At 42.4% G+C, this 144,179-nt stretch overlaps 1 protein-coding gene across 1 annotated transcript; it reads right to left on the bottom strand.

The window, feature by feature from the left end:
- Nucleotides 1-55,660: 55,660 nt before the first annotated feature.
- Nucleotides 55,661-119,508, bottom strand: gal3st2 (galactose-3-O-sulfotransferase 2; the record flags this gene model as incomplete). The annotated part of the gene is made up of 6 exons (XM_083913344.1): nt 55,661-56,659; nt 57,780-58,024; nt 102,560-102,671; nt 102,784-102,975; nt 118,562-118,822; nt 118,987-119,508. The coding sequence occupies 6 exons, from the start codon at nt 119,506-119,508 to the stop codon at nt 55,661-55,663; spliced, it is 2,331 nt and encodes a 776-aa protein (XP_083769470.1).
- Nucleotides 119,509-144,179: the final 24,671 nt, after the last annotated feature.

The following is a 144,179-nucleotide window of genomic DNA, read 5'->3' as shown; positions in this document are numbered from 1 at the left end:
TTTACACAACGTCCCAACTTCATTGGAATTGGGGTCGTACAATAAAACACATTTTTAACCAAAACTCTGCAAACATGTATCACTAAGACATGTTCTCTTCCAACAGTAACATTTAGTCAATCATAGCACAATGTCATAACACTTACATCGGCTGGACTTACAAAAACTGCATTATATTATGTGGCAGGTCTGCCCTTATATAGCAGACAGTATACTGTATTGTATTGATCACAGATTGTGTTTTGCATTGCAGTTTCTTTTGAAGCCTATTTACCTTTTTGTTTTTTTGGGTTTAGTAAATTCATGTATTTTGTTTCTTTGGCTGCAGAAATTCAATACAAAAATGAATGACCCATCTCAGAGTAGTTTTATAGAATGTACAGTTCAAAAGTATGAGGATTTTGGAGCTCTTGACATCAGAATCAGACATTCTGTAATAATCCCAGGGGGAAATTATTTTGTCACAAACTCCAGCTATACAAACAAATATTATAAGGACAACATATATTAGAAAACAGAATACCGTAAATACGTAGTGTGATGTGCAGTATATATATATATATATATATATATATATATATATATATATATATATATATATATATGAAATAACAAATTTACAATATTGGATATGTACAAGATCAAAAGTATACTAATGTGCAAAGAAAAGAAAATATTGTCTTGGTTGAGTCCGAATTAGTGGTCATTCAATTATACCATCCATCCCTTGGAGAGTCTGTCACACCCTCTCTTGGGTGACATGGCAGTGTTTGAGTGATGTTTGAGTGACATATTCAAAATATAAATACATACAGGGAAAGAACACGTTGGTTTTGCCGAATTTAAGAGGTTTTGATTCTAAATGTGTGTGGAGTGTAGGATAGCAGTATTTGTATATATTTGTAAAGCGCATAATCGCTCAATGGCTTTTGTTGCCTTAAGATATATATTATATCAAAAACAAATGGAAACATTGGGAACAACTTAGAGAATTCATACAAACATCACATTGCCCACTCACCGTAGTCCCCTGCACCAGCTCTTTACTGTGATGTTTAAGGATTAGTTAGCTGGCACACTTGTTAAAGTCTCTAGGCAGGCTTTCCCATCCTTTGCCATTAAGAAAATATTTCTATGTATGTCTGCTTTGTGAGCAGTTTACACATTAGAATCAAGAGCTGAGTTCAATTGAATTGAATTGAATAGATGTGCTTTGTGTTTAGTGCTAATTAAACATAAAACTAATTAGCATCACCATGTTAGCATTGTCACTTTGAGCATGTTATCATGCTGTCAGCATTTGTCTCATAACACTGCTGTGACCTATTACAAACTCACAGAGCTGTAGACTCTAATGTCCACACTACACAAGTTTAGCCCTAATTTCCCACTTGCCAATGGTGTTGATGCATCTAGAAATCAAGACTCTAAATAGTAAAGACGTGAAATTGTATGCCAACCTCAGAATCATTATTTTCTTTCCTTCTTGGTTTAAATGCTGCAAACAAATAAAGCAACAACATGGAGCGCTTGTCAAAGTCACCCCAAAGCAATTTCAGTCAAAAGCAACTGGACTTGGTTGTTTGTTAACAAAGTCGAAACCTACTTCCCACCAACGACTGTCACTCTAACGACGGTCATTGGCACTTGGAGCACAAAGTGTTTCAGTGACATAATCGGCCTTGTGGGAGGTTAAATACCTGGATCTCCACACCAGATAGTTGGACCAGAGCCAGCCTGGTCAGATGCATAAATGAACTAATGAAGCCTCTTGGATGAGAGGTGAACCGCTTCCTAGACAAATAACCAAATAAGTCAGGTTGCTTTTGACTGAAATTGCTTTGACCTGGACAAATGAGAACATTCACAGGCTTGTCAATGTCACTTCTCTTATATTTTTATGACAACTTAGTTTGGAGACCAGACATGCAGTACACATTAGAGAATCCTTAAGATCTTGTAGTGTGTGACCCCTAGTTGCCAGTCAGTCATGTAGTTGAAAAAGACAACAATAAGTATTGCAGTGTTAACAGTACAGCGATCTGACCACTTTGACAGGCTTGTAGTATGCTGGACAAAGTGACAGAGGAAAACAGGGAGTTATACTGGCTGGGTGATCTAAATATTGATTGGTTATCTGATAGTCCTCTGAAGAATAAGCTTAAATCTATGACAGACACCTGTGGCTTATCTCAATTAATTAATCAACCCACAAGAATTTCAAGTAATAGTTTGGGATCTTTAACCTCAAAATGTATTGATCATATTTACACTAATAATCCTGATCTATGCTCAACACCTGTTTCTGTAATAGTTGGCTTCAGTGACCATAACTGTGTTGCTGTCTCCAGGAGATCAAAGCTACCTAGATCCTGTCCTAAAATCATCATGAAAAGATCATATAGAGCATTTAATGAGGAGAACTTTCTTAAGGATCTGTCTAACATTAATTGGGATTTGGTGTGTGCCATTGATGATGTCGATATATCCCTTAAGCTATTCATGGATCTTTACATGGGAGTTGTCTACAATCAAGCCAAAAGTGCCCCTTGGATCGACACCGAATTAAAGTCTTAGATGGCTCAAAGGGATGAAGCCAAAAAGGTTTTTGTTCTTTCGGGCTCTCTTGAAGACAGAAAATGTTACTGTACTTTAAGGAATCAAGTAACCAAGGTGAACAGAGAGAAAAAGAAACAACATTTTCAAAAGAGGATCTACAATAGTTGTACAGATAGCAAGAGAATGTGGAATGTTCTAAATGAAATCATGGGGAAAAAATCTACCTGTACTTCTTTTGTTGAAGTGAATGGAGTTTATTTAACCAAGCCATCACAGATTGCTAATTATTTCAATGATTACTTTGTCAATAAGGTTACCAAACTCCGAGAGAGCATGGATTGTACAGTTGTATCAAACTCTGATGAGCTGATCAAAAAGTTCATTATGCAGGACAAAGAGTGTACTTTTGAATTCAATCAGGTTGATGTTGTGCAGGTGGAAATGTTGCTGAGATCTTTGACTATGGGTGGGTCTGCTGGTACAGACAATTTAGATAGCAAGCTGTTGAGATTATCCGTGGAACATATTTCTAAACCAATCTGTCACATATTCAACAGATGTCTCACTAGTGGTGTGTGTCCAACAATCTGGAAGGAGGGAAAGATCATTCCTTTACCCAAAGACACAAAATCCACTTTCTGTGGCCCGAATAGTAGGCCTATTAGCATTTTGCCTGTTCTTAGTAAATTGCTGGAAAAGATTGTATTTAAGCAAGTACAACATTACTTTTCTCATAATAATTTAACAACTAAGTTCCAACATGCATATAGGTCTGGTCATTCCCAGCACTGCAATGACCCAAATGTCTGATAGTTGGTTAACATCAATTGATGCCTCAATGCTTGTTGGTACTGTATTACTCGACTTCAGTGCTGCTTTTGATGTGATCGACCATGACATTTTGATTTCCAAACTTGTTAGTTATGGTTTCACTTCTTCTGCTATCAAGTGGTTTGCAAGCTATCTGTCTGATAGGTCTCAAAAAGTTTATTTTAATGGTGCATTATCTTGCAAGAAGTCTCTTGAATGTGGGGTCCCACAAGGAAGCTGCCTCGGACCTCTTTTATTTTCCATTTTTACTAATGATATGCCGTATGTGCTCAAAAAGACAACATTGACCATGTATGCAGATGACTCTACTCTGTATTATGCAGCACGTACATGCTCAGAACTTAATCAGGTTCTGTCTTGTGAGATAACTGAATTATTTAATTGGATTAAAACAAATAGACTTATCCTAAATATATCAAAAACGACGGCAATAATATTTGGTTCAAGAAGTAGATTATCACATAATCCAACAATAAATGTGCAATTGAACGGCCAGAACATTCAGCAAGTAAAAACTGTAAAACTCCTTGGACTCTGGCTTGATTGCACATTATCATGGTCTGATCATATCAACAAAGTTGTGGGCAAGATGGGTAGAGCTGTTGCAATTACACGTAAATGTGCACCATTCATCAATTCGCAGTTGCTAAAAAGTGTTGTTTGTACATTGGTGCTATGCCATTTAGACTATTGTTCTGTTGTATGGGCTGCTGCATCAAACTGTCTGCTAAAACAATTACAAGTGGCTCAAAACAAAGCTGCAAGACTGGTTCTTAGTTGTTCCACAAGAACTAGTGTTACTGTGATGCATGAATGTCTTGGTTGGCTGACTGTCGAGCATAGACTATCTGCAAACATTTTAATATACTATCACAGAATTATTAATACCAAAACTCCTGGATCTTTTTATGATAAAATAACATATTGCTCAGATTCACATTCGCACTACACTAGAGGAGCGGATAGTCGACAAATAGCATTACCACTACCCAAATCAAACTCAATGAAAAGGACTGTATTTTATAGGGCAACTGTTCTTTGGAACAATCTACCTGTTATGATTCGCGATACAAAGGGAAAATTTGCTTTTAAAAAGAGACTAAGAAGGTTTTATTCATTTTAATTGTTTGACTCAGCAAGGATTGTCCTGTTTATTAATGTATGAACGGAATTTTATCCTTCAACTTTTTTATTGTTTTTATTGTTTTTATTTATTTTTATTATTGTTCTTAATTTTAAGCTCTTTATTTATTGTTGTGTTTTTATTTTTTTATTTGTTTCTTATTTTTGGCTAAGGTTGTGACCTTGCCAATTTAAGTGTGTAAAACTGTTTTATGACCTCGGTGGACCCCAGGAAGACTAGCTGTCGTCTAGGCGTCAGCTAATGGGGATCCTTTTCAATAAATTAAAATGAATTCAAAATTGTAGTGTGATCTTACAATTAGTCCTTTTCTTCCGAAAACAGACTCTAATGTGTGCTCAAATTATATTATGCTGTATATTATATTATATTTAATTTAGCTGAAGCTTTTGTCCAAAGCTACTTCCAATAAGTGCATGCAACAATTAGGATCCAAAGCATGTTTCTAAATTTGCGTTTTCTAAAAAAAAATTCTAAATGCAATGTATGCGTTGTGAAATTGGTGAATGTTTTTTGCTTGTGTTTGGTACATTTGTCTTTGTTTTCTTCTCATGCCATGACAGTATGAGGCACATATGTTGTACTGCAGACAGTTCACTATTTAACATCACGAATTACAGCATTTCATTCTCACACAGAATTAACAGCACTGCTAATGAGGTCAGGTCTGTAGCAAGTTGGCTTTAAAAAAAGTCCAAACTCACGTTAGTACTTACCTATGGACCCTCATTGGCATTTTCTCACTGCCTTAGCTTCTAACCCCTAACCCTAAAACCAAGTCTTAACTCTCAAACTGTTCTGCGAAGGTTTGTCCAAGAGTGAGGACCGACCAAAGTGTCCTAATTTTCAGAGTTTGAAACTCACATTGGTCCTCACAAACACAGATATTCAGGAGTGTGTAACCCACCCACACGCACACACACACACACACACACAAAACCTACCAAGCAGTATGGCTGCTGGCTGCGTACAACCACACTACTGCATTTTCCTCACATACTGTATAAATCTTGTGTATGTTTGCCTGCAGCCACTAACTGCTCTATAACATATTGACTATGTCAGGAGCATACAAACACACATTTCGCCTAATAATGAGGTAAGACTGAATTGTCATCCTGAGGTTCTTAAGCCATCTGGGTTTAGGAGGATAGCATGCACCTGCAGGCTACTCCACATTCCCTATATGCACATAAATTTACCACACACACACACACACACACACACACACACACACACACACACACACACACACACACACACACACACACACTCATCCCTCTCTCTGCATTTCATTTTGCCTCTCCTATGCTTGTACTGTTCCTTTGTGTGCTTCTCTTCCTCCCTCTCTCCTCTAGCTTGCAGCAGCATGGTGTGCTGGCTGCATGGAGGTGTGAGCAATACTAATCCTTCACCTCCCATCTCCCTTCCATTTTTTTTTGAGATCATTATAACAATTTTGTCGATATAAACAGAAAAATCTTCCTGAACTCTGACTGCAACTGTAACATTGGAATGCAGAGCAGTTAATGTATTGTTGCCTTGGTTAAGGAAGACGCTTTTCTAATGTTCGTTTGTTAAGATGTTTGTGCTGTCATTAAAGTAAATATTAACGGACCAAGCTGACCCTTGATCCTTTTACATGGTATCAGAAGTAGTTCAATGAACACCCAAGAGATAAATTAAGAAGACAGAAAAGAAATGGTTAAGTTTAACCCGCCGCAAAACTTTATGTTTGACAAGCCAACGGAGTGAATGACAAGTACAAGTGAGCTGCCTGATTTACGCCATGGGTAACGAGGCACAAAACATTTTCCAGTCATTCACGTTTGCTCAAGAGGAGGACAGCAATGACTTTGTCATAGTTATGGGGAAGTTTAACGAGTAATTTTTTCCGAGGAGGAATATTATTCACAAATGGGCCTTTTGCCAATGGGTCCAACTGCCAGGTGAGAAGGCAGAATGTTTCATCTGAGCCCTGTATGATCTCTCAGAGTACTGAGTTTGGAGCAACTCGAGAGGAAAATATCTGCGACCGCATCGTCATTGGGATAATGGATAAAGAGCTCTCCTGAAGGCTCCAGCTGATGGTGGATCTGATGCTGACGCACACAATACAGACCGTCAGACAGGAGGTTGTGGCAAAAGTGAGTCTACAAGGAGACACTGTGGGATCAGTACAGGAGGTGCTGTTTAAACGTAAAAGTACAAACAGGAAACCACAACAAGGCAAGTCAAAGGACAGAAAATTGCTGGGAAATGAGAAGAAATGTGGCAAATGTGGAAAAACACAGCATAACAGAGATGAAAACTGTCACAGAATGGGACACTGGGCCAGAGTATGTCTCAGCAGGTCAGTGAATGAGGTCACTACTCATTTCCTGGGTTCAGTGTGTTATACTAATGAGAAAAGTAAACAGTGGACTAGGCAATTACAAGTTGATACCTCTCCAGTAGAATTAAAGATTGACACGGGAGCTGATGTCACTGTCGTAAGTGAGGACACGTTTTACACACTCACCCCTGAGAAAACACTGGACCCACTTAACATTCCTCTGGACAGCCCTGGGGGTGAGCTGCTGTGTCTGTCTTTAATGGCAACTGGCAACAGCCAGTCACAAAGGAAAAGATTATCCATTCACAGCTGACTTAGTACGTAGATGTAGATCCACCAATCTCCTCAGACAAGGCCCAGATGAACCTGGTGGGGCGAGTAGATGAGCTAAAATGCATCACCAGTCATCTAACCCACAGTGAGCATGGTGCTCTAAAAACTGAACCAGTCAAAAATCCAGTTAAGAGATCATGCTGTAGCATATACTGTGCACACTGCACACCGTGTCCTTTCCCATGTTACAGAAGTGGAAATACAGAGGATGGAGAAGGATGGTGTCATTGAGCGGGTGACACAATCTTCTGAACGGTACGCTCCCATGGTACCAGTCTTGAAGAAGAACACATGCACAGCCCGAATCTGTGTTGCCCTGACAAAACTAAATAAGTCAGTCAAAAGAGAACACGACATCCTCCCCACCTCAGACGAGATAACAGCCAGGCTGAGTGGAGCAAGTGTGTTTTCTTCCCTTGAGGCTGCCAGTGGATTCTGGCGGATCCCTCTGCATCCAGACAACAATCATAACACCATTTGACAAACAGTAAAGCAGTAAAGGAGGCAGAGGCACACTGGAGGCACCAGGAAATCGTTGGGATGGTCTGTCAAGGACGACTGGGACTCGGTCACTACGACTACAGGATTTGGAGCAAGACCAAGGCCGGAGAGGACTAGTGGTGCAGCGGGTCCGTGAGGTAGCAGAAGAAGACCTGCGTGTAAAAGCAACAGGGCTTGCAGCTCAAGGACAATGGATGCAGTGGGACAAGGCACTGGATCGCCCGCTGTCCTAGAAGGAACTCTGGGGTACCGACCAGGGCAAGCTGGTTGCTGACCTCTTACCAACCCCAAACAATCTGAAAATCTGGGGGAAAGAAGAGGATCCATCCTGTAAGCAGTGTCGAAATACCCTGTTCTCCCTGAACCACATCTTAACGGAATGTCCTAAAGCACTGGGAGAAGGCCGCTAAAGTTGGAGACACGATAAGGTTCTTACAGAAGTCGCCAAATGGACAGAACAGCTGAGGGCAATGGCCAACAAACACCAGGCACCACCACCCAAAGTCACCCAGTTCCAAAGGCAAGGCAAGAAGACCCCCAAGGCAAGAAGAGCTCCCAAGAACCCACCTTCCATTCTACACAGAGCTTCAGACTGGGAGATGCAAGTGGACCTAAAAAGGAAACTCGTCTTTCCAGAGGAGGTGGCTGTAACTTCTCTCAGACCAGACATGGTCATACTATCCAGGAGCACAAAAACCATCGTGCTAGTGGAACTAACCGTGGCCTGGGAAGACAGGCTAGCCATCTCTCACCAACTGAGGAAAGCCAAGTACCAGGACTTGGTTGATGAGGCTCTTGCCAAAGGATGGTATGCAGCCTTATTTCCCATCAAAGTCGGCTGCCGCGGTTTCCCAGCAACATCAGTGCGCTTCTTCTTTCAGAAGATTGGTTTGGAACCCAAACTACTCAAGAAAGCCACGGGGGAGATAGCAATGGCGGCCGAGACGACATCAAGATGGATATGGCTGACAAGAGCCCGCTGTTGGAGCCCTGGCGCAGGTGAATCTTGACTCCACTGGTGGCTCCCAGACAAGTTTCAGAGGGTATGCGGCCAGGTCCAGAGAAGGAGTGTCTGGCTGGCGTGTTGGCATGTGAAATGTTTGATAAGTATCTGTGTGGCCTAGATGAATTCAGGCTTGAGACTGATCATAAGCCATTGGTGCCGCTCCACAATACCCAGAGCCTCAATATTGTTACCTTGTGATGTCAGCGTCTCCTAATGGCGCTTATGAGGTACAAACTAGTTGCTGTATATGTGCCAGGAAAAACTCTCCTCGTCGCTGATGCCTTGTCCAGAATCCCGCAAACACAAAAGAAGAGTCACACAAAGAGGTGGAATGTTATGTAGCTTCAGTGGTACAAGGCATTTCAGCAACTCCAAGCAGGATGCAAGGCCTCAAAATGGCCACTGCAGCTGACAGCAAGCTGCAGTCTGTCATCAAATTCATAAGAAGTGGATGGCCAGAATACAGTTGAATTGTACCACCAAATGTCAGAGCATACACGAAGGTGAAAAATTAGCTATCGGAGGCTAACACACACACACACCATCAGCTATTAAATTCAATTTAAAAAAAATAAAGTTATGTTGAGTATGTAAACTCATTACATTCATGTGTTGTATTCATTGTTGTAAACTTGTGTAAATAGTTTGTTTGCTGTCGTGATCTGAAGCTCAATGCTGATGCTGTCCTTTAAGTAGTTTTCTAATCAGCAATAAATATAACTAGTTCTGATCAACCATATCAATCGCATGCTTAAAATAACGCCCTGGCTATTTCAAGACAACTTGAAACCCACTTCCAGGTTAAATCCCACCCACTTCCTGGTAAGGCTTCACCCACTCCAAGTACGTATACGGATAATTCATATGGTAAACGGATACAGATACAGATAATGCTGTACTCGCTCATTCCTAATTTACAATTTATTTTGATGCTGCTGTCTGAACGTTACAGCCACAGTCCAGCTGTAGGCTACAAATAAATTGCATTCTACTCTGCTTAAGAAATAAGAAAGTCACTGAAAGTGTATATAACCCTGACATGTCTGTGTTAGTTTGCCAACCATGCTGCAGCAGAATTAAACCCTTCGAACCATTAATTTTGCAGATGTTTGTGTTTTAATTTTGATAATGAATTGTCACGGTTATTGAAATGAAGTAATCTTAGACTTAGACTTAGACTTAAGACTTAGACAAACTTTATTGTCATTCACACACATTTTCATGTATACAAACGAAATTCCGTTGCAAGGCTCCAGAAACCACCAAAAAATATACAATATAAAAGGTAAATATAAAATATAAAAGGAGGCAAGATATATACATATCTACAACAAATAAAATATAAAATAAAATAAAATATAACATCTAAGTTGACAGCTGTTTGAGTGAGTATTAGCAGCAGAATATTAAGTATAAATAATAAATAAACAGTGAACGGTGAATATAAACAGAGAGTAACAGAATGGAATGAGGTAGTGCATAGTGTCCAGTAAAGTGACGCAGTGTCCAGTAAAGTGACAAGTGAGTGTGTGTGTGGGGGGGGGGGGGGGGGGGGGGGGGGTGTTTATTTGGAGTTTAAAAGCCTTATTGCGTGGGGGATGAAGCTGTTGTGGAGTCTGGATGTTCTGCTCTTGAAGCTGCTGAACCTCTTACCAGAGGGCAGCAGGGAGAACAGAACATGATGGGGGTGAGAGGGGTCCTCGATGATGGACTCTGCCCTGGTCAGGCAGCGTCTGCGTGCAGTCTCCTGGATGGCAGGAAGAGCTGTACAGATGATACCCTCCGCTGTTCTCACCACTCTATCTACACGTTTCCAGTCTGAGGCGTTGCAGGCCCCAGACCAGAGAGAGATGCAGCTGGTTAAAATGCTCTCTATTGTCCCTTTGTAGAAGGTGGTGAGAATGGGAGGGGGAAGGAATGCTCTTCTCATCCGACGCAGAAAGTGCAGACGCTGCTGTGCTCTCTTCACGAGAGCAGAGGTGTGAAGGGACCAGGTCAAAGTGTCGGTAATCTGCACCCCCAGGAATCTGGTGCTACTGACCCGCTCCACTGCGGCGTTATTGATGAGGAGGGGGGTGTGACTGGGCTGTTTTTTCCTGAAGTCAACGACGATCTCTTTTGTTTTGTTGACATTCAGGATCAAATTGTTCATGTCACACCAGTCCACCAGATGTTTCACCTCCTCTCTGTAGGCCAGTTCGTCGTTGTCCCTGATGAGGCCCACCACTGTCGTGTCGTCCGCATACTTAATGATGTGGTTCGTGCTGAACCTGGCACGGCAGTCATGGGTCATCAGGGTGAAGAGCAGTGGGCTCAGGACACAGCCCTGGGGGGAGCCTGTGCTGAGGGAGATGATGCTGGAGGTGTTTCTGCCGACCCGCACAGACTGGGGCCTGTCTGTGAGGAAATCTAGCAGCCAGTTGCAATCATTATATTAAAGGCCAAACCAGTTATTTAATGTTACATGTGTTTATTATTGTGATGTACTAATATACTGTACAAAACACTAGTTCTGGTGGTGCACAGATGGACTGGTGTGTGACAACCTCAGCTGTCTACTGAATAGGTTTAACACCCCGCCCATTGGCAGCACCTAAGGTCATTGGAATGCATTGCTCCTGGGTTGTGACCCAGGTCTTATCTAATTTGTCACAGAGTTTGGAATTTACAAAAGAAGGTTTGAACAAGGGTTAGATGTCCTGAGTCTAACCCTTGTCCTTGGCATGAAAGAGGTATCATGTCTTTAAGCAACGGTGTCTGACGCTCCCATCAACCTGGATGGGCTGTTCTGGCCCTTTTTCTGCGAAATAGTGCAGGGCATGAAACCGGCATCTGAGGAAGCAGTGGACATCAGACATCAAGTGGCCTGTGCCCAGCCTGCCAAGCACCCTCAACGCTCTGACTGTCACCTGCAGGACCACAGAGAGATAATTGGCAAAAATAGAGATGCCTCTCGGCTGCTGCTGCATCTCACCCTTCTGCTCTCCCACTCCAGCCTGCTTATCCAGTGTCACAGCCGGCGCTACAGAAAGGCTTCAAGGATAGCCAAATGGCCTGTTACTGTCAAAATTGCTTTGGAGCCACCAAGAAAGCCGAGCAGGAAGCAATGACAGGAGTGCAAAAGATACACTTGTGTCCTCAAATTCTGTCAAAAGCAGGTGCATTTGTCAGCTGGAGTCCTTAGAATTGTACAATTGTTCAAACATTACAGCTTACTCACCTTCCTATTCAGTCTAGCAGTGTACCACTATTTTGACCTAAATGTACAGAGAGAGAAATACCAACTGTGCACACTCCTTTTTCATGTATCCCTGTAGTGCTTTTGATATATGTTTTGACACTTAAGTGGATAGATGGCATTCATTTCTGTAGTAGAATATTTGATGTAGGGTGGCACAGTGGTGTAGTGGTTAGCGCTGTCACAGGGTTCCTGGTTCAAATCCTTCTGTGTGGAGTTTGCATGTTCTCCCCATGTCTGCGTGTGTTCTCTGGCTTCTTAATTGAAGACTCTGAATTGCCCTTAGGTTTTAATGGACCTGACAGACAAACAAAAGAGAAAAAGTAGCTGAATGGGGAATATAAAAACCGAGCAATATAGAAACCTTAAAGCCACTGGAAACCCAGCTATAAAAAGTAAAAACGTAAATATGATATCAAAGTTGGGTGTCTCATTAAGCATCTACAAACATCTGAGTGAAAATAAATGTTCATCAACTATTAGAAAACATCTTTTGAAAAAAGCTTATTTTGCTGTTTAGACCAGTCTTAGGGCTGTGTTGGCATGGCCGATCGAAGTTTAATTGACAGTTCCCCTCTTGTTTTGATTGACATCTCCCATGACAACCAGCACACAACATGGCGGAGCCTCGGAGCTAACGTTAGTAAACAGCAGCAGTCCAGCCCTGACTACCATGTTTGAGCAATCTGATTCAGAATCAGAGGACGAAGCAGAAGCCCTGCTGGATGAAAATCATTCATCTCAGCCACTCACTGAACGGTAAGTTACTAAATGTTTTGCTTCCATATTTCTCCTGAGTAACATTAAAATAGTTAGCATAGGCAACATTAGCTTCACGTCAGATGTCCCTATTTGCTCTCAGAGCTATGAATGCAATGACAACTCAATGGCTGTATAGCGTTAGTTGGTATCATATTAATATTTTATGATAACTTTAATCGTTCTTGAGTTTCCTGCGCGTCCTGGTAAAGTAACATTACCATAGTGGCGAAGCAGTGGCGGTGCATATTGTGAAGTCAGCAACACGTTTAACCATATATTATACTTGCAGGCAGAGGCGGATTAATGCACAGGCTTGCCTAGGCTGCAGCCTAGGAGCCCCACGTGTGCAGGGGCCCTGGATTGGTCAGAATGTATTTCATTTTTTGTAATTTGTACTTTTTTTATTTACTACACTGGGGGAAAAACATGCCTCCTATTGGGGCCCTTAGAAAAATTAAACAAAATTAAGTCACTGATTGGATAGATATGGGACACATTTACCCAATCATATATTCTATATTATTTATATATATTTACTATTTGTTTCATACCATACCATACTATACCATACCATACATTATACACTTTAGACTTATATTATTAAATGTCAAATGATACTATATTGTATACATACTATACTGTACCATACCATATAAAATGTAATATTATATGCTGCTGCTGCTGTACTATATTTTTACTTTTAGCAGTATTATATTAATACTATTAAAATGCATCTTATACTTCATACTATGCTATATTGTTAAACTGTCTTACCACATCATATACAGTCATGTATTTTGCTATATTAATATTGACAAAACTAAGTATCATTACTCAATCACAGTATAGTCTACATTATGCTGGTGTACACTGTTTACATACAGTATTTACTAGACTTGCTTCTATTAATCACACTGTGTCAGTTAACCTAGTAACCACGTCTTGGATTAATTACACATCTATTCATCCAGACTTATTTGTGTCTTTGTGCTGCCGCAAAACTTGAATTTCCCCTCTGAGGATCAACAAAGGCTTTTCTTTTTACAAATACTTTTATCTCACTCAAATATTTAAGAGGACCTATTATGCTTTCTGTCTTTTCTGATTTATAAACGTTTTCATAATGTGGTATAATTATGTTAAAAGACACAAAAGTATCAATTAATGAAGTACTTGACATGAGCCCTGTCGACCGTCTGACTCATCTGTGCTCAGCTCTGAACACTAGGATTTGGTTGCTCTTCAAATTTCGTGAATTCATCTACGTAGATGATGCCGGACTTCCCTACATGGTCATGCTACACACTAAGGTCCGTCAGTGCCTTCACCTGTGCTCTGCAGTTGGCCACAGGCAATCGGCTCTTTTCACTTCAGTTAGGACTTCGGTAGAAATGTCTCCAAGAAAGTGTTTGTTTGGGTGTGAGGAGAGCTAGTTTTCTTTAGCTTTCCTTAAGACTCGAGCACCAGGTAAAAGTGGGTAGAGATGCTGATTCCCAGCCAACAAGGGGATCCTAATATGTGTGTTTGTTTATGACACTTCACACCTGAGTGTTTCGCCAACCTGGGCCAATACAAGGTTGGATAAGCGTCTAAACTGGTGCTAACAGACAGCTCTGTACCTACAATCCTCGGCCGTGTTGAAGATTCAGAAGCTCAAATCCATCATATTATCAGTTTCCAACCTGTGTCAGTATTCGGATTAAAGTGTCTGTGTTTTTTTCTTTTTATTTAATTGTGCTGTGACCTATATCTCTAACGTTAAACCAACTGGTTTAACAGCAGCAGCTGTGTTCAGCCTCTGTCATCAGATTCATCACACATTTACAAATTTCTTACCAGCGATTTTCAGGTCGCATCTCATATGTAGCGGTCAGTTTGTATAAATGCAAACTAGGCCTTCATTAGGCTACTCCTACCTTTTTGAAAAAAATAATTTCAGAAAATTAAATGCTTGAAAGATGGATTCGATGTCAAAAGCAAAACACGTTTCTCGAACATTGCTCTAACGTTATACCCCGAGATAGACCTACTGGAGTTCACACAGAAATCACTGCCAGTCACCTATTAATAAACTACGTCAGCATCCAGGTTACATTTTGTATTTAGAAATACCTTTTATAGCCTATTGGGGTCAGAGTTGGTCCCTCTGTGTTTTACTATTCAATACACACAAAATCGTCGTGCCCTGTTAAAAAGTATTTCTTTGTTAAAGGTGTATGGTCGTAGGAAGCTGTAATATAATGGTACATGTCGTAGTTTAGGGAAACCACTTCATAGCCTAAATACGTTCGATTATTTTCTCAGATGAGATCAACGTAACCAGTTGTTTTAGATCACTCCAATACAAACTGTTCCCTGGTTGCTAATAACGTTACGTGAGTAGGAGTGATTTTTATGTGAATTCAAGTAGCTCACAGTGTAGCCTAGAGCATCGCCATAAGAAGTGTGTGTGCTTTTCTCCGGTGAGATTGAATCCAGCTGAAGGCGATTATTATATTTTCTAAAATTATGTACGGAAACCAGTACGGGTATAAAACTGTGATTATGCACGCCACATAACGATATAGGCGTATATTCATTTATCTATCGTGCTAACTGTGACATTGACATAAAACAGACGTGCATATTGCAGTGATATATGTGATGCAGTGATGAATTTCATTTTTAGCCGTGTCTTTTCCACAAATAAGATAAAAAAAGTATTGTTGTTATTGTTGTCTCAATATGTGACATAAGTTATTTTCCTTTCTAAAGTAGAAGAACAAACATATGCGATTACATTACAGTATCATTATTTGCTAAATAAGTTATTTCTTATTTTCTTTGTTTCTTTATAATCAGAATCACAAGCAACTGTATCATGCCAGAATGTTGGCACAGAACCTATCCTGCAACACACAGAGCTTGAATTCTCTTCCCCACACCAGTAAAGGGGAATCTTCACTGGGAGTCGGACCAGCTTTGAGACATCGCCTTGAATTGGAAGAAGACACTGTTGTTTCACAGCTGCACGACTGAACATTTGAACCCGTTGACTCTTTTACAGAGCCATCTGAAATGAGGTAAGATGCACTTATGGCTTACCATTTTCAACATTAGGTCTTGCTATGCAAATAAGTATTTTAGGAATTTCTATATATTTGTGGTTTCCTGATAGTGGAATGGAGTCAACCACAGACTACAATGACACAAAGTGCATTGTGTTTGAGAACTGTCTGAACAAACTATTTCAAAGCTGTCCGGTGTGCAAGCAGGGCTGTGTGGTGCAGCGACGGAGACTGGGGACATTCTTTACTCCTTTTACTCAGCTTTGTCCTGAGTGCCAGTACACCAGAAAATGGCAGAGCCAGCCATTGAGGGGAAACACCCCTGTGGGGAACCTTCAAATGTCTGTAGCTGTTTATTCCACTGGTGGATCCTTCATTCAAGTGGAGAAGGTATTGGAGAGACTGTAACATGTAAAAACAAGCATTGAGTCTGTTTCATATGAAAATATCTCAATTGTTTATTTCCTATGTTTTACAGAGATTCAAAGCCATGAAAATCCAGGTGCTTAAATATGACACCTTCAGGAGGCATACGAGGAATCTTCTTGAACCTGCAATAAATCACAAATGGAAAAAGGATCAACTGACTCTGTTTCAGCATTTGAAACAGAACGGCAACATTGCAGTTGGTGGAGATATGAGGGCAGACTCACCAGGTGAGATGTCAGAATGGAATGACTTGATTCACTTTTTATCATTTTAATTGATAGTAATATAAAAATGGAACTAATGTTTTTGTTTGAGGAGTTATTTATGTATGTATTTATGTATCATTTTCTCATTCATTGAAGGGCACTTCGCAAAATTATGCAGCTACCCCCTAATGCACTATGATAGCAACAAAAGAGTTGACATACAGCTTCTACCGGTAACCTTTCATTCACATGAACTAAAAGCCAACAAGAACTGTGTGCATTTAAGTATTTGTAATGTAATCAATGGCATAAATGTTTTGTATCAAAAGAGCATTGAGGTCGGTGGCAGTGCATATATGGAGAAAGAGGGACTGAAAAGAAGCCTCGATCTTCTAGAAGAAAATCAAGTACATTGTGAGTGACTGCCACACCCAGGTGCAGAAATTTCTGAGGGAGCCCGCTATTATTACCCAATATTATGATGTTTGGCACCTTGAGAAAGGTAATTACTAGAAACCTTTTTAGAATAATTCAACATGGTAAATTAATTAGCAGGGGACCATATGATTTAATACATTGTATATTTTTTTCTTGTCAGCCTTGTCCAAAAAGTTGCAGGTATTTTCAAGAAACAAGGAATGTACAGTGTCACAGAGATAGCTGCCTGCAATTAAGAACCACATTTCCTGGACAGCCATGACTTCAAAAAGCTGCAAAATGGATGTTGATCATAAACCTCATGCAAGATGTACAGACACACAAGAAGATCCACTCTACCCCAAGTGCCTTCATGCATCATGCTGACAAAATCTCCAAATATGTGTTTCCAGCCTTGTATGTATAAAGTATTTTTGATCTAATAAGGCAAGGCAAGGCAACTTTATTTGTACAGCACTTTTCATACACAAGGCAGACTCAAAGTGCTTCACAGCACAACATGTCATGAATTAAAATGCATAATAGAAAGACAAAGAGAATAAAAACATAGATAATAATAAAAACAGTGCGGATGTTAAAAGTGCAGAGATTTAGCAGAAAGCTAAGGTGAACATAAAAGTTTTCAGCCTAGTTTTAAAAGTGGTCAGAGTGGGTGAAAGTCTTACATCTTCAGGAAGTTTATTCCAGCTGTTTGTTGCATAATGACTGAAAGATGCTTTCCCTTGATTTGAGTTTACTCTGCGAACCACTAACAGATTGGCCTCAGAGGATCTTAGTGATCTAGAAGGCTTATGCAGTGGGAGCATATCAGTGATATACTTCGGCCCTAGACCATGTAGTGATTTATATGTGAGCAGGAGGATTTTGAAATCGATTCTCTGACGTACAGGAAGCCAGTGTAATGATTTAAGAATTGGTGTAATGTGCTCACATTTTTTGGTCTTTGTTAGAACTCTAGCAGCATAGTTCTGAACAAGCTGTAGCTGCCTGACAGTTTTTTTGGGAAGACCTGCAAGGAGACCATTACAGTAGTCTAGCCTAGTGGTAATAAAGGCATGGACAAGCTTTTCTAAGTCTTGAGCTGACATGAGCCCTCTAAGTCTTGTTACATTTTTAATGTGATAATAGGCAGATTTTCTTACTGATTTGATTTGACTGTGGAAATGTAAATCAGAATCCATAATAACCCAAAGATTTCTGGCTTTATTTGAGGTTTTCAGGGACAGTGATTGAAGGTGTTGGATGACTTTAAACCTTTCCTTCTTAGCACCAAAAAAATTATCTCAGTTTTATCCTCATTTAGTTGAAGGAAATTTTGGCACATCCAGTGTTTGACTTGCTCAATGCACTGCCACAAAAGATCTATGGGGCGATAGTCATTTGGTGATAGCGCTACATAGATACATAGTGTCATCGGCATAGCAATGGTGGTCAATGTTATTATTTTTGCATGATTTCTCCTAGTGGGAGCATATAGATGTTAAATAAAGTCAGCCCCTAGATTGAACCTTGGGGGACTCCACACGTTACGTTGGTTTGTTCTGATACAAAGTCGCCAATAGAAACAAAATAGTTCCTATCTTGTAGATATGACTTGAACCAGTTTAAAACTGTGCCTGAGAGCCCCACCCAGTTTTCTAACCTGTCCAAAAGTATTGAGTGGTCGACAGACTCTGGCAAAACTTCAGTATTAACTCTATTGGACCTCAGTGCTGCATTTGACACTGTGTTAAGACGGATGTCATTTATAACTTTAATAAGGGCCGTCTCGGTGCTATGAAAAGGTCGAAATCCTGACTGGAGGTTGTTGTGGCAGCCAGTAGAAGCCAAGAAGTGATTAAGTTGTTGGAGTACAACTTTCTCAATTATTTTACTTATGAATGGTAGATTTGAAATTGGTCTGTAGTTGTTGATAATAGAGGCATCTAGGCTCGCTTTTTTAGAAGAGGTTTAATGACTGCAGTTTTGAAGGTCTTTGGGAAATTGCCCGATTGAATAGAGTTATTAACTATTTGCAATAGGTCTGTTGATAGGCAGTCAAAAACATTCTTAAAGAAGTTGGTAGGTAAAGCATCAAAACAGCAGGTGGTTGGCTTTAGATCTGTCACTGTTTCCACTAGAGTTTTAGAGTCTATGGCATTAAAGCTTGCCATCATTGCTGTGTTATTTTGGCCTAAACGGGGTGGTGATCCAACTTTTTTGTTTGAGATTTTGATGGCACGTCTGATGCCTTCAATTTTATCAGTATAAAAGAATGCAAACTCATTGCATTTCTGTGTGGAATGGAGTTCGGCTAGTATTTGTGTTGTGGGGTTGGTCAGTCTGTCGACAGTTGCAAATAGGGTTTTGGCCTTATTAGTGTTGCTGTTTATGATATTGCAGAAGAATGCTTCTCTAGCACTTTTTAAGACTAAATTGTAGGCCTGGAGCCTCTCTTTATAGGTGTCATGTGTAATAACTGCTTTTTCAAAACCTGATAATAAAAATACTGATAATTTGCAATAACTACATAAATAAATGTTACAGAACAATTGAAATGAGTATTTCAACCAATTTCATTTCATCTTTCTCACATTCCAGGTACAATACCCATGTATAAAGTTGAAAAAATACTTGTGAACAAAAGAGCTCTGAGATATGTGGACGAACTCAATGAAGATCATCAGACATCTTCACTCAAGTCCTTTCAAAGTGTCATCCTACACCCGAAGAATGTGGTTTTCCCTTCATTGGAATGCTGTGAAGGTAACAACTTGTTTTACTTATTGCATTATTATATTTTATTGTATCTGTTAACTATGAGGCTTAGGGTCACCGCAATATATATATTTTTTAGATCTGTGTATTCACATGCAGCATACTGACATGTGAATACATGCAACACTGCAGTCAGAGCAGTGAGCTCTGACTGCAGTGTTGCATGTCACAGATCAAAATACCCAATTTAACCACAGGGTGGGACTGTAAACAAACATGAGCTGCAGTGTTAACAGATTGTTATTCATTAAATTACAGTAATAATTTATTTAAATGGGTCACCTTCAGTCTACTGCGTGCACATGTGTAACCTCTTGCCAGGGCACCTGAGATCAAATTCATCAATGACAATGCAAGATGAGAACGCTAAATATTGCGAGGGCATGCAAAAGTATTACGAGGAAATTCAATAAAAACATTATTTCCAGGACCCTAGTGGAGCTCTGTAGATTTATACCACTACTACCCAGTGGCGGACTAAGCAATTTGGGGGCCTAAGGCGAACATAGCCAGGGGCCCTCTTCATCAGTTCTTTTAGCATTTAATTTAATGGCATGAAAACAAGTTAAGTTAAATAACACTGAACATGTGTCATCAAGATGTATTTGAAATTTAAGTCAAGTACGAAATCACGGATAATCTTCAACATATTCTGTCAAATGTGCAAATTAAATCAAGCTGCCTGTAAAAACACAAATAATACAACAGCCAAATAATACCTACAAATAAATAAATAAATAATGAAAAATAAATAAACCAAACGTCTTTTTGAAATTAAGGAGTGGGTCTATTCCTAGCATGAAGTCATTTTAGGAAAAGTCAGTAACTTAAAATGTAGGGGTTGTTTTTGAACATAATCATGAGATGAATTTGAAAAGGCCAGGGAGTAATGACCCTTTCTTGTTACAGGGCTCTTAAGTTTGGAAGACAGGCAAGAGTGACATTGGAGGGTGCATGTATATCAGGGGCGGAGTGGCCATCGGGACAACCGGGAGATTTCCCGGTCGGCCGTTGGCCAATTAGCTCACATGAACCAGGCGGCAGATCGCCCTGCGCAGCCGTGTGATGTTCATGACCAGCCCAAACTCTTAAAACTCTTCAGAAACAAGCACGTTCCTGTGAAAATCTCAGAAATCTCTACAAACCGTAGATACAGATAGTCCAACCACTATATACTGTATAACACTTGCTGTGTATCTACATCTCACTCGTGGTTGCTACAGTGTCACTCTCATTAATCTAGCCTACTGATTTTTGTTTAGCCTCCTATCTTGATCTAATTTTTTTTATTCAGATGTTACATTTTTTTGTTCATAAATTAATGTAGAATGGTCGGAGCGAAGCCTCATGGGAAATGGGAACTGCGTATTGCTCCAATGACTGGAGCTGGCTCAGCGTTTATCCAATGAACGAATGGGGATGAATGAGCGTTTGATTTGCTCAGTTACACCTGATGGAGGGCAAGAAGAGAAAGGAGAAATGAGGGGCTGAAAAGGCCAGAATGAAGAAGAAGCAGATGCTGGAGGAGAGTGCATCAAAATGGTCAAAAATCACGGATTTATTCCGAAACAACCAGGCGTCAACTAGTGATGCAGGTGAGTTGACAGGAAAACGGTTAGCTCAAGCTTTGACATTGTTGAGAATTAGCAAAACCTTTGAGCAGAGTTCTTCATAGTTGTTCCTCAGTTGGGCGGTGTCGTCATACCACGGTCTGCACCGCAAGTTTTACACACACACACACACAAACACACACACACACACACACACACACACACACACACACACACACACACACACACACACAGAGAGAGAGAGACACCCCCCTGTCCTGGTGGAAGGGATGGGTTGGGCCCGTTGTGGGCCGGTGGAGTCAGAATTGTCCCGGTCGATTTTTGTGTCCCACTCCACCCCTGATGTATATGCTACTGCAGCATATAATAAATTGTAATTCAGCGTGAGAAATTGAATGTGTGGCGGGAGTGCGTGAACAAAGACCGAAAAGAGTGACACACTAAATGTGTCACACTTGAGAGCCATGGTGTTAACTGAACTATATTGGCAGCTAATTACTTTGACATAATATATTGACATTTATATATAACAGTATTGTAGCGTCCCTCAATGATCAGGCGGCGAGACTTGATCCAGTTTGTTGCACTTTATTTTCTAACTGAACACGGCTACTGTGGGCTGCAGCCAACAAAGAACAACCTTCTAACCTCTAACTCTCGTTTTTACTCATCTTTTTTTTAACTACAGGCTTCCAGCCTCTCTAACAAAACAACATGTCACTTCACTGACCTGTGGGACATCTCAGTGATTCATTTCAGTCTGTCCGGATGTAGAACAACTTTTCTCCCTCTTGGTGGCAGCTGGACCCTGTACACGACTTCACCCAGTCTCTCCAGGACCCTGCAAGGTCCCACCCATACACTGTCCAGCTTTGGGCACCAGCCTTTTTTTTTCTGTGGAATGTAAACTCAGACCAACTCCCCAGCTTTGAAATGACGACCTCCGGTGTGTACGTCATGGTTTTGCTTCTGTCTTGCCCCAGCGCTCCGCAGATGGTTCCTGGCAAAGTCGTTGCTGACTCCAAGCAGTCCTGGAGCTTCCTGGCATAGTCGGGGCCTGGCGGAACACCTGGGTCATCGGGAGGCCTGCCCACCATCATCTCGCCCGGAGTCCTGATCTCCCTACCTAGCATGAGAAGAGCAGGGGAGCAAGAGGTAGAGACCTGCACAGCAGACCAGCACGCCATTAGCACAAGAGGCACATGGCTGTCCCAGTCTCGTTGATGTTTAGCTGTCACTATGGCCAACTGTTGTGCCAGTGTACGGTTAAATCTCTCGACCAGACCATCACTCTGAGGGTGGAGGGGTGTGGTGCAGGTCTCCCGGAGCCCAGCTTTTCGCACATGACAGCAAACACACGGGACTCAAAGTTCCTGCCCTGGTCAGTGTGAATGACCTGGGCACCCCAAGTCTGCTGAACATTCCTTCTACCAGCGCATCCACTACCGTCACTGCCTCTTGATCTGGCAAACAGTACGCCTCATCCCAGCCATTTAGTGAAGTAGTCCATGGCAGTGAGGATGTAGCAGTTACCTCTCTCAGTACGGGGGAACGGCCCGAGAACATCAATGCCCACTCTCGCCATAGGACACCCCGTTTGGAACTGTTGGAGTTGGGCATGAGACCTTTCTGTAGGGCATTTACGCGCTGTGCAGCTGTCACAACGGTGGCAGTAGTCTTCCACGTCCCGCTTGTGCTGGCCCCATTAAAATCTCAGATGGAGCCACCGAAGTGTCTTTCCGACCCCAAAGGGGCCAGACCCAGGGGCCCGGGGTACTGCCTGGAGCACCCTCTCTCGCAGGCTCCTTGGCACCACCACCTGCCACCGTGTCTCCCCCACAGCTGGTTCCTTCCAGCCCCTCTCTAACACCCCTTCACACAGACGCAGGGTGTCGAACATGGACCAGAGTCCTTTTGTAGCTCGAGAGCACATGCTGACCTCGTCCCATGTGGGTCGGCGCTGCGATGCCACCCATGTTAGCACTGGCCTGGTTATCGTCCTCCCCCCTGCTTGTGTCCCCACTCCGCCACCCCCACAGCTGTTAGGCCTTGGCCCACCGCCAGCCCCTCTGGCCGCCCCACTGCACATTTCACCTCTGTTTGCAGCTGCTTGCCCTCCACTCCTCTGACAGAGTGAAACAGTCTTTGAACTCCAAAAGGAGCTGCCACAACAGGCCCTGCTCGCTGATATTCAGTCCATCACAGTTTTTCAGCCAGACCTCCTTCACAGCCAGGACTCTCTCTCCCCCGCTAGGCAATGTAGTGTCCATGGGGTGTGGATTAGCAGCTGGTGAAGGTGGGGCAGATAGCGTGTCGGTGGGGGTGCAGTAGGCATATGCAGAAACCAGCCGTAGGGTGTTGGGGGAGTGGTGCACGTTTTCTGTTGGGGAAGGGCAGCAGTCAGCCATGTCGGTTGTTGTCTCGGCCGCTAGCACAGCTATGGTGTGGGCAGCGGTACAGCCAGGCTTGAGTGGATGTCTAGCCAACTGGATGACGTGTCCATCTAGAAAAGTGAGCGTTCCTCTCCTGATGTCAATGACACAGCCCAATGTCCCAAGAACATCCAGCCCCAGTATGCAGTCCTCCAGGTCCGCGACCCCCACCGTGCAGTGTATAGTCTGTTTTCCCAACCCCAGAGTCACTAGTGCCTCTCCGACCATGGGGGCCTGTTCTCCGGTGACTGTCTGCAACTTCACTATGGTGGGGGTAACTGTTATTCCGTTCCTCACCACATCTGGTTACACTAGGGTTGCTGAGGAGCCTGTATCCACCAGTGCAGAGCAGCATATCCCTCCAACAGTCACTGGGGCGTACCAGCAGTCTCCTACCCAGGTTCGGCCCAGCATTACACTTTGCTCCAGATTGCCATCCACATCATCTGCCGGCCGCAACGCCCCCACCAGGTCATGCTGCACCGTATCCCCACTTGTGCAGGGACGGGACATTGTCCTGGGGATCCGCCCTGTCGCAACTAAGCGGACCCCTCCCTGTTTCCCTGCTTTTTAGAGACCTGAGGGCACTGCCAGACCAGGTGGCCAGGCTGGCCGCACCCCCAACAAACCAAAGTAAGTGACCTGGGGTGCTCCTCTTCATGCAGCGTGGCAGCCCGCACCAGCTACGTTAGTTCTTCTACCAAGACAGGCCTTGCTGCGTCCAACTCTGCCTCCCTCAAAGCCCTCACCTTAGGCGAACTGTCCATTGTGGCTCCCAGGGGTCCAGCACACAGCATATCCTTCTCTGAAGCCAGCTCCAAAGCCTCCAAGAGCGACTTGGGGTGGGCCAGCAGCGTCTGGAAACGGTCGGTAGGCAACAGCGCCATGAGGAAGTGGTCTCGGGCTAATTCGCTCTGGATGGCAGGGGGCATATGTGCGTAGGTAAGATCCCTCAGCACCTGCCCAGGTCGTCGCTGTCAACTGCACAGCTCAGAGCGGAGCAGGCTAGCTGCTGAGCATTGTCCAAACCTCCTCTTTAAAGCTCCCACCAACGCATCATAGTCACTCCTATCATCAGGGCTTAGCAGCAGCAAGCTCGAAAGAGCATCTCCAGCAAGGCACATTGCTATTTGGAGGGCTTTAACTTCCATTGACCTTTTGCCTGCCCCAGCCAACAACTCAAACTGAGCGTGAAACGCCTCCCAGTCGGTCTTGCCAACAAACCTGGGAGTCTTTATTGAGGGCGGCCCGACAGCTGTGACTTCAGCCACTGCCACCCGTTCCACGTCGGAGTGGGCGAAGCGTCCAAAACCCGCATCAGAAGCCATTCTCAGAGTCATGTCTCTCACCCGCTCTCTGTGCTCCGCTGCGCTCTGAGCCCCGGCAGAGCTGTCATAATCCTGGACTGTAAAGTATGGGGGTGGATATTTTTTTCTATATATCTTTCTGTGTGTATCTGAATCACGTATTATTTTTTTGGTAAACACACGTACAGCTATATGTGTGTTACTTTATTGTGCGTTGAGGACTTTTTTTTGCTTAGCACTCGGCAAAGCGTTTTCTATTTTATTTTTTTTATATAAGAAATCTGTTGGGCAACGAAGCTCATTTCTATTTTTGTTGTAAGTTATAAAGAAGGATAAGGGATGGGAGTTTATAAGTTTAACTTCTTCTCACTCCTTTTCGAATATTTTATTTCATGATGAATGTGATTACTGTTGTAGATATGTATGTGCATTTATGTGTATGACACATATGTGTGTATTAATTTTTTTGGAGAAATATTCGAAATAAATGCAACAAACAAACAAACAAACAAACAGACATCAGCTCCTTCCTCCCGCTTGATCTTCGAGTAACTCCCCTGCCGCATCTCCTCCGTGGAGTGGTCACAGTAGTGAGCCCCTCAATGATCAGGCGGTGAGACTTTATCCAGTTTGTTGCGCATTATTTTCTAACTGAACACGACTACTGTGGGCCACAGCCGACGCCAACAAGAACAACCTTCTAAAACCAGGACAGTAAAAAAAACCTTAAATGACAATATTTTGAATTTGGATTTAAACTAATTGTTACATGTATGTACATACACCATATACCAAAATTACATATTTAGAAGGATATTGTGGATTTGGGTTTTCAGGGCCTTTAAAAAGTACTTAATCAGTCAATCAAAAAATGAAGCCAAACTCAGCTCATGAATAAATCACTTGATGCTGGTAATGTGTCAATTGGCCCAGATGCTCCCTTTCTGTGTTTTCACTTGCGTGGGAGAATTGACAGCTCTGTATGTCATGCTTTTCAACCAAGACAGGCTCTTAGCTGCGCAAAATTATATAAGATAATGCCATTTCATAGTCATGCTCGAATGATATTTCACACGCAAAATAGTGAAGAGAAGGCAAAGGAGTGTGGGAGGATGAGATGAAACCCTTTTGGTTTTTCGTCTGGGTTCTTCCTTCTGACGTTTGAGGCTATTTTTGCCTGGGGACATGTTAAGCTTTGGACCTCTCAGCTCCAGTTACACTGAGGTCTTCAAAGGAGAGGGAAGATGAAGGCAAAGAGACAGAAGGAGGGAGGGCAAAGGAACACAACACAGGAAAGAAAAAGACCAAGAAAATAGCTTACAAGAAAATGTAGAGAGAAAACTGTAGATGGAAGTGGGAGGCAAATGTGTTCATGCCAGTTCTGTGATTATGCTCAATCCACATTCCTGTAATTCTCAGTCATCAGCCATTGCATTCTAATTGGTAATTAGGAGACAGCATTAGTGTGGTGATCGTGCCAGGAAGTGATCATCAAAATAGACTGTAAAACACAGACCCTCACAGCCCGAATCCATCCAGATTAGCATCTAGTGCCTTCGATAGTAGGCAAATAGAGGTCAAGCAGCTGCAAACAGAGGTCATGGTGCAAGTGCGGCTATTTAATTAGCACAACAGAGCTAACGTTAACACGGTGTGTCAAGCCATCTGTTTGTACAGTTAATCGAAGAGCAAACCAACTTGTCACTTATGGAAACGCCACCACACGAATGACCACAGTCCAGGTCGAGATGACGGAGTTAGCATGCTAATCCTGACAACTAGCCTCTGAGGAGAAGTGAGGGCCAGAGGCTAGCTGTCACTCAAAAGGCCACGTCCCTAATTATTCATACATTTTAATGTCCAATAACATAAAAACTAGCTTAGTCCAAAATAATTTAACCCATTCAGTGTTGTCATGGAGATATGACCTAAACATACAGAATAGGTTTAATAATGCTGTGAAAACAGATTATTTAACATAGCGGTCAATGAGAAACTGCTCTATTGTTCAAACTACTCCTATTGGACGCACTTCCGTATTGGATCAACCAGGAAGTCGCTGTGGTGGGGGCTTGATTTTGACCCAATCTCACATCGCTATTCAGCTGCGGAGAGCTGGACTGGGACAAACAATCGGCCATCACATTTTGGACCCAGACCGACACACCACAGTGGATCTGACATAACTAGTACAACATCATCGCAGTACCTTAAGGATGGTTGTACTATTTCCCCAAACTACCACAAATCAGAGTAGTAAGTGCTGTGTAAAGGTAGCAACTCACCAAATCAAAATGCCACAATTAAACTCCACACAAATGTAAAGATCTCCTCAAACAAGGAAACATTTAAAGAGTGAGGGGAGCCATAGAGAAAGGTAAGAATGATGCGTCATGTATTGTATACAGTCATGGCGTGACGATATCACCCGCCCCGACCGCCAAATGCGGGTGAATTTAAGCCATGGCAAGTAACACAGTTGCTCCTACTAACCACTTTTGCTGGTCAAATTTAATTGTATTATTATCAAAGGACATCTGAAACAATAAATTATTGGCAAAGTGATACTACGACACTACAACGCCCATGAGCACTTGCGCTTGAGCACTCGTGAAGGTCGACACTACCGTGTTGGATGGACAACAAAAACAGTTGAGTTGAGAAACACAGCTACAACTAGAGAAGTGAACCCAGACGTGCGTAGCAACTACCAGTATGTGGCGGCACATACAGGGTGTAACAAAACTTGGAGACTACACAAAAAAGAAAGCCAGATGAAGAAACTGAAAAAGAAGACGGGAAGAAAAGAAAAGTCTTCAACGAGACGTGGAAGGCAGGCAGACAGTGGCTAGCGTATGATGCTGTTAGGAAAACAAAGTACTGAGTAGATACGGCAGAAAAAAGTGAAGGGGTTTCATTTGTGATTGGTAATACAAACTTCAAACTGTAACAGAACACAAAGTTTCAGTATCTCATATGGAGTGAAAAGGTCAGGAATGCTATAGGACGGTTTGGCCTTGAAGTCCCTGGTGCTGATGAAAAGGGCCGAGCTCAAGAATATGGGGGTGCTGTTTTGGAACGTACACATGCTCGAAAAGAAAGGTTGACCCTTCACAGGCTTTGTGTGGATGTGTGAGTAAGTATTGTGCTTGTTAATTAAATAAAGTTTGCGTTAAAGCTACGTGAATTTGATCATAATAACGTTAGTCAATTTTTGTTACCTTCTCCAGGGTGGATGACAAAAATGGCATGTGGAACTTAAATAGAGCCAAAGAGTTTGTATCATATATGCTGAGTTTAATCCAGCCACAAATTGTGGCAGGTCAGAAGGCTGTGCTCTCAAAGGCAATCTTTTATGGAAAAATGTCATGATCATCTAATGTTTTGAGATGCACCTGAACGTGACTGCTGCTTAGACATACTGTATGTAATTATTAAGGCTGTCACTCGATTAAAATATTTAAATGTTCTATGTTTTATGAATTGTATGTATTTGTATGTACCTCAATACCATTCCATAACAGACTGATGGATACTTCCAATGACCAGAAATTCTCGAGAAACATTTAGTCGACTGTAGATCTAGTCAACTAAAATCAGCTAATATTTGGTCTACAGACTAAAGACTAAAAGATTTCAATTCCATTCAATTCAATTTTATTTAAAGTGCCAAATCATAACAAAAGTTAACTCAGGACACTTTACAGAGTAGGTATAGACCACACTCTATGATTTATTTATGATTTACATAGACCCAACAATTCCTCGGTAGAGCACGGTGACAACGAAAATCTTCCCTATAACAGGCAGGAACGTCGGACAGACCCAGCTCTATGGAGGACGGCCATCTGTCTTGACCAGTTGGAGAGGAAGAAAAAAAGAGAAAAGATGGACAGATCAACACAGAGAGAGAGAGAGAGAGAGAGAGAGAGAGAGAGAGAGAGACAAAGACAGACACAAAGACAGACAGACAGACAGACAGAGACTTCTAGAGATGCAAGCAACCACAAAGTAACAGTGACTATAGTGATAGCTAAAGCAATGTGAATGACTTACAAGTTATGGAAGTTAATACAGCAGAACAGCAAGAAACAGGCACAGCTAGAATGACAGAACATGGCAATGATAATAATTATGGTGGCAAACATGGAGTTGAATTAGTAACATGCATTGATGAGACATGAATGATACGGACGGACAGGATAAAAGCTCAGAGTATCAGCAACAGGATTATCCCGCGGCAGACGAGGCCTATAACATCATCATTAAGCAGAACAAAATCAGCTTAAAAATAACAACATAGCTAAGCCCTAGCTGTAAGTTTTATTAAAGAGGGAAATTTTAAGTTAACTCTTTGTCAAGAGTTGGTTCTGTCAGTACTCTCCTCTCTCCCTTTTGTGTGAGTTTTTCTCCCTCTGTCTGTTTTATCCTGCATGTGTCTCCCCCTTGTGTTTTGTCGTCCAGGTCCGGTAGGCGTGTTCCCCCCAGCTGCAGCCTGTTACGCTGATTAACTGAAGGAGTATATAAACCCAGAGCTGACAGGCATGCAGCGCCGGACCGTTGTTATCCTTCCCCTGGTAAACTCTTCGTCGGATTGGCTCCCGTTACTCGTTCATTGGTTTTGCGCTTCTCATTGTTTGTTCTATTAATCGTTGTTCTCTTTGTTTTCGCCATAGTGCCCTGCATTCCTGTTTCCTCGTCCTATTCCCTGATCGTCCGTCGTTTCCCCGTTCCTGTTTTCCTTCGACCGTCTAGTCCTAGTATTTCTGTTACTCTGTAGTTGTTTCACGTTTGGTTTGTCATTTATATTAAACGTTTTATTTGTACTTTTACCCTGTGTCCGTGTCTGCATTTGGGCCCAGTCTCCCAGTGTTATTTCCCCGCACCGTTCATGACACTCTTCAACATGGGGACAGTGTCCGCCTCCCGGATAAGACTTGGGAGTCGGTTCCATAGGAGAGGAGCTTGGTAGCTTAAGGCTCTGCCTCCCATTCTACTTTTGGAGACTCTAGGAACGACGAGTAGCCCTGCATTCTCAGAGCGCAGTGATCTAATCGGGTAATACGGTACTATGAGCTCTTTAAGATACGACGGAGCCTGACCACTAAGAGCTTTGTAGGTAAGGAGGAGGATTTTAAATTCTATTCTAGATTTTACAGGTAGCCAGTGCAAAGAGGCTAATACAGGAGGCATACTGTATGTTCTCTTCAATTTGTTTTAGTGAGTACACGAGCTGCTGCATTTTGGACCAACTTAACAGACTTATTGGAGCAGCCTGATAATAATGAGTTGCAATAGTCCAGCCTAGAAGTAACAAATGCATGGACTAGTTTTTCAGAATCTTTCTGAGACACAATGTTCCTGATTTCCGGAATATAACGCAGGTGAAAATATGCATTCCTTGTCATTAATTTAATGTGAGAATCTAAGGACATATCCTGATCAAAAATAACACCCAGTTTCCTTACTGTGGTGCTGGAGGACAGTAGCAGGATAGTGTTGAATGCAGCACTAAAATCTAGTAAAACAAGTACAGAAGAAAGTCCTTTGTCTGAAGCTATTAGAAGGTCATTAGTAATTTTCACCAGTGCTGTCTCAGTGCTATGATTCGCTCTAAATCCTGACTGGAAATCCTCAAATATCCCATTATTATGTAAAAAGTCACAGCTGATTGGCGACTCATTTCTCGAGGATCTTAGAGAGAAAAGGAAGGTTAGACATAGGTCTATAGTTGGCTAGTACCTCAGGATCAAGACTGGGCTTTTTAAGAAGAGGTTTAATTACAGCTATTTTAAAAGACTGTGGTACGTAACCTGCTGATAAAGACATGTTAATCATATCTGATACATTTCTGTATAGCTCCTCTTCTGTTCATTTTTTATTTAATTAATTTAGATGATCGTGGGGCACACAGCGTTTGTATAGGATACTGAGCTGGAAAGTGCTCCACAGGGAGGTGAGAGGTGTATTAAACTGTGACTCTGCATCCTGATCCCAACACTGGGTTGTTGTCAGGAGGTGGTGGTGATGCAGGACCAGACAGTCAGGTCAATGTTAACAGATAAAAGTCTTGACCCCTCCTGGTTAGGATGTAGGCCGTCATGTTTAAAAAGCCTGGGTCTGTTTAAAAAAGCCGACGTCACCAAAACTCGGCGGGGGAAGCGGGCCGGAAATAATCAGTCGCTTCCCCGTGTCTAGCAGGCGGTCCACCGTGGACCTGAAGTCCTGCTTGAAGACCTCGGACTGGCGGTTCTTTAAATCGTTGGTACCGGCCTGCAGGACCAGCATGGAGGCCGAGTTGTGCTGTGAACACAGCTGGAGGGCGGAGGACTCAACCTCCTTGAGGTGGCAGAAGGTCTGGCCACCGCATACCCTCACGTGCCTGACCAGGGTTCACTTGGCTTGAGCGGAGTTTTATTTTATTTTTAGTGCCAAATCATAACAAAAGTTATCTCAGGACACTTTACAAACTAGGTATAGACCACACTCTATGACTTAAAGTTGAGCTCACCAGAACCGGAGCCAGCGCTCTGTCCTCCCTGATGGAGCACTTCCACTCCACGGGCCGAGGCAACCTCAGGCCCGATGGTTAAAAGCTTCTGTCCATGGTTTGAAGAAATAAATACAATAAAAGCTGGGCACGAGTGATTCCAAATATAGAAACGATAAACTATGTTAAAAAAAATATTAATCCGGAGCCGAAGTGGCGGGAAATCTAGCTAAATCTAGCGACGATACACATGCATATGCGTAGATGACGTAGACAGTACAATACAATACAATACAGTGCAATACAATACAATACAATGCAATACAGAGCATACAGCACTTCAGTTGTTTTCCATGACTAAAATATGACTAAAACTAAATGGTGTGTAATTTAAAAGACTAAAACTTAGAATTTGCTGTCAAAATTAACACTGATTGATTGACAGCCAAGACCCGGGGGTCGGGGGCTGGGGGGACCTCTTCGGGCCAGGCCAGGCTCACAACCGATCATGATGAGTAATGGGCCGATCTACCTGTTTTTCTCTTTTACTATCAGTCACACAAAATTAAAAAGTAGAATTCAAATTTATTAGGATTGATTGATGGTTCGGCCCAAAGGCCTGCCTGCCGACTGGGCATTTGCCCAGTAGGCCAGATAGCCAGTTCAGCCATGGTGCATGCTTTAAATACTTACAGAGCACCACCTGTGGAATAATATACAGTGAAAACACAGTTGTTTTTGAAAATGACTTAAGAGTAAGTGCACACACACACACACACACACACACACACACACACACACACACACACACACACACACACACACACACACACACACACACACACACACACACACACACACACACACACACACACACACACACACACACACGCACACACACGCACACACACACACCCCTTTAAGAACTTCTTAATGTCAGCGGTCCGTGGTGCTAAGTTACATTGCATACTGTTTACAAGCTGTGTAGTATTCTAATAAATACATACACCAACTAAACCTTATACTAATATCATAAATATTTGTTTGTTTGCATATTTGTTTTTAAGGTCAACATCTTCAGTAGGAGCCAAAGAGCTTGGGGCTTGGTACATTATTGGGTTTTTTATATAGGAAAAAGCTCAACAAAAAACGAAAGAAAATAAAAAAGTAGTGTCTACATTAGAAATAGATGATTCAGACTTATAGTCTGCTTTGATGTTTGGGCTGCAGTTAAAAAAAATTTCTCTCTTCTAATGATAGATTATTTCTATTCTTTTCTCTTTGCTCTCAATCTTCTCTCCATGAGGCACAGCTCAAGCCATGTTCCCTTGGGACATTTCTCATTCCTGTTTCTTATTCATTCAATCTTCTTGCATTATCATTTTCTATATCTCGAACATTAGCCTCCTGACTATAGGGAACAGGCAACCCCTCACTCTGGATGATCGTAGTCTGAGTCATAGAGTAATAATAATCAATCACTGAGCATGCTGCCACAATGTGCTCTGGTCCTGAATCCAGATAAGACACACATAGAGTACGTTGCAATCCTTTTGCTTTTCTGCAAGACTGCCAGTTAATTTAATGGCTTTTCCTCACTGGCGTTTTACTGCTTAATTTTTGAGAATTTTCAGAAGTTTCTGATTTCTAGATATATTTATGGAACTGAATGTAGATCGATTCAATGCATTCAAACACAACACACTCTTTTCTCCAAAGGCAACGGCTGATGCAGCCATGTATAATGGTAATCATTATCCACTGTGATATACTGCAGTCCAGGCTGTAATCATCATTGCAACAGACTCCAAGCTAGGTGGAAAAAGGACATGCTGTTATCTCAAGAGTGTTGATAGCACCACAGTTTAGTAATGGTCAGAGATCAGTTTAGTAATGGTCAGAGATCATCCAATCCCATTACCAGAGGATGACAGCTTCCATCCCCATCATAAACATCATTTATCAACACTTCAAACACTTCCAGTGTGCTGAACCCGAGCATCAATTCAACATGCCTTATCGTGCAACATGCATCTTCTCAGTGGACTTTTTTGTTTTCCATGCAAGCCGGAACACACATACAATAGCTAGGCCAATGCTTTTAGGAAAACAAAATCACATTTATTTTGATACATGTTTGGTTACATGTTTATTTGATCTTGAAGTGATTAGAGCCATGACAGGAAGTTGGCCATCTTCATGTTTGAGGACTTTAGAATGCACAAACCTTTGGATCCACGTTCATCAAAGAAATGTTTTTTGTAGAATGACATTGCTGTGGCGAGGTGGGAAATTTGCATGTTTTGCCATGACACAGTAAGCTGTTGTATCTTTAATGTGTATTGTCCAATCTGTAGAGTCCAGACCTTAAGACATTTACATGCCCAAATTTAGTCGGAGTTATGGGCCCACCTACTGACCTACAGGAAGTCAGACTCAAACATCATCATCATTATATACAACTTACATGGTATAGCATATACATTATAAACAGCAACGTGATGTATAACTAGTGTGTTCTCTAGCACCACATCGTGGACATAGAAAGCAGTAGAAAATTTGCAATAAGTAATTTCCAGCGACACACACTCTACAAAGGACATAACTCCTGCCTGACAGTGGCAGAGATGCACAGTCTCATCAGCTGGCATCACATCAGTGCCCCAAACATGCGGCAAGGTGTGAGAGCCAGTTCATTGCTGCTTTCAGATTTAATTCTTATTTGTTTCACTACAAAGTAATGTATATGGATCCTATGATCAGTTGATTTGTGTTATAATTAATAAATAAAGGGCACTATTTGGGCGTGAAAACGCATGCTGCGTGTGAATGTGCACGAGCGGGGGACACAGACTTTTGTTGTGTTTCTGCACATATGACACCGTGCATGCATAGGGTCCCCATTTTATGATGTAGTATTGATGTCCGGTGCATATGACATCAGGTATGCGTGGTATAGCGGGCAACGGTTTTTGTGACGTAGTTTGATATTGTAGTATACAGTGCCTATAGAAAGTCTCTTTTTGAAATAGTCACTTTGCTTGTTTTACAGCCTGAAATGATAGTACATGAAAAAAATTTGAAAAAGATTGTAGTTTGAAAAAGAAAAGTGTTGGTACGGGAAATTACTTTTTCAAGTTGTCTAATAATCAGAGAAACTACTTCAAATTAACCCACCACTTCCGTTTTGACTACAGTGTACCAAGTCTTTTCTCTATAAAATTTAAATTGTTTGGATTATGAAAATTCTTTTGATAACTTTTGATCGTAGGGTTATAAAGATTATGTGTGAAAAATGTTGTGCTGATGAGACTCTTGGCCTAGGACGAGTTTGCAAAAGTAGGTTTTTCAATATTTTTTGCACGGTTTGTGTATTTTTCAATTTTGTGTAACAGCGCCAACTAATGTTTGATTGACCTCAAATTACAGTCTGAGAGTTTCCATGGAAAACTATCAGTCCAAGTTTGATGTTATTCAGACAAATTATTGCAAAGATATACTATACTATAGTATTATGCTCTGATGACATCCCTGTGGAGGTTGGGGGCATTGAACGGGAGTAAGCAATGTTCAAAGCTTCCATTGCGGAAGTTGCAGCGGTGAGCTGTGGCCTCAAGGTCTTTGAACACTGTGTGGACACCGGTGGTCAGGGAAGCTGTTCGAAGATGAAGAAGTTGAAGAAGGAGGCCTTCCAGGATATGTTATCCCAGAAGACTCCGGAAGCAGTTGCAAGGTACCGTCGGACCAGAAGGGCTGCAGCTTCTGCTGTGTCAGAGCCAAAGCAGCGGGTGTGGGAGAAGTTCGGAGCAGTCATGGAGAAGGACTTTCGGGCAGCACCAAGGTGCTTCTGGAAAACCATTGGACACCTCAGGAAGGGGAAACGAGGAACCGCCCAAGCTGTTAACAGTAAGGACGGGACGCTGGTGACCTCAGCTGATGAGGTAATCGGGCGGTGGAAGGAGCACTTTGAGGAACTCCTTAATCCGACTAACACGCCCTCTTTTGTAGAGGCCGATGGGGAATCTATGTCAATATCTCTGGCGGAAGTCACTGAGGTAGTCAAACAACTCCACAGTGGCAAAGCCCCAGGGATTGATGAGATTCGTCCTGAAATGCTGAAAGCTTTGAGTTGGGAGAGGCTGTCTTGGTTGACATGCTTTTCAACATTGCGTGGAAGTTTAGGGCAGTGCCAAGGGAATGGCAGACCGGGGTGGTGGTTACCCTATTTAAAAGGGGGACCAGAGGGTGTGTGCCAATTACAGGGGTATCACACTACTCAGCCTCCCTGGTAAAGTCTACTCCAAGGTGCTGGAAAGGAGGTTTTGTCCTATAGTTGAACCTCAGATTGAAGAGGAACAATGCAGATTCCGTCTTGGACGTGGAACAACGGACCAGCTCTTCACTCTCGCAAGGATCCTAGAGGGGGCCTGGGAGTATGCCCATCCAGTCTACATGTGTTTTGTGGATCTGGAGAAGGCATATGACCAGGTCCCCTGGGAGATACTGTGGGAGGTGCTGCGGTAGCATGGGGTGAGGGGGTCACTTCTGTGGGCCATCCAAACTCTGTACACCCAGGTGTTTCCGGTTCCTTGGCAGTAAGTTGTATTCGTTCCCGGTGGGAGTTGGCCTCCACCAGGGGTGCGCTTTGTCACCAATCCTGTTTCATTGACAAGATATCGTGGTGTAGTCATGGTGGGGAAGGGTTGCAGTTCGGTGGGCTGAAGATCTCGTCTCTGCTTTTTGCAGATGATGTGGTCCTGATGGCATCATCGGCCAGTGACCTTTAGCACTCACTGGATCGATTCGCGGCTGAGTATGAAACGGCTGGGATGAGGATCAGCACCTCTAAATCTGAGGCCATGGCTCTCAGCAGGAAACCGGTGGATTTCTTACTGCAGGTAGGGTATGAGTCCTTACCCCAAGTGAAGGAGTTCAAGTAGTAGTTCAAGTTGTTTACGAGTGAGAGGACGATGGAGCGTGAGTTTGGCCGGAGAATTGGAGCAGCGGGGGCGGTGTTGCAGTCGCTCTACCGCACCGTTGTGACAAAAAAGAGGTGAGCCGGGAGGCAAAGCTCTTGATCTCTTGAGGAGCCAGTTGAGGTGGTTCGGGCATCTAGTAAGGATGCTCCCTTGGCGCCTCCCTAGGGAGGTGTTCCAGGCATATCCAGCTGGGAGGAGGCCTTGGGGAAGACCCAGGACTAGGTGGAGAGATATCTCCACACTGGCCTGGGAGCGCCTCGGGATCCCCCAGTTGGAGCTGGTTAATGTGGCCTGGGAAAGGGAAGTTTGGGGTCCCCTGCTAGAACTGCTGGCCCGCGACCTGGCCTGGGATAAATGGATGCAAAAATACTAGACAGAAATGTGGTGCTGTCTAAATCCCAAGATTCAGCGCCTTTCAGAGAACATGTAGATGTAAGAAATCAGTCATCAAATCAAAAAGCCCTTTCCTTGATTATAGCGCCACCTTGTGGTGGACATGTGTCACTTTTGGTGTGTTCTGTGGCACCAGTCTATACCTCCCCTGAATGTTTTGTTTCCATAACTTGTACAATTAATGCTCCAGTATGAGTGATATTTAAAACAGCGCCACCTCCTGGATGATTGATGATTGATATTTTTGTCAAAGCCTAAATTCTAAATGTCTTCTTAATTCGACTGATACAGTAATTGCTAAGATGTTATGAGCCTGTGAATATTCTCATTTGTTCAGGTCATCATTATCCCCAAAGAAATGTCAGTCAAAAGCAACTAAAGTTGTTTTTTTGTCTAGGAAGATGTTTCACTTCTGATCCAAGAGGCTTCATCAGTTCATGTACACATCTGACCAGGGACTGGTCCAACTATCTGGTGTGGAAATCCAGGTAATTTTCAACAACAGTCACTGCAACAACGGTTGTTGGCACTTGGAGCACAAAGGGTTCCAGTGACATCATCGGCCTTGTGTATGGTTTAATTGAACCTTTTGGGCTGATCTTCAAGAGCTAAGTTTGGCAGAAACCAAACACAATGCACCATCCCTACAGTGAAGCATGGTGGTGGCAGCATTATGATGTGGGCTTGTTTCTCTTCAGCAGGGACTGTGCAGTTGGTCAGGATTGAAGGGAAAATGGATGCTGCCAAGTCCACCCAAATTCTTGAGGAAAACCTGCAGCGTTTTGTTAGACACTTGAAAATGGGCAGGTGGTTCACCTTCCAGCATGACAATGACCCAAAACACACCGCCATTAAAACAACACAGTGTCTAAAGGACAGGAAGGTGAATGTTCTAGAGCGGCCTAGTCAGAGCCCTGACCTGAATCCTACAGAACATCTATGGATGGAATTGAAGAGTGCAGTCTATCACCGCTCACCACAGAATTTGACTGAACTCAAACAGTTCTGCAGGAAGAATGGGAAAATATTTCCAATCTAGGTGCACAAAGTTGCTCCAACCCTGCTATTCCAGTTGTGTAAATCAGGCTGGAAAAATATATTTTTAATGTATTCTCATTCCAGGCCGTAAAACAAAAAAAGTGACTATTTCAAAAGGGTATCATAACTTTCTATAGGCACTGTATGTTTTTATAAGGGGATGTGTCTTGACATGTCCTCAATTTGGATTTTCCTGATATCATATGTTGATCCCAAATAATGTGAAGGATTTTTTTTTTTAAATAAAAAAGGCTTGTGCCTGGATGAAAAGAGGTGCATTTAAAAATAAAAGTGTTTCTGTTAATCTATGGCTTCATGCAAAAAAGGAGTGGTTGTGTTGTCTGTTGTAGAATTTAAAACAGTGTAAATCTAAGCTGGAGAAAAGGGAGTCTTTTATTTATGTGTTTTTGTTGAATGCAAATGGTATTTTTTTCCCTCTTAATTCCCATAATAGAGTACTAGCATGCATTTCCCTTGTAAATAAGCTTAATTACTATAATATACTGTATAATATATAATTATTTCTCTGATTTTCTTCTATTCTGCCATCCCGCTTGAATCTCTACTAAGGATATGGAGAATACAGGGAATTATAGAGCTGTCTTGATTGCGAAACGCTGAATAAACCTTGTTTGTGGTCGTTATTGTTATTGTTATTGTGGACTACAATGAACATTTTGGGAAGAGAAAGTGTAGAGGGCTGTGTACATGTGTGTTGACTAAAAATGTGTGCCCCATGCCAAAAAAAAATAAGTAACTAAAACCAATATCTGACAGCAGCTTGGAGGAATGACTTCATTGTCCTCTGTTATTTAATAAGGCCATATCAGGTAATATGATATGTTGGCTATTATAGCTGTTACATGACATAACATATTACTTTCAAATGGCTGCAAATTTCTATAACAGCCTCTCATTTGTCATTGATGAAGGTGACTGTAAAGCCTACACACACACACATACAAACACACACACAGACACAGAGAGAGAGAGAGAGAGAGAGAGAGAGAGAGAGAGAGAGAGAGAGAGAGAGAGAGAGAGAGAGAGAGAGAGAGAGAGAGAGAGAGAGAGAGAGAGAGAGAGACAGAGAGAGACAGAGAGAGAGAGAGAGAGAGAGAGAGAGAGATTTTTGATTTTTAAAAATCTACTTTATTTGGCATTCATTTTTTAACTGTAAACAATGTACAAGTTAAAAAATTAAAATGCAACCTTGATAAATAAATAAATAAATAAATAAAACATTTAAATGAGGAAATCTGCAAACAATAGTTCTCCAGCTGTGACTGAACACAACACATTTTGGAAACACCATATATCTTTAAAAGAGTCTAGGTCCCCTGCGGTTTTATAAAAACTAAAATCCACCAGCAATCTGGCCTTAATCATGTTCACACACACAGGGACCGACTCCACCTGCAGGTTTTCCTCCACCATTCTCTTCCTGGTCACATACACTGCCATCTTAGCCTGCCCTAAAACAAAGTTTAAAAGCTGGCTCTTGTGTTTTTGCTGGCGAGTGTATTTAAAACCACAAATAAAAACCTGCTTACTAAAACTCTCTTTAAAACTGGTAAAAACAACTTGTAAAAACAGAAACAGCGCTGACAGACGGTGACACTCATAAAAACAGTGGAAAATTGTCTCTCTTAAGCCACAGAACGGGCATTTGTCCTCCACAGCATCATTTATCATGGACACAAAGGCATTTACCGCTATGATGCCGTGGAGCAGCCTCCACTGTAAGTCTCCATGTTTTTTGCACAGTGGAGGCTTATAGAGAGACCTCCACTGAGGCCTGGATCCCAGGTCCAGCTCTAAAAAAGTCCTCCAAGGAGTGTCTGTTCGTCCATCCAGTTTATTCCTGTTAAGTGTCTTCACCAATAGTTTATAAAGAGTTTTTCCCGGTGCTCCCTCCAGGGAAACCGGGTGTGCTGCCTGCAACAGAGGCCCAGAGCAGTCTTTTAAGTCCAAAGCCAGAAAGGTGGCAGGAAAAGGGTCCTCCATGCTGGGGGGGGGGGATCTGTGTGTGATATTTTTTAAAAGCAGGGTGTCTTGACTGGTCAGTTTGTTTCTCCAGTGGTCAAGAACTTTTTGTATTACCCTGGTGGATCTCAGGCCCAGCTTAACAGCCAGCCCAGTAGGGTCCTCCAGCTGGGGCCCAGCTAGCTCCACCACCTGACCCAACGTGGAGACGCCTGCAGTCTGCAGCAGCCTGGTCAGGGAGGGTCCTGCCCAGCTTGGGTGGTCCAGCACCGCCCCATACAGGACGGGCTCCTGCAGTAGCCAATAAAGGGAGTCCCCCTGCTGCTGCCTCTCTTTTTTAAGCAGGTTCCAAACACTAAAAACACTTTTATAAAAACCAGGAAGAGATGGTGAAAGGACCTTTCCATCATTCATTAAAAACAAATTAAAATCAAGACCCAGGCTGTTAAAATGTCTCAGGATGCACCGGGATAAAGGTCTCCACAGAGTATCCTCTGGCCCAGTCAGTAACCTTTGTATAAACTGTAGTCTGAAGGCAGCGCCTCTGCTGGCCAGATGGACCAGGCCCTGGCCACCCTCCTCTTTTGGAAGGAAGAGGACACTCTGTGGGACCCAGTGCATCCTGTCCCAAAAGAAATCAACTAAAACCCGTTGTACCTCTGCCAGGAGAGAAACTGGGGGATCGACACAGGACAGCCGGTGCCACAGGGCAGACGAGACCAGGTTGTTCAGGATCAGGGTGCGACCTCTGTATGACATTTTTGGTAAAAGCCATTTCCACTTGTTGAGGCGCCCCTTCACCTTCATGACAACGTTCTCCCAGTTTTTCTTTTTATGGGTCTCGTCTCCCAGAAAGACCCCAAGATACTTGAGTCCTCCTCTTTTCCAGTGTAGGCCCCCGGGCAGCCTGAGCCGACCCCCCAGCTCCTCCCCAACCATCAGAGCCTCGCTCTTCCCCCAGTTCACCTTTGCAGAAGAAATAAAACCAAAATCATTCACAGTATCAGTTAAAACATCAATGTCTCTTTGTGTATTGACCAACACGATAAGGTCATCAGCATAAACAGACAGTTTAAAAGACACATCACACTGGGGGAAACACACACCGTTTAAATTATTCCTAAGTTTATGGAGCAGAGGCTCGATGGCCAGAGAGTACAACATCCCAGAGAGAGAGCAGCCCTGCCTCACCCCTCTCTGGACGCCAAACGGAGCACTCAACCCGCCATTTATCTTCAGGACACTCGCAATGTCATTATAGAGAACCCGGATCATGGCTATAAAGCCTTGGTTGAACCCAAAAGCAGCCAGAGTCTGCCATAAATACTGGTGTTCAACCCGGTCAAAAGCCTTTTCCTGGTCTATGGAAATAAGACCAGTTTCTACAGCCAATGAACTGGAGAGGTCCAAAACATCCCGAATTAAAGTGACATTATCACTTATGAGCCTGCTTGGCACACAGTAAGTCTGGTCAGGGTGGATGACGGACGCCATCACCTCCCTCAGTCTCAGGGCCAGAGCTTTGGACAGGATTTTATAATCCGTGCACAGCAGCGAGACCGGCCTCCAGTTTTTCAGGTCCTGTAGGTCTCCCTTCTTCGGCAGTAGGGTGATGACGGCCCTCCTGCAGCTCAGAGGGAGTCTTCCAGTCAGGAGACTTTTGTTTATAACCTCCAGCAGGTCCTGTCCTATAATGGACCAAAAAGACTTATAAAAGTCAACAGGAAGGCCGTCCATCCCCGGAGCTCTGCCATTTTGTAAGCTGGTCAGCGCAGTGAGGAGCTCCTGCAGAGTCATCTCTGCTGCCAGCTGGGAGTTTGTGTCAGCACTGACCTGAGGGAGACCACTGAGGAAGCTGGTGTGCACATCTGGATTATTTGTCCACTCACTCTTAAAGAGGTCTCTGTAGAAACCGGCAGCAAACTTCCTGATCTCAGAAGAGTCTGAGACTTCAGAGCTGCCACCCGTGCGTAAAGAGTGAATGGTCTTCCTTTGTCCGTTTTTTTGCTCCAGCCCAAAGAAAAACTGGGAGGGCGCGTCCATCTGTGAGATGTTCATGAAGCGAGACCTGACCAGAGCTCCCTGTGCTGAGACACCCAGCAGGTTGGCTATGGCCGATTTTTTTAACTTGAGGGAGTCTAAATGCCCTCGATCTCCTGTAGAAGCTGCTAAAGACTGCAGTTCTCCGACCTGTCTCTCTAGATCCTTCATTGACCGGGTTAAATCTCTCGTGACATTGCGAGTGAACTGCTGGCAAAGTTGTTTGATTTGGGTTTTCCCAAAGTCCCACCACTGTTGTATGTTAGCGAAGGCAGGCCTGCTCTCTCTGTGGGAAAACCAGAACAACTTAAAAGCAGTTCTAAAAGCCTGGTCTTTTAAAAGGTTCGTGTTAAAATGCCAATAGGCGCTCTTTAAACGAACATTTTTAATAAAAACAGAGCAGGAGACAAGACAGTGATCAGTAAAACCCACAGGCTGAATAAAACACCTTTTAAAAATATTAAAATGGTGTTTAAAACAATAGAGGCGGTCCAGTCTGGCCAGAGATAAAAGGTTTCCCCTTGTGTGACTCCAGGTATACTGTCTGTGATTACTGTTAAAAACCCTCCACAGGTCAGACAGCTCGTGCTCTTCTATCAGCTGTCTGAACCTGTGGGATGAAGCAGGGTGTGGTTCCGGATGATTCCTGTCTAAGGTTGGATTAACCGTACAATTAAAATCCCCCCCTAAAAACATAAAATCATCACTACCACCAGCTCTAACAGTATCGCTTAAAATGTTTAAAAATGCCACCCTATCCACCCCACTGGTGGGCGCGTAGACATTTAAAAACACAAGCTTCACACTATCAAACACAGCAGTGACCTTTAATAAAACACCTGGGATGATTTCCTCAGTCACACACGAAACAGGTAAAAAACTTCTGGCAAATAAAATCCCCACCCCTCCACTAAGACTGGACTTATGACTTAAAATCACCTCCCCATTAAAAGCCATCCTCCAGTCACTCTCGTTATCTGCTGTGCTGTGGGTTTCCTGTACAAGCATCACATCAATTCTCCTCATCTCCATCAGTTTAAAAAGAGCAGCTCTTTTAAAATCAGCCCTGGCTCCGTTCAGGTTTAAAATGCTGATGTTAAAATCACACATTGGTGGAGAAAAGTTTAAAAAGAACAAAACTGTGATAAAAAACGTCAAGTAAAAGCACCTATGTTTAAAAATCATCTTCATCATCAATGATTTTTGCTTTCACTCTGACTAATAATTTTCTTAAACGATAGATTTCCTTGTCTGTGAGCACTTCTTCCGACTTTCCAGACTTCCTGGTGAGAGGCCGAGCTGACTGAATGAACAGTCTCAGGTCGTCGAAGTGATCCTCCACTGCAGGAAGTCTGGTACCTTTTGTAATCTCTAAAAACTTTTTTATATTGTCAGGAGTGTACAGGTGAGTGTGCTCCTCCTCCTGAGTGAGGCAGAAGTCACTCTCTGCCTCTGCTGCAGCCTTCACCTCCTTCCCCACTCTCCTGTTCTTTGATGCAGAGGCTACACACTCAAGACTTTTTCTTTTTTGTGAGATTTTAAAAATCTCCTCATCAGACATTTCCTCATCATTAAATTCCATTATTGTTGTTTCATTATCACTGTTTTCAATACAACTATCAGTTTGTTTGTTTTCTTCACTTGTTATTTGTTTTTCACTTTCGGACTTTTCATTTGAAGCAAGATCAGCGCTCATGGAGTCCACCTCGACCCCCGAAGGCTCAGCAGCCTCCGCGGGCGTCGGGGCAGCCTCCGCTACCGCCGCGGGCAGCGGAGCGCCCCCCGGCTCCCTGGTAGCCACCGCGGCCGGCGCCGCCGTCTCAGACGGCGGAGCACTCGGCGCGGCAGCCCCGGGTGCCGGCCGGCGCTCCGCTCCCGCAGCGGCAGCCGCAGGCCGCCGCCCCGCCCCTCCAGCCGGGCAAGAGCGGACTAAATGCCCCTCCGCTCCGCAACCAAAACATTTCATGGTCTCCGACGAAGCGAAGACCATGTAGTTAAAACCCTCCACTTTAAAAGAAAAGCTCAGGTTGAGATCACTTGTCGTGTCTTTGAGGATCATGTACACCTGTCTCCGGTGACACACGACATGCTTCAGCTGCGGTGACTTGCAGCCCAAAGACACCATTTTTATCGGGGAGACGAGCTGGCCATAGCGAGACAACTCTTTAGCCAGCACTTCATTCTTAATGAACGGCGGAGCATTGGAGATTGTTATCTTCGTGGACGGACTAACGAGGGGGAGAACGGGAGTGAAGGTGTCGTGTAACACTACACCGTTCTCCACCACTTCGCTAACCTTAGCGGTGCTATCCAGGAAGATAACAATGGCTCCGTTCATGCGGGAGGCAGACTTAATACTACTATATCCCACCACTTCTCCCACTGCAAGCCCAGCTTCCTCCACAGAACATTGCACAGCCGGGATGAGTTTGACGGCATGACGACGGGTCAGCCGTTCAAACTCCGAGGCAGCCGTAGCTACCACCGGCATTATATTAAACAAAAATACACCACCACCAAACCACCAAACACCACAAAAAACACCTCTAACTAAAGACAAACTGTGAACACATAAACACACCAAACAAAAAGAAGGAATAAAGTTAGAAAAACTCACTCACACCACTGAAAAAGTTCAGCACGCACCACGCTCTCAGCACTCACCACGCTCCCAGCACTCCGTCCTCCATTCACACAGAGAGAGAGAGAGAGAGAGAGAGAGAGAGAGAGGGACAGAGAGATTAAATAAGCTTCCCCCAGTAACACAGGCTGCATGGATGCATCTGTTGTAGCACAAGATAAATAGCATGGAAAGTGGTGTGTGTGTGTGTGTGTGTGTGTGTGTGTGTGTGTGTGTGTGTGTGTGTGTATGTGTGTGTGTGTGTGTGTGTCTGTGTGTGTGTGTGTGTGTGTCTGTGTGTGTGTGTGTGTGTGTGTGTGTGTGTGTGTGTGTGTGTGTGTGTGTGTCTGTGTGCTGAGGGTGGAGGGTAGACAAATAATGTAATAAAACCGATCTAACAATAAAGTGAAATGTGGTTGGTCAATTTATTTTAGATGTCTAGGTTACATAGTATATGGAGGATTGTCCTCCCTAGGAAAAAAACGTAATCAATCCTTTGATTAAATGTCTAAACATTATTTAGTGGTTGTGTGAATTATTTCCCTCGGCAGAAGTACTGTGACATTATAGGAACAGACTGCTGTTCGTTTCCCATTTTCTCCAGATGGTCAACAATGGTTCTTTTAACCCTGACCACACTCATATAAGTTTGTACCTTTCTGGAACAGTCTGACAAGCATGTCCATCTCACTGCAGGGAGTGGCCATGTGTGTAGAAGTGTTAAAGTAGAAAAGTGTGTGTGCAGTCCAGACATTTGGATTCAGTCACTAACATTTTCAGGGTGTGCCACATCCCGCACAGGCTGGAGTAGGTTTCAGCCAATTTGAATGTGTGTATACTGTATATGATGGATGACTGGATGTATAGAAAATCTGCTGGATCTATCACAAATTGGCAAATTAATTTATCAAGCATATCTGTAGTTATTTTGGGCACTCAGTGAGCTGTCCTCTTGCACCACCCTCAGGTCACAGTATGAATAGCTAAAAACAAAATAGGGTTGCAGAGGGCTCCCTCACGCGGCAAGATGCTGCTTTGGCCAGTCACACAGCACAGCAGCTGAATTCTCATGATATCACATATAACACTGAATTTCATCTTGTCAGGCTTCAAGTTATGTGGTTATTGCAGCAATGTAGATGCTACAATACCATCCAATTTATCACAACTGCAGAGTATTTCTTCATCAGTGTCATGATAATTACTAAAAAATTGTAATTAGTTACATTTACAAGTTACCTCATTAACAAAAGTAACATGCGCCCGGTTGTTCAGTGGTTAGAGCAGGAGCCCCATATACAGAGGCTTAAAGTCCTTGGCGCACCAGGGTTGACTCTGACCTGCGGCCCTTTGCTGCATGTCATCCCCCCCCCTGTCTCTCTCTCTCTCTCCCTCCCATTTATTCTCAACCTCCAGCAGGCATGAAAGTCAGATTTTTTGTTTTTGCTTTTTAAAGTAACTACATGACTTTTATGATTACTGCCACCAAAATGTAATGAGTTACTGTGATAAGTAACTTTTGAATTATTTTTTAAATGTCCACGTTGAATTGCTAACTCTGGTAACATGCACACAGCTGTCATTTTCGTGTTGTTGTTGGGATCATTAGGCTTATATTGATACTACTACTCTCAACTACTCCCGATACTCCTTATCTTTTATGTTCTTCATCCATACTCTTATCGGTTCTTTATCATAACTGAAATATTGAATATATTATTTTAGAAAAATTATACATTAACAGGATTAGAATGTACTTAACCTAAATATAACTCAATGTTGTTTTCAGCGAGCCAAAGGTTAAGTTTACAAGATGAAAGGGAAATAAATCTAAAATTTATTTCAAATAAATGATATTCCTGACATCAAAATCAAGTTTTGAAGGAATGAAGAACTCAGTTTCAGTCCTCCCTAGTAAAGAAGTAAATCAGGTAGGCTACTATCACTCCAAGGTGCGATGACATTGGCCTAATTGACCTGCATATTCATTTTCCATACATACTTAAACCATATGATGAATGTCAGGGTCAATCAATCTGATAATTGTACACTCAGTGTTTTTTTGACTGACAGGGAACAGGCTCTTGAACCGGTGCCGTTCAGAATTCTTTGAACCTTGGTGCTACCTAGCGAACAAGCCCGCATTCCCATCAGTTTTGGGGGCAACACTGTAATCAAGGATGGGGGCGTGTTCACTGCTCAACGGCAATCAATGTATTGTGCGCAGTGAGCCTGATGTGTGTTACTGGGGTGCATAAATGACCTGAATGTGCCATAAAGTGGGGTGCTCCTTATTATTTAGTTCCACTTTGAAAGTTCTTAGTTCTTCTTAGCAGTTTCTCATTGACCCCCATGTTAAACAAGCCATTTTTCACAGCATACTTAAACCCATTTAAGGCCTGGTACAAAAAAAACATTTTTTAGGTGTTATCTCCATGACAACACTGAGGGGCTAGCTGTCGGATGTTAGCATGCTGACAAAGAAATCTTGACCTGGACTGCGGTCATTCGTGTGAAGGTGTTACTATAAGTGACAAGATGGTTTGCACTTCGATCAACTGTACCAACAGATGGTTTAGGAACACACTTGATTTGCAGTACAGCCCACTATCTATGACACATACACTAGATGCTAATCTGGAGCAGGGGGAGGATTCGGGCTGTGAGGGTCGGTGTTTTACAGTCTATGGGCATGGTACTGTATTGAATATCAGTTTAAATCATAGATCATAAATGCTGACTTCACTCGAGTCGCACAGCTAGTGTAATCTCCGCTCGATACACGGAGTGCTGTGTCAGTCTCTTCCCTCTAAAAAATCCCGTTCCCGTTACAAAATTAAAAAAATTACTCTCGGTCACAGAAAATAATCTTAACACTGACTGTTTATCTAGTAGCGTGTTCTGTTAGCCTAGCTCCCGGGCGGTAGAGCTAATGTCGCTAATTCTGTAAATGTCGGCCGTCTCTTCCTCCCCCCAACATCACAAAGGAAGTGGAAGTGGAAGAGGTGTCAGAGTCCAACGAGATGGCAACTCCCAGAGGCGAATATGATTGGATCAAGGTGAGAAAACGGACCCCAACGGGGATGCTATGTCCATTTTTTATACAGTCTATGGTGCAGACGGAAAACTTTTTCTCTATTTCAACCTTGACAAAAGTAGCGTGGATAGCGTCACTTCTGCGTTTTACCTTTCAAAATAAAAGCTCTAGACACACACTACGTAGTTAACTGTTTACCAGAGGGAACTTAAATTTATTGAAAGCATTCCATTAAGATGAAACTCAATAATATACAGTATATTACAGTTCATTGTTAGCTGTACCTGGTCAGAAATCACAGGAAATCACTTTTATTTTGTCTTCTGGCCGGAGTCTCCGGAGCTAACCATCACTTCACTCAGCTGCAGAATCAACACACGGGACTCCTCCACGGGTCTTTATTTGTTTCAAACTGAAAACTGTAGCTGCTGTACATTCACCAGATATCTTCACACATAGCTAAACTTTATAACTCCTCTGCTCTGATTGCTCTCTCTCATAAACTGAGAACACATCTCCTTTCACATGTTTATGTCATTTATTGGTCAGGCCCCCGGAGAAGAAGGCTGCATTGCTCTATCTTTGGATTGGCACACCCGCTGAAGTTGAACCGGTTCCGACTGAAAAAAAAAAGACTTAAAAAAAGGTTCCAGTTCGGCACAAACTTTCCAGGAACTGTACCCAGTTATGATGGAAATGCTCCAGCCAGTTCCAACCTTTGTGTGTAAACCGGAAGGGAGCCCGTTCCCTTTCAGTCAAAAAAAGGCCATTAGATGGACCCACAATGTGCTCGAACACAGAAGAGTATCCTCACCATATTTGCCTTAACCTCTGTAGCTGCTCTCTGCCTGAGCTCACCAAGACCTTGTCCTCCCTGTCCATTGCAGCATTTTGTTTTGTGCCTCATTTTACCCCTAGAGTTTAAGTAAACTATCTGGCAGTGCTCAACAAAGACACAGCAGTAAAACTGTAGAGAAAGTGCATGTGGAAATATGATTGTTGAAAGTCTTCCTCGCTCTACCCTGATTGAGAATTTGCCTGTATTTGTAAGAGACTGATGTTTTTATCTGGTCCTGTTTCAACTGTGTGGCTGTGACCAATTCGCGAATGTAGCCTACCCGGATGTATCCTGATCCGCGACCCGGACTCGTCAAACAGCTAGAACTAGGGGGATCGCTTCTTTTTTCACATCCAGTGGATTGTTATTGTTCACGGTGATGCCGTTTGGGTTACGTAATGCCCCTGCCGCCTTTCAGCGTCTGATGAATTGGGCGGTGGCAGGTCTTGTGGCCTGTGCTGTGTATTTGGACGATGTTGGGATACATAGTGACACGTGGGAAGACATTTTTCCGCGTATCAGGGCTCTATTTGATGGTTTGATTTTTGCTTCTCCTTTGGCTTCTTTTAATTTGGGTACATCTCAATCCAAAGGTTACATTTCTTACATTACTTTTGTTTGGTTTGATGCACCTTACAACATTTATTTGTCATGAACGGTGCGGGGAAATATCACGAAGAGACTGGACCCAAATGCAGACAAGGACACGGGCTAAAAGTACAAACAAATATTTAATATAAACAACAAAACGGGAATAACTACAGGGGAAACAAGGACACTGAAGACGAGACGGTCGATGGAAACAGGAATGAGGAAACGACCAATGGTCAGGGAAACAGGCACGCGGGAAAATACGGAGGGAAACAAAGAAACAATTAACAAAAACAATTGAAACGGAGCGAAAATGCAGGAACGAACGCGATATGGGCGCCAACCGATGATGAGTTACCAAGTAAATGAGATCAACGGTCCGGCGCTGCATGCATGTGACCTCCGGCTTCATATACCCCTGGAGGTGATCAGCGTAACAAGTTGCAGCTGAGGTGGAACCACACCTTCCTGTTCCTGGAACAAACCAACACACAGGGAGACACATGCAGGGAAAAACAGACAGAGGGAGACAAACTCACACAAAAGGGAGAGAGGAGGGACTGACATAACTGAATCTTCACATTTATTATTTAATTTTTATTTATTGCGTACTGACTCTTGAATTCCATTAAGACCCTCTGGGAACAAGATTTGGGCAAGATTTTATCAGAGGATGTGTAGGCGGAGATTTTAAAACATGGATCCTCTATTTGTGACAGGCATGGTTTAATTCAATGTAAGATGATTCATTGTGCCTATTACACATAGGCTAAGATTTATGATTCTGTGTCCCCCACCTGTTACAGGTACCACCAGACCCCAGCCGACCTTATTTATATTTTTTGGCTTTGCTTAGCGTTCGTTACCATAGGGTAGAGATTTTTAATACCTTATCTCAAATCACTGAGGAAACATAGTTCCCTACCCACTTAGTGTTTTAATTGGTGTCTCTCCCTCCCCTTCTCAATCTTCCTCTATGAAAGACATTCTGGCCTCTACTACTGTTATGACGCTGAATAAGACAACTTTGTGTGTACTTAACTTTACTTTATTTCAAAGTACCAAACGGCGTGGCCGCCATAAGGTAGTTGCAAGTCACAGCCATGTTCTTTTTCTACGCTGGAATACCTTGCCTTCTTCTCGTGTTTGCCCAAGTTACTACAACTCCTGTATTCATACTACCACCTAGTGTTCAGGTTGAAACATTGATAAACATCACATATCCCCCTTAATAAGCAAACTTGTACAGTGTATTTCAACCATTCAAATAAAGACCATTTTCTTACTGTTTCCTTTATATTAATACAGTATGTGGTTAGAATTAACCAACATAAAATTACCTTTATTTTGTTTTTCAGAAACCCGATTAACTTTCACCATAGTGACTTCTCAGTAGTTATTTATGCAAAAATGAACACTGTTTTAAGGAATTCAACTCCTGCAAAATAAAAATAATCCTTGATTTGTACTCATTCAGAACAGAATACCCTAAAGATTTTAACTTCTTCTGCATTCTTTTTCATTATTTAACAACAAAGTCTTTAGTCCACTCACTCACCCATGTGGTGTGTGTTGCACGGGTTTTGGTACAGCCAGTATGACCTGTGTAGGTTCAAAGTCAAGATGTAACAGTCCATTGTCACTCTCCTTCCTCTGTAGAGAGGCAGGTGCTGGCTTAGATGCATCCCAGCACCGTCCATCTGACAGTAGGCAGGTGTACTGTCCTCTTTTTTTTCCATCATTTTGAGTGGTCTGGAAAACGTGCACTGTGCCCCTTAGGGAGAATACCCACATGCAAAGGATACAGCGGTGGCACCCCGTTTCTGATCAGTGTATGCTTTACTTTTTTTCTGTTTTTCTCCTTCCCTGATTGCAACTTGTTGTGATGACAGTGGTACAGTGGAAGTGGATGTCCAGCCACGTGAAGTTTAGTGAGCATAGGTCGACCATGCAACAGTTGGTGAGAGCTGAGTCGTAGAGTGAGGTGTTGCATGATACAGGGCTCTCAAGTGACTGTCTGACCAAAATGCTGACAGTCACGCATTCGGTATTTTATCACGCACTCCGACCACACATTGTATTTCTCACGCAGATAAACATTTTGAAACGTAATCGTAACTTTATTCACACAAATAGACTTACAACAGTGATAACTGTTACATCTTCAAACAATATAACAATAGTAACAATAACAATATCGCTCGAGGTAGTGCATATATCATAAATAAAACAAAACATTGAAGTACATAAATCATTACAGCTCAAATTCATTACAAATGGCTTTGGTTTTCACAGCTTTACAGTTGGTGTCCAGGTAGGTGTTAAAGTAAGAAATGAAATCAATTAAATTAGGTTTCTGGTTTGCAAATTTAGTGGTATGCATATAGAATGTACCCAATAATAAGAAAAGATTAAAAACATACAACTTTTTGATAGGAAATATATTTTGAAAAATACCCCCTAAAAAAATAAAATCAATTTTGAGTTTGAGTTTTATTCCTTACTTTCTGTTTAAAAAGAGGAAAATTTAGGATAAACATTTAATTTAGGATAAACATTTTAACATACCCCCCACGCAGTCACCTTCTTGTGAGAGTTTGTGTCGAAGTTTCAAGAACTACTGTAGTTTTGGTGTCAAGTTCTTTGTTGACTTGGGCCATCTGGAACTGAGCATTTCACGCAGTTTAGTCTGCACCGGACAGGAAGTGCATGCAGCTTTAAACTCAGTTTCAGTAACAGCTGTGAGTGCGGACGTTAGTGTTACTTCTGTGTCATCTTCCAATCGCAGGTTCTGAGTATGGTAGAGGGAGTCAAGATAAACAATCAGCAGTTTGATTGGATTCTTAAAACAAAGCACAGCTCCCTAGACTTCCTTAATGAGAGATACAGGTTTTCATCAGAGTGTATTCACTATTTGATCGTCTTTGTTGGACCTTATGTTGGTGTAACCTGGACGTGTGTCCCTCTCTCTTATAAAAGAGATCTATACTGCTGATCCTCAGTATAACATTTACCATATCTGGATCTAGGCTTGTATCAAAGACCTGGGACTATTCAGTTCAGGATTATCACAGGTTTACACAGATCCACACTCACTGATCTACTAGGTTTAGGAAGGAGTTTGGCAGTAGAAGGCTCTATGAGAGATTAAATAAGACCTCCAACCCACACAACACAACACACGGGACCACAGGTTTAATTTCAATTCAATTAAATTTTATTTATAGTGCCAAATCATAACAAAAGTTATCTCAGGACACTTTACAGAGTAGGTATAGACCACACTCTATGACTTATTTAAGATTAACACAGACCCAACAATTCCCCCGTAGAGTACGGTGGCAACGAAAACCTTCCCTATAACAGGCAGGAACGTCGGACAGACCCAGGCAGGAACGTCGGACAGTCCTCTATGGAGGACGGCCATCTGTCTTGACCGGGTGGGGAGGAAGAAAAAGGAGAGAGAAAGATAGAAAGACAAAGACAGACAAGAGACAGAGAGACAGACACACTTCCAGAGATGCAAGCAACCAAAGAGTAACAGTAACTATAATAATATCTATAGTAATGTGAATATGACTCATATGTTATGGCAGTTAATACAGCAGAATAGTAGAAACAAGCACATCTAAAATGATTATAATTAGGCAAACATGATCAATGATGAGTAGCGGCAATAGCAGCTATGGTACAGCGAGACCACTGATGGTGTTTTTATGGCTACAGATTTTATAATTTACAAGACTAGTGACAGTATATATAACTAATAGTTATAGAAGTAGCAGGACCACGGCAGCAGGCACCATCACGATCAGCAGAGACCTGCAAGACGACAAAACACAAACAACTCCAGGGAAGAAGTTGAATTAGTTACATGCATTGATGAGAAATGAATGACACAGACAGAGAGGAGAGAAGGTCAGAGTATTAGGAAAATTATTATCCCCCGGCAGACTAGGCCTATAGCAGCATCATTAAGCAGAACAAAATCATTTTAAAAATAACAACATAGCTGATGGCTCGTAAGCCCTAGCCCTAGGACAGAACCCTGTTGGACTCCGTGACTGACTTTAGTGTGCATGGAGGATTTGCCGTTAACATGTACAAACTGAGAGTTATCTGATAAACAAGACTTAAACCAGCTCAGTGCGGTTCTTTTAATGCCAATTAGATGCTCCAGAGAGAAAAGGAAGGTTAGATATAGGTCTATAGTTGGCTAGTACCTCAGGATCAAGACTGGGCTTTTTAAGAAGAGGTTTAATTTCAGCTATTTTAAAAGACTGTGGTACATAACCTGCTGATAAAGACATGTTAATCATATCTAATTCAGGAGTGCTAACTAAAGGTAACACTTCTTTAAGTAACCTAGTTGGAATAGAGTCTAGGAGACAAGGCCAAGGCTTTGATGCGTAAATAGTAGAGGTTAATTTGTTAAGGTCAACTGTAGAAAAGCAGTCCAAGAACATATCAGGTCGTACAGTTGTTTTTAAGGTTCCTGGATTTGAAGAAAAATTGGAGCCAAGCAAATTGATTTTGTCTCAAATTGTTATAATTTTGTCATTAAAGAAGGTCACAGTGCAGGAATCTGGAATATTAGGATAAGGCATACAATTAAATGCAGATGGAATCGATTCCTTAAGTTACAGCACTATCAGATAAACATCTAGTGTAGAAACTTTAGCCTAGAGGTGAGTAGTCCTGTAATAGGAATAGGAATTTGGCCAACAGTCACCCAGGGCCCCGGCTGCTCAGGGATGCCGAGGGAGGGCTAGCAGAAGCTAAGGCTACACTATGTTACTCCACACTGGATAACGTTTTAGGTGGCCTGCTAACTACCATGACATACGATTGAGCTTCCATGGTGCGGAGCCGTGTCTCTAACTCACTGAGCCTCGCCTCCAAGTAGCAGGGTTAACTTATTGGTTATATTGCTTGTTTATGTCACAGTTTTGGGTGTAATGGAGTTATGATGGGACACTCAAACCTTTAACTCAACATGACCAATCAGCATATCTTGGAGACAGGTTTATTAAAGAGTTTATTTGCATAGAAGATTATGGAAATTATGATGATACTGCTGACGGAAATGTAAACTAATTAACCAATAATGTATTGTAACCAATGAATAGACCATGATATTTAGAGATGAAACCTACAGAACATGGATATAATTGTACTTGTGCTTTGTGAAATAGGCTACATAACTTGAAATGTGGGTTTTGGACTGCCACTATCGATCACTTGTACAAAAGGCAGGTACTGATACTCTACATTCAACCCACAACAACTCAAATCCTTTTGTATCATTATTATTATTCCGGAAAATATTCAGCATAGCGATTAAAAAAGGAAAAAAAAACTTTTACAGTCATCAAGGTCATCATGAATCACTTGATGTCCTTTCTTGAACCTCATTCATTGATTCATTACTTAATCAAAGTGAAGAACAAAAATGAAATGCAGTTATTATCTGGTATTCTAAGAATGACAACACTATAACAACACCACTGATAATCGAAAGGAAGATTGTTCCCCTGCAATGGGATTCTATTGTAGATTTATTCTCACCATCAAAAGCCTGAATTCACAGAAAGATAGATGCAGATGACGTGAAAAATAATTATTCTAACAGATCACATATTCACTTTCAATCAGAGTTTCATGAGAAGATAATGCTGGGCAGTAAACTGTTTTATCAGGTACTTACTTCGTCACCTTGGCGGAAAACGTGTTGTCGAATACAAAGCCATCAACTACTGTGGAACAGTAAAACCAAAGGGTCAGACAGCATGAAGAGGACAGAAAAGCCAGCGGTGAGGCAAGACTGACATCCCAACATTATACCAACAACTATTTAATTGAGTTTTGTTTTAGCAAAATACTGAGTGAATTTGAGTTCCCTCTGGTTAAAAGTTACGCAGTGTATTCTATATCTAGGGCTAGAAGTGGATCTGATATGTGCTGCCTTTGTCAAGGTTTAAAGGAGTAATAAACATTGCTGTCTATACAGTCTATGGTTGGGACTACAGAGCATTCCATGTTGTATTATTAGACTCGCATTATGGTCTGGCAATGACAATTGCAGATTCTGTTGATGACAATTCTATGTTGACAATTGTGTTGACATTTCTATGATGATTTAAGCCCTGGATGCAACAATGGTGGTCTTGAAAAATATATAGCGGAGATAGTAGCAGGTGCCTGACGTTCAGCATGTGAGAAACACACCAGGCTTTATCCCAGCACTGTACATATGGTTAACCAGACTATTGCCATCACAGTGCGTTTGACAGCTGTGGTACCATTGTGCCTGTAGAGACACCAAAACATATGATCACTTTAATTGTTAATTAGTGGCCTTTAGGGCAGCTGGAAGGTATTCTATTCTCTCATTTTGGACGGAGCCAGTTCAGCTGTTTTACTCTGCTTCTAGCCTTTATGCTTGCTAGCTACATGCTGCTGGCTCAGAGCTTAACAGTTTTATAACAATTGGAAGAAGTTTTCAATAGACTGCAATAGTTAAACAGACTATTGACTACAATGATGCTTTGCTGCCAGCAGTAAACCACCATCACTATTGTTCCCTAGTGTAAGTTTAACCACACCTTAACCATGGAGGTGGTATATCAGAATTATTATTATAATGGACAATGCCATGGCAGTGTAATTGTAGAAAGTTAGTATTAGACAGAGCAGCTGTCATACCCTGCAGTATGACATAAAACATTGTCCCATGACTATCCCATCACAGTTACCAATCATGTCTTACTTTTTTTGTTGTTAACTTCTGTTTGTGTTAACAGGGCACTTGTGGAGGTCTTTAGGTTCTTAAGATTTGAGAATTTGCGTCTTATGATCTGTCTGTGGTAAGCTTCCCTGGCCCAGGCCATTCCCATCATACCAGCTCCATCTGAGCGTTGACGCTGTGGAGCAACCATCCTAGTTTCATGTCTATGCTTAGTAGCAAGCTCTGGGAACTGCTGGCTGTATAGACGGTCTGTGTACTGCAGTTCTGGAGTTATAAGCCTTTGACATTTTATTTTGGTTTCTCTATCTATGTTTGGGTTTAGATTATAGCCCTGAATCACAGCTGCTCCATACTGGAACGGCTTCAGCCCGGTATCTTTTATCTGGGATGGGTCGACTGCCCCACCATCTTTCAGGCAGCTGTTTGCTAGCTTGGCCTGTAGCTCTCTCAGCTGAGATACTTCCTTCTTCATCTGCTCTTTCCCAACAAGACTATCTACTTTGTGCCAGAATGTGGTGTTAAAGTGTAGGTAGATCCTCCAGTCTAAAGCATTCCACCTCTTGATTTTTTCTGCAGTGTTTGGTAAAAGTGAGTGACGAGTTCGTTCACTGCGACTGTTGAGCTTAAAGGAAACCACATCTTCAAGGGACCAGCAGAGGGCATGTTTAAGCAAGATCATGGACTCATCAAAGTATTCAGAAATAAGAATAAGATGGAAGTCCTGTTCAATGGCTGCAATAGCCATGCTGGCTCTCTCCTCCAGGTCTACAGCACCAGCAGCAATGTTGTTGTCAAAGCCAAAGTCAAAAGCCAGGATGTTGTGAGCGTAGTGATTGTTTGTCACTGATGAGTTGTAGTTTTTCAAGCTGGTGTCTAGGAAATTGTCCAGGCTGTGAGTCTTGTGGAAAGCTGGTATGCTCTTGTAGTAGATAAAAATTGACTCCATCATGGCCACAGGATGTCTCAAGATGGAAAAGTAGAGGGTATCGTCAGGCATTACTTTTGCCACCTGAGACATAACATAGAAACAATTTTATTTTCAGATGGCATGTTGAAAAAAAAAAAAAAAGTTCCACTACACACACACATATATATATATATATATATATATATATATATATATATATATATATATATACTAGATAAAATTAAATCTACTGGTAAATTTCCTAAAAAAACTAAAGGTCTAAATATCCATCGTGTTCTCTGACATAAAGACCCATTTGGACAACTAAGTGGTTCTCATAGCGTTTGTACAGCCATCATTTTTAAGTTGTAATGATACCATGTATGTGAGGAACATATCATATTTGTCAAACATATAGTACACCCAGCCCCTATAAGCAACCCGCATACACAGGCCCACATGAAGGTTTATGGACTTGACTGAGATTTCCTTAATGGGGTCCAAATTACATTCCAACACTTACCTAATAGTCATACACTTAGATATGTTGCACGACTATCTGTAATCTGACTAAGTTAATATGTACAGTATTGGCCCAAATGTAAGAGAGGGTTTTTTTTTCCTGGAAATAGATCCGAAAACGTGGGGTCGTCTTATATTCGGGTACTTGTTTACAGTGCAAACTAACGTTAGCTTACATCGACAGCTAGCTTACAGTGACAAGGGCCTGAAGGGAAGACACAGTAATCATCTTCAAATAGTGGCTCAATAATTGTCCAAGTTAGCCAACAATTGAGGAGGAGTCATGACGCCAAAAATCTCACCATGGTGCTTAAATTGGCCCCTTCCAGGAGATTGACATGTCTGAGTACGTCAACGAAAAGAGGAATGAGTGAATGCCAATTACGAGAGCCGTTATTCAGCTGGATGTGATGTGACTGTTGCTGTTAGCAATGGACAGCTAACACTGGTCACTGGCAGAGAGCTGCCCAGCTGTTCACTTCTCAAACAACTCCTCAATTTCTGGCAGTTATCAGAGATTTATCAGTTATGTCTCTTATCCCTGTCTTGTGGACACCTTTCAGGATCATACTTAGAAGGCTGTAGTTTGTGATATGCCTATGAATAATCATTTTCAACCTCTAAAGTTTCAAAATACATACAGTACAGAACAGGCATGGCAACAGCTACACAACTTAAATCATTTTCTGATGATGCTTACCTCAGCTTTTCTAAACCTCATGTGGTTGCACATGATGTGGAACTCCTTTACACTTCGGCTGCTGACACCTTCTACAAAATGTGAAGTAAAGAAGAATGGGTAAAACAACTGGCTGTGTTTGTTCAGAGGGAGGGCAAAGGTCAAGTTCCTGCTTTCACCATAGCGATACAGGATGTTTAAGATGGTGCTGCTTGCTGTTTTGTGTGTCTTGAGGAAAACAATGTGAGACTTCGGGTGGCAGATTGCTTTAGTATGGACACTGTTGTTGTGAGCCTTTAAAAATCTTGATGGAGTGGGAATGTCTGCAGTTAAACTAGTATTGTGGTCGGCCAAAGAACCTGGCAGTCCAAGGTTTGTTCCATGTTTTGGTAGAAGCAGCTTCCCAGGTGAAACTTTTCTTGCCTTCATCTGAGAGCCTGCAGAAAAGTTATCCACATTTCTTGACGGAATATAATCTGATTGCTTTTGATATCCCTCATTCTGATGATGAAGAGCTGCAGTTCTGTCCGTCTGTAGTGTCCTCACGTCTGTCTTTACTGCAGGTGAAGTCTCAGAATGAAGGCCTTCCCAGACATTTTGCTCAGTAGGAAACAGAAGCTGTTTGTTGACAGTAAATCTCAGATGTGGGAGTCCTGTCAGGTTGTCATTCCTGGAAGAAGTCATGAAAATATATTACAACTTAATTATTTTAGGTTCACATATACACATTACACCAGCAAATCAACACAGAAAACCTAGGGTCCTGACTAGGGTAGAAGGATTCCCTGTGATTATAAGTTTATAACTTGTCCTAAATACATAATTTCAAAGATTCTTCATAAAATAATGTGATTTAATAGGGGAGTCGCCAACAAAGATGTAGTGCTGTAAAAATCGGAGGAGATCGATTGACATACAGACGGAGCACATCACTGAGAGTTTAACAGAGTGTCCTGAGATAACTTTTGTTATATAAATAAAATTTAATTGAATTGAATCACTTAGTTAGCTTGCTTGCTTTTCAATTCAAATCAATTTTATTTATAGTGCCAATGCATAACAAAAGTTATCTCAGGACACTTTAGGTAAAGACCACACTTTATGACTTATTTATAGTTTACATAGACCTAACAAGCAACAAGTCTCAATATCTATAATAATAATACTATAATAATAATATTATTATAATACTAATAATACTACTACTACAACTCTGCCAGAAAAGGGGATTATTAAAGCACATCCTCAGCTGCTGCTCAAAGGCCTTGGGAGATGGCCGTTATCGTTGGTGCCATGACCAGGTTTTGAAGGCAGTAGCCGACACCATCTGCACTGGCATTACCATCTGCAAGCAGCATCACCCAACCAAGTCTGCGATTGCCTTTGTCCGAGCAAGCGAGAAGCCTCAGCCCCCTAGAAAGACCCAAGGGGGCCTGCTCGTAACAGCAAGAGACTGGCACCTCCTGGTTGACCTAAGGAGACAATTGAGATTCCCGGACACCATTGTAGTAAAATCACTCCGACCGGACATGGTCTTGATGTCCACGGCAAGGAAGCAAGTGGTGTTTCTGGAAATAACTGTCCCCTGGGAAGATCGAATGGAGGAAGCACAGGAAAGTACGCTGAGCTGGTAGCTGAGTGTCGGAGGAACGGGTGGAAGACCCACTGTGAGCCTTTTGAAGTGGGCTGCAGGGGCTTCTCAGGCAAGTCTCTACACCAGGTCCTAGGACTCTTGGGGATTTGCGGACTGCACAGGCAAAGAGCCATCAATAACATCTTACAAGCTGCTGAGAGGGCTTCACGGGGGCTCTGGTTAAGGAGGGGGGGTACGTGACATAGTGCACTACCTGGATACAAGTCAGGGCCTGATCACCTCGCCTGGGTGAGGGTGTCTGATGTAAGACCCGAAACACCCTATGACCCCAGGAGCATCACTGACGATGTGTCCAGGTTGCACCACAAGGTGTATTCAAGTACTTACTACTACTACTACTACTACTAATAATAATAATAATAATAATAATAATAATAATAATAATAATAATAATAATAATAACATCTATAAACAATATTAATCTAGCAATCCTGTGCACACAGTGGCAACAAAAACCTTCCCTTTAACAGGCAGGAATGACGAACAGACCCAGCTCTATGGAGGATGGACATCTGTCTGCACCGGTTCGGGGATGAGAGAGAGTTCTGTGGTTGTAAATAGATTTGTCAACCCTAATTCCCCTTTCTAGCAATCCACAGACAGAAGGGAAAAAACAGGGGAGTGAAGACAGTCAGAGAGCTGTCAAAGACTAACACACTAACTTACAGTACATATCCAAACTGTACAGGCTTACATAATATACTGTATGTAGTGAAGAATTTGGAGGAATTTAATTAAAGGTATTAAGTGTATTTTTGGGTGAAAGTGGATGCTTCACACACCCTCAGATCTCTTTAGGGACGGTTCATATTCAAATCAGGGGCATTTCAGCAAAGGGAGACCTGCCTTATACCAGGTATTCAACTGTAATGGAAAGGCCACTGATTTAAGAATTATAAATGAATGTATGTATTCTAAATGAACGTAGAATTGTATGCACCATTTTAAAAAAAACTTTTTTAGGAGATTCAAAGTCATGATGTGGGAAAATAAATGAAAGTCAAGAGATTAACCCGGTGCGCCACCATCCACGAACCTGTCACCCTGGTGTAGTAAAACATATCTCATAGAGTATCTCACGTAAAAACCAGATCATCTTGTGATCAGTCTATGTAGCCTTTGTTAATAGCATTAAGGCTTTAGCCTATTGAAAGGTGAATATATGAGAACTCTATAGTATAGATAGATATATATCAAATCTACATTTGTTACACATTGTTACATTATTGTAGATGCTCGTTCATAGAAAACATACACTATCAGAGCAGACTGCTCTGTATTTGCGCTGGCGCTGTGTAAAGCGGCAGCCAGCAACAGTTGCTCTCTCTCCTTTCCGCACTTTTTAGCTATTTTATCTTATTTTACTGTCTTTTTATTAGTGCTTGTTCCTGTAAGTCGTCGTGCTAACCTTAGCCAACTATGTTCGTTAACTTACTTACATGTTTTTTGTCCGTTTGTCTCATTCTTGGGACTATTTTTGCCGACCGCGTCTCCGTCTGGACGCAACAATGCGGTGGCTCCATTGTTTACACCCGTGAACAGCTGTTATCGCTAGAACCAACGGCGCTAATGCGGGAGAGGCCTGAAATCCCCACAGAACTGAGGAGAAAGTACAGGGGATGTAAGGCTGGACGTAAACACCGGGAGAAGAATAGGAGATACAAACCATCTCTCCCTTCCATCACCATGGGGAACGTGAGGTCGCTGGCTAATAAGATGGACGAGCTGGCGGGCCTGGTGAAGACTCAGTGGATGTATCGTGTGAGCAGTGTGCTGTGTTTCACGGAGATGTGGCTCCACGAGGACATCCCAGAATCTAAAGGAACTGTGGACGGCTGTCAGACTGTTCGGGCGGTCAGGAGTCTCCGTGAGAGTGGCAAGAGGAAAGGTGGGGGACTTGCTATTCTTATTAACAACAAGTGGTGTCACCCTGGACACGTTACTGTAAAGGAGCGTGTGTGCAACCAGGACATTGAGCTGCTTGCCGTGAGTCTGCGGCCATATTAGTTGCTGAGGGAGTTTTCACACGTGATCGTCCTGGTTGTTTACATTCTGCCGACTGCAAACACGGCGCGCGCGAGTGACGGCATCCACACCGTCGTCGCAGGCCTTCAGACACGGCACCCAGACGCATTCATTGCAATATCTGGGGACTTCAACCACATCACTCTGGCTGCAACACTGCCCACTTTCAAGCAGTTTGTGGACTGTCCCACCAGGGAAAACAAGACACTGGACCTGCTGTATGCTAATGTAAAGGAGGCTTACAGCTCCACTGCCCTTCCTCCTCTTGGAAGATCAGACCACAACCTCATCCACCTGCAGCCCCTGTATAAGCCCCAAGTCCAGCGGCTTCCTGTGATCACCAGGACTGTGAGGAGATGGTCACAGGAGACTGATGAAGCTTTACAGGGCTGCTTTGAACTTACAGACTGGGATTTGCTCTGTAATTCACATGGAGAGGACCTTGATGATCTCACGGACTGCATAACAGGATACATCAATTTCTGTGTGGACAGCGTTGTTCCTACAGTGACTGTACGCTGTTTCCCAAATAACAAGCCGTGGGTCACCAGAGACATCAACGTCCTGCTGAATGAAGAGGGCCTTCAGAGAAGGGGACAGAGAGCAGATGAGGCAGGTCCAGAGGGAGCTGAAGGAGAGGATCCAAAAGGGCAAAGATACCTACAGGAGGAAGCTGGAGCACAAACTCCAGCAGAACAATTTAAAGGACGTGTGGAGCGGCATGAGGAGCATCACTGGCTACAAACCATCTGGTAGCCAGACGGTAGGAGGTGGTACTGAATGTGCCAATGAGCTGAATCTGTACTTCAACAGATTTGATGAAAGGGCTCTGGACCCCCCCCCCCCCCCCCCCCCCGTGGCTCCTCCACAACCATCCACCTCCAAACCTCCAGCCCTGCTGACACCCCCCCCTCCCCCTAAATTCCTTCCTGAGTTTGCCCTACCTGTCCCCCCGCCATCACCTCTCTCTGCCCCCAGCAACACACACAGCAGACAGACCTTCACTGCAGAGCAGGTGAGGAAGGAGTTGTGCAGACTCTGCCCAGGCAAGGCAGCAGGTCCCGACAGTGTCAGCCCGAGGGTCCTCAAAGCATGTGCGATCCAGCTGTGTGGAGTCCTGCAGTACATCTACAACCTCAGCCTGAGTCTTGAGAAGGTCCCTGTGCTGTGGAAGACATCCTGCCTGGTACCAGTACCAAAGAAGGTGCGTCCCAGCACCTCCGAAGACTACAGACCGGTGGCGCTGACGTCGCACCTGATGAAGTCCCTGGAGAGGCTGGTCCTTTTACTTCTTCGGCCCCTCGTCAGTTCATCACTGGACCTTCTACAGTTTTCCTACCAGCCAAGACTAGGTGTGGAGGACGCTATCATCTTCCTGCTCAACTGTGCCTGCGCTCACCTGGACAGACCGGGAACCACGGTGAGAATCTTGTTCATGGACTTCTCCAGTGCGTTCAATACCATCCGGCCTGCTCTGCTGGGACGTAAGCTGACGGCGATGCAGGTGGACCCTCCCCTGGTTTCCTGGATTACGGATTACATGGCGGGTCGACCACAGTATGTCAGACTGCAGGACGGAGTGTCTGACACTGTGGTCAGCAGCACTGGGGCTCCACAGGGAACTGTTCTTTCCCCCTTTCTGTTCACCCTGTACACCTCAGACTTTCAGCTCCTCTCTAAGTCCTGCCACCCGCAGAAGTTTGCTGATGATTCTGCAATTGTTGGCTCTGTCAGTGAGGGAAAGGAGGAGGAATTCAGGGGTGTTGTGGACTCCTTCGTCAACTGGTGTGCAGCTAATCACCTGGTTCTAAACGCCACCAAGACTAAGGAGCTAGTGGTGGATTTCCGCAGGAGTAAATCTTCCCCCACACCCATCTCCATCAACGGCGTGACTGTGGATGTTGTCCAGGATTACAAATACCTTGGAGTATACCTGGACAAAAAACTGGACTGGTCCAAGAACACTGAGGCTGTTTACAAGAAGGGCCAGAGTCGTCTCTATTTCCTGAGGAGGCTCCGGTCATTCAATGTATGTAACACCATGCTGAGGATGTTCTATCTTCTTTGCTGTTGTGTAGTGGGGCAGCAGACTGAGTAGTGGGGCAGCAGACTGAGGGCAGCAGACGCCAAGAGGATCGGTAAGATCATCAGGAAGGCTGGCTCCGTCCTGGGGGTCAAACTGGACTCTTTGGTGGCGGTGTCTGAGAGGCGGATGCTGTCTAAACTGCACAGCATCCTGGACAACAACTCTCACCCTCTCCACCATCGGCTGACTTCCAGCAGAAGCACCTTCAGCCACAGACTCATTCTCCCCCGGTGTAATACTGAACGCCGGAGGAAGTCTTTTCTTCCGGCGGCCATCAAACTTTATAATTCATCTCCCCCTGGTCAGGTAAGAAACAGTGGAGACACTGTATCCTGAAAAATGTCACTTTGTCACTTTATATCATCACTGCACCACTTTATTCAGTTGTACTGTCACTTACTTCAGTAAGAAATGCTGCTACACTTTACACTGTCCCTTTATATCACCACTACATCACTTTATTTTGTGGTACTGTAACTTACTGCTGCTACACTTTACACTGTCACTTTATACCACCACTACTTCACTTTATTTTGTGGTACTGTAACTGTCTGCTGCTACACTGACTGTGCTTTAGGACATGCTGCTACATTTCACTGTGGTTTACTGTAACTTACTGTAACTTACTTCAGTATGAAATGCTGCCACACTCCACTGTGCCATACTGTCACTTAGTTCTGTAGGAAATGCTGCTACATTTTTAACACTTATAACTTATCGCTCCTTCTCACTTATCTAGTTTGTACTTATTTCATTTCAATCTGCTGCTAAACTGCACAGTGCGTATTGTTGTATATTGTATATACCTACGCTTAACCACAATGTCTGTTGCACTCTGTCACACTTAGATAATTGCTTGATTTATTTTACGTTAGCTTTATTTTGATTTGATTTATGTTTTTATGCTTATTGTTACTCTGACCCTTTCCCACCTTTGTATTGAAACTGTTGCACAATAATTTCCCTCGGGATAAATAAAGCTTCTTGAATCTTGAATCTTGAGGGAGCATGTGTTGCCTCCTGGAAGATTAAATCTGCCTTTTATCCCTGTGTTTTTAATTTGAGGTTATCATACACTGATTGTGATGCTGTCTAGGAAAAATGTAAATATTTTGGCCTGTCCTGAATAAAATGAACTAGACTGTGTCACGTCCCTGTGTTCTTGACTGGATTACAAACAGTTGAATTTCCTGTCTGAAAAACGTGTTTACTATAGCACAGCTGATGGAATCAACAAACTTTAGGCTACAATTACCACATAAACTAACATTTGCTTCACTGACTTGTAGCTCTGCAATTAGGTTTTGAATCAAAAGGTTAATGGCCGCTTTGTGTTAGAAAACAGTAGGCCTAAGTCTAGTGCACAAACAGCCAGTCTGGTCACACGATGATCTAGCGCAGTGTTTTTCAATCACTGTGCCGCGGCACACTAGTGTGCCGTGAGAGATCGTCAGGTGTGCCGTGGGAAATTATCCAATTTCACCTAATTGGTCTAAAAAAAATTTTTGAAAACAAATTAATTATTATCTGCAAATAATATACCATTGTCGAGTGTCCGTGCTGCAGTAGTGACTGAGAGCGTAATCATGTAAAACTCTTCCATAACACTAGATGGCAGCAGGTAGCGAATTGCATTGTACGTTGAGACAAGAGAATTAGTGAGGCATGAAAGTGACAGCTGGCGGTAAAAGCATTGTGGGTAAGCGATACTACGGTGACAGTGATGGAGAAGTTTTTGAAGAGGAAAAATGCCAATTCCGAACTGGGCCCTGGACAAAATTCGGACCCAGAAGAAGGCCCTAGTATGAGTGGAGGAAAGAAAGCAAAGACGGTGAGCTTGAGGCAATACAGCGAGAGTTATGTTTCATTTGGATTTACTTCCACCGGGGATGCAACGACACCGATCCGAGAAGCTATCCAACAGTGCTATGGTACCAAGCAAGCTTAAACGCCATCTCCAAACGAAACACCCGTCGCTTCAAAACAAGAATAAGGAGTATTTTGTTCGCCTGCGTGAACACACGGAGAAACAGGCAACATTTATGAGAAAAACCACAAAGGTAAATGAGAGAGCCCTTAAAGCTAGCTACCACGTAGCTGAACTTGTAGCTAAATCCAAACGGTCCCACACTGTGGCAGAGACATTAATATTACCCGCCTGCAAAGCCATTGTAAATGAGATGCTTGGACCTGAAGCGGTTAAAGAAGTAGCCAAAGTCCCTCTCTCAGATAACACAATTGCTAGACGTCTTGATGACATGTCTGCCGACATCGAAAGTGTGGTTTTGGAAAAGATTCGTATCAGTGAGAAATTTGCGCTGCAACTTGACGAGTCCACGGATATTAGTGGACATGCTCAACTCTTGGCCAATGTGCGTTTTGTGGATGGAGACGTAATCAGAGAAAACTTTCTGTTTTGCAAGGCTTTGCCAGAAAGAACAACGGGAGAGGAAATTTTTCGGGTCACATCAGAGTATCTCGAAAAAGGAGGACTTAAGTGGGAAAACTGCACGGGTGTCTGCACTGACGGAGCCGCAGCCATGGTCGGGCGCACCAAAGGCTTCGTTAGCAGAGTGAAGGAAACAAACCCAGATGTGATAGTTACGCACTGTTTCTTACACCGTGAGGCCCTCGTTGCCAAGACTTTACCAGCAGAACTAGCCCCTGTGTTGGATGATGTTGTGGGCATTGTAAACTTTGTAAAGACACGACCTGTGAAAAGCCGCATATTTGCGTCTTTGTGTGAGGAAATGAGAGCGGAGCATAAAGCCTTGTTGTTTCACACGGAGGTCCGATGGTTGTCGCGTGGCAAGGTGCTGGCCCGTGTGTATGAGCTGCTGGAGGAACTCAAGGTGTTTCTGACAAATGAGGGGTCCGATTACGCAAAACTGCTTGCAAGTGATGAGTGGTGTGCAAGGCTGGCATATCTGGCGGATATTTTTCATCATCTGAATGAACTGAACACACGAATGCAAGGCCGGAATGAAAACCTGCTCACAAGTACGGATAAAATAAAATCCGTTCAAAGGTGCACCTCTGGCAACAACATGTGGAAAGTGGCAACCTTGAAATGTTTCCACTCACCAAGAAATGGCAAGATGTTCACACTGCTGCACTGTGTGAGATCATTAGTAAACATCTGAAAACTCTCAAGGAGAAGATGTCATTTTATTTCTCTTCAGCCTACACTGATAGCCTTGACTGGGTTAGGGAGCCATACAGCTCAGCAGTTTTTGGAAAGGACATGACTTTGCAGGAGCAGGAGGAACTAACTGAACTGAGACAAAATCGTGGTCTGAAGCTAAGCTTTGCTGATCTACCTTTGGACAGTTTTTGGTTGACTGCTGCCAAGGAGTTCCCCATTCTGGCAAACAAAGCTATTGTGACATTGGTCCCATTTTCCACGACATATCTGTGTGAGGTGAGCTTCTCAAGCCTGACTGCCATAAAAACTAAAAACAGAGAGCGACTGAGAGCTGTTGAGGAAGAGCTTCGTGTGTGTCTTTCTTCAATTTCCTGCCAGGATATCAGCTCTTTGTTCATCCAAACAGGCACAGGTTTCACACTGAGTGAGTAAAATACACTGAGATTGACATTTTGTACATGTAACTCTTCATATTTCTCAGTGTAAATATTATTGCTTCTGTCATAATAAGCACTATATTTCTGTATTCCTGGTAATTTATGATTTTGGACAGAATAAGAGTTTGCAAAACACTTTGACGTTTTCTACTACCTTTAAGACCACATTGTTGTTTCATTTGTTATGTTCAAGCTGTATTTTTAAAGTGGACATGTTAAGTGCACTTTTTATTTGAAAGAAGAAATATAAATGATGATAAAGTCCTTTATTCTTTGTGTTTATTTGATTCCTATTCAAGACACTTTGATGAGAATGACTATATTGTTAATATAGGCTACAGAGTATCATTTTTTAACATGTTTGGCTGGTGGTGTGCCTCGTGATTTTTTCAATGAAAAAAATGTACCTTGGCTCAAAAAAGGTTGAAAAACACTGATCTAGCGACCCTCGTGTTTTTAAGAGATATACTCTATGAGATATGTTTTACTACACAAAGAAGACAGGGACGTGGATGAAGGCACACCGGGCTAATCTCTTGATTTTCATTTATTATCCCACAACGGCATGACCTCAAATTTCTTAAATATATATTTTTTTCATTTTTAAAGTGGTGCATAAAATTCTATGTGACACGTATTTACTCAAAAAGGTTAACAGATTTATTTAGGAAAGTTAGCTACAGATAGATATTATCATGGGTTATTTATGGATTTTCAGGAAGAGCAACTCGCTCTCTTCCTGTGTACCGTAACAACATGCAATGTACAGAACGTGAGACATTTCCTCAAACAAAAACAAAAAATAAAACTATAAAGACACATCAGGTAGGTAACGTTATGTTTAACATTGTCATGAAAAACCCCTGAACCCCTGTCTTAAAAGGACTTGGCCGCAGTGTATTTGTGGGTGTTTAGGTTATCAGGGTTTACTCAGTTCCGCCTGCTATGCTGAAATGTAAGGCACCCACTTTATGCCCTCGGAGTTTAATAAAATACACACTAATTTTGAGACCTGTGTGATCCTTGACTCACACACACACTAGGGCAGAAGCACAGGCCTTTTGGTTTATATTTTGTTGGAAAATGCTAATCTTGATCATCCATGTTTTCTTTTGCTTATTGTAAAATAAATACTGCAATGCTGATGGACAATCTCGGCCTTTTTCCGTTCGAACATTATAAGATTTATTTTCAAAATTAGGCCCTATGTATTAAGGGTAGGGTTAGGGAAAGCCTTCCCAATCCATCACACTTTGTGATAAATCTCAAATGTGGGAACATAGGACTGTGGGAACATAAGGCTGTGGGAACATAGGGCTGTGGGAACATAATGATATGGGAACACAGGGCTGTGGGAACATAATGCTATGGGAACATAGGGCTGTGGGAACATAATGATATGGGAACATAGGGCTTTAGTAACATAGGTAGGGACCCGTCAGTTGATGTCTGTGTGCTGTAAAACTAAATATTTGGGACACACCATTACAGATAAAATGTCTAAAGACGATGACATGTAGAGAGACAGAAAGCGTATGCTATATGCTCAAGCTAACATGTTGGCTAGGACATTTTCTCAGATGGCGTTAAGGTGACCCTTTTTAGAGCTCACTGTACTCCTCTTTGTACGGCCCCCTTATGGGTCAAGTTTTTAGTTTTGTAATGTGGGAGTCAACACTCCATGCACTGTTGAGAAATCTGATGTACAAATATATCTGTAGACTGAATGATTCTCATAATTCTATTATTATAATTATAATAGAATTATGAGAATCATTCAGTCTACAGATATATTTGTACATGTCAAATCCTCGTCTAAGTACTGTACGATACCAGTCACCAGTCATTGTGGAAACAATTCCTTTTTTTATTTGTATTTTGTTTGTCTTTTAAATGGACTGATAAAATAAATTCAAGTATTATAAATGAATGCAGATTTTATAATTCAGAGCGAATTTGGCAAGTCTTCTGAGGAAATACAGAAATGTATATAGAAATTTAAAGATAAATCAATATACCGCAATATACTACCGTTACGGTCCATGCTTTAAATGATACCATGATATAAATGTTAGACCATACCATACAGCCCTACATGACATCATATTTTAATTTTATCATTGTATTATAATTTCAGTCAGCCAACATGTGAATGTGCGATGTATATTAGTAATGTTTGGTGTCAAGGCTATTATCTCGTCACTCCCCACAAGGAAACATGGCGTGCAGCAGGAGGGACATAACTAAATTCTCCCCTTAGGGAAGGAAGACTCAGAGCCTACAGGTGGAGACAGGGTGGAGGTAGGACGGGGCAGCAGCAGACTTTACCTGGCCTGGCGAACAACAAAGGTCTGAATGGCAATATAGACCACGAGCAGGATTAGTAGTATCCACAGAGAGTGACGCCTGCTGCACAGCCCTCTCCTCATACACCTGCAGGAAACAAACACACACACACACACACAAACACACACATACAGTATATACACACACACACACATCAAATCAGCTTTATTTATATAGCACCTTTTCATACACCCAAAGTGCTTTACATTAAAATAAAGTAAAACAAACCCTATGACATCCCAACTCCTTCAGTCATGTATCACACACACACACACACACACACACACACACACACACACACACACACACACACACACACACACACACACACACACACACACACACACACACACACACAAGCACCATAAAATTAAGTATGGCTGTATGGCTGAGCACTGATGGACCGAGTGAGGAAACACCATCCTAAGGGGGCCATCCCCACCGAGCCCATCCAAGCCCACGACTACAGGGGACGCTGCCCCAGAGACGACCCCGACCCAGACAGATAGGGACATGCAAGACAGAACTCTCGGAGTGGAGGGCCCCCATGAGGAGAAAAATGGAGCTGGAAACTAAGAGACAATAAATAAAAAAGGTACTAAAAGAAATGAAAAACCTCCACAAACAACATAAATTAATGTTAATATAAATAACTGAGAGCAAAACAAAAATAAATGAGTAAATGAATAATAAAACCTTTAAGAGAAAATCAAAAGACAAGGAAAAATGACAGGACAGGATAAAAGAGTAATACTAAAAGAGTCAAAGAGGACTCAGGTCAACAGACTCAGTGTTCCTGAGGCCCTCCGGCACTGGCCATTTCATTGTTTCAATATTCTTAGCTTCAACAAACTGCTTAACCGGTTTTGCAGTGTGACAGGGGGCATTGTCTTGAATGAAAACTGCAGCTGATTGGGGGACAACTGCAGTGGTATAAGGCATTTTAGAATGTTTGTAAACAACAACAAGCGTCAAGATACTTCCTGGTGGCAGAACGCGAGCAGCTTCCACTGACCACAAACGATCCAGCCGGTTACTGTAAACACAGTTACATAGTTTAAAATAAAAATGTTTAGGGTTGAGCCGCCTGATAAACAGCAAAAGGTGCAGGGTTTTATAGATTTCCTTCAGAAAATACTAAATTTATTCAGTAAAAGTGAGTGGACGTGGTCAAAAGTACGAGTGCTACAGAGAAGACTGTAAGACTGCCTGGAGGAGAAGGAGCCTCTTCTAACGGGGCAGACTGGGAACGAACCTCCATCATCGTGTCTGTGGAGACATTTTCTCACAGAGAAAAGATCTGTGTCACCAGACGGACAGTTTTTGGCTAAATTCTATTAAACTTTCTGTTAAACCTACAAATATAAATGATGGTGTAATGTTTAGAGTTAATTTATTTGTGTTAAACTAAAGTCTAACTTCTTATCATTGTAACCAAATTTCGTTTTAACTGCCTAATTTATCTTCGTGTTAACCAGAGTGGTCAAAAGGACGATAACGCCAATCTGATCTCCTGGTCGTAAACACTGAGAGCTGCTGATCGTCCACATTAACATCAATTCTGTCAAAACATCCAGGACCAAACTTCAGTCCTTCACAATAAAATTACATGCTTTAACAGCTCCAAAATATACCATATTTTATTGCTCTCATTAAAGTCACTTTTGTTTACTAAATTAACATGTAGATGGCCATGTACAAATATGAAATATACCTTGTAGATTCTTAGAAGTGTATAAACTAATTCTACTTCTACTTCTGTGCCATTTACTGTTTTCTCTGTCAGAGGGGTTTGTTTAGTAGTGGTGCCATCAGAGAACGCTTCGCCTTTTGTCACCCAGAAGAACATATTATCATTGTTGTGACGTCATGGTGAATTGTCATATAGAGAATGAGCAGACATGTGATCTGAGCCTGTTCGCCATGTTGGAATCCCACGCTACTGGTTGCCAGGGCAACACTGCTCCAGAGAGTGCTACAGTACGGAGTTTGATTCACAACTTGAAGCACATAGAGATGGAATCATACGAATCACTGTGTTTAAACTGATATATGACGAGACAATTGTAAAGAGATGGAGAAGAATAAGGCAAAAGAAAAAGGGTTCTTATAAGGACAAACTTACAACAAGCACCGAGCAGAGATATTTAGAATAAGGCAAAGGAAAAGGGTCCTTACAGGGACAAACTTACAACCAGGGCTGAGCAGAGATATTTAGAACAAGGCAAAGGAAAAGGGTCATTACAGGGAGGAACTTACAACCAGAGCTGAGCAGAGATATTTAGAATAAGGCAAAGGAAAAGGGTCCTTACAGAGACAAACTTACAGCCAGGGCTGAGCAGAGATATTTAGAAAAAGGCAAAGGAAAAGGGTCATTACAGGGAGGAACTTACAACCAGAGCTGAGCAGAGATATTTAGAATAGGGCAAAGGAAAAGGGTCCTTACAGAGACAAACTTACAACCAGGGCTGAGCAGAGATATTAAGCAAAGCTGGCAGATAGACGGCATTGACCCATACGAGCTAGCTGACAAGTTTTTGATTTGATTTTAGCCCAGTGGGTGTTTGTTGTGGACTTTGAAGTGGAAAAATCAGTTCTGGTTAGGCTATGGCCATGAACATTGTTAGCAGGGATGAAAGTAGGTTTTATTTGTTGCAGGTACTATCATATTGACCAACAGTGTGCATAGCGTACGCACACCAAGAAATACTGAATTATTTATCATAGTCTACTCATCAAGCATTCACTGGGAATTCTATCACTCTAGTACTTTATATTACACTACTAGTGTTAAAGTCTCAGGCTTTGCGGCAAACGTCTGTCTGCTAAAACACTTTGATTACCAGCTGCCCACACTGCACAGGGTTAGAAATAAACTATATTGAATTTCTACAAAATTGATGTGCTTGTCCTTTATATACGTTTTGGAGCCATCTGGTGGGTTAAATGCGCAACCGTATGTAGAAGAAGAACTACTTTATTTATACCGCACGGGGAAATTGAATTCTTTCACTCTTATTATTATACATGTTGCACACACAAGGCCCGAAATACACACATGCACAACCAGGACCTATACATGCAATTAAGGAGAGATGTTAGAGTGAGGGGGCTGCCAGTGACCAGCGCCCAGAGCAGTTGGGGGTTCGGTGCCTTGCTCAACAGCAACTCGGCAGTGTCCAGGAGATGAACTGGCACCTCTCCAGCCACCAGTCCACGCTCCATACATGATCCACACAGGGACTTGAACCAGCGACCCTACGGTTCCCAGCCAAGTCACCTATGGACTGAGCTACTGCCGCCCCAGTGTCCCTTCTCTGATACCGTAGCCTACGTGACTCAGCAAAGAAATAAACTTCTAAGCTGGAGGTGGGTTTATCAGAGCAATGTTGAAATGACTACTTTTTGTTTGTGTTTGTTTTACAATGATTTTTAAGATGGTCAGTAATGTCTATTTTGACTGTGAACCATACAAGCATGTATTCTGAAGGTTACAGATGTTTCCATGCAGAAATGTTGATTTTATTCATGTTTTGTGTTGAGCTAATGATAACTAGCTAGCCACGTAGCTAACTCGCTAGCTGGCTTCCGTTCTGCCGTAATTCTTAAATCTATTATTTTATTTAATCATTCTGCTCTCTGATACACAGATCAGAATGCATGCAGTTGGCTAGCTAACATCTCTGATGACAGCATTGTGTGTTGCTGCTTTTTATAGGTGGGCTTTATTAATTATGTGTCTTACATATTTTATGTTACCTTTAATGGACTAATAGGATTTAATTCTCGTTTGTAGTCCTGTGGGGGACTTACATGCTTTTCTGATCACTGTTAGTGAATGAATGCATTAAATGCTGGTTTTGACATTTTTATGTAAATGTAAAAGAAAAATAGCGCTTGGTAAGTCTTGCTCATATATATATATATATATATATATACATATATATATATATATATAAAGGACAGAGTATAAATTGGCCTGTTATGTGGATGATATTTTAGTTTTTTGGGTCAGCTAACATACTGTAGGGCCTTGACTCACATTCAGATTATGAGATTAATCAACTAATTATCAACTAATATTAGCTATCATCTAATATTAGCTATTAGCCATCAAATATAATAATACAAATGACTAGTTAAATCAGTTTTCCTCATGCGCACTAAGTGATGACTAATATAAAGTGTCATTAAATATAATAAACTATTAATTAAGGGTTAAACACCAATTCATGTAATAGTTTGCTCAGTTGAAGGATTTTTAAAGTTCTTTTCTTAGAAGAGGCTGGCTCATCATTGTGTAATATTAAATAAACAGACATATTGTAAACACAAACTTTTATTAACAAATTAATAAATGCATCAAACAAATAAACTAACTAAAGCTAAAAACAAGTTTGTGTATGTGAGTATGTGTGTGTTAGAGAGGGGCAAAAAATATACGCTCTAGGCTTGTGTGCCAGTATATGCTACTCCTATTACTCCTGTACCACTAAAGATGAAAACAATAATCGAGCAGCAGAAAAAAAGACTGGAGTTAGCAAGAAACTTGTGAGGGACTGGTGAAAAGCCAAGGATACTCTAACTGCAGTGAAGAAAACAAAAAAAGCTAATAGCGGGCTAAAAGTAAGATGGCCACAGTTCAGGAACAAGTTCACAAATATACCCCGGAGCGACACATAGTCCGGAACATATGGTACAAACAAAAACTAGTGTATTTACATGTGTACCTGGTTTGTGTGTTTGTTATAACGGATACTACTAGTTCATATGACAACACTTAACCAGGTTAGCGATACAGATGTATTGAATGACATTCATTTTATTTGCTATTTCATGGTTTATTTGGAACATAGTTATATACAGCATTCGTGTTATCAGTATTTACACGGCACCTTCATCACTGTATCATATCGTCAAAATCATCATTGACCCTCAGCTCAGAGTCAGACCTGCATGTCGTTCTGTTCAACTCTGCTCTCAGCTTCTTAGCAGCTGTGACAGCTCACATCACAGATTTCATAGTGTAAGAACGACTGATCACTGCCAAATGTGGGCTTCCTGGTGTAAAAATAACTTACCGCTGTGCTATATATTGAGTGAACACAGTATGAGATTGTATCAAACTGAAACATGTAGAGCACAGCTACTCAGAGATTTCTCACATCCATCTTTTCCCTTTACACTTCAGTGTATTAAAGAAAGCACTTGTTACACAAGTGAAGATAATCCAAACTTTCTTAACAATTTATTCAACATATCAAATACATACTTTCAATGGCATGAATAAACTTCATACCAACATTATAATAGCCTACAAATGAACAGGCCTAAAATAGAATAAAACAGGCTTTTTTAACTTTGAAAATGTGTCCTTGTGACGTCAATCAGGCCTTTGAGCTCACCTTTTATTTGCTTTGGCTGATATTATACATAGCATACTTACATCTGGGCACTGCACACTAAAACAACAGGAGTTAAAAGCATCACTTCACTTGCCAAAGCAAGGCATTAGCTGAACAGCCACAGTATATTGACTACTGTTATCTATCCCCAGTGTTGTCTACTTTGAAATGCTGCCATTAGGAATGTGTCTATAACATTTATTTTAGTCCAGTTGTGATGATCTCAGCTGGGATCATTCAGTCTTGTAGGGATGATATCATTAGGATTTTATACTACTGCTCTACAAACACTCCTTGTCAGTGCGGTTCTTTGTTGCTTCTTTTCCATTACTAAATAGAGGAGATTTTATAAAAGAATGAGTTAAGAAAATGATAAGCAGCAATAATGAAGTTTACAACAGCAAAGGCACTTTATAAACTCAATATCTCAGTGGAAACCTATCTAAAATACAATAAAATAAATCATATTCCTGACATCAAAGCACAGACTGCATTCTGCTGCTGCTGTCAATCAGGTCGATCCACATCACCATCATTGACGTGAATATTAATAAGTCATGTGCAGAAACAGCTGGGAGACGCTTTGTTTACAAGAATTTGTGACATTTTAAGATATATTGGCTTTTTACCCACAAAGGTTTTATTGCAGTTACAGTAGCAGACGAGTTCAGTCTAGACAGGTGAGCTGTGGACACTGACTGAACCATCACCCCCTCTGTTACACCTGATGGGTGGCTGATATAATAATGAAGTATCAAGCTATTTAGTGAATTTGTTTAAAAAATGATGTGTTCCAGTAGCTTCTAGTTAGACTCCTGCCAAAAGTTATTGACTCCCGTTCCTACTGGTTGAGAGGGGAAACGTCAGCTCGGCCTTAAGTTGCATAAATATCGGTGCCTATAGTTCTGTATTGATCATTCGTGTTTATTCTAATTTCAGCTAAACAACGTTTTTTGATATCTTGTTTAGTTTTAGTTAACTGTAATAACCTTGCTAGGTAACAATACATTACACAGACATACCTTTATTTTGAAGGACACCATTTGACTTCTGCTTTTTGTTTCATGCGAGAAAGAAAAATGAACTGGCTGAATGAACTCTGACTTATTCATTCTTCAATTCAAAAACCAAAAACATGAAAGGAATTGCCAAAAACCAAAAAGGGAGCGTATGTGTTTGGTTTTTGGTTGTTAATTCTGACACAAAAAAACGTTTCTTTCTGTTTTTGGTTTTGTAACAAATAACGTTTTTGGTTGTTTTTTTTTCATTTCTGAATTATGGATGAATTAGGGCTTATCCAATGATAGCCAGACTGACATCAACCAATCACATTGTTTCTTGACTTCTGAGGATTATAAGAAAACAGCACGGACGTCTGGTACTAGACTTCATACATCCATGGCTCAGATGGAAAACACTTCCTTTCAACCTTGACAGAGGCAGCAAAGATAGCTCCACTTCTTCTGTTCTTACCTTTCACAATAAAAGCTCTAGACTCACACTACGTAGTTAACTGTTTACCAGAGGGAACTTAAATTTACTCAGAGCGTTTCACTTAAAGGAAACTTAATTAAATATCTTACAGTAGCTCAGTTTTAGGTTTTCCTGCTTCAGCTTCCTGACTGTGTTCAGAAATCACAGAAAGAGACGCTTTTATTTTGTCTCCTGGTCAGTGTCTCTGGTGCTACCCTCCATCACTGCATTCAGCAGCAGAAACAAGATATAGGACTCATCCGGTGGTCTTTATTTGTTCTCAGACTGAAACTCTGCTGTACATTCAATTGATTTCTTCACACAACTCTTGATACACTTGATCTCTCCCCTGCTCTGAACACTTCTCCTTTCACTCTCTCCTCTTTCTTCAGGAGCAAGCTAGATTGAAGTTGGGTAGATTTAACAAAACTTCAAAAGAACATTCACATTTAAAGCTATGGTCTACGATTTGGAATATAGGTAATTATTATTAACATTGTTTATAAGGTGATTATGGTCCTATAGTCCAATCTACATAATATGAAAAGCAAAAAGAACCAAAAAAATCCATTCAGTCTATCAGCCTTAGGCCTGCAGAGAAATTAACCAAAGATAGCCAACCGGTCCGAAAGGCTCCCTTTGGCTCCTACCCTCCATCCAATCTTCTCCTCTTACCTCGTCTGCCCTGCTCTTCGTCATCCCACTCCCCATCCCTCTCGGTAAACTGTGAGCGGCTAGTGATTAGCTTAGCAGCTCAGCTATCAGAGCTGCTGTTACCATGGAGAAGGAAAAGACTGATACCAGCAAGCAACCTCTGCTCGCCCCAATGGTGAAGATTGGAAGAAAACGGAAGTTGACCAAGGAAAAGGCAGAAATGTGACCTCCATAGGAACCAAAGACGAGTCAACATCAGGGATTCCTCTGAGCGGTGGAGAAGGCTACGCCAGGATCTGGGACTGAAAAGGGCTTTTTTTTTTTTAAATCTGTCTCAGAGGCTCAATAGTTTTCAGAATGTGGACCAGAGCTTTAATGGTGTTATTTTCTATAACTATCCATCGGAAACTAATAATAGCCTAGCCTAAGTGTGACTTAATTAATTATATTAAATAATAAAACAGTGTCTTCTTGATAGGCCCTTAGTTCCCTCCAATGAAGGCTTTCTGTTATAAACTTGTAGTGTTCAAACCAAAGCTGAGATAACCCCAAACGTTGCAGCTCTAATAACCGACCAAATGTCATTATCTTTTCTGAATATGTCCAAGCATGAGCTATAATTGTAATTGTAACACATCATTTACAAAAGAGCATTTGTTAAAGGGATATTTTGGGTATTCTGAAGTGGGGTTGTATTACATAGTTATTGATGGAAAAAAGTCAACATGTTATTATTAGTTATATGTGAGAACTTTGGCTGTATTAATTTTTTTGTGTTTCACTGTGAGAACAGGGACCTGATCTCACAGGTCTGTGTTGTGGAGTAGGCAGGAGGGTCGGCAATTGCTATGGGAAAAGCCGTGCAACAAGCTTGCAACAAGCTGCAAAAAACAATACTTGTTAAATGAACAAACCTGTTAACCAGAGGTTTACACTCAATTATTGGACTAAAGGACAAGTTTGAGGCTCTTTTACTTTTACTTGAGTATTTTATTTACATGCTACTTCATACTTCTGCTCCACTACAAATCAGAGGAAATATTCTACTTTTTACTCCACTACATTTATCTGGTTACTCGTTACTTTACCAGGCTGACAAGCACATGAAACATTAGTTTATTCATCAAAAACTGGACTGACACAAATGAACGTAACATAAATGCAGAGTAGCATGATTTTTCTGAAAATGCCTTCTCAACTTATCCTCTTTACACTCAGATATGGCTGCAGGGTAAACTCAGGCTTCAGTGGAATTTTTGAGGGATTATAAAATATATAGTCTATTATACTGTATGAGTGTTTTATAGAATGCGAAACAACCTGTTTTTGGCTAATTCACACAAAATAGATATATTTGCATTCGAGCAGCTCTCTCTCTCTCTCTCTCTCTCTCCCACTCCACTACAGCCTGCGTGTGTGCACACAGTTTCACTCTAACTTCTGGTTGGTGCTGAAATCTGAGCTAGGGATGTCACGATGAATCTTGAGACAGTTAAAATCTATTAAAATGTGCAATGATTAAAATTGGTTCATATGAAAAATGAATCAGACCTACTTTTGACTTTGTTTGTTGACGTTCCAAGTCCATCCTGTCTCATTACACAGCATTGCAAAGGTGGCGGCGAGTGCAGCAGGGCGCACTGGTCTGTTTTATCGGAGGTTCTAACTCAGTTTTTGTCTTTTGGAAGGGAAAGAAGTTGTGTATCTTCATCCACTGCTTTCCTGTTCTACGGGCTGTTAGTGACACAGGCGTGCAGCGGAATAAGTTATTACGTAGCTCATTTCAGGAATGCCTCGGTACACCACAGAGGCTAGTATGGGTGTTTAGGTGAAGAGAGACGGCGGATGAAACTCCTGACGCTGGTTTGTTTCTGTAAACAGCCCCTCTGCTAACAGAATGGTATTCATCATGTGTACAGAGAGTATGAATAACCTGAGTTCACTGTGCTCATGTAGACACCATATCCTAAATATGATCATAACTTATAAACTGGATATTCATGTCCATGTAAACACACTTGTGTGAATGTGCAGAGATCTCAGCTTCTGAACATACAGATATGCTGATATTCCTTAAAAACATGTTAATTCCTAACTACTGTAGGAACACAGGCAAAGCCTAAGTTTCTTTGATTTTTAATCCAATTATTTTAAGAAAATATAAGAGTATAAGAGTATATATTTTTTGTAGATTTGATCACAAATTCGTGTTTCTGGTCCAGCTGCAGTATCGTCATCGTTTTTGTCAGGCACCTGGCCAGGTTAAAGATTGTCCAAACAAAGGTATTTCTGCATATCAAAAGGACTAGGAATCTCTTATCTGTCCTGCATAAATATAGACAGGTAAAATAGAGACCTTAATCACATAAATGTCAGCCCGATCATGCTATAAACTGCAAACGTGATTGTGATTATTCAGTTACAAGAAACATTGAAGTTTAAAAAAGACATATCTTTGCTATACCCACAGACACATAGTTATGTATGTTTGCATATTATTATCGATATTAAAGCAGTAAACGTAAAACTTGGGTATATAGGTTTAAGAGGCGCAACGGTGGACTAAATCATTTTTTGGCACATGTGGGCTGAAGCTAACATTCAGCTAGAGTCTGAGTTAGAATTCTGAGCCCCTCAGAACAAGACCAGGTGCCTGACAAAAAGAGGCCTGTCCACCATACTACAGCAGGACCAAGCGCTACAAAAAAATATGAATTACACTGTAAGGCTAAATTTGTTGATGACTGAAACCTGGAACTTCCATGGGTGCAGCATAAAGCAGAAGATGGTGTTTTCCTGTGCAAAGTTTGCAGTACATGTTTTCTGTGGTCAGGATGAGACTGGTATGGAGTGTTTGCACAAAGGAGACATTGCTTGCTAAAGGTATCATTAAATTATAGTCATTATTGTTTAACAGGCTTTTGTTTTTATTCGTGCAAGTGAACGACATTCAGGCAAGTAGAATATGACCTGTACTTGCCTGATCCTCAAAGCAATTTCAGTCAAAAACAACTGGACTGGTTGTTTGTCTAGGAAGACTTTTCACCTCTCATTGTGAGAAATAACCAAAGATGACCTACCTTATTCATCTATGATTGTAAATCCTTGATTAGCATAACAGTCAAGCTGAGAATGACTGCTGGGGGGATTGTGGATAGGAGTCACATGGGGATTGCAAATGGTGACAAAAGGGGGGTCGTAAATACTGATAACTTCCACAGGGGCCATAAACATGGGGTAGTGTGTTTTTGTTAATTCTAATGTCATTGTGTTTGTAAGAGGCTTTGATCTGACTTGTATATCTGCTGAAGAAATTTGGGGATAGGGAGAGATGATAGAGACCCGGCTGTTGGTCTGATCTCTCCTGTCTGCAGCAGTATTTAGTAAAGATATGATTTGAGAAACACTGAGGACTCCAGAGAATTTCTTTCACATCATCCAAGAGGCTTCATCAGTTCATGTACGCATCTGACCAGGCTGGGACTGGTCCAACTAACTGGTGTGGAGATCCAGGTATTTAACCTCTCACAAGGCCGATGATGTCACTGACACCCTTTGTGCTCCAAGTGCCCACGCCCGTCGTTAGAGTGACAGTCGTTGGTGGGCAGTTGGTTTCGACTTCGTTAGTGCTCTATTGAGTCTGAACGACAGTCGTTGGGGTCACCCGGGCCATGTGTGAACAGTTGTCCTTTGAGGTTAGATTGTTGAATCTCCTGGGAAGGGATGAAAGGGCGGCATTGTAAATTGGAGATAAGTGGTGTCTCAGACCCCCTCCTCTGTTTAGCGATGGTTTCTCCACTTTTACATAGATGGCTTCTTTTACTCCTCTTTCAAACCATCTGTCCTCTCTGTCCAAGATTTGGACATTGCTGTCATCAAAGGAGTGGGCTTTCTCCTTGAGGTGTAAGTGGACAGCCGAGTCCAGGCCTGAGGAGTTAGCTCTCCTGTGTTGGGCCATGCGTTTATGCAGTGGTTGTTTTGTTTCTCCAATGTAAAGATCTTTGCATTCCTCGTTGCATTGGACAGCATAAACCAGGTTGCTTTTGTGGTGGTGTGGTGTTCTGTCCTTCGGATGTACTAGTCTCTGTCTGAGTGTGTTACCGGGTTTGAAATACACAGGGATGCAGTGTTTGTTGAAAATCCTCCTGAGTTTCTCTGATACCCCAGCCACATATGGGATGACTATGTTGTTTCTCCTGTTATCTTTTTCTTTCTCAACCACTTTGGTTTTCTTTCTGGAGGCAGCTGCTGTTTTAACAAAGGTCCAGCTGGGGTAGCCACAAGTTGTGAGGGCGCCTCTCAGGTGCTTGCGTTCTTCCCCTTGAGCTTGTGAGCTAGTAGGTACGTTATCAGCTCTATGCTGCAGTGTTCTGATAACGCCAAGCTTGTGTTCCAAAGGGTGGTGAGAGTCAAAAAGTAGATATTGATCCGTGTGAGTGGGTTTTCTGTATACCTATATGTGGAGGCTCCTGTCATTCTCCATATGGACGTCACAGTCCAAGAAGGGCAAGCTGTTGTCCTTAACTTCCTCTCTGGTGAACTTGATGTTTCTGTCCACTGAGTTGATATGTTCAGTAAAAGTTTGCACCTCTTTGGATTTGATCTTAACCCATGTGTCGTCCACATATCTGAACCAATGGCTTGGGGTTACTCCTTTAAAGGAGTTCAAAGCCTTGCCCTCTACCTCCTCCATGTACAGATTTGCCACAATAGGGGATACTGGTGAACCCATGGCACAGCCGTGTTTCTGTCTGTAAAAAATGCCATTAAACTGGAAATATGTGGTATTCAGGCACAAATCCAGAAGTTGGCAAATGTGGTCTGGTTTGAGATTTGTTCGGTTTTGTAAGGAAATGTCCTGTGTGAGCCGCTCTCTTACCGTGGCCAAGACCTCCATGGTTGGAATACAGGTGAACAAGGAAGTCACATCGTAGGACACCATGGTTTCATCTGGATCCATTTTTAGGTCTCGGACTTTGTTCACAAAGTCCATGGAGTTTTGGATGTGGCGTGGGCAGTTTCCCTGCAGTGGTGCCAGAATATTGGCAACATGCTTGGCAATGTTATAAGTGACCGAGTTTATGCTGCTGACAATGGGCCTGAGCGAATGGCCCGGGTGACCCCAACGACTGTCGTTCAGACTCAATAGAGCACTAACGAAGTCGAAACCAACTGCCCATCAACGACTGTCACTCTAACGACGGGCGTGGGCACTTGGAGCACAAAGGGTGTCAGTGACATCATCGGCCTTGTGAGAGGTTAAATACCTGGATCTCCACACCAGTTAGTTGGACCAGTCCCAGCCTGGTCAGATGCGTACATGAACTGATGAAGCCTCTTGGATGAGAGGTGAAACGTCTTCCTAGACAAACAACCAGTCCAGTTGCTTTTGACTGAAATTGCTTTTGACCTGGACGAATGAGAACATTCACAGGCGTACTTGCCTGATGTGTCAACCCCTGCCATTGGCTTTGTCATGTTCTGTTGGTTTGATGTTTTAGCACAGCCAGAGCTTTCTATAAACAGAGTTCAGCAGCCAACCACGGCTCCAACCACAGCTCCAGATGGAAAACACTGTCTGTGCCTCTCAGCTCCAAGACGTAAATCTTTAAAAATGGCTCACAAATATATAATTGCATTTTAAAGAGACTCAGTAATCCTGTAAAACAGCTGGTCACTGTAGTTTTTAACAAATGTTACCAAAGCTGGAGGGTAAGGGTAAGTTTGTTTGTTGGAGACAAAGAGTCAAAATAAACTATGTACAGGTATGTGTTCATGATAATGACATATCTCCCAGTGCAACAGTGTGGCTCATTGATGATTAATAGAGTTTAGACAACAATGGAGCAGAGGAATAAAGGCTTACAGTCCTCCAAATGGCATGTTTAACTGCATTATTGGCGAAATGTCATGGACACCACTCCAGACTGGATTCTACACTCTGAAGCTGCTGTTGACGGACAGGCAAAATGACTAAACAGATCTATATTTAGGCTGTTGTTCCTCACAGAGTAATTTCCTTAAGGGACTATAATGGTTGTTTGAGTTGAATTATTTGGTTTTGAATTGGGCTACCTTAGTAAACTGTGTTTGCTCTGTAATCTAAACCAGCTCTTTTCTGTAGACTATGGAAAAGAAAGTGGCGTGAGTTAAAGAGTGACTATCCAAAGAGAACTGAATTTTGTTGGATTGTTTTGAACCACGTCCTGCTTTGTTTGATTTTTTTCCTGGCAATCTATCCTCAGATTTAAAACTGAAACCCAATTCTCTGTGATGTTTTATTAAGGGTTTTCAGAGGCTCTATGTGACGGTATTGCATATTTGTGTCGGTGACTGTGTGACATAATGACTCCTTTGTTGGGTTACTGGCTGGAGGCCATTAGCATAATTAGTTATAAATATTGATTTCTTCCATTACAAAAGTTGAGTATGTGTTTTAGAGTTTGAGCTTCATGTTTTAGATGGCTAAGTTAAAGCACAGTGCATCCGTACAAATGTATTATTAACAGTTCAACAGAACTGTTGTGTCAAGAGGGTTGGGCTCACAGTTGTTTCAAAAGATGGCAAAAACCTGTATTCTCTACCACAACAATGGGCTGGTTATCCAAAGTAATTAATTCAATAACTGTCTGTCTCTTAAATTCTTTTTGGCCTTGTCACTAGGGCTGGGTATCATTAAGATTTAAATGATTCGTTAAGATTTTAACGATAATACTTATACCGATACTGCTTATTAATCCAGTACTTTAACAGTACTAGTTATCAGTTCTTTTTTTGAGAGATCTGAGTTATCTACTTTATTTTGTTGTATCGTATGATGTACTAAACAAACTGTACTCAACATTTTTGAAAGCCAAATCAGCAGCACAGTTTTGAAGAAATAACAGTACGTCTTAAATCAAATTGATTTTTTAAAACTTATATTACTCCCATGATTTTATAATTTCAACTCTGTGTGGGCTCTGGCTAGCTGATAATACCACTAGCATTACTGAACATACCCGAGGTGGATGGGGATTAAGGAGAGGTGCGAGCTGGCCTGTCAAAAATGGTGCATTTATCCGTATGAATATGATACACTTTTACATCTTTGGAGAGGTTGCTTGTGTCCCTTTACATGTTGTTGCACTTATTGCAGCAGCATTACTATTTGCGTCAAATTTGGTAAAATAAAGCCACTCTTTGGACCGCTTGCTTCTTCTTCTGATTTCACACACGTTCTGTGCAATATTTTTTTAGCACTGACTCCAGTCTGCAGTGTAGTTCATACAACTAAAGAGATGTAGATCAGCATGCCATGATCCACGATAGGCTTACTTTCTCTTTCTAAATACTTCCTTGCTCTCAATACTTTGTGGATCAATAATAATAACAATTCTGTACAATAATGAATAAAGATATTTATGCATTTTGTTCAGTACTATATTACTTGAAAGATGATGGAAAGTTACTTTTAAACTCCACTAACACAGAATTTGAAGTGTTACACAAACTATGATATTTTTATACTTAACTTACTTACAGTGCTATGTGCGAAACAAGTTAACATACAGCATAGCTCAGATCGGAGCTGTAGTTGATTCGTCTGCACAGCTGGATTTTTGTTTAAATGGAGATTTGCCTGGCCGTGGTCCTTCAGGTTGAACGGTTGCATTGAGCATTGAGCTTGGGAATTCAGTGTGTCAACAGCCTCTTCTTTTCTTTTGTTGTTAGATGATTTTTTCATTTATTTCAAACAACAAATTTTACTGAATACAAAAAAACAGTGTGGGATTATTTTTTGCAAAACCCCATTCAAACTGTCCGTCCAAAGTTATAAGAGAGAATAAGTAAATACAATACTTTATAAATTCAATATGGTCAGTAACATACAGAGTGGCTTTTATAACCATTGTAAGTTTGCACATGCACAGTACAGAGTACACGCAAAGTCCCTGGTTCATTTGCCTTATCTAAAGCATATTAAATCTGTAAGGTGATTTTCATACTGTATGGCATGAACTGACACAAAAGTTATTAATTTAACTATGGTTCTATGAATCCTGGATGACTGCCAGAGGCCAGAGATCTGTTGTCCTCGGATGGCCCCCGGCTTAGGTATAAGTTCTGGTGTCATTCACAAGATCATTTCTTACAGAATCTTCTCGCAGCTTACGAGATTCCGAGTGACCTGGAACTCATCCAGAATTCACAGAATCGTAGATACATTCGTAACTTTCGTTCTGTTTCATCCCTACTGATCATCAGAGGCACTACTTAACACTGGATGACTCCAGTCCATGACTGGTCCTACCTCATGAAGAGGAGGCAGAGGAACCCAGTTAAAGAACCATCCCCAATGGATGGGGAATGACAACATTTACTCTGTAGTCTCTGCTTGGCAACACTATGAGCCTGTGGCATACAGTATATACATCAAATAAGCCATCAAGATCCATCTAGTATGTTGCGGCTGATGAGGGATGGGGAATCATCCAGAGCAGTCACAAAGTGTGTTGCAGTATTCAATGATTCCAGGCCATGGCGAAAATTGTCCCTCTGTTGGCAGCATAAGCATTCTTCTTGGGTGCCAATGGGCTCACAGTACCCACAGGCACACCAAAAAATGCCCACACACCGAGGTCGATGCTATGTCTGATGCTACCTCTACCTGTAGCCCCTTCAACACACGCCCCACCCCTCGTGTGACATTTCAGTGCTGCGGGAAATTCGCTCTGGGACTTTTCCAAACCTATTACATCTATTATTAACTTATATTTCACCAAACTGCCACAAACCACAAAGTTTACGTGTTTTGCTGGAATAAATCATCACTGGACTCCTTCCTTTTGGATTGACTTTGATAATTGACTCGAATGGACTTTACTATGAGAGGAGCTGGTACTGGGGCCAGTTGTTAAGTCTTTAAAACACTCTTTTGATAAACTCAGGGTTCGCTAACTAAGTTGTTGGTGCTTTGTTTATGTGTAGGGACTCTTTTCATGCTACTGCAGAGGTTTGGTGTTATTATGAGCAGTATTAGTGGTTAAAAAAGACGTTTTAATGCCTTCACTGTACTGCCCGAGCTAATCACTGTTGGCCTCGTCCGGCTGTTAGCGACTGTAAGCGACACTCCGGGATACCTTGTTAATAGTCTATACATGAAAAAACTGTCTTAATGGCTTATTTGATGTATAAGTGTCAAAAAAGACCATGGGACGATTTTACGCCGGAATTACACTTTAAGCCTGTATTCTAGCGAGGGGCTGGCAGGAGGCGACACGTGTGGTTGCAGAAAGTAACTTCTGGTTGTATGCAAGTCAACGGTACTTCTAACTTGAACTGTCATTAGAATAAGCTGGTTGCGAGGTTTTTATTGTCTCTAGCATTTGTTTAACGCATTTCACATGCGGTGGTAATTTTTTGCACTCCAGCTAATTAGTCAAATAGATGATGAAGCAGGGGATCCATTGGGGCGTGGCTTACCTTGTGATCGACAGGTCTCAAAGACAGAGAGCTGTCAATGGAACCTACAGTAGCCGTGGAAAAATACAGTCATGATGTTGTTTTTTGGCTTGTAGTTCGTTTTCAGGTTCAAGTTTAATCGGTTGTTCTTTAAGACCAAGCAGTCGGCCGTTCAGCTTATGCGGTAAGTAACGTCAGATATTATTTTAAGCCCTGTCTCTTGCTAACCAAACTTAGCATGTGTTGGATTATATAAGATAATATTCCTTTCTGTTTAAAGATACTATTGCTTAAATGTGCTCACAAAAGAGTTGATAGGCGACCAAAGACAGCCAGATTCAAACATCATTCCCAATCCCTGAAAGAATGTAAAGGATGAAAAGCATGCTTTGACATTTTTGTATTTTTTACGAAGGGCATGGAAAAGTTCAAGGTGCATCATGAGATCAGAAAGCTGCGTGTATAACAATTGTGAATGGAAGCAGTATTTGAAAAGAACAAATCGGGATACATACTATGGTGGCGGCCTTGAGCAAGATTTGCTTGGGGCAGCACAAAAGGACTATGGTTTCAACCGCAGAGGAATGTGCACGGACACAGTGGCTTCTACCTAGCATGTGTGTGTGAAGATAACAGCCCATCTGAGGTGAAGATGGGAGTTACAAAAAGGACGAGGACGGGGGTGAGATAGGTAGACACACAAAGTCCAGAGGGAGAGGCTGCATGTGGTCTTTATTGGATGTCTGCGGTCAGGGAAAGATAGAAAAATACTTTCTGTGATCACAGATCTATGTATGCGTTATCCTTGGCTAATTAAATGATTGACTCATTGATTTCACTCGTGTTGCAAGTTCCTTCAACGTAAAGTTCCAACATAAACAAATACATCAATCAGAGAGAAAATTCACATATAGTCTGAAGGTGATCATCAACACATGTCAGCTAATATCACAGTTTACATGAATTATGGATGCATGCTGTTCACCAAGCCAGGGCTAATGTTACCTGATACTAGGTCTGTAGGCCTATGTAGCTTCATCATTTACGTGCTAATACCATCGTATCGTTAGTAAACCCTAGGTAATAATATAATAATATCAAATTATATAATACCATTATTGTTCCATTATTCAGTGTTTCCCCTACCATTATATAAGGGGTCAAGTTATTTTAATAACTTTATTTTATATGTAGCGCCTGTTATGAATTCTTCACGTTCAGAGACTTTTACTTTGAAACTGTTTGTGTTAGGTGAAGCACTCTGCTAGCCATGAGAACAGTAAACTAGCTGTAAAAACAGTATATACTGGGACCATTCCTTATATAGTGATTATCAAGTTAGTTTTTGAGCGTGAAAGCTAATCGTTCACAATAATTCAGGTCTGGCGTTTATATGAAACATTCATGGAAGTAAGATGTAATTGGATTTAGGGCCGCATCTATTGAATCTTTTTGAAATTGAGTATTCTACTGATTATTCCATCGATTAATAAAGTAATTGAATCAAAACATTTTATAATTCTGCTTAAAATCATTATAATTCTGCGTAAAATTTATTATAATTTGCATTATTTTGCAAAAAAAATTATTACGTGGGGGGTAGGCCTATTTGGTGTGCTAACCTAATGGGCGTGTGTGTGTGTTTGTTTATTTGTGTTTGAGTGTGCACGTGTGCGTGAGGGGGGAGAGAGTGAGAGACAAGATGTGTTTGTGTTTAAGGCAATACACTTGCAATTTACCATGAATAATTTTACTATTTAAACAACTCAAAGTAGTGCATACAATTCTACATGTCACACGTGTTTACTCAAACAGGTTTAAAGACAAATAGATTTATTTAGAAAATGGATTAGAGAAAGATATTATCAGGAAGAGCGACTCCCTCTCTTCCTGTTTACCGTAACAACAAGCAACTTACAAAACGGCACTAACACTTTTACTCAAACAAAACTATAAAGACTGATCAGGGAGTTGACGTTATGTTTAACATTGTCATGAAAAACAGAGGCATTCAAAGGACAGCTACGCATTCTCACAGGGTCACTCGTTAAACCTAAACAGCGAAAATGTGAAATGATCCCAAACTGTGGACATTCTTTGCCTTTTCCAATTTGTTTGTTCACTCTCCGCCATCGTGCCAAATTAAATTTGGATGTAGGAGGCAGAGTTTTTGCCATGATGATTGTTTTAGCCCTAATATATTTAATTAGAAATATAAATAACCAAAATCCCACCCTGTGTCTGTAAATATTCCATTGTAATTGCAGGGTCTTGTGGTCAATGTGATATCAGAACAAGCATTTCTGTTCATGATATTTCAAATGCTACTGCTAGGGCGAGTAACCTGCAACTCTGACTCATGAGGTCACAAAGATCCCAGCTCCTATGGTATCATTTAGCCGTAGCTAATGCTACCACAGTAAGTTAACTCTGCATTCTCATTCTAACCTGCATAGATCAAAAAGGAACTGATCTTTTGGATAACACCGGAACTTATACCTGAGCCGAGGTCAACCAAGATCACATGTGACTTTGTTGATATACTCAACCTGCGTGACAGAAGATATCCAGTGTTAAGCCCTGCCTCTGGCGGTCAGTAAGGATGAAATAGAACCACTAGCTGCCTGCGGGCTGAAGAGAAACACTATATTTTAAAACTAGACAGTAGAAATGTAAAGTGAGACCCGATTGTGACAATCTGTTGTAAAGGTAGGACAGAGTGCTTGCACACATCAGGACTTAATGAGGGTGTGTGTGTGTGTGTGTGTGGGGGGGGGGGGGGGTAGGTTTCCCCAGGCTACAGCAACATCTGGAGCCTGCTCCCACCAGGCCTCCCCTTTTTGGCCCTCACAAACACACATGAACTTTTAACCTTTGTGTGTAAGTTAAGAGGTAGCTTCAGGTAGAAGACCCTGTTTTTTTGAAAAATTCCAGGCATCTCTGCCTGCAGCTCGCTGGAGCTCAAACACCAGGCTGTTGATATGAAAGCTGGGGAGAATGTGAAAGCAGCAAAGTCAACCGGATTTGAAGTTGGCTACTCCAGGCCAAACCATGCCACACTGATTGCGTTTCCATTAACAATTTTAGCACACCAAACCGCGCCCTAGCTGGACCTTCTCCAGAGTAGGGCCAAAGTTTGCTGGATGTGGCATTGACGTCTTGTCAACTCCTGACAAACCGTTACAACCCCCCTTCTCCCCCTTAAAGACGCTGTGTTGCAAAAGTAAATGTATGTTCAGTTCAGTTTAAGTTCTCTGCCCGAGCCTGAGAGCAAACTACATCCGGGTCGGGCCCACATTTCCCACCACTATCCTCGGGCCGGGCTTTTAATCCTGCACGTTAATCTTTTTTAGTAGCCTACTTATAATTGGGTGGGAAGAAAGCTATATGATAATCAGAATTGTTATATATAGCCTATCATAGAAAAGTAATTCACAAATGTGTACAAGTTACAATGTTATAAGGCACATCACTGTTGTGCGCACTCTGCACACAGCACACAGCACACAACGTGTCTCCCCCACTGAATACGCATACCTTCGGGACGGCTTTGCTATGTGTGCACTGTGCAGCTTTAAAGTGCAAAATGGAGCTGGAAGAGGTAAGGACAAAAATACTGTTTTATTTTTGTCCTTACCTCATTCAGCAATGAACATTCAGCAAGTTTGGACTTTAGCACAGTTTACCTCACACTCAAGTCAGTGCAGGACACCTAGCCAGAAGTACTAGAGAAGCTGGAGACCTGCGGTGAGCTTGAGCGCATTGAAAAAATTGCACCTGACATACTGAGCTTTCTGGTCACTTTTTTGGAGCCATGCCAAAAGAGAGCTGGAAGGTGACAAATAGGCCACCATAAACCTGGTGTGCATCTGGCATGAGCCACTGAAGAGACACTGCCAGCCCTCTCCCACCAACTCTCTGCAGCAATCCTTGAAGTTAAAAATGTCAGTTATATCACTCATTAAAAACATGTCAAGTTTAAATTGGGCTCGGGCTCATAATTACAGTTAATGGGTTGAGTCGGGCTCGGACAGAAAGTGCACAGGCTCTAGGGTCGGGCTGGATTTTTTGGGCCCAATCTAATCTCTTTATCAAATAGAGGAATATCGCAATATTTTAGAAACCTTCCAAAATTTCATAAAACATGTTTTCAGGGGATCTCCTTTATTATTAAGGGGAGCTGAGCTCCCCAGGCACCCCCTGATTAATTAAATCAAAGTTAAAAGCAAAGGAGCCATACAGGAAAACCTGATAAAAAAAAAAAAAAACAATTCTGCAATAGTGCAACAGAACTTGAAAATATATGGACTTTTAAACATCAGATCTCTGTCGTCTAAAGCTGTATTAGTAAATTATCTGATATCAGATAACCATATTGATTTACTAAATCTGTAACTTTTCTGTCTGACGGTACACAGAATTAAGTCGCTGATCAACTCAGAATATAACATCTGCATGATCTTTTTTAAGCTTTAAAACACTTTGACTGTGCAGGAAGCACAATTGTGGAATAACAAATGTTTTATTTTGTCTTTTCTTTTTCTTTCTTTTCCCAATTAATACTGTAGGTCCGTGATTAGGGCTGAAACAATTAAACTTAACTTGAGTTACTCGTTAACAAAAGATCCTCGAGGCAAAATCTCTGCCTAGATGATTCGTTTAATTCCTACCTCGCACGTTATTTGGCCTGTTCAGCACACAGACCTTTTTTTGCGGATGCACACCACTACATCCGGAAAAGGCAGAGAATACGTTCCGGATCATTTCACACTTAAAAAGAAGCCAAAAAGGTGCAATGTGTCCACTGCAAACTAGAACTGTTATACCACAACAGCAGAACATGATTCAGGGTCTGAGCCGAAAGCTGCCTGTAATTAATGCGCTGCTGTTCTGTTGCCGTAGTTACGGAGAAACAGGAAGCAAATGGGTAACGTTAGCTGTCCTTGTGAATGCCTCTGTATTTAGTTTTTCATGACAATTTAAACATAACGTCACCTCCCTGGTCAGTCTTTATAGTTTTGTTTGAGTAAATGTGAAGAGAGGGAGTCGCTCTTTCTGATAATATCTTTCTCTAATCCATTTTCTAAATAAATCTATTTGTCTTTTATCCTGTTTGAGTAAACACGCGTCAGGTATAATTTTATGCACTACTTTGAATTGTTTTTAGAGTTAAATTATTCATGGTAAATTGCGAGAGAATAGCCTTCACTCCTTCAACACACACATCTCGTGTCTCTCTTTCTCTCTCTCTCTCTCTCCCCCTCAGGCACACATCATAGAGACAGAGGAGACGCACGAAAAAGCCTCAAGAAGCCATATCCTAAACCTATCAGGAAGTCGGCCATTTTACGTTGAATATGCAAATTTAGTCCATATTTGGCCTTTTGATGGTGCTGTACTTGTACTTAAAATTGGCCTGTACAACCTCAAGACCTATGTGATCCAAGTTACCTCATCTTATAACCTAATTTTGCAGTGTGTGGCCAAGGCAGGGCAGCGAATATTGGCGTTTTTCCATGAAACAGGAAGTAATAACTTCAGCATACATTGCTCAATCTGCTCCAAACGTCTGATGGTTAATGAGAGTCCGGCCCTGAACAGATCCAAATCTCAATATTCACTCATAGTCAGAGCGCCCCCTATTGGCTACAGGAACTATGTTGCTTTTTTATTGTGTCATACTTTAACAAACTCCTCCAAGAGATTCAATCCCAGTGGCTTCAAAATCTGTCTGTTCCATCTAAAGACGTTAGTGATCAAAGTTACCTCATATTGTTTTGTTTTTCTCGAGAGTGTGGCTGTGGCGTGGCTGTTATCATTGGTGTCTCATCAGAACACATAAAGTAGCTATAATTTGAGCTATAGTTGCCCCAAATATCTCATGCATGACAAAATCCCCGCCCTGAACAAACCTATGGCAACATTGACTCACACTGGCCCTCATTTATCAATCTTGCGTGAAAACGGGCGCAGATCTGAGCCAGAATTGGTCCTACGACAGGACACACGTGTGATTTATGAAACATTCGTATCTGACCAATCTCAGCGTACGAATGAGCGGCCCTTGATAAATGCGGCGGCTGAATTCAATCGTCATTAACATGTTACGCCCTTAAATATTCCTAGTTCCTGGTTCCTGTTTGACCACTGAGGTCAAACATGTAGAGAAGATCGGCATCCTGACATCCGAGATGGAGCAAAATAAAGATGTGCTTTTTGGCAGTCTTAAGAGTGGAATAAAACGCTGTATGGAAAAGAATAACGGAGGCAGTCAACCCGAAGCAGCACTCTACTGTGACCCGTGTGCGTACTGTTATACCTGCGCTCCTGCTCTGTAGCAGGGTTTGCCCGCGGGGTTATTAGGTATTCCGATAGAGGATAACCTTTGTCACCATCTGATACCTTGTTTGATTTAATGCAATTTATCGAGGGTAGCCACTTACCGAGGAGATGACTTTGGCTCTGCAGTGCGCATTCCTGCAGCCGCACGCCAACACATTAACTAATTCATTCATTCATTCATCTTCAACTGCTTGTCCCTGTCAGGGTTGCGGGGGGCTGGAGCCGAGCTGTTTTGAAATATTAATATGTGATTGCTTATGCTTAATGACAGCTGAGGTTTGTTAATGATTTTCAGCCAGATTTTGCTGTGCTGCACCGCAAATGCACTGGCTCAAATTTGCGTACACGTTCTCAGACCTGACGTGAGATTTGATCGTAGCAGTGGCGAATATTGGCGTCACGTTATAAAACAGTAAGTTGCTGTAACTTGAGAATACATTTTCCACAAATTTCTGATGGTTGATAAGAGTACGGCCCTGAATAGAGCCCCATCTCAATATTCACTCATAGTTAGAGTGCCCCCTATTGGCAACAGGAAATATGTGGGTTTTTGATGGTTTCATACTTTAACGAACTCCTCCTAGAGATTGAATCTCATCGCCTTCAAAAACCGGCCTGTACCTTAGTGATCAAAGTTAGCTCATATCATTTCGCTTTTCTGGAGCATCTGGCCTTGGCCTGGCAGCAAATATTGGCGTCATGTTATGAAACAGGAAGTTGCTGTAACCTTAGCATACATTGACAAATCTTTACAAGATTTCTGAGTAATGACAAGACCCCCAGCCTGAACACACCAACCTATAAATATTTAGTCATAGCCACAGCTCCACCTGTTGGCAACAGGAAGTCAGCCAAATATGACAAACTATATCCGAGTCACATCAAATTCTCAATGTGTGTTCTTCGTTTGATGTATAGCGAGGCAAAGCAACTTTGATAGGCGATCTCTAGCGCCACACAGTGGACGCAGGAAGCTGGGCAGGTTATGAAACAGGAAGTTGCTGTAACTTTAGCATATATTGTCAAATCTTTACCAGATTTCTGAGGAATAACAAGACCCCCAGCCTGAACACACCAACATCTCAATGTTACCTCGACAGCAGCAGCTCCACCTGTTGGCAACAGGAAGTCAGCCTAATATGACGAATTTTGTCCGATTCACATCAAATTTTCAGTGTGTGTTCTTCGTTTGATGAATAGTAAGGCAAAGCAACTTTAATAGGCGCTCTCTAGCTACACACAGTGGATGTAGTAAGTGGGGCAAAAGTTTCGATAGAATTCCTGCAGACCCACGCCCTTCGTTCCATGTTAGTCGAGACATGCAACTGCATCGAACAATTTCCCCGACATGCACCATATGCGTGGGCCTGTTCATCGCTGCTTGCAGCTTTAATTGTTCTTATCCATGTTTGTATTAAAGTGTTAATAATCGAATAAAAATAAATCATTTCAGGAAATCCTTCACAGCATTCCTACATGTAACAATCTGAGGAATTAGTCCCAGAGCAGACATCCGGTGCTACAGTAACTGACGGTGATCCAGTGGTTAAAACAGGCATCCCTGTACAGAGGCTACAACTCCTCTCCTCAGCAGCACAGGTTTGATTCTGACCTGTGGCTCTGTGCTGCCTCTTGTTCTCCCTCCACTTGAAATGTCCAACTGTGAAGTCGGAAGTTCCAGGTTCAACTAAAACGCAGCATAAGCCACAAGTGTCATGAAGCCATGCTGCTGTATGTTAAACACTGATTCACTAAAGAGGGAAGCTTGATGATTTTCAATAGTATACTTTAGTCAGTGGTCGAGAGGCTTGTTCTGGTTGTCGGCTCCATTCACCTGCAGTGACACACACCCTGTAACACTAGTGCTAACTACTGTAGCTCAGTTAGCAAAGTGCAACTGAACGATGTATTTCCAGTGGTCAAATATTCCAATGAAGTGTGATGAAGTGAAAACACAGTGTGGGGGTCAAAGTCCTAAGACTTTAACACAGACAACACCCAAAAACAAATCATGGCTATTTTAATATCCACATTGCCATGGACACATCTATCCTGATTGACAGGTGGTCATGCAGCCCCACCCTAAAGCATCCACTGCTTAATGGTCTATTTGACTCTAAATGGGATCATAATTTACTAAGTGAACAGCATTCTGTATTGAAGAAGACCTGAAGACTTATCCAGGATCGGGTCGCAGGGGCAGCAGCTCTAGCAGGGTACCCCAAACTTCCCTTTTCTGGGCCACATTAACCAGCTCCAACTGGGGGATCCCGAGGCGTTCCCAGGCCAATGTGGAGATATAATCTCTCCACCTGACCTGGGTCTTCCCCGAGGCCTCCTCCCAGCTGGACATGCCTGGAACACCTCCCTAGGAAGGCGCCCAGGGGGCATCCTTACTAGATGCCCAAATCACCTTACCTGGCTACTTTCAACGCAAAGGAGCGGTGGCTTTACTCCGAGTTCCTCACGGATAGCTGAACTTCTCACCCTTTCTCTAAGGGAGACTCCAGCCACCCTCCTGAGAAAATCCATTTTGGCCGCTTGGAGATTGAGACCATGAACTGTATGAATGGAGGTTTACAGTACACACTAATAACACAATGTCCACTATGAAATTAGGAGAATAAAATACGGAGATGTGTGAACCACATCATACAGTTAAACAGTCAGCTTTACCCCTGACTGCCTCGTGCAACTCTGGTGGTGAAAAAAGTTCACAAAATAAACACTCGCTTGACTTCACGTTACATCCAGGGGATATTTACGTTTTCTCTCTCTATCCTGCAGCACTCTGAACTCTTTGAACAAGTCCGTATGTCTGTCAGCTCAATGTTTCTCCAAGTTGGTCGTTGATGGTTTGTGGTGTCCGTGGGCTTGCCCTTACTGTCAGCAACGTAGGCAAAATACTTCCATATACTTCAACAAGCTGAGGACGGTCGGCAGGAACACTCAAGCCACTTTCACCCGTGTCTGTCTCGCTCTGTGAGTGACATGTCACTTTGAAACCAGGCCCACTCTGTCGGCAGTGATGAAGCAGAAAGAAGCTGCACACAGTACTGATACTAATAAAACCTAAAATAGTGTTGTTTCTAACAGCTGTTTACCATGGTACTTTTCTAGTATCGGTATACCGCGCAACACTAATTGTGATGAAATCATATATCAAGCAACCCTGATACACAATTATGTCATCAAAATAGATAATATTAAGCAGATACTGACTAAAGATTTTCAGAAAATCTGATGTGAAATATTTTGAGTTTATATTTTGCACTGAAAATCTTAACAAAATGATAAAATACTCACAAGAACATTACCAGAGAAAATGCTATATTGTGATATTGTTATTGAGATAGTCTAACAGCTGATGAGCTATTTCAGTCTGGTAGAATGGCGGGCAGAAAAGCCAAACAATCGACACTGCCATCCCTGGTGCCACGCCATCAGTGTGGATAAAAAACCTAAACTGACACAACAGTACTGATGTACACATATAGGTAAAAAAATGTTATTTATTTTTAGGTCAGTCTAGGTGAGAAAATGACATTCCCTTTTACTTAAGGAAAGACATCAGTGAACAGTCCAGTCCAGAGTGTCGCATTGGCAGCAAGTGTTAGATAACATGAAGGAGACCTGAAATGTCTGCTCTGCCTTTGACATGTTGTGAAACAAACTTTTTGGGTTGAGCCTGGAGCCCTGTCTGACCTTGGACTGGACTCAAGGTAACAACACAACCTGGAATACTGTTACACTTTAGTCAGCAGACTGTAATATGATGCTGATAAGCTAACATTTTAACACTGGCTGGAACCTGATACGGATACGGATATCAGCATCGAGCTGAGTGACGTTTCCCAGCAGACGCTGATATGACCTTTGGATTTGGGTGCTGTTCACATGACAGTTTGTTGTTCCTTTAGAAGAAATGTTTTTAATTTTAAATATTTAAAAATTATTGTCTGGGAAACACACTTTTTCAAACAAGACAGTCCAAATTTGGTGACACACTGTAGCTCAGTGTGGGATGGGATAGCTTTACAGGTGCACAAATCTTGAACCAATCCAAAAGCCTAGCCCAGAAAGAGCAGCAGGCGATGTCATTTCTCCTTCATTTTTCAGTTCATACTCTCCATCTGCCTTTAACACAGACTAATCTTTGTGCTACCATCATTTCAAACATCTTGGACATATGTTACGGTCACATTACTGATGCATTCAGTGCCCGAAGTACAAACAGGAAATGAAACGTCATAAGCCACACTGCTACTGCGCCCCACAGTGTCAGGGGATGCCATCAGTCAACTCCTCTAACTTTATGGATTACATCAACTTTTGCATACAGAGCACAATTCCAGTCAAGACAAAAGGGGTGGGCAAAAAAATCAATTCATTTAAAAAAAACTTCTTATCTTCGTTCTTTTCACTTTCATTGAGTTTTTAGCATATCACAACTGCACACAGTCAGACCAATTTACAAATGTTGTTATTTAGTAAAGAAACAAAATACATACATATGTGGAAAAAGGGCTATAAACTATCTCTTTGGCTCACCTCCCAAGGGGACTGGTAGATGAAACAATCTAACGGGCAAGTACATATTTTTTCCCGGACAAATAATAAATTGCCTCTTTTTCAAAGAATTTCCCCTCGGGGATGAATATATATATAATATATATATGAAAGTATAATTGATTGATTGATTGATTGATTGATTTTTGTTGCATACATATAGCACTACATGCTTAGAAAAGAGGTCAAAGTATTATTTTTAAATAGATATATTTATTTATACATTTTGATATTATTAATTGGATTTCAAAACATTGCAAATTCAAAACTTTGCAAAACTTTGTCAAAGTGTTAAAGGAAACACTCATCAATGACTCATCAGACCTACAGATGGGGCCGATCCGATCCAGTCTGCATCTCTAATCAAAACTCATCATCACTGTCTTCAGCAGACACCCTCTTTGCACCACCATCCATACAGTCAGGCTGCCTGCCTCTAACTTAGCTCTCGTGCCACAGCATTCACAGCCTTCACTTACACTAAAAATATTATATTATATTTAAATTTACAAAGCAAAATAAAAATATATTACTTTTGTACAGTTTTCTCTTTGAGATTCTGCTACAAGCCCACGTTTATAATTTTATTAATGTTAATAGCACTTTTATTTCTGTCCAACTTCCTATAATATTGAAGACACGGAGAAACTGAAAACTTAGAAATACTAAGACATTTTTATATTTTTGTCTAACTCGAACTCGATAGCACTTTTACTTTTCACTGAGAAAGTGAGTAATACTGGCACTTGATGTCAGTGAGAATTGAGATATATTTAAAAATTGTGCAAGTAAAGCATGAATAAATTACGTTTAGTCATAGATTTGCCTGAGTGTGTATACATTATTGCAATCAGTTGATACCTTTTTCAAAAAATAAAGTATAATCTAATGTTTTCATGCCATAATAATAATCGACGACTGGAGTAGATGCTGAAGAATGTACTAATTCAAAAATACTTTTTGGATCATTATGAACCGAAAATCCATTTTGAATCGAGAGTCGATTCTGAATTGAATCGTGACCCGAAGAATTGGAATTGAATCATAAGACACCCAAACCCCCCCTGAACTAAGTTCACAGTTCCAAATATGAACTAGTTCATAGTTCTTTTTTTTTTTTACAATATGTTGCTGCTATTATTTTTTAAATCATTACCACAGTCTATATAGAACCACAGACAGCCATTATTTTATTAGTTTTAACAATAAAGCTATGCGCCACATTTCATCTTCATATCCGATTTTGAATCCTTATCCAACCAGGGTTTACATTAGAACTGAGGGGACATCATTTCTACATTGTTGCTTTAACACATTGCTGTTGTCCATTCAGTCCACACACGAACAGCTGCAGCTTTCACACCTACAGTATATTCTCAAAACCAGGAGGAAAAAAATAATTTTCTATTTCAGTCCATACTAAAAAGGAATACTGGAATCCATGAATAGTAAAACCAGGAACCAGGCTGAGGTAGGAAATTAAGGTTGAACTTGAAATTAAGATAATGAAAGCTGAGCTTTACTCAAAGGCTGCAGGTCTCCGTCAGTAAACGCATTTAACCGAGCTGTCACTGCTGTCGCTGTTGTCGTCGCTGCTGTTGTCGCTGCTGTCGCTTCCATGCTGTTTTTTGTTTTAATGACGTATGCGGCGGTGCAACACAGCTTGGGTGTTTTCTTTCGCTACATATTAAGGCCTGTTTACGGTGTATTTTAGCCTGGGTTTTTGCCTGGATGGCTCAATAGAAATCTGATGCCCTATTGAACAAAGTTAAACTGAGAGAGTGTGCTGTTCACAGACACCAGAATGAACGCGTTCAATGAACGCTTGCAGGCACAATACTGCTCATAACTAACACTGGAGCACTACAGGATTGTGTGTTGAGCCCATTCTTTTATACCCTTTACACCAGTGACAGCATCACTCCATCTCCAATCACTACCTTCCACTACCACCTACCATCCTCGCCCACATAAAACAGTTGCACACTTCATCCAGTGGTGTGAGTACAAGCATGTCAACCATAATTATCATCCTATTACTGTCACTAATCAATCAATAATTAAAATATCTTGGAGTAACACTAGGCACCAGACTCAGCTTTGACCAGCACACAAATCAATCAGCCATATGCAAACTCAAAATCTTCTATCGCCTCCATCTCCTCCTGCTGGGACTAAAACGCACGCAAAAGTGCCCTCATGGGGACAGAAATACATGCTAAAGTGCCCTCATGGGGACCAAAACGCGCACTAAAGTGCCCTCATGGCAGCAAAAACACGTGCAAAAGTGCCCTCATGGGGACAGAAACACATGCTAAAGTGCACTCATGGGGGCCAAAAGATGTGCCAAAGTGCACTCATGGGGGCCAAAACGTGTGCTAAAGTGCCCTTGTGGCAGCCAAAACGTGTGCTAAAGTGTCCTCTAGGAGCCAAAACGTGCTGAAGAACCCTCCTGGGAGCCAAAATATGTGCTAAAGTGCCCTCTTGCTAGCCAAAATGCAGGTTAAAGTGTCCTCTAGGAGCCAAAATATGTGCTAAAGTGCCCTCCTGGAAGCCAAAATGTGTGCTGAAGTGCCCTCTTGCTAGCCAAAATGCAGGTTAAAGTGCCCTCTAGGAGCCAAAACGTGTGCTTAAGTGCACTCTAGGAAGCCAAAATGTGTGCTTTTAAAAGTGCCCTCTTCAGTGGCGAGGATGCGCTAAATGTGCCCTTTTTTTTCCTTTTCGCCCCTGCCCTTCAAAAAGTCTGTGCACGCCACTGTTTGGAGTAACTTACACACAGACAATGAGCCTGCGTATTTGTACCAAAAATGATAGAAATCACTCGTTTTTTATTTGGATTGGATATTTTATACAATTGAAAACAATGGTCCTTATTTAACACAGAATGTATCCTGATAGGGAACATTCACTTTTTACTCATGTACTCATTTAAACCTGGTTGTAGAACATCCCACTATAAGTCGTCTTTGAATGACATTTAAATTCAGTTCAACTCCTCCTTCAGTGTTTCATCAAAAAAAGAACATAGCCTACGTCAAGTTATTTGAAGTGTTGCATTCATACAGAGAGCAGTAGCCGTCTTACATTCTTACAGCGCAGAGCGGGTCATTTCATTAGGCTGTCTGTCACACCGTTCAGGGTGCTAGGACAGGATCACTTGAGTTATTCTGGACGTCTGTCCTACGGTTAACCGAGACTGGAATGGAAGTTAGAGAACAGCAGAACACAAGTGGACTTACGAGGTTACAGAGCTGGGAGACTGGTCTCTGATCCATCTCCTCGGTGGGGACAACATCTCCCGACCCCCCAATAAACTCCCGCTCCGACTGTCTCCACGATCCATTTATGTCTGCGCTCTCTCTCTCTCTCTCTCTCTCTCTCTCTCTCTCTCTCTCTCTCTCTCTCTCTCTCTCTCTCTCTCTCTCTCTCTCTCCTGACTCCTCCTGCTGAACAGTCACCACTCTAAAGAGCCTCTAGCTCTCAACCACTGAGCTCAGTGTTGCAAAAGGAAGTTGAAAAATGATTATAATGGGAGTATAATACCTAAATTAATTTAATTTAATTTTAATTAATTTTGAACATCAGTATGTAATATCAACACAACATTACATAGAAGGGCGAAGTCCCTCCCCTTCTGGTGGGCTCCATGCTAAAAAGTAGGTCTGAAGTTGGCAGTGACGGCGGGCACATAGAGGGCGCTAGGGCGCCGCCCCTCCTGCTCTGCGTCGAATTTTTTTTTAATGATTTAAGACCCGGATAAGCACTTGAAGATGAGATGAGATGAGATTATTCATATGTTCACTTCAGCTCCAATGTGTCAATCATTATCAACTATATGGGAGGTTATTGAGATAGAGACGATGGGCCTCAGAACATAAAAGAATCGTGTGTGTACCCCTGGTCACCTTGCCGCCACGTTTAAAAGCGACAGCTTGGCATCACAAATCACCTTTACACTTATCGCGATTGATGAATGCGTAATCATTCATGGCTGGTGCCTTCAGACGCACATGAGTACAATCAATCGCTCCAACCACAATTTTTATTTTTTTTATTAGTTTTAAGAATCCGTTTTGATCTGTTCTTAATATGTGACTGCTTATGCTGTGCTGCACCGCAAATACACAGGCTCAAATTAGCGTACACTATCTCAGACTAGACGTGAGATTTGATCGTAGCTCCCGCTCACGTCCAAATTGATAAATGCCGACGTTTGCCAGGAAATGTTCGTACGCACGTTTTTCTGCCGTACGTTCGTTTGATAAATGAGGGCCAATATGAAGTGTGTCTGTGTACATGATACTGACACACATCTTCTCACTGTTTCTTGCCAGGACAGGTTATATTTTTCGCGGTGAAAGTCTTCTTTATTTATGACAAAGCCCCCCCTGAAATAAATTCCAGCAGCCGCCACTGCATATTGAATGACGAATTAGAGGGGAGAAACAAATGATTAAAAAAAAATCCTGTTTGAATTGGAGAGGGGGCTGCTGGCGCCACTGAGGCAGTTCCGGTTGCGGCCGGAACTCTAAAGCTGGGTTCAGACCAGACGTGATTTCTGCGTTCTCAGGGGAGCTCAACCAACCCCGACTTCCCCAAGATAAGTCCGAAAACAATGCAACGCCCGTGGAGACACAGTTAGTGAGAGATAAAACTGTAAACGTTACTACCACACGTGTAGTGTTGTTTTAGATACTGCAATTTTAACACAACTTGTTTTGAATAGTCCGTGTGAAAATATCCTATAATGTCTTTAATTCTATTATATATAATATATATGGTGAAATTGTATATATATATATATATATATATATATGTTATAATGTCTTAGCATGAATATCATTTATATATATATATATATATTTAATTCTACTATATATAATATATATGGTGAAATTGTATATATATATATATATATATATACATATATATATATATATATAATTATTATAATATAGGCTACATTAGTTTGCAGACTTTTCTAATTTACTATTACAGTATATTTTTCTATACACATTAATGTTACCTTTTGATGGAATAAAAATCTAAATCTCAAGTGTCACAGCAGTGCTGTGCTGCAGAATTGAAAGCCCTTTGTAATATTGTACCCATTTCATATCCATATGCAGAGCTTTTACATATACGGCTCCAGATGTTATCCACTGCTGTACAATATGTTAATTAACATATTTAATGGCGGTCGTCCATGTTTTCTGTTTACGTTCGACTTCAATTGTCTGGAACGCTTTGAAGTCTGAGCTTGTAAACTCCAGGTAGGAGAAGTCCCAGTGCTGAGGAATGCAGCATTGTGCTAACCAGGGATCTGAACGCTTCTGAAAGAGCAGAAATAAGCCCAGGGGAGAAGTGAGATCAGGCCATCAGTGATTTACCTCTGAAGCCGTCCTGCTTCTTCAGAGACTACACCACAATTATGGCAGCAACTACCTTCCTCTTCACATGCTTGTTGTAAGTGATGAAATCAAGGATCAGATTCTCCAGGAACACCTTCGACACACCCCGGGTCTCCTCGTTGATCAGTCTGGAGATATGCTTCACTGTAACACAACGGAAATGGTGTTTCCTCAGTGTTGCGGCTGCAACTGGAACTGCCTGAGAGTGGCAGGCGGTCGTGCTGAACTGTGCAAAAAAAAGGCAAGTAAAGGAAGTCACACTTCGTCGCAGGTGTCGTACCTCTGAACTGTGTGTGAAGCCACTCATTGAACTACTGTACCTCTTGTCTCGCACAATGTATGTCACCTTGCTTGCTCCACTTGGTCGCTAGCTAGTTAGCCAACCTAGTAGTGTTCCACAGCACATGTAAAATGATCTTACCTGATGTGTTTTATCCAGCAGCTGTTTTTATCAACCAGGAAGTGAACAACCCGTTAGATGTATGAGTAATGTAACATCCTGGAATGAAAGACACAAAAAGGCATCGGTGTTTCAGTGAGATGTCATTTAGGGTGAGTGGTCCTTATATTATGTACTTTCACAGCCTTATCACCCTAATCCCTTACCTTTTCCGCCTTCACACCTAAAGACAAGTGCACAGCTATATAAATATACACAGTTCCCTGGATACGCATTGCTAAGCCTCTGTCCTCAATGGTACTGTAGAAACTTGTCAATCAAAAGGTAGCCACGCCCTCAAATTGTGGTACTCAAAGGAATCTCCAAAATAAAAAGAGAAACATTGATTACTAAATTAATTTAACACTAAGAAAATACTTAAACTTTTATGATCCATGAAATCAGGGGTGCATATCCAATATCAGAATTTTGGGGGGGACACAAACGTGATTTTTTATTTATTTTATTGCCCTTATGATGAGCCTCTACGATGTTATGATTTATGGCGGCATGGTATGAGCTGCATATCATTTACTACAGAATCTTATGATGAGCCTCTACGATGTTATGATTTATGGCGGCATGGTATGAGCTGCATATCATTTACTACAGAATAATTTACTGTTCTTACCTTTTTTGTTTATTTGTCCTAAACCGCCAACAGTTTATCACTGCTACTTAACAGTTAAATTAGTCAATCATCATTTCAAGGGTCTCAGGTATATAAGGTCTACTTAGCCCCAGTTCTTCCTTTTCTCCCATTGTATGGTCGGACTTTATGCATGATTCATTGATATTGAGGAATATGAAAATATGAAGCCGTTTTTCTAAAGCCTGCTGATCATCAGCGTCTGCGTAAGAAACAGACGATCATTTGTGTTGTAGTGGAACAGAGCAGAGATGGATGTGGAGTCAGAAATATATTTGTCAAACATTATTTGTTCCATCATTTCAATCATTTTTGCTTGGATGGGAATCTAACATGTGAAGAACGCGAAGTCTCAAAATACCACTTTTGAATAATCAAGGGTATTCTCATGGGGGGGGGGGGGGGGGGTTCATGTTTTCAACAAAATTGGGGGTCCCCCCTGAGATCTGCACCCATGCATGAAATGTCATTAAGATTTGTGTAGCATTCCCTGTAATATTGTTGTTTCAGTTAGCCTGCTACATAGTCACGTTCATGAGTTATGAGTTAAACTGTGATGCTAAGATAGTATGCGGAGGTAAAAAGATTTGTTTGAAAACACTGACATGTCACTTCTGATGCTACCCTTTCATACAGCGTGGCTGTGGCTGAAGACAGTCAACAATAAATAATCTTCTGATTAGGAATAAACCTTCCTCTCCGTAGCTGAACATTGGTCTTAGTGGTGGGACTGGAGAGAGCCTGATATTTTCTGAGGTGGTATGTCATGTACAAAGTTTGAGAACCACTGATCTATTTTACTTAAAACTAGTGATTGTGACCATAATTATTAGGAAAATGTTTACTGTTTACTTTGTTCTAATGCTTGCTATAAAAGCTGTCAACAGCGATGTCTCACTGTCACAAAATAAATGACTAATTTTATCGGAACAGCAGCTTTCTCTTTATTTTATTGGTTCATAACTTCCTACCTGAAAATAATTGAGCCCTGATTGATACTGCAGTGTTGCAGCCGTGCTTAATTAAGTGGATTTTTATTCTAGGTTGACATACTGTAAGTATATATTATATATTTTACAATGAATGTTCAAAGCTTTATAAATCCGACATTAAAACCAACTTGATTATTCTCTTGTACAATAACTAAAGACCTAAACAATTCAGCAGTGGAGTCGCAGGCCAGTGCTCAAATGGCATTTGAGTCCTAGTCATAGAAAGTACCCCTGTCTGTTCAGAGCAGTAGCTATTTTTTGTATAAGATGTTTTTCTTGGTTCCAAGCCCACCCATATAATCTGCTGTCTGTGCTGCTGTGAGGGGGGTGGGGGGCTCAGAGATTTGAGGGGGGGGGGGGGGGGGGGGGCTGGCCCACAAAAGACTCCTTTGTCCTTGTGAACAGAGGTAAAATGAGCCTGCACCAGTCACCCTCACAGGGGTGAACATGGCATTGTGTAAGTCCTGCAACCCATACACACACACACACACACACCCTTTTGATTACTCCTTCTTTGCCCAGAGAGGATGGCATTGTGTACAACCACAGGGCAGTGAACGTAGTGTGTGTGTGTGTGTGTGTGTGTGTGTGTGTGTGTGTGTGTGTGTGTGTGTGTGTGTGTGTGTGTGTGTGTGTGTGTGTGTGTGTGTGTGTGTGTGTGTGTGTGTGTGTGTGTGTGTGTGTCTGTGTCTGTGTCTGTGTCTGTGTGTGTGTGTGTGTGTGTGGGTGTGGGTGTGGGTGTGGGTGCATGCGTGCTTGCTTGCTTGCATGTGTGTGTGGAGGCAGAGGTACACGGCGTGGCTGGTGATTATTAGGCTAAGCAGAGATGAAACAGGATTTACTGTTTAGGATTAAACACAATACCTCCTCACTTCTCATTTATCATTCAAAATTCAACTGAAATTAGCTTCAATATGTAGCCTAAAAGATGTACTTAAAGCTTAAGTCAGTAACCTTCTGTAAAAAACAGACATATTTGCTGAAACTGTCACTATATCCAGATAGCACAATGAGACAGACAATCTGGGAAAAAGTCATGTAGCTTTTCCTTTCTCTGTCTGCTCCTAATGTCATCTGCTAGATCAACTTCACCTGACCGACAACCAATCAGATCCAAGGAGTCTCTGACCAGTGTCAATAACTGCTCATGAACTCAGATAAAACTGTGAAACTAGGCAGCGCTGATCAAGTTTGGATTAAGAGTCTGTAACTGTATTGCATATTTGAAAACACTATATGCAGGAAATACGCAATTCAGCAACATTCATCATTCATTTATATTTGATCAGTGCTGTCTAGTTCAGAGCAGTTATTGACATTGCAAAATATGGAAAAAGTATACTATTTAATTAATTAAGTATATTTTCTAAAATCACATGTGTTAAAGTTAAACTTAGATTAATTTATACATTACTTTCAATACAAAGCAAAGAATGTCGTGACTGAGGTGGAACAAGATAACTATTAAATGTGGCATTCTGCAAAAAACAAAACAAAACAATAGCATCGGCAGGTAAAATGCATAACAATGATGTGATATGTGAATTCATTTTCCTAATTAAAATAGAAGATCATTCCTGTTTGCTCACTGGTCTGCTCAGCTCAGATGCTGTGATTCCTTCACTCTTAATTACGTGAATTCATGATGCATTTTTGTCTTGAGGCAACAAATATGTGATCACAAATATAGACAACTTCTCTTTTAAAATACCTATAAATTCGAGATCATAATTAGAGAACAAAGTATTTATACCTGATTTATTCTGAAATACTGTTTTTATTGTTCATAATTTGATAGAATATCAGCTGTCTATACCACTGCTGTACTAGTATGTTTTTTTAAATAAACCAAAGCACAAAAACCTGTATTTTGTGAAAAAAAAAACAGTGATCAAAATTAGAGAACACTTTCAGATTCCTCCCAGTTATTGGTGTTAATCTGCACCTGGTGACAATTGACTTCATTGTTGGACACACCCTATTTATCTGCACCTCTCCTGGTTACTTTGTAAGATGGCAGCTGCTCTAAGGAGACTGAACTCTGAGACAGCAGGTTATCCAGATGAAGGCCAAAGGGATGACCCTCTCAGCCATCAGAGAGAGGTTGGGCATTCACAGTCTGTGATTTCAAGAATATTTAAACTTTGAAGGACACAGATTAATTTAAGTCCCTCAAAAAGGCCGGTCGTCCACGTAAAACAAATGCACGAGATTCCCCATTAAGACTCTCACTTAATGGGGAATAAGTTCAACACTGCAGCTGTAGTTGGTCTCCAGTTCGGTGCTGAACAGGACAAGGATCTGAGACAGCAAGAAGAATGGACCAAGATCAAACCAGAGCAGTGTGAAAAACTAGTGATGTCCTGTGGGCGCAGATGTGCTGAAGTCACTCAAAGCTGTGGCCTCTTCACTTCCTGTTCATTTTTGAATCCTAGAGAAGTAAACATTGTTAAAATCTTCTCTTCTGACACAATAGTTACTGTTTTCTAATTTTGAACTCCAGTGCAGTTTAAACATATACAGGCTAAAGTTCATTCATCTTAATCAGTATTTGGTAAAGTCTCAATAAAAAATAAATATATAATTTCACTCTTTTTACACTTGCATTTGATTATTGTTTTTTCAATCCATTTCTCGCATATCACCTACTTTTATAACCTGACTTGTCAGATGTGTGTAACAAACCATCTGATAAGCCATCATTGGAAATCAATTGGGGGGGGGGGACTCAAAACATATTTTCCATTGAGAAAAGTCCTCAGTACTGTTCTCTTCTTTCAGTGATGGAAAACGCAACAGTTCTGATAAAACTGATGCTATTGCAGCATTTAAGCTAACTTCTTTAGGAGCCACCATTGTCCTTTTGAAAGAGAGGTCAGCTCTCGTGTCCTCGTCACCAGCCCGCTCCCTCATTCCCCCTCAACTGCCAATAGCCCCTCACAGGACGCTGATTGGCCAGTTCACTTTTGCTCTGAATGCAAACACATTACTTGGAGCCTGAAAAGATGGATTTTCATGTGACATGTGAACCTATGATTCTCGCGTGATTTTGTGTTATCTCGAGAAATTCTGCTGCTGTGCAAGGTAACTGATTTTATGGAACTACAATAATTCTTCCTATTCATGAACAATATGGAAATGAAGTGAAATCAGTGGCTGTCTTGGAAAGTGGGAAACGACTTCCAACTTTAACTCTCTTTGGAAAATTGTGATGAAAAGTCCACGGTTTGTAATATTTGAGCTATAAAACACAGGTTTGGCCAAAAGGGAGCTGGCAGGGATAGAGTGGTACACACGAGGAACAGCCATGACAACAATTTAAGAGGAAAATTTGAAAAAAAGTTAAGATTTTTTAACCTTGTTGTCACACATCTGGAACTCAAGTCTGGAGTTCCAAAACTGTCGGCAAACTCTGTTGGAGGGATACATGAATGCCTTCGCCCAGTCTCTGGCCATTTAAACTCTAACCTGCCAGACAAACGTACACACTGAGAGGTGGCTTAAGTCAAAACAAAGAATCTCTGTTCCCTGCTACATGCGTGTTGCCTTTCTTTCCTCCTATTCCCATTCTCTCCACTCTGAGAAAGAACTTCTTTCCCTCTCTTCTTCTCACAAGAGTGATTTTCCACTTTCCTGCATTTTCCTCCCCCTCACCACATACTCTTTTACCACACACAGATGCAAACTGGCCAGACTTCACCAGGGAGGATACATTAGCAGAAGAAAGATGCCCTCCCTACACACACACACACACACGCAGACACACACACACACACACACACACACACACACACACACACACACACACACACACACACACACACACACATAGTCTCTTCACATATCAATCTGCGAACTGCAGTCATCAGTAGAAAGGTCAGGCCTTCAGTGTGTCAGCAGAGACTGACTGACCTAATTTAATTCCCCCTTAACGTCTCTTGGGGATACATATTCATTAGGAACTCCTCTTGTCCTCAGAGCCAGTGAAAGTTTCTCTCTCTAAGTCTCTTAGAGTTGCTGAAAAACTGGAGCTGCTCTCAATGACCAGAATAGCTTCATCAACTCAGAAGTGAATCATTCATGTCAAGGACTAATGGACAGAGGGAACAAGTTTGAAATGGAGACACTTTCTAGTTTTATATTTAGATGTAACTGACTGAAGATGTTTGCTCTCCTCGTGGCATTGTCTGGGGATGGGGGTATCAGTTAGTCGGCCAGTCACTTCGTCTGGTCCAACATTTTGGTCCACTAAAAGAAGTATATATCTTCTGTAGGACAAAACAAAGAGCATAAATACAGATGTTTCTCAGTATATTTGACTGCCCCTCTGTCACTCCATGGCAGTGCATCACGGCTGTAAATGGGTGGATTAAGTGTTGGCTGCACTTGATAACTGTAGACGCTAGGGGGCAGCAGTATGCTTGAAATCTGTTGACAGTATTTAAGGAAAATACACCCAAAGTGTGTAGCAATGGCAGAGTGGTGCTGTACGTATTTCTTGTAATGACAGCTACAATAAGCTGAAAACCACAATCAAAACATGATATAATCGTGTCTTGCCATGTTTCTGGTGACTCAAATTCACAGGACTTGATGTTGACTGGTGGACCTATATTCCTGGCGACGTGAAGCCAAAGAACCGGAAGAACTCAGCCTTTGATTTTGTCTTTTCTTCAGTTCTGGTGAACTGTTACAGTGATACTGTAGGCATGTTAGTGAAGCTAATGATGGGTTGTTGATACAAACGTCATGATGGTGAATGACCCATCAGTCTGGACAAAAGGATTAAGAAACTCAGGGGAGCAGTTTCAGGCAAGTTACTTGTTATAAGCAAGTCTATTTTTCTACATTAAATGGAGTTCTCATGTATAACATAGCTTAAAACTGTTATTTTTATTCTTCTCTTGTAAAGCTCATTGTTGCTTTGAAAATAGCAGCATGAATAAAGACTTTTGTTCTTGTCCTTGTTCATATTGTTTTTACTACCAAATGTATTTGTGAGAGTGAGATATGCAGTTATATGAGCACAGCTGGAGCCTACATTTATTATTGAAGCAATAAAGGTAAAGTCAAGAAGGTGCTTCACAGACAAAGTCTTTATTCTCAAATAGGGTAGAGGAATATGGCAAGATAATCATATCAAGATTTTTTCACAGGTTTTGACATCAATTTCTAATAATTACAGAACAGTGCAACCAAAGTTGCTTCTGCTGGCTGCGGTGTGGCTGGACTCCTCGCCGTTTCACTCTCAGCATACTTCAATTTTATTCCTGTCAAATACATTGAAAGCTGATCAGGAAGTAGACATGATGAATTATTGAAACAAGACCTCCTCATTTAATTATAAAACCTAAATAAATGTGTTGTTGAAGCTAAACAGGCCAGATAAGGTCCATTCAGAAGAAGCTCGGAGGAAATTATTCTCACTGCAGTGTGTGTAACTGTTTTTTATGTGCATATTTTACAACTTGTTCCACAAATTCTATGAATAAGTGTGGACAGAGCATTGATGCGTCGCGATAGTCTGCCGCTCGCGTGCTGTTAGGACACAGTAGTTTAATTTACATTTTAAGCCACGACTTCCTGCTACTCTCTGAATCAAACAGGATAGAATGAGACTTCCTCGTCACTGCCTGTAGTTCACTATGCTTGGTTGATCAGGGGCTTTAGGGCGGTGCATGAGGCAGACTAGCCAATATTGTGATTTGGCTGAGGAAAAAAATAACCTGAGCTATATGTGCAGAGCATAGAACAGCAGTGGATAGAATGTTCCCTATAGACGATACTGTCTGCTTTGGCAGATCGTCAACATGTTTCTAATCATTCGCAGTCTAATATCGTCATATCGCCAACCCCTATTGTCAAACAAAAAAATAAAGCATTTCATGAAAACATTTCCACCGTTCCGAGGTGTAATAATCTGTAGGATTAGTCCCAGAGCAAATGATCGGTGCAATACTGACGGTGGCTCAGTGGTTAAAAAAAGATGTCATGTGTACAGAGGCTAAAAGTCCTCACTGCAGCACCCTGGGTTAGATTTTGACCTGCGGCTCTATGCTGCATCTTGTTCTCTCTCCACTTGAAATGTCCAATTGTGGAGTTGGAATTACCGAGTTCCAGGTTCAACTGAAACACAGCATAAGCGAGCCACCTGGTGTGCACTGCAGCTACTGCAGCCAGTGAAACTAACACAGGAATAAGTCTGACCCCCCTTATTGATGCTACGACATTCATGCAGTGATCAGGTCAAATTAATTGAGAAACGTCTGTAAGACATAAGAGATACTATATTGTTATTCATATGTATACATTGTCGTACAGTGCATAGTTAAAAAAAATTGTGTTTCTCCTGCTCCCTGGTGCAAAACAAAAAAGAATGAATAATGCAACATTCAGTGGGAGAAAAAAACTAAACAGGTTAAACAGTTCCTTGAAGCTAAGAATATCGAAACAATGAAATGACCAGCCCAGAGTCCAGATCTAAACCCCATAGAGAATCTCTGGAAAATCCTTGGCACGAAGTAATGTCTAAGAAACCCACTGCAGTTAGTGAACTGTGGAAGAGAGTGAGTCAGAATGGACCAAGATCAAACCAGAGCAGTAAGAGAAACTAGTGATGTCCTGTGGGCGCAGATGCTTGCTCTAACTTGTACAATACGTTCCTGCCACAGAGGTGGACTTCTGCCACTCTTCAAGATCTACTCATGTTTGAGACAGATCATCCAGACTGGACATAGTTCATATTTCGGATTCAGCTGTGTTCCTACTGACAGCCTGTTCTGCATTTAAAGGTAAGATTTGTCATTAACTCACTCACACTTGCGAACGCACGCACACACACGCACACACACACACACACACACACACACACACACACACACAAACAAACTCACACCTGTCTGGAGTCTGAATCATTACTAATAAATCAAATAAGCCCTGTCCATTGTGTGTGTGGGCCCACTGTGAGTGTGTTTGTGCTTGTGGAGAGCATAGATGTGAATTGATTGTGCTTTTGCCTGCCGCAGCCAGCTAGGTCCTCTTCAACAGTTCTCTGGCTGAACACTGTCCTCTCAGTCTTCCATCATATGCCCTGTGCCTAAAAAGAGCCACCCCACCTGTGACAATGACCACTGACCTGTGGCTTCAGCATCTTTGGTCATGAAAGGCTTTGAGAGGCTTATTCTCACACAACTACAGTAAGCAGGCCGATCCGCTTTAGTTTGCGTATGTAGCTGGGTCAATGTTTACTTTGTCCTATTCATCTAATCATTATTGAAATTATTTATTCACCTAATTAATTGGTAAATGGACTTGTACTTATATAGCACCTTTCTAGTCTTCTGACTACTCAAGCCGCTTTCACAGTGTTTGTCACATTCACCCATTCACACAAACATTCACACTGATGGTAGTGGAAATCTTCATACCCTCTAATCTAATCATTCACACCACATTCACTTTGACATGTGCACCGGGGATCGAACCACCAATCTCTCAAATGGAGAACAACCCACTCTTCCGCTAAGTCACAGTCGCCCACATTATGGTGAACATTCTCAAAACCTAGTCAATGCTAATATTATCTAAAAGAAATTTGTCCTGCATTGTTTTATATCAGTTCTAGTTCGATTCTATTTGTTTCGGGTTCACCTGTAGCAAGGGGGAGCTTTACTGTGGTAACACACAAAGGGGTACGTGGGTGCTGTCGGACCAAACTCCCGGCAAAACTATGGCTGCTCTTGTTGTGGAAAGATGTGTCGTGATGCTCTCACGTATAATGCGGTTGAAACTGCGCTAAAGAAACGACCAGCGTTGTGTCTGAACGCATTCACTGAACGATAGTTCATGAACTCATTCATATTTTGGGCGAACTTGAACTGAATGTATGGAATGTCTGCCTGATGAACGTTACTATGAACGTGTTCATTCTGGTGTCTGGGTACGGCATGCTCTCTCAGTTTAACTTCATTCAATACGGTGGCAGTTTTCTACAGAGCCTTCCAGGCAAAACCCAGGCTAAAACACACCGTAAACAGGCCTAAATATTTAGCAGAAAAAACACCCAATCTTGCAACACCACCTGCCTGTATTGCACCGCTGCATATGTCGTCAAAACAAAAAACAGCATGGAGGCAACAGCAGAATGGAGGCGACAAAGCAGCATGGAGGCGTAAAAGCAGCCAGGAGGCCTTATATGATCATTTAAACAAGTTTTATGACAAGTTCGGTGAGGATAGGAAAAATTGTACACTTCTATGCAAACTTTACCTGCTGAATTTTAAAAAGAAAATCTGAACTTCAACCTGAACTTCGATTGTCATCTCCCAGCCACAGCTGGATGACCTGGTGGTGCAGTTTACTGATGGAGACCTGCAGCCTTTGAGTAAAGTGGAAAGCCCAGCTTTCATAAACTTAATGAAGGGGTTGCATTCATCCAAAAAGGTACCATCTGTTAAAATTTAAAACTGTTCAGAATAATTGCTGTCTGTGGCTGTATATAGACTGTGGCAATAATTAAAAAAAATAATAGCTTGCTGCAACATATTGAAAAAAATAACTATGAACTAGTTCATTTTTGGAACTGTGAACTGAACTTTGAACTAGTTCATGTAGACACGTAGACAAGACTGGTGACAACAACATCCTTTTATTAATGTGTTTCCGTGTTTTATCATGAAAAATGGCTGTAGTTTCGGTTTAACGTGATGTCTCTCCGTGTGTCTATTTTGTTGCCCGTCAAAGGGGGCGGACTGTTCCTACTCCAACTGTGTGTTTCCTGACTCTGCCCTGTGCTGCCTTTGCTGAATAAATGAACAAACTCAGTTCCAGGGTGTTGTCATCCTTCAGCCTATAAGCAACCATTTCAAAACTGCTACACATACAACCATCACAGAGGGGTGGATGGCGCCACACTAACCCTGCTGCCCACACCCACCTTGAGAAGCCCAAGTCATTCTTACAACTAGTGTTTGTGGACTTCTCAGGTACTTTTAATACTGTGCAACCCCATCTGAAGGGACAACAACTTATCGAGATGGATGTTAATCCCCCCACCTTGCCCTCTGCGTGCTCTCAATCCTGACGGATAGAGACCAGAGAGTGAGAGTCAAGGGCCACCTTAGCTAATTCAAAAGGATTTCAACCGGTTCTCCACGGGGCTCTGTCATCTCACCAGTTCTCTCCACACTCACACACACCCTGAAACAAAATTGAGTATACCTGTGATTTCCAATTAGCCTAATTGCATGAACATCGTTTTACAAATGACCTATGGACACCAGAACCTTCTCAGTTTTTGACCTATAGGCTGTGTCCATCTGCATGTCTGCATCATGGCTCCACATGGAAAAGTATTGCCAGAGGAATTGAAGCATTTGATTGTGCGACTTCACAAAGATGGTAAAGGATACAGGAACATCGGAGACCAACTAAAAATCAGTTGAAACACAGTTGCAGCAGTAATCAGGAGGTATAGAATGAGCCATCGCACAACTAACCAGAGCGACAGTCGCCGTCCTCCTAAAATGACGTCACGGACAGTATGCTACTTGCACAGTCTAGCTCTGAAAAACAGATGGACAAGTGCTTTAGACTTGGCACAGGGGTTATTAAAAGGTATCTCAGTTTCTGAGTTTCTGTGACAGGTCAGACAGTGCAAAGGACATTGTATAAAGTGAACCTTTATTGACGATGTCCAAGAAAAAAACCCTTGCTTGCTCTTTAGCACAAAACTGATTAGACTTTACTAAAGAACATGAACATAAGCCTGATAAATATTGGAAACAAGTTCTTTGGTCAGATGAGACCAAGATAAATTTGTCCGGCTCAGATGGGGTCCAGCATGTTGGCCGTGAACCTGGCCAGGACTACCGCAGTGAATGCATTTTCCCGACAGTGAAGCACGGAGGTGGTAGTGTGATGATGTGGGGCTGCATGAGTGCAAAAGTGTTGGAGAGATTACATTTATAGATGAATGAATGCATGAGGAATGCATGAGGATATACCAAAATACTGGCTGACAGGATGACTCCAAGTCTCCAGAAGCTTGGCAGAAGAGGAATATTCCAGCATAACAATCCAAAGCACAAATCACACAACAGTTCCTAAAGATGAAAGAAGTAAAAACTATGACCTGGCCAAGTATGTTACCTGACTGGAATCCAATAGGACACATTTGGGGTATTTTAAAAAGAAAGGTAGAGCCACAAAACCCCTCCAGCGAAAGAAATTGTCTCAACAAGAATGGCAGAACATCTCTCCAGAAATGTGTACAACACTGGTGTCCTCCATGCCGAGGAGGATTGAGTCTGTCATCAAAAACAAAGATGGACATACAAAGTATTGACAAAATAAAAGATTTGAATCTCAGTAATGAAAGTTTTGTTGCATTGAGTTCATTTTGTGGGGCCTGCATTTTTAATATAGTAAATCTATACTTATTCCACATAAGAGGAATTACCCGACTGTTCAACACAAAAGTGATGCAATTACTTTAAGGTGAAACAATTTTGAATCATTTGACATTTAAGTGATATTGCACAGGGGTGTACTCACTTCTGTTGTATACTTGTCATCATGGACTCCACCAACTCACCAGATCAGTCACAGTCTGAGCTGACCACTTTTTCAGACTGGTGCAGGCAGGCTGCCTTAACTTAAACATCACCAAAACAAAAGGACTAATAATATAGTTCCGCAAAGCCTTCTCCACCATCCCTATTCTAACTGTCAATAACCAGCAGATAAAAAGAATTTGACTCATACAAACATTTCGGGACACTAACTGTCCAACTCATTTTTTAACAAATACTGAAACCATCCACTCTGACATTCATGAAGCTTCATTTGGACATCATTGGACAATGGAGCGTGAGTTTGGCAGAGAGGAGGATGCTGTCCAGGCTCCAGTCTATCCTAGACAATGTCTCCCACCCTCTCTACGACACACTGGCCCAGTAGAGGAGCACCTGCAGCAGAAGACTCCTCACACCCAGATGCACCACAGGTCGCCACAGGAAATCTTTCCTGCCTGTGGTCATTAAATCATACAACGCATCCCTAGGAGAGTCTGTCACCTCCTCTCTGTAATACTGACTCAATCATAAACAATTTGTTCTTTGCACATTTTTACGGTACTTTGCACATTATTACAGTACTTTTGATCTGTATATATTACCATTGTCATTTTATATTATATATATATATATATATATATATATATATATATATATATATATATATATACTGTTTGATATTTCTGTTTTTACAAATACATGTAATCTCTATTATATTGTTGTTGTTAAATGTGTTGTTTGTATAGCTGGAGTTTGAACGAAAATAATTTCCCCCTGGGATTATTAAAGTATTTAAGGAGAAGGATTTCAAATTATATTCTAGATTTTACAGGTAGCCAGTGCAAAGAAGCTAATACAGGAGAAATATGTTCTCTTATATTTGTTTTAGTTAGTACATGAGCTGCAGCATTTTGGACCAACTGGAGCCTCATAATAGACTTATTGGAGCAGCCTAATAATAAGTAGTTGCAAAAGTTAAGGTTAGATGTGTCACACCGCAGTGAGAGGTGTCCTGTCTAGTTTTTTTGTCTTGTGAAATTCACGTTTTATTTTGTAAAGTAATCTTTCTCTCGTTTCAGGTCACTTGCCCTTCCTCCAGTGCCACCGGCCTGCTGTGTTCCGTTATACCCCTGATTGTGTCCACCTGTGTCGCTCTCCCTCATGAGGATATAGTCCTTGTCTTCCCGTTTTGTTGCCAGAGTATATCGACTCGTACCTCCAGCCATTACCACAGCCTAGTCAGGTTGCCAAGTATTGCCTTGTTTAGATTTCTGTTCCCTCGAACACCTCTGTAGAAGAGTGATTTTTTGTTTCTTTTTGTTTTTTTGGTCAGCTTGAGAAGCTAGTTTAATTTCATAGTGCCTTTGTTTTTCCTCCTTTGAGTTGTAGTTTAATTAGCTCTGTGCAGCATAGTTTATGTTTGTAACCTTTTGTTTTTTCCTCCTTGTGAGTGACTTTCTTTCCTGAACTTTTAATAGATTATTATTCAGAGCAATGTAGCTTTGGCGTGTTGTCCTTTCCTCCCTCTGGAGCGATTTTCAGTTTATTTGTTTGGTGTTTCTTGCCACTATTGTTTTCTTTGTAAAGTTCTCGTCCGTGTAGACGAGTTTAGAGTTTAATAGCCTGTTGAGTTACCTCTTTCTAAAGAGGGTATTTGAGTGTCAGAAATAAAGCCTGCATTTATCGTACCCTGACTGCATTTGAGTCCTCATTTTGCCAAGTCCTAACAAGATGACGTAACGCAGAATAGAATGGGATAATATACATGAATGAGTTCATTCATTCATTCATTCATTCATTCATATATTAATTTATCCATCCACGCATGGATGAAAACGACCTCCAGCTAACAAAGTCAATTAAAAAATGGAATCCTAGCAAAGCTGACCAAAGACTTTCCTCAACCCTCGGTAATATGGAGGAAATGTGACTGATGACAGTGCATTGGCTGAGAATAAGGCTGAATTACAGGCCGAGATCGTGAGCTTAGACAGGCAAGCACCAGCAGGTCCAGTGGCCATCAGAGTGGGAGAGGCACAACTCCGAGCCCCCATGAAAAAAGATGACCCTGGGAAGTCTCCTGCAAAATCAAGCTGATGCAGTGGCATGTCTTGTGAGCACCCGAGGACTGAGCCAGAGCTGGAGAGAGAGAGAGAGAGAGAGTGAGATTTGATTTTAATTTTTAAAATCTACTTTATTTGGCAGTCTTTTTTCAAGTTAATACCTGATAAAATATATTTTAAAAACGCAGTCTTGATAAATAAATAAATGAATTAAACATTTACATGAGGTCATTAGCAAAGAACAGTTCTCCAGCTGTGACAGAACACAGCACGTTTTTGAAACACCACAAATCTTTAAAAGAGTCCAGGTCCCCTGCAGTTTTATAAAAACTAAAATCAACCAGCAGTCTAGCCTTTATAATATTTACACAGACAGGGACCGACTCCACCTGCAGGTTTTCCTCCACCTTTCTCTTCCTGGTCACATACACTGTCATCTTAGCCTGCCCTAAAACAAAGTTTAAAAGCTGGCTCTTGTGTTTGTGCTGGCGAGTGTATTTAAAACCAAAAATAAAAACCTGCTTACTAAAACTCTCTTTAAAACTGGTAAAAACAACTTGTAAAAACAGAAACAGTGCTGGAAGACGGTGACACTCATAAAAACAGTGGGAATTGTCTCTCTTAGTCCACAGAATGGGAATTTGTCCTCCACAGAATCATTAATCATGGCTACAAAGGAGTTAACCGCCATGATGCCGTGGAGCAGCAACAGTGGAGGTGTCTCTACATGCCTCCACTGTGCAAGAGACACGGAGACTTACAGTGGAGGCTTGTAGAGACACCTCCACTGAGGCCTGGATCCCAGGTCCATCCCTAAAAAAGTCCTCCAAGGAGTGTCCGTCCGTCCATCCAGTTTTTTCCTGTTCATTGTCTTTACCAATAGTTTATAGAGAGTTTTTCTCGAGGCTCTCTCCAGGGAGACCGGGTGTGTTGCCTCCAACAGAGGCCCAGAGCATACTTTAAAATCCACAGCCAGAAAAGTGGCAGGAAAAGGGTCCTCCATGCTGGGGGGAGGGAAATGTGTCTGATTTTAAAAAGCAGGGTGTCTTGACCAGTCAGTCTGTTTTTCCAGTGGTCAAGCACTTTTTGGATTACCCTGGTGGATCTCAGACCCAGCTTATCAGCCAGCCCAGTAGGGTCCTCCATCTGGGGCCCAGCCAGCTCCACCACCTGACCCAGCGTGGAGACGCCTGCAGTCTGCAGCAGCCTGGTCAGGGAGGGTCCTGCCCAGCTCAGGTGGTCCAGCACGACCCGTACAGGACGGGCTCCTACAACAGCCAGTGAAGGGAGTCCCCCTGCTGCTGCCTCTCTCCAGCGCCCCCCAACCATCAGAGCCTCGCTCTTCCCCCAGTTCACCTTTGCAGAAGAAATAAAACCAAAGTCTTTCACAGTATCAGTTAAAACATCAATGTCTCTTTGTGTATTGACCAACACAATAAGGTCATCAGCATAAAAGACACATAACACTGGGGGAAACACAAACCATTAAAATTAGCGCCCCCCGGCTCCCCGGTAGCCACCGCGACAGACGGCGAAGCGCTCGGCGCTGCAGCCCCGGGTGCCAGCCGGCGCTCCGCTTCCGCAGCGGCAGCTCCAGGCCGCCGCCCCACCCCTCCAGCCGGGCAAGAGCGGACTAAATGCCCCTCCGCTCGGCAACCAAAACACTTCATGGTCTCCGAAGAAGCGAAGACCATGTAATTAAACCCCTCCACTTTAAAAGAAAAGGACAGGTTGAGATCACTTGTCGTGTCTTTGAGGATCATGTACACCTGTCTCCGGTGACACACGACATGCTTCAGCTGCGGTGACTTGCAGCCCAAAGACACCATTTTTATCGGGGAGACGAGCTGGCCATAGCGAGACAACTCTTTAGCCAGCACTTCATTCTTAATGAACGGCGGAGCATTGGAGATTTTTATCTTCGTGGCAGGACTAACGAGGGGGAGAACGGGAGTGAAGGTGTAGTGTAACACTACACCGTTCTCCACCACTTCACTAACTTTAGCGGTACTGTCCAGGAAGATAACAATGGCTCCGTTCATGCGGGAGGCAGACTTAATGCTGCTGTACCCGACCACTTCCACAGAGCATTGCACAGCCGGGATGAGTTTGACGGAATGATGACGTGTCAGCCGTTCAAACTCAGCGGCATTGTGCCAAACAAAGATGTTTTTTACCCACCACCAAACACCAAAAACAACAAAAAACACCTCTAACTAAAGACAAACTGTTAACACATAAACACACAGAACAAAAAGAAGGAATAAAGTTGGAAAAACTCACTCACAGCACTCACCACGCTCCCAGCACTCCGTCATCCATTCAGAGAGAGAGAGAGAGAGAGAGAGAGAGAGAGAGAGAGAGAGAGAGAGAGAGAGAGAGAGAGAGAGAGAGAGAGAGAGAGAGAGAGAGAGAGAGAGAGAGAGAGAGAGAGAGAGAGAGAGAGAGAGAGAGAGAGAGAGAGAGAGAGAGAGAGAGAGAGGTATTCAGAGGTATTTTCAACATATTGAAAAGAACACTGGACAGTGTTTTAATTTAGGCCTATTGATTTGCAATACTTGTTATAAAATGGATGTTTATGCAGATGATACTGTTGAGTTGTAGGTCTATTTGCACTTTTTTATAAGCTGCACTTTGTTGTTATTAAAAGTTTTTTGGGCTGTGATTTAATTTTATTAAATTGTGCGTGCGAAAACTGTTTTGGATGTTTTTTAATTGAATTATGTTTGTTGTATTTGCACTTTCTTAGAAACTGCTACTTGTTGCTAATAAAAGTAGTTAATACTGTGCATGTTATGTTGTTTTGTTTCAGTATTTGAGTTTGGTATTCAGTTTCTGAACAGTGTAGACAAAAGCCAATAGTTTGGTGAAGCCGCCTGAGCCTTACATCATCATTCTTAATTCGGCTGTTAAGTCTTGACGTAACGCCCTTTCAAAATATGATTTCCGGGTCCAAGCAGGTCGAAGCCCTGTATTTCTTCCACAACGCAGTGCCGTGTTCCCCCTTGTTTGAACAGATCTGAGTTTTTAAAAAAGCAACGTAATTGTCATTTTATCTCTTTCTTATGGATGAAAAAGGTGTTTAACTGTCGGAAGAGGTAATTGTAATTGTTCACGTTAGGCCGTTGTTGTCTGTTTTGTTTCAACGGAGCGTTTGGATCTGGAAGTCTTATTTTGAAAGGGCGTCACGTCAGACTTAACAGTCGGATTAGTCACGGTAATGCCATATACCAAGGTAAAATAAGGAGGAGGTTTGACGGTACCAAAATTTGGTATTTTGATTACAGTCTTAGCAACAGGCTATCTACTATTTATTAGCAATTTTTAACAACTGCAAGTTGAAAAAGTTAAGACGCCTTTTCTACTGCTGCTCTATCACTACAGCAGGTGAATTCAGTCTTTTTGGCATTCATCACCTGAACACACTGTGTGTGAGTGCCCCAGGAGGTGACTAGAGCGGAAACTATTGTAATGGAGTGGCATTTATGAGTAGCAATTCACTGGCAAGGAAAAGACCTGTATCACACAGAGGTTCAATAAAGAAGGAAGGAAGAATCCAAATAAACTCTTTCTTGCCACTCAAGGCATTTATGAATAGTTAAATGAGGGTTCCAGATTCAAAAAGGAAGTAAAAGTGGGAGTGATGTTTGAAAGTTATAACTGCCTAAGGGTACCTTGGTTGATGGGGGTCTTGTAAAACTGTCTTGTTGAAAGCCATGGTTGTGTAAATCACCAGTAGGAGCTCATGAAAACATCAAATAAAAAGTAGGTTGTGAGCAAAGAAACAGTGTGCGTTCTTGTGTGAGTTGGTGTTTTACAGAGTGGAGATGGTGAAAACAGGAAAGAGAATAGATAGATTGTTACCCTAGCTTCCCTTATACTCTCCTGTCAGTTAACTTTCAGCTTTCCCCTGAAAACAATCAGGTTTTTATGAAGTTGAGGTGGCCTGTCATTTCCCAGAGTGCAACCTGATCCCACTGTACACACATCCAGCAACCCCACAATACACACACCATCACAGAGGCAGGCAGCGACATCATTTTCAGTGCATGACTACTTTTCTTGCATTGTTTTGTTTTTCCTGGATCTAAATGTAGATCAACTCACATCCCACATACACAAAACAAAGACAAAACACAATCCTCCATATCAAACTTACTAACCAAGATTACTAAAGCAAACAACAAAACAATATTTACTACACATCCATAACAGATACAAATCTTCATAATCAGTCCATCTTGAAAAGACAGAATCAGTATTATTACGTCTGACAAAGAGGCCATGTTTTTGGCTGCATCATTACAGAAAAACTACTGGAAAATTTGGAGAAGGCTGCCAAAGCGACCGAACCAATCAGCATTGGTTTTGAGGCAGATTTAAGTGTGACGAAATGAGAAGCGGCTGTTCAGTGTAAACAACATGGCGGCTTCCGAGGATGAGTTGAGCGCAGTTATGGAGCAAGCAGATGGTTTATCCAATCAGCGATCAATATTTTCGCTCCTTCCTGAAAGATCTCCAAACGAGAGTTGCCAGTGGGATATGCTGAGCAAATGGGAATCATGCAAATCAATCCATCTGGTGGAGTCAGGTTAATGTTATGGCTCATCTGATCAGTTTCCTTTGCTGTTGCGTTGTCACACAAATACTGGAAACAGCTATCAATGTGTTGTTTAAACTCTCTGATCTTCTTTGAAAATGTTCATGTTGTTTCCACATTATGACTTACAGCTCATGAATACACTAAAGTTGGAGGAAGGATTTCCCAACACAGGGACCATCTGAGAAGCATGTGAATTCACCATTGGTCTTGTGAAAAAATGAATTATTATGCGATACCATATAAATACCAATGTATAACGATATCTGGGTAATATGAGACTGAAATGTTTAGGATAATAAAGGGCTAAAAACAAAGTGTAATAATGGGGAAACATTTAAAGATGTCTTAGAGGCAAAACTATTTAATAATTGTGTAGTTATATTTTGGTAAAACTAGGGTATCCTGCTAACAAACAAATAAACCTTAGAACGGCTTACCATCTTGCAAATAATTTTCCCCCGGGATTATTAAAGTATTTCTGATTCTGATAACAAATAAGGGTTATATCAGACAAAATGATAATATGGAGACAACAATGGGGTAATAACCTGATAATAACAAGGCAATATAGGTTGATGTTTTCACAAAAGAAAAGGCTAAAATCAGCGTAATACCTTGAAAATAACATGAAAATTCTTAGAAGTAAAAATTGGTAATTTCCATATCACAATGCTCAAATTTATATTCCAAACATTCCCTTTTTTCAAAGTAATACTGTACAAGTTATATGTTTAATGGTTTGACTTGTTGGAAAAGTTAGTGACATACTGTGACTCCAAAGAGTCCATGAGTACTGGTGGAGACTTGCAGTCAGGGGAGGCAGGTGAGTCGTGAAAATTAAAAAAAACGTTATGCTCCACATCAAAGACAAGTCCTGCCTTTTTATTCTTTCTGCTGAGAGGTTTGGTCACTGCAGAGTGGACTTTAAGCCCAAATTGTCTTAAATGAAGACACACAGTGTGTCAGGACAGATCCTTACCCTGTTCAGCACTGAACTGGCGAGTAACTCCAGCTGCAGTGTTGAACCGATTCCCCATCGAGAGTCTTTACATAATCCTGTCCTCTCGTGCACATGTTTTGTGGACGACCAGCCTTTTTAAAGGAACTTAAATGAGTCCTCACTCTGATGGCTGTGAGGGTCATCACTTTGGCCTTCGTCTGGGCAACCTGCTGTCTCAGGGTTTTAGTCACCTTAGAGCGGCTTGCCATCTTGCAAAGTAACCAGGAGAGCTGCCAGATAAATAGGGTGTGTCCAACAATTAACTCAATCTTCACCAGGTGCCAGATTAACACAGATAACTGGGAGGTATCTGAAAGAAGGACTCACCTACCACATTAAACGGTCCACAATCCACGATGCACGAACCAAGAACCACGATCCAAGATCCAAGATCCAAGATCCAAGATCCAAGATCCATGAACCACAAACCACATTCATCCACGACCCACAAACCACTAACCACAATCTAAGATCCACCAACCACCAAGAAAGAAAAGAAAGAATGAAGCAGGACTCACCTACCACGTTTAAACCTCTAAGGTCTAAGGTTATATTCTCGATTTTGCATACTTTTGTAAATTCAAACACAATCTACGAAGCTAGATCCAAAATCCACAAAACACAATGCAAAAAATCCTGCAAGACAAGTAAGAACAGCGAGAGAGAAGCAAGACTCACCTACCACGTTTATTTGCACCACAATCCACGATCCCTGAACCACGATCCAACAAACCTGCAAGACAAGAAAGAACAGCGAGAGAAAAGAAGGACTCATCTACAACGTTAACCGGTCCACAATCCATGATCCAAGCAGCCTGCAAGACAAGAAAGAACAGAGAGAGAAAAGTAGGACTCACCTACCACTTTTAGAGGTCCACATTCCACAATCGACGAACAATGGTCCACAAAACCTGAAAGAGGCAGTACTCAACTACTACATTTATTTATACACAAACAACAAACTGCGATCCGAGCAACCTGCAAGACAGGAAATGGTAAATGGTCTTGTACTTGTATAGCGCCTTTCTAGTCTTCTGACTACTCAAGGCGCTTTCACACCACTTGTCACATTCACCCATTCACACAGACATTCACACAGATGGCGGCGGACATCTACAGACCATCTAATCTAACCATTCACACCACATTCACACACCCATGGGCAGCACGGGGAGCAATTTGGGGTTCAGTGTCTTGCCCAAGAACACTTCGACATGCGGACCGAGGGGATCGAACCGCCGATCTCTCGAATGGAGGACGACCCACTCTATCTCTGAGCCACAGCCGCCCATAAAGAACAGAGAGAGAGAAGCAGGACTCACCTACAATGTTTATCAGTCCAGAATCCAGGATCCTTGCCCTACGATCCCCGAACAACGATCCAAGCAACCTGCAAGGCATAAAAGAACAGAGAGAGAGAAGCAGGACTCACCTACCACCCTTAACGGTCCGCAATCCACGATCCATGAACCTTGATCCAAGAACCACAAACCACAATCCAACGAACGCGCAAGAGAAGAAAAAAAAGAGAGAGAGAGAAGCAGGACTCACCCAACACGTTTGTCGATCCACGATCCCCGATCCCCGATCCCCGAACCACCATCGAAGATCCAAGCAACGTGTGAGACAAGAAAGAACAGAGAGAAAGAAGAAGGACTCACCTACCACCTTTAAAGGTCCACAATCCATTTACTTGAACAATGATCCGTGCAACCTGCGAGACAAGAAAGAAAAGAGAGAGAGGACTCACCTAGCACATTTATTTGTCCACAATCCATGATCCACAATCCACGATCCAAGCAACCTGCAAGGCAAGAAAGAAAAGAGAGAGAGAAGCAGAACTCACCTACCATGTTTATCGGCACACAATCCATGATACGCGATCCAAGATCTATGATCCACGATCCACGATCTACGAGCCACGATCCATGATTCACAATCCACGATCCCTGAACCACAATCCAAGATCCAAGCAACATGTAAGACAAGAAAGAAAAGAGAGAAAGAAGCAGGACTCACCTACCGAATTAACGGTCCACAATACCTGATCCATAATCCACGATCCAAGCAACCTGCAAGACAAGAAAAAACAAAGAGAGAGAAGCAGAACTCACCTACCACCCTTATGGGTCCTCAATCCACGATCCACGAACCTTGATCCAAGAACCACAAACCACAATCCAACGAAATCTGCAAGACAATAAAGAACAGAGAGAGAGAAGCAGGACTCACCTACTACGTTTATCGGTCCAAAATCCATGATCCGCGATCCCCGATCTACGATCCACGATCCCCGAACTACCATCCAAGATCCAAGCAATGTGTGAGACAAGAAAGAACAGAGACAAAGAAGCAGGATTCACCTACCATGTTTATCGGTCCACAATCCACGATCCACAATCTCTGAACAACGATCCAAGCAACCTGCAAGGGAAGAAAAAACAGAGAGAGAGAAGCAGGACTCACCTACCACGTTTCTAGGTCCACAATCCAGGATCCCCGATCCCCGAACCACATTCCAAGCAACATGCAAGACAAGAAGGAACACAGAGAGAGAAACAGGACCCACCTATCACGTTTATCGGTCCACAATCCACAATCCACAATCCACAATCCGCGATCCAAGCAACTTGCAAGACAAGAAAGAACAAAGAGAGAGAAGCGGGACTCACTACATTTCTAGGCCCACGATCCCTGGCCGCGATCCATGATCTACAATTCCCGAACCATGATCCAAGATCCAAGCAACCTGCAAGACAAGAAAGAACAGAGAGAGAGAAGCAGGACTCACCTTCAACGTTAAAGGGTGTGCAATCCACGATCCAAGCAACCTGCAAGACAAAAAAGAACATAGAGAGAGAAGCAGGACTCACCTACCACCTTGAACGGTCCTCAACCCACGATCCATGAAATTCGATCCAAGATCCACAAACCCTAATCCAACACACCTGCAAGACAAGAAAGAACAGAAAGAGAGAAGCAGGACTCACGTACCGACTTTAACGGTCCTCAATGCACGAAACTCGATCCAAGATCCACAAACCCTAATCCAACACACCTGCAAGACAAGAAAGAAAAGAGAGAGAGAAGCAGGATGCCCCTACCACGTTTATCAGTCCAGAATCCAGGATCCTTGCCCTACGATCCCCGAACAACGATCCAAGCAACCTGCAAGGCATAAAAGAACAGAGAGAGAGAAGCAGGACTCACCTACCACCCTTAACGGTCCGCAATCCACGATCCATGAACCTTGATCCAAGAACCACAAACCACAATCCAACGAACGCGCAAGAGAAGAAAAAAAAGAGAGAGAGAGAAGCAGGACTCACCCAACACGTTTGTCGATCCACGATCCCCGATCCCCGATCCCCGAACCACCATCGAAGATCCAAGCAACGTGTGAGACAAGAAAGAACAGAGAGAAAGAAGAAGGACTCACCTACCACCTTTAAAGGTCCACAATCCATTTACTTGAACAATGATCCGTGCAACCTGCGAGACAAGAAAGAAAAGAGAGAGAGGACTCACCTAGCACATTTATTTGTCCACAATCCATGATCCACAATCCACGATCCAAGCAACCTGCAAGGCAAGAAAGAAAAGAGAGAGAGAAGCAGAACTCACCTACCATGTTTATCGGCACACAATCCATGATACGCGATCCAAGATCTATGATCCACGATCCACGATCTACGAGCCACGATCCATGATTCACAATCCACGATCCCTGAACCACAATCCAAGATCCAAGCAACATGTAAGACAAGAAAGAAAAGAGAGAAAGAAGCAGGACTCACCTACCGAATTAACGGTCCACAATACCTGATCCATAATCCACGATCCAAGCAACCTGCAAGACAAGAAAAAACAAAGAGAGAGAAGCAGAACTCACCTACCACCCTTATGGGTCCTCAATCCACGATCCACGAACCTTGATCCAAGAACCACAAACCACAATCCAACGAAATCTGCAAGACAATAAAGAACAGAGAGAGAGAAGCAGGACTCACCTACTACGTTTATCGGTCCAAAATCCATGATCCGCGATCCCCGATCTACGATCCACGATCCCCGAACTACCATCCAAGATCCAAGCAATGTGTGAGACAAGAAAGAACAGAGACAAAGAAGCAGGATTCACCTACCATGTTTATCGGTCCACAATCCACGATCCACAATCTCTGAACAACGATCCAAGCAACCTGCAAGGGAAGAAAAAACAGAGAGAGAGAAGCAGGACTCACCTACCACGTTTCTAGGTCCACAATCCAGGATCCCCGATCCCCGAACCACATTCCAAGCAACATGCAAGACAAGAAGGAACACAGAGAGAGAAACAGGACCCACCTATCACGTTTATCGGTCCACAATCCACAATCCACAATCCACAATCCGCGATCCAAGCAACTTGCAAGACAAGAAAGAACAAAGAGAGAGAAGCGGGACTCACTACATTTCTAGGCCCACAATCCCTGGCCGCGATCCATGATCTACGATTCCCGAACCATGATCCAAGATCCAAGCAACCTGCAAGACAAGAAAGAACAGAGAGAGAGAAGCAGGACTCACCTTCAACGTTAAAGGGTGTGCAATCCACGATCCAAGCAACCTGCAAGACAAAAAAGAACATAGAGAGAGAAGCAGGACTCACCTACCACCTTGAACGGTCCTCAACCCACGATCCATGAGATTCGATCCAAGATCCACAAACCCTAATCCAACACACCTGCAAGACAAGAAAGAACAGAAAGAGAGAAGCAGGACTCACGTACCGACTTTAACGGTCCTCAATACACGAAACTCGATCCAAGATCCACAAACCCTAATCCAACACACCTGCAAGACAAGAAAGAAAAGAGAGAGAGAAGCAGGATGCCCCTACCACGTTTATCAGTCCACAATCCACGATCCCTGAACGATGATCCAAGCAACCTGCAAGACAAGAAAGAAAAGAGAGAGAGAAGCAGAACTCACCTACCACGTTTTATAGGTCCACAATCCACGATCCAGGATCCAAGCAATCTGCAAGACAAGAATGAACAAAGAGAGAGAAGTAGGACCAACCTACCACCATCAAAGGTCCACAATCCACTATCCACGAACGATGATTTAAGATCCAAAAAACATCAATCCAACGAACCTGCAAGAGAAGAAAGAAAAGAGAGAGAGGAGCAGGACTCACCTACCATGTTTCTCGGTCCACGATCCCTGATCGGCGATCCACGATCTACTATTCCCGGACCTTGATCCAAGATTCAAGCAACCTGCAAGACAAGAAAGAACAGAGAGAGAGAAGCAGAACTCACCTACCACCTTTATCAATCCACAATCCACGATCCACAAACCAAAATCCAACGAACCTGCAAGACAAAAAAGAACAGAGAGAGAGAAGCGGGACTCACCTACTACGTTTCTCGGTCCACGATCCCTGTCCACGATCCACAATCTACGATTCCCGAACCATGATCCAAGATCCAAGCAACCTGCAAGACAATCCAAAATCCACGATCCATGTAACCTAACAGACAAGAAAGAACAGAGAGAGAGAAGCAGAACTCAACTACCACCCTTTACAGTCCTCAATCCACGATCCACGAACCTTGATCCAAGAACCACAAACCACAATCCAACGAACCTCCAAGACAATAAAGAACAGAGAGAGAGAAGCAGGACTCACCTACCACGTTTAAGGGTTCCCAATCCACGATCCAAGCAACCTGCATGACAAGAAAGAACACAGAGAGAGAAGCGGGACTCACCTACTACGTTTCTAGGTCCAAGATCTCTGATCCGCAATCCACGATCTACAATCCCTGAACCACAATTCAAGATCCAAGCAACCTGCAAGACAAGAAAGAACAGAGAGGGAAGCAGGACTCATCTACCACGTTCATTGTTCCCCAATCCACGATCCATGATCCTCGATCCAAGCAACCTGCAAGACAAGGAAGAACAGAGAGAGAGAAACAGGACTCACCTACCACGTTTATCGATCCACGATCCCTAATCGGCTTTCCATGATCCACAATCCCCGAAAAACGATCCAAGATCCAAGATCCAAGATCCAAGATCCAAGATCCAAGATCCAAGATCCAAAATCCAAGATCCAAGATCCAAGCAACCTGCAAGACAAGTGAGAGAAGCAGAACTCACGTACCACATTTCTCGGTCCAAAATCCACGATCCACGATTCCCGAACCACATTCCAAGCAACCTGCAAAACACGAAAGAACAAAGAGACAGAAACAGGACTCACCTATCATATTTCTCGGTCCACAATCAACGATACCCGAGCCACGATCCAAGCAACCTGCAAGACAAGAAAGAACAGAGAGCGAGAAGAAGGACTCACCTTAAATGTTTGACGGTCCAAAATCCACGATCCACAAACCACGATCCAAGATATACAAACCACAATCCACAATCCATGATCCACGATCCAAGCAACCTGCAAGACATGAAAGAAGAGAGAGAGAGAAGCAGCACTCACCTAACACCTTTATCGGTCCACAATACACAATCCAAAATCAGTGATCCACGAACCAAGCAAGCTACAAGACAAGAAAAAACAAAGAGAGAGTGAAGCAGGACTCAGCTACAACGTTTATCGGTCCAGGATCCCTAATTCCCGAACGACGATCCATGATCCAAGCAACCTTCAAGAAGAGAATGAACAGAGAGAGAGAAGCAGGACTCACCTACAACGTTTATCGGTCCACAATCCATGATATACGATCCAGGATCCAAGCTACCTGCAAGACAAGAAAAAAAGAGAGAGAAGTAGGATTCTTCTACCACGTTTAAAGGTCCACAATCCACCATCCACAATCCAGGATCCACGAGCAACGTGTGAGACAAGAAAGAACAGAGAGAAAGAAGAAGGACTCACCTACCACCTTTAAAGGTCCACAATCCATTTACTTGAACAATGATCCGTGCAACCTGCGAGACAAGAAAGAAAAGAGAGAGAGGACTCACCTAGCACATTTATTTGTCCACAATCCATGATCCACAATCCACGATCCAAGCAACCTGCAAGGCAAGAAAGAAAAGAGAGAGAGAAGCAGAACTCACCTACCATGTTTATCGGCACACAATCCATGATACGCGATCCAAGATCTATGATCCACGATCCACGATCTACGAGCCACGATCCATGATTCACAATCCACGATCCCTGAACCACAATCCAGGATCCAAGCAACATGTAAGACAAGAAAGAAAAGAGAGAAAGAAGCAGGACTCACCTACCGAATTAACGGCCCACAACACCTGATCCATAATCCACGATCCAAGCAACCTGCAAGACAAGAAAAAACAAAGAGAGAGAAGCAGAACTCACCTACCACCCTTATGGGTCCTCAATCCACGATCCACGAACCTTGATCCAAGAACCACAAACCACAATCCAACGAAATCTGCAAGACAATAAAGAACAGAGAGAGAGAAGCAGGACTCACCTACTACGTTTATCGGTCCAAAATCCATGATCCGCGATCCCCGATCTACGATCCACGATCCCCGAACTACCATCCAAGATCCAAGCAATGTGTGAGACAAGAAAGAACAGAGACAAAGAAGCAGGATTCACCTACCATGTTTATCGGTCCACAATCCACGATCCACAATCTCTGAACAACGATCCAAGCAACCTGCAAGGGAAGAAAAAACAGAGAGAGAGAAGCAGGACTCACCTACCACGTTTATCGGTCCACAATCCACGATCCACAATCTCTGAACAACGATCCAAGCAACCTGCAAGGGAAGAAAAAACAGAGAGAGAGAAGCAGGACTCACCTACCACGTTTCTAGGTCCACAATCCAGGATCCCCGATCCCCCAACCACATTCCAAGCAACCTGCAAGACAAGAAGGAACACAGAGAGAGAAACAGAACCCACCTATCACGTTTATCGGTCCACAATCCACAATCCACAATCCACAATCCACGATCCAAGCAACTTGCAAGACAAGAAAGAACAAAGAGAGAGAAGCAGGACCCACCTACCACCTTTAATGGTCCACAAACCACAATCCAACGAACCTGCAAGAGAAGAAGGAACAGAGAGAGAGAGAGAAGCAGGACTCACCTACCATGATTATCAGTTCATGAACCATGATCCGCGTACACGATCTACGATTCCCGAACCATGATCCAAGATCCAAGCAACCTGCAAGACAAAAAATAAAAGAGAGAGAAAAGCGGGACTCACCTAGTAAGTTTCTCGGTCCACAATCCACGATCCCCGAACCTTGATCCAAGAACCACAAACCACAATCCAACGAAATCTGCAAGACAATAAAGAACAGAGAGAGAGAAGCAGGACTCACCTACTACGTTTATCGGTCCAAAATCCATGATCCGCGATCCCCGATCTACGATCCACGATCCCCGAACTATCATCCAAGATCCAAGCAATGTGTGAGACAAGAAAGAACAGAGACAAAGAAGCAGGATTCACCTACCATGTTTATCGTTCCACAATCCACGATCCACAATCTCTGAACAACGATCCAAGCAACCTGCAAGGGAAGAAAAAACAGAGAGAGAGAAGCAGGACTCACCTACCACTTTCTAGGTCCACAATCCAGGATCCCCGATCCCCGAACCACATTCCAACTAACCTGCAAGACAAGAAGGAACACAGAGAGAGAAACAGGACCCACCTATCACGTTTATCGGTCCACAATCCACAATCCACAATCCACAATCCACGATCCAAGCAACTTGCAAGACAAGAAAGAACAAAGAGAGAGAAGCAGGACCCACCTACCACCTTTAACGGTCCACAAAGCACAATCCAACGTACCTGCAAGAGAAGAAGGAACAGAGTGAGAGAGAGAAGCAGGACTCATCTACCATGATTATCAGTTCATGATCCATGATCCACGTACACGATCTACGATTCCCGAACCATGATCCAAGATCCAAGAAACCTGCAAGACAAAAAATAAAAGTTAGAGAGAAGCAGGACTCACCTAGTAAGTTTCTCGGTCCACAATCCACAATCCAACGAACCTGCAAGACAAAAAAGAACAGAGAGAGAAGCGGGACTCACTACATTTCTAGGCCCACGATCCCTGGCCGCGATCCATGACCTACGATTCCCGAACCATGATCCAAGATCCAAGCAACCTGCAAGACAAGAAAGAACAGAGAGAGAGAAGCAGGACTCACCTTCAACGTTAAAGGGTGTGCAATCCACGATCCAAGCAACCTGCAAGACAAAAAAGAACATAGAGAGAGAAGAAGGACTCACCTACCACCTTGAACGGTCCTCAATCCACGATCCATGAAATTCAATCCAAGATCCACAAACCCTAATCCAACACACCTGCAAGACAAGAAAGAACAGAAAGAGAGAAGCAGGACTCACGTACCGACTTTAACGGTCCTCCATACACGAAACTCGATCCAAGATCCACAAACCCTAATCCAAGCAACCTGCAAGACAAGAAAGAAAAGAGAGAGAGAAGCAGAACTCACCTACCACGTTTTATAGGTCCACAATCCACGATCCAGGATCCAAGCAATCTGCAAGACAAGAATGAACAAAGAGAGAGAAGTAGGACCAACCTACCACCATCAAAGGTCCACAATCCACTATCCACGAAACGATGATTTAAGATCCAAAAAACATCAATCCAACGAACCTGCAAGAGAAGAAAGAAAAGAGAGAGAGGAGCAGGACTCACCTACCATGTTTCTCGGTCCACGATCCCTGATAGCGATCCACGATCTACTATTCCCGGACCATGATCCAAGATTCAAGCAACCTGCAAGACAAGAAAGAACAGAGAGAGAGAAGCAGAACTCACCTACCACCTTTATCAATCCACAATCCACGATCCACAAACCACAATCCAACGAACCTGCAAGACAAAAAAGAACAGAGAGAGAGAAGCGGGACTCACCTACTACGTTTCTCGGTCCACAATCCCTGTCCACGATCCACAATCTACGATTCCCGAACCATGATCCAAGATCCAAGCAACCTGCAAGACCATCCAAAATCCACGATCCATGTAACCTAACAGACAAGAAAGAACAGAGAGAGAGAAGCAGAACTCAACTACCACCCTTTACAGTCCTCAATCCACGATCCACGAACCTTGATCCAAGAACCACAAACCACAATCCAACGAACCTCCATGACAATAAAGAACAGAGAGAGAGAAGCAGGACTCACCTACCACGTTTAAGGGTTCCCAAGCCACGATCCAAGCAACCTGCATGACAAGAAAGAACACAGAGAGAGAAGCGGGACTCACCTACTACGTTTCTAGGTCCAAGATCTCTGATCCGCAATCCACGATCTACGATCCCTGAACCACGATTCAAGATCCAAGCAACCTGCAAGACAAGAAAGAACAGAGAGGGAAGCAGGACTCATCTACCACGTTCATTGTTCCCCAATCCACGATCCATGATCCTCGATCCAAGCAACCTGCAAGAAAAGGAAGAACAGAGAGAGAGAAACAGGACTCACCTAACACGTTTATCGATCCACGATCCCTAATCGGCGATCCATGATCCACAATCCCCGAAAAACGATCCAAGATCCAAGCTCCAAGATCCAAGATCCAAGATCCAAAATCCAAGATCCAAGATCCAAGCAACCTGCAAGACAAGTGAGAGAAGCAGAACTCACGTACCACATTTCTCGGTCCAAAATCCATGATCCACGATTCCCGAACCACATTCCAAGCAACCTGCAAAACACCAAAGAACAAAGAGACAGAAACAGGACTCGCCTATCATATTTCTCGGTCCACAATCAACGATACCCGAGCCACGATCCAAGCAACCTGCAAGAAAAGAAAGAACAGAGAGCGAGAAGCAGGACTCACCTTAAATGTTTGACGGTCCAAAATCCACGATCCACAAACCACGATCCAAGATATACAAACCACAATCCACAATCCATGATCCACGATCCATGCAACCTGCAAGACAAGAAAGAACAGAGAGAGAGAAGCAGGATTCACCTATCACATTTAACGGTCCGCAATCCACGATCCAAGCAACCTGCAAGACATGAAAGAAGAGAGAGAGAGAAGCAGCACTCACCTAACACCTTTATCGGTCCACAATACACAATCCAAAATCAGTGATCCACGAACCAAGCAACCTGCAAGACAAGAAAAAACAAAGAGAGAGTGAAGCAGGACTCAGCTACAACGTTTATCGGTCCAGGATACCTAATTCCCGAACGACGATCCATGATCCAAGCAACCTTCAAGAAGAGAATGAACAGAGAGAGAGAAGCAGGACTCACCTAGTAAGTTTCTCGGTCCACAATCCACAATCCAACGAACCTGCAAGACAAAAAAGAACAGAGAGAGAAGCGGGACTCACTACATTTCTAGGCCCACGATCCCTGGCCGCGATCCATGATCTACGATTCCCGAACCATGATCCAAGATCCAAGCAACCTGCAAGACAAGAAAGAACAGAGAGAGAGAAGCAGGACTCACCTTCAACATTAAAGGGTGTGCAATTCACGATCCAAGCAACCTGCAAGACAAAAAAGAACATAGAGAGAGAAGAAGGACTCACCTACCACCTTGAACGGTCCTCAATCCACGATCCATGAAATTCAATCCAAGATCCACAAACCCTAATCCAACACACCTGCAAGACAAGAAAGAACAGAAAGAGAGAAGCAGGACTCACGTACCGACTTTAACGGTCCTCCATACACGAAACTCGATCCAAGATCCACAAACCCTAATCCAAGCAACCTGCAAGACAAGAAAGAAAAGAGAGAGAGAAGCAGAACTCACCTACCACGTTTTATAGGTCCACAATCCACGATCCAGGATCCAAGCAATCTGCAAGACAAGAATGAACAAAGAGAGAGAAGTAGGACCAACCTACCACCATCAAAGGTCCACAATCCACTATCCACGAAACGATGATTTAAGATCCAAAAAACATCAATCCAACGAACCTGCAAGAGAAGAAAGAAAAGAGAGAGAGGAGCAGGACTCACCTACCATGTTTCTCGGTCCACGATCCCTGATAGCGATCCACGATCTACTATTCCCGGACCATGATCCAAGATTCAAGCAACCTGCAAGACAAGAAAGAACAGAGAGAGAGAAGCAGAACTCACCTACCACCTTTATCAATCCACAATCCACGATCCACAAACCACAATCCAACGAACCTACAAGACAAAAAAGAACAGAGAGAGAGAAGCGGGACTCACCTACTACGTTTCTCGGTCCACGATCCCTGTCCACGATCCACAATCTACGATTCCCGAACCATGATCCAAGATCCAAGCATCCTGCAAGACCATCCAAAATCCACGATCCATGTAACCTAACAGACAAGAAAGAACAGAGAGAGAGAAGCAGAACTCAACTACCACCCTTTACAGTCCTCAATCCACGATCCACGAACCTTGATCCAAGAACCACAAACCACAATCCAACGAACCTCCATAACAATAAAGAACAGAGAGAGAGAAGCAGGACTCACCTACCACGTTTAAGGGTTCCCAAGCCACGATCCAAGCAACCTGCATGACAAGAAAGAACACAGAGAGAGAAGCGGGACTCACCTACTACGTTTCTAGGTCCAAGATCTCTGATCCGCAATCCACGATCTACGATCCCTGAACCACGATTCAAGATCCAAGCAACCTGCAAGACAAGAAAGAACAGAGAGGGAAGCAGGACTCATCTACCACGTTCATTGTTCCCCAATCCACGATCCATGATCCTCGATCCAAGCAACCTGCAAGAAAAGGAAGAACAGAGAGAGAGAAACAGGACTCACCTAACACGTTTATCGATCCACGATCCCTAATCGGCGATCCATGATCCACAATCCCCGAAAAACGATCCAAGATCCAAGCTCCAAGATCCAAGATCCAAGATCCAAAATCCAAGATCCAAGATCCAAGCAACCTGCAAGACAAGTGAGAGAAGCAGAACTCACGTACCACATTTCTCGGTCCAAAATCCATGATCCACGATTCCCGAACCACATTCCAAGCAACCTGCAAAACACCAAAGAACAAAGAGACAGAAACAGGACTCGCCTATCATATTTCTCGGTCCACAATCAACGATACCCGAGCCACGATCCAAGCAACCTGCAAGAAAAGAAAGAACAGAGAGCGAGAAGCAGGACTCACCTTAAATGTTTGACGGTCCAAAATCCACGATCCACAAACCACGATCCAAGATATACAAACCACAATCCACAATCCACAATCCATGATCCACGATCCATGCAACCTGCAAGACAAGAAAGAACAGAGAGAGAGAAGCAGGATTCACCTATCACATTTAACGGTCCGCAATCCACGATCCAAGCAACCTGCAAGACATGAAAGAAGAGAGAGAGAGAAGCAGCACTCACCTAACACCTTTATCGGTCCACAATACACAATCCAAAATCAGTGATCCACGAACCAAGCAACCTGCAAGACAAGAAAAACAAAGAGAGAGTGAAGCAGGACTCAGCTACAACGTTTATCGGTCCAGGATACCTAATTCCAGAACGACGATCCATGATCCAAGCAACCTTCAAGAAGAGAATGAACAGAGAGAGAGAAGCAGGACTCACCTACAACGTTTATGGGTCCACAATCCATGATATACGATCCAGGATCCAAGCTACCTGCAAGACAAGAAAAAAAAGAGAGAGAAGTAGGACTCACCTACCACATTCATTGGTCCACAATCCATGATCCCGGAAACACGATCCAAGCAACCTGCAGGAAAGAAAATCAGAGAGAGAGAAGCAGGACTCACATACTGGTAACTGTCCACAATCCACGATTCACAAACCATGATCAAATATACAAAAACCACAATCCAACGAACATGCAAGACAGAACACAGAGAGAGAAGCTCTCTTTGGAGGACTCACCTACCAAGTTTAGCGGTCCCCGGTCCACAATCGTCAATCCGCGATCCACGATCCGAGCAACCTGCAAGACAAGAAAAAACTGAGAGAGAGAGAAGCCAGACTCACCTACCACGTTTATCGGTCCACGATCCCTTATCCACGGTCCCAAATCCGTGACATACGAACCCCGAACCATGATCTAAGATCTAAGCAACCTGCAAGCAAAGAAAGAACAGAGAGAGAGAAGCAGGAATCACCTTCAACGTTTAACGGTCCACAATCCACAACCCATGATCCAAGATCTACAAACCACAATACAAAGAACCTGCAAGCAAAGAAAGAACAGAGAGAGAGAAGCAGGAATCACCTTCAACGTTTAACGGTCCACAATCCACGATCCACAAGCCATGATCCAAGATCTACAAACCACAATCCAACGAACCTGCAAGACAAGAAAGAACACAGAGAGAGAAGCAAGACTCACCTACCACGTTTAAAGGTCCACAATCCACCATCCACAATCCACAATCCACGATCCACCATCCAAGCAACCTGCAGGACAAGAGGGATATGGTAGAACACCTACCATATTCATTGGTCCACAATCCATGATCCCAGAACCATGACTGCAGCAACCTGCAGAAAAGAAATTCAGAGAGAGAGAAGCAGGACTCAGGTACCTGTAACGGTCCACAATCCATGATTCACAAACCATGATCAAAGATACAAAAACCACAATCCAAAGAACCTGCAAGACAAGACAGAACACAGAGAGAGAAGCAGGACTCACCTCCTAAGTTTATCTGTGCTCAATCCTTGATCAACTATCCAAGCAACCTGCAAGACAAGAAAGAACAGAGAGAGAGAGGCAGGACTCAGCTGCCACATTTTTCCGTCCATAATCCAGGATCCACGATCCAAGTAACCCGTAAGACACGAAAGAACAGAGAAAAAGAAGCAGGACTCATCTACCACGTTTAAAGGTCCACAACGCACTATCCACAATCCATGGTACAAGAAAACCTGCCAGACAAGACAGAACATGGAGAGAGATGCAGGACACACCTTTCACATTTAACGGTCCACAATCTACAATCCACAATCCCTGAAACATGATAAAGGCAACCTGCAAGACAAGAAAGAACAGAGAGAGAGAAGCAGAATTCCCCTAACACGTAGGACTCACCTACAACCTTTAAAGGTCCACAATCCATATACTTGAACAACGATCCGTGCAACCTGCGAGACAAGAAAGAACAGAGAGAGAGAAGCAGGACTCACCTTTAACGTTTAACGGTCCTCAATCCACAATCCACGAAACTCAATCCAAGATCCACAAACCCCAATCCAACATACCTGCAAGACAAGAAAGAACAGAGAGAGAGAAGCAGGACTCAGCTACCACGTTTATCGGCCCACAATCCATGATCCCCAATCCGCAATTCGCGATCAAATATCAACGATCCATGATTCAGACAACCTGCAGGACAAGAAAGAACAGAGAGAGAGAAGCAGGACTCACCTACCACGTTTATCGGTCCCGAGTCCATGATCCACAATCCGGGATCAACGATCCAAGCAACCTGCAAGACAAGAAAGAACAGAGAGAGAGAGAAGCAGGACTCGCCTACCACATTTATCGATCCACGATCCCTAATCCGTGATCCGCGATCCATGATCTACAATCCCCGAACCAGTTCCAAAATTTAAGCAACCTGCAAGAAAAAAAAGAACAGAGAAACAGAGAAAGAGGACTCACCTACCAGGTTTAAAGGTCCACAATCTACGATCCATGGTCCAAGCAACCTGCATAACAAGAAAGAACAGAGAGAGAGAAGTAGGACTCACCTACCACCTTTAACGGTCCGCAATCCACGATCCAAGCAACCTCCAAGACAAGAAAGAACAGAAAGAGAGAAGCAGAACTCACCTAACACGTTTATCAGTCCACAATCCACAATCCACAATCAACGATAAAAGCAACTTGCAAGTAAAGAAAGAACAAAGAGAGAGAACCAGGACCCACCTACCAAATTAAAGGGTGCACAATCCCAGATCGACGAACAACGATACAAGCAACCTTAAAGACAAGAAATAAAGGAGAGAGAGAAGCAGGACTCAACTACAACCTTTAAAGGTCCACAATCCATATACAACGAGCCGTGCAACCCGCGAGACAAGAAAGAAAAGAGAGTGGGAAGCAGGACTCACCTTTAACGTCTAACGGTGTGCAATCCACGATTCAAGCAACCTGCAAGACAAAAAAGAACAGAGAAAGAGAAGCAGGACTCAGCTACCACGTTTATCGATCCACGATCCCGAATCCGCGATCCGCGATCCACGATCTACGATCCCCGAACCAATTCCAAAATCTAATCAACAGAAGGAGAGAGAAGTAGGACTCACCTACCACCTTTAACGGTCTGCAATCCATGATCCAAGCAACCTGCAAAACAGGAAAGAACAGAGTGAGAGAAGCAGAACTCACCTAACACGTTTATCGGTCCACAATCCACAATCCATAATCCACAATCCATGATCAAAGCAACCTACAAGAGAAGAAAGAACAAAGAGAGAGAACTAGGACCGACCTACCACATTTAAAGGTCCACAATCCACAATCCACAATCCACGATCCAAGCAACCTGCAAGACAAAAAAGAACAGAGAAAGAGAAGCAGGACTCACCTACCACTTTTAAAGGTCCTCAATCCACGTTCCACGAAACTCGATCCAAGATCCACAAACCCCAATCCAACACACCTGCAAGACAAGAAAGAACAAAGAGAGAGAGCAGGACTCACCTACCAAGTTTATCGGTCCACAATCCATGATCCGCAATTCGCAATTCACGATCAACAATCAACGATCCACGATCCAGGCAACCTGCAGGACAAGAAAGAACAGAGAGAGAGAGAAGGACTCACTTACCACATTTATCGGTCCCCGGTCCACGCTCCACAATCCGTGATCCAAGATCCAAGCAACCTGCAAGACAAGAAAGAACAGAGAGAGAGAAGCAGGACTCACCTACCACAATTATCGATCCAAGATTCCTAATCCGTGATCCGCGATCCACGATCTACAATCCCCGAACCAAGATCCAAGATCTAAGCAACCGGCAAGACGAGAAAGAACAGAGAGAGAGAGAAGCAGGACTTACCTACCACGTTTAAAGGTCCACAATCCACGATCCATGGTCCAAGCAACCTGCATAACAAGAAAGAACAAAGAGTGGGAAGCAGGACCCACCTTTGGCGTTTATCGGTCCCCAGTCCACAGTCTACGGTCTACGGTCCACAATTTGCGATCCATGATCCAAGCAACCTGCAAGACAAGAAAGAACTGAGAGAGAGAGAGAAGCAGGACTAACCTACAACGTTTATCGGTCTACGATCCCTAATCCGCGATCCACGATCCCTGAACCACGATCCAAAATCCAAGCAACCTGCAAGACAAGAAAGAACAGAGAGAGAGAGAGAAGCAGGACTAACCTACAACGTTTATCGGTCTACGATCCCTAATCCGCGATCCACAATCCCCGAACCACGATCCAAAATCCAAACAACCTGCATAACAAGAAAGAACAGACAGAGAGAAGCAGGACTAACCTACCACCTTAAACGGCCCTCAATCCATGATCCACGAAACTCGATCCAAGACCCACAAACCACAATCCAGCAAACCTGCAGGACAAGAAAGAACAGAGAGAGAGAAGCAGGACTCACCTACCACATTTATCCGTCCACAATCCATGATCCAAGATCCAAGCAACCTGCAAGACATAAAAGAACAGAGAAAGAGAAGTGGGACTCACCTACCATGTTTAAAGGTCCACAATTTACGATCCATGATCCATGGTCCAAGCAACCTGCATAACGATGAAGAACAAAGAGAGAGAAGCAGGACCCACCTTCAACGTTCAAAGGTCCACAATCCACGATCGACAAACCACGGTCCAAACAACCTGCAAGACACGAAAGAACAGAGAGAGAGAGAAGCAGAACTCACTAACCAAGTTTATTTGTCCACAATGCACCATCCACAATCCACAATCCACGATCCACTATCTACGATCCACAATCCACGATCTACAATCCACAATCCACGATCCACGATCCAAGCAACCTGCAAGACAAGAAAGAACAGAGAGAGAGAAGCAGTACTCACCTACAACCTTTAAAAATCCACAATCCATATACTTGAACAACGAGCCATGCAACCTGCAAGACAAGATAGAACAGTAGAGAGAAGCAGGACTCACCTTCAACGTTTAACGTTGTGCAATCCACGATCCAAGCAACTTGCAAGTAAAGAAAGAACAAAGAGAGAGAACCAGGACCCACCTACCAAATTAAAGGGTGCACAATCCCAGATCGACGAACAACGATACAAGCAACCTTAAAGACAAGAAATAAAGGAGAGAGAGAAGCAGGACTCAACTACAACCTTTAAAGGTCCACAATCCATATACAACGAGCCGTGCAACCCGCGAGACAAGAAAGAAAAGAGAGAGCGAAGCAGGACTCACCTTTAACGTCTAACGGTGTGCAATCCACGATTCAAGCAACCTGCAAGACAAAAAAGAACAGAGAAAGAGAAGCAGGACTCAGCTACCACGTTTATCGATCCACGATCCCGAATCCGCGATCCGCGATCCACGATCTACGATCCCCGAACCAATTCCAAAATCTAATCAACAGAAGGAGAGAGAAGTAGGACTCACCTACCACCTTTAACGGTCTGCAATCCATGATCCAAGCAACCTGCAAAACAGGAAAGAACAGAGTGAGAGAAGCAGAACTCACCTAACACGTTTATCGGTCCACAATCCACAATCCATAATCCACAATCCATGATCAAAGCAACCTACAAGAGAAGAAAGAACAAAGAGAGAGAACTAGGACCGACCTACCACATTTAAAGGTCCACAATCCACAATCCACAATCCACGTTCCAAGCAACCTGCAAGACAAAAAAGAACAGAGAAAGAGAAGCAGGACTCACCTACCACTTTTAAAGGTCCTCAATCCACGTTCCACGAAACTCGATCCAAGATCCACAAAATCCAATCCAACACACCTGCAAGACAAGAAAGAACAAAGAGAGAGAGCAGGACTCACCTACCAAGTTTATCGGTCCACAATCCATGATCCGCAATTCGCAATTCACGATCAACAATCAACGATCCACGATCCAGGCAACCTGCAGGACAAGAAAGAACAGAGAGAGAGAGAAGGACTCACTTACCACATTTATCGGTCCCCGGTCCACGCTCCACAATCCGTGATCCAAGATCCAAGCAACCTGCAAGACAAGAAAGAACAGAGAGAGAGAAGCAGGACTCACCTACCACAATTATCGATCCAAGATTCCTAATCCGTGATCCGCGATCCACGATCTACAATCCCCGAACCAAGATCCAAGATCTAAGCAACCGGCAAGACGAGAAAGAACAGAGAGAGAGAGAAGCAGGACTTACCTACCACGTTTAAAGGTCCACAATCCACGATCCATGGTCCAAGCAACCTGCATAACAAGAAAGAACAAAGAGTGGGAAGCAGGACCCACCTTTGGCGTTTATCGGTCCCCAGTCCACAGTCTACGGTCTACGGTCCACAATTTGCGATCCATGATCCAAGCAACCTGCAAGACAAGAAAGAACTGAGAGAGAGAGAGAAGCAGGACTAACCTACAACGTTTATCGGTCTACGATCCCTAATCCGCGATCCACGATCCCTGAACCACGATCCAAAATCCAAGCAACCTGCAAGACAAGAAAGAACAGAGAGAGAGAGAGAAGCAGGACTAACCTACAACGTTTATCGGTCTACGATCCCTAATCCGCGATCCACAATCCCCGAACCACGATCCAAAATCCAAACAACCTGCAAGACAAGAAAGAACAGACAGAGAGAAGCAGGACTAACCTACCACCTTAAACGCCCCTCAATCCATGATCCACGAAACTCGATCCAAGACCCACAAACCACAATCAAGCGAACCTGCAGGACAAGAAAGAACAGAGAGAGAGAAGCAGGACTCACCTACCACATTTATCCGTCCACAATCCATGATCCAAGATCCAAGCAACCTGCAAGACATAAAAGAACAGAGAAAGAGAAGTGGGACTCACCTACCATGTTTAAAGGTCCACAATTTACGATCCATGATCCATGGTCCAAGCAACCTGCATAACGATGAAGAACAAAGAGAGAGAAGCAGGACCCACCTTCAACGTTCAAAGGTCCACAATCCACGATCGACAAACCACGGTCCAAACAACCTGCAAGACACGAAAGAACAGAGAGAGAGAAGCAGAACTCACTAACCAAGTTTATTTGTCCACAATGCACCATCCACAATCCACAATCCACGATCCACTATCTACGATCCACAATCCACGATCTACAATCCACAATCCACGATCCACGATCCAAGCAACCTGCAAGACAAGAAAGAACAGAGAGAGAGAAGCAGTACTCACCTACAACCTTTAAAAATCCACAATCCATATACTTGAACAACGAGCCATGCAACCTGCAAGACAAGGTAGAACAGTAGAGAGAAGCAGGACTCACCTTCAACGTTTAACGTTGTGCAATCCACGATCCAAGCAACCTTCAAGACAAGAAATAACAGAGAGAGAGAAGCAGGACTCACCTACAACCTTTTTTAGGTCCACAATCCAAATAATTGAACAACAAGCCGTGCAACCTGCGAGAAAGGGAAGAATAGAGAGAGAGAAGCAGGACTCACCTACCACCTTTAACCGTCTTCTATCCACTATCCAAGAAACTCGATCCAAGATCCACAAACCACAATCCAACACAAATTCAAGACAAGAAAGAATAGAGAGAGGAGCAGCACTCACCTATCACATTTATCGGTCCACAATCCATGGTCTGCAATCCACAATCAACAATCAACAATCCACGATCCAGGCAACTTGCAGGACAAGAAAGAACAGAGAGAGAGAAGAAGGACTCATCTATCAAGTTTATCGGTCCCCAATCCACGATCCAAACAACCTTCAAGACAAGAAAGAACAGAGAGAGAGAAGCAGGACTCACCTACCACGTTTATCGATCCACGATCCCTAATCCCCTATCCATGATCTACGATCCCCAAACGACGTTCCAAGTTCCAAGATCTAAGCAACCTGCAAGACAAGAAAAAACAAAGAGAGAGTGAAGCAGGACTCAGCTACCACGTTTAAAAAGTCCACAATCCACGATCCAT

The sequence above is a fragment of the Echiichthys vipera genome (assembly GCF_963691815.1).
Source record: "Echiichthys vipera genome assembly, chromosome: 5".
Taxonomy (NCBI): Eukaryota; Metazoa; Chordata; class Actinopteri; order Perciformes; family Trachinidae; genus Echiichthys; species Echiichthys vipera.
The sequence above is the reverse complement of the archived record's forward strand: the minus strand, read 5'-3'. Positions and strand labels throughout refer to the sequence as shown.